The sequence below is a fragment of the Monodelphis domestica genome, chromosome 3 (genome assembly GCF_027887165.1).
Source record: "Monodelphis domestica isolate mMonDom1 chromosome 3, mMonDom1.pri, whole genome shotgun sequence".
Lineage (NCBI taxonomy): Eukaryota > Metazoa > Chordata > Mammalia > Didelphimorphia > Didelphidae > Monodelphis > Monodelphis domestica.
Window position 1 is genome coordinate 271067475 of NC_077229.1, and position 144179 is coordinate 271211653.

Genomic DNA, 144179 nt, shown 5'->3' on the forward strand with positions numbered 1-144179 from the left:
AACATCTCAATTCTTTCTTTATTTCCTCTATGACATCATTATTTTCTTCCTCCTTTTCATATAGAGCTGTTTTCTGCAGTTCTTCAAGGTCCATCTCCAGCCATCTTGGGCAATGTGTTCTAAAATAATCCCTAATCACTTTGCAAGAGTTATTCACAAAGTGCCTTCTAACTTGTCTTATGCAGTTTTCTTCAGATAAGTCAAAATCCAGGTATCTACCCCCAAACTCAATTATTCTGTCCATGAATCTGGAGGGTGTTTCTTCCTCATTTTGCTTAATTCTTTCAAATTCTGTCCACTTATCTGTACTGTCTGCACATTCTCTCATTGCTGTTAAGATGGCCTCTCTACAAAGGTATAGTTGTAAATAATTCTCAGAGTTGTTATAGTCCCATTCAGGATCCTGAGATGGCCAGTGTGCTGCATTGTGCCCCAGGTTTTGTTGACATGAGAAATTATTTTATTTTTCTCATGTTCAGTTAAAAAAGCCTGTAGCAAGTTTTCAACATCCTTGTAAGACAGATTATACTGAAAAAATATGTCTGTCATCTTTTTTGTTACCAGGAAGGAATCTTGTTCATATGTGGGAATATTTTGTGTAAATTCATTTATTTCTTGGGGAGTAAATGGTATATTGTGCCTTAAAGTCACCACATCCCCATCCCATGCTATTTCAGGTACTTCTTTTAGAGGAAACAGGCCTCTAATTGAATTCGGTACTTGTGGGTCAGTTTGACTAAGATGAGTTTCTTTAGAAGGATGATATTTTCTTTGGGCTGAAATTGAGTTTTGTATAGGAGAAGGAACATGAGAAACTGGGATTTCAGGAGAAAGGTCTTAGGGATTAAGTTCAGCCAAGATTTGCAGACCATGAGAGAACCAGTCTGTTAGCTGAGCTATTGCGAAGGTGTTTTCCATCTCTATTTTGGGAAGAAAATCTCCTAATTCAGAGATTCAGAAACAGGTCTATCAGTTTCAGGCCTGTTTTTGGTGGGGTGGATGTTTGCCAATTGATCCTGTAACAAACATTTTAAATTGTCCAATTGGGCTTGCATGTTCTCCTGCATTTTAGCCTCAAATGTTTTTTATATTTTCCTGTGTTTTATATTGCATGTTTTTTATGTTTTCCTGTGTTTTATCTTCAGATTTTTGTACAATTTTCTTCATTTTAGCTTCAGATTCTTGCATAATTTCTTGTATTTTCACTTTGGAATTTTGTGTGTTTTTCTGAATTTCAGCTTCAAATAATTTTTTATGTTAGCATCTCTAAACACAGTACTGAGGAGTACAAAAATTATATTTCCTAATAATATAAAAAATTGGAGGTATGCTGAATTCCTCAATGTCCCTAATTCTTCAACCGCCATATAAATGTCGAAGAATGTAGTATTCAATTTTATATATATGCTTTGTAATTATTTTCCTAGCTTGCTTCACAAAACATGTAGGGAGCAGGACAAGGCCAAAACTCTCTAGGTCTCCCTCACTCCTAATTAAGAGTAATCTAGGCAGTTGTTCCCTGAGGGAAAGGGGATTTGTAGCTAAACAGCTTTCCCGTCCTACCATTTTTAATTAAAAAAAGAAAAAGAAAAAGAGCTGTATTCTATCTAATTTAAGGAGAGAGGGAAAAAAATCCAAATTTACTTACCTCTACAGCTGATCAAAATAAGCTATTAAAAGCTGAATTTAGGGATAGTCACAGTAGAGAAAAGGTTTAGGAAAGTTTAGAAGATTGAGGGTATTTCATCACAACTGACGTGGTCAGTCAAAACTGTAAAGGATAATTTTAGCATTGTGATTTAAAATCTAAATTAATTTGGTCACCAAGGAAATCCCATAAGAAAATACCAAGTCAGCTGGAAGTTTATGGTGATTTTAATTAATATAGAGGAAAGAAATTAAGAAAGAGAGAGAAAAAGAGTTAATTTAAACTGCTCTGTCTCAGGCTGAGCCAGGCAGGAGTTCAAGGCCTTGGCCAAGGGGGTCTCCCCTGAGAGCCAAGGGGAAGGAGTCAGTCTTATTACTCACCATGTGACCATCCCAAGGAAGCTGTCTGAGGGAGCTTCTCCAGGCTTGAGTTCCAGGATCAAACTGAACTCAGCCTGCTCACAGGAAGTCACCACCCAGTGCCACCTCTCCCAGGAAAGAGAGAGATTAGAGGAAATGAAGTGAAATATATATATGATTTTACATCACTTTCCTGCATCTTATCTGTACCAATGGTAGCTTAAGCTTGACTTAGGACAGCCCAGGGGTCTGTCAGCTGTTTCTCTATCAAAGGCCATCCTCCTAACTATTTAATCCTTAAGTATGATTATAGACATTCCTGATTTTGTTAGACAAAGTAGGGTGGAGTTAATGTAAAGTTCCCAAGACATCCCTGATTTTGGTAGACTTAAGTATCTTCATTGTTACAATCAGGAGATACCTAATCCAATCTTCACACTAGCCCTTACTGCTCTTCTGCCTTGGAGCCAATAGAGAGTATTGACTCCAAGATGGAAGGTAAGGGTTTTTAAAAAAAGCAAAAAAATTGACCTTGGGCGCAAAAATTTCACAAGCAAATGCAGAAAAGCACAAATATTAAACACACTTTACTGACCACAATGCAATAAAATTATATTCAATAAAAGGCCATTGAAGAAATTATTAAAAATTCATTAGAAGACTAAATAATAATCCTAAAGAATTGGTGTATTCAAAAAATATAGAAATGATCATGGAATTTTCAAACCTTAAAGTTCTATGTAAATGTTAATTATTATTATTAAAATTAAAGATAATGACATTTCTGTAATATTGGTCTTTGGAAAAATCAGTCTTTAAGATAGGAGTTCTTAACCCAGAATACAGGGGCCCACAAATACATTCCAAAGGATTTGTGAAGTTGGATGTGGAAAAATACATCTCTTATTTCAATATAATTGGGTTTTCTATGTAGCCTTATTTGTTTTGTTTTACATATTTAAAACATTATTAGAAGGGGCCCATGACACCCAAATGTTACAAGTCCTGTCCAAGGGGAAAATTTCTATCTAAATACTATTTATCAGTAAAAGAACAGAACAACTAATTGGGCATGTAACTAAAAACACAAAAACTAGAAAACCAGTAAATTATAAAAAGGAGGAGATTCGCAAAATTCAAAACAAAAAAATTTATTTAAAACTAAGAGGTAGGCTTTTTATTTTTCATAAAATTACAAATTTTTTTAAAAAATATAAAATAAAATATAAAAATATATTTTTATAAAATAGATAAGGTATTCTATCAAACATTCAAACAATTATGAAAACTGCAAAAAAATAGTAAAAAACAAAATTCTACTAAGTTCTTTCTATGACGCAAATATGATCTTGCCATCAAAACCAATGATAGACAAAACAAGAAAAACAAAACAAAAATGAAATCAAATATCCTTATAGATCAATGTGCTGAAATGAGCATTGATCCAGAAGTTTGAAGTCAAATATTAGTAAAGATACTATATAATTAAAAAGATAACATCAAGTTCAATTTATATCAGGAATGCAGGGTTGCTTCAAAAAGATGCAGAAAAAACTTTTGACAAATTATAACCCCAATTTCTGTTAAAATGAAAGAAAGTACTAAATGACCTTTTATATAGTGAAAAGTATCTGTAAAATTAAGGGCTATTATTATATGTAATGCAGATAAATTAAAGTCCAAATAGCTATAAGCATTCAATTTGAGTAATCAAGGTAAATAGTGGATAGAATGCTGGACCTAGAATTGGTAAGACCTATGTTCATATCCAGCCTCAGACACTAGCTTTGTGAACTTATCTTAGCAAGTCACATAACTTCTTTGCCTAGGGAGTAGCTAGGTGGCTCAGGGGATAGAGCACTATACCTGAAGTCAGGAAGACCTGAGTTCAAATTTTATCTCAGATAGTTACTAGCTAGGTGACCCTAGGCAAGTCATTTAACCTTGCCAAGAAAACCTCATGGACGATATTGGCACACTGATCCATGACGTCAAAGAGAGTTGGACACAACCAAACAACTGAACAACAAATTCAATTCTCTTCCTCTGTTTCAGGTGAGAGTAAAGTTCATCTGATGCCATCTCATACCATCCCTCTTCTTTGATGTTCCTATGCTCCTCTCATGCCCCCTACTTATGAAAAATATCAAGTTTCTGCCCCCTTCTTCCTTTCAGCACTTTTATTGCTTTTACACTCATTTTTCCTCTTAAAACCCTAAAAATAGAATCAGTCCATCCCCAGGTCCTCTGTTGTTTTTTTAACTATCCCTGTTTTGAAATATTAGCATTATATTATTATAAAGTCCTTTGTTCACATAAACTTAGCTTTCTAGGTTTCTCAGAACTGTTGTGCTTGCATTTCAAATTCCTAGTCAACTTCGGTACTTTTATCTAAAATGCTTGAAATCATTCCATTAAAGATCCAAATTTTTCCTCAGTGCAAGTTACTTTTGGTTGTAAGCATACATTTTTTTGTCTTTTAGAATATGGTATTACAAAATCTCCTCTCTTTTATGGGATGTTTCCAAATCTTATCTGATCCTGATCATTTGGTTTTTTTTGTTTGTTTTATTTTTTTGTACTTAAACTGTTTTGCTGCATAAGCTTGAAGTGTTTTTGTCTTTGACATTGGAGTTTGGGATTTTGGCTATGACATTCCTGAGACTTTTCCTTTTGGAGTTTATCAGTGGTTCCCTTCTTTATTTTGTCCTCTGGTTCTAACAGATATGGATAATTTGCATTTGCATTTGCTGTGGTTTTTAGGAAATCCAATAATTCCTAAATTATTTATCCTTGATATGTTTTCCAGATCAGTTGTTTTTTATACTAGATATCTTATTTTCTTCTATTTTTCAATCCTTTGATTTTGTTCTAGTATTTCTTGTCTCATAGAGTCTTGGATTTCTGTTTGGTATATTTCAGTTTTTAGGAAGTCCATCAGTGACTTTACCATTTTTTATTTCTGAACTGGGGCTTTATGCCAGTCACATCCCTCCCTGTGCTTTGTTTTGGGGAGGTATGGTTAGCTCTATTAGATCTGGTTCTGGATTTCCTGAATTCCTGGGCTGATCCATTTCCCAAGGATTGGCTTCCCACAATCTTTGAAATTCAGAGTGCTGGATCTTCAATTAACTTCTAATTCTATTGGCTTTTCACCCTAGTCCATAATGTTCCTAGACTCTAGGAAGTAATAGTAGTCTCTCGGTAACCGAGGATGACAATTCTCTTTGTGCATTTTCATCTATGGATAGATGAGTGTGCACAAAGACACTTGTGTGTGAAGGAGATTTAGGTGGGAAAGTCGATGCACAGAGACAGTCCCTCTCTCTCGGCGTTGGAAGCCTGGGTCCATTGGCATGAAAGTCGTTACACCTGGAGACTTCCTCAGCTGCATTGGATGGCCGTGTTGTCTTTTGTGCTCCAACACTCCCTAAGCACTCCACAGTGCTTTGCTGCGTCGCCCTCTCAGCTGTTGAACCTTCTTATTGGTTTCTTCCGTCTGTTCGGCTGAAGCAGTCTTCACATGCTGGGTGAGCAAAGCCCTGGTTCACCAGGGGTCGACTACCTGATGGTTACCCTCCCAAGGTTTAGCCGACCTATCGAAGCCATTGCCCGGGGTGTGGCCGCTGCCTCATGCTAGCAGCTACTGGGAGCCACAAGTGAGAGCTGGGTGTCAGGCTGGAGAGCTGCCCTAGAAAGGCACAACAAGCCCTCCATACCAGAGATATGGGGTGTATGGGGTGTTCAGGGAGGGGTAGTATCTCTGGTACTCTAGGAAGTATCTTAATACTATTGAACATCCCCTTCTCCTGGATGCTCTCTTCCCTGAGTTTTTGTTACACAGCTGTTTCTAATTCTCTTTACACCTGTTTCTTCTATCCCAAGATTCTCATCTCAACTCTCCTATATATTTTTAAACCCTTCCCTTCCATCCTAGGATCAATACAATGTATTGATTCCAAGGCAGAAGTGTGGTAAGGGCTAGGCAATGGGGGTTAAGTGACTTGTCCAGGGTCACACAACTGGGAAGTGTCTGAGGTCAGATTTGAACTTAGGATTCCTGTCTCTAGTACTGGCTCTCAATCCACTGAGCCACCTGGTTGCCTCTGTCTCCTGTATTTTTATACCTTCTCACTAATTTTAACTCCCAGGAATTTATACTTTATGGTGAGGACTTCCAAACCAATACCGGAACAGGGACAGGGACTGTATCTGTGATTTCATTGGTACAGGAAACTTCATGATGGAGAAACTCCCTCTTCCAATGCAGGTTGGCACTTTTGCAATTTGAGTTGCTTGCATCTATAAAACTAACCATAGTTTCTCTCCTGTTCTCTCTTCTACTTCAATAGCCCATAGGCCTCTTGAACACAACGAATCTAAAATGAAACTCCTATTTCCTCTCTAAACCCACCTTGAGAACCATTATCCTTTTAGTTACCTAAATTTGGGGGCTGAAGTCACTCATGACTTCATACATCCATATCCAACTTAAAGTAGTTAAAATACCAAAAAACTACATGGTATCCCATAAGACTTAGAAGCTTCTACTATAAATATGAGCTTTTAGAACATCACATTCCAAAAGGCAAAAGATATAGGCTTACAACCAAAAGTAACAACCTCAAGAGGGTGGTGGTGAATCTTTAATGTAATAGAGAGCTTTCAAGTTTCAACATCTATCCCCTTTTCTCCACTCACATGGCTACCATCCTAACTCAGGCTCTTTTTAACCCTCATTTGTTCTATTACAATAGCTTCCTATTTGACCTCTTGTCTCCAAACTCTTCTTTCTATTCTGTCCTTCATATAAGCTGCCAAAATCTTTTCCAAAGCAGGAGTCTTACTATGTCACTAACCTGCTCATGAATCTTCAGTGGCTTGTTGTTGCCTTTCGGATAAAATAAAATTCCTCAAAGCCCTCTATAGTCTGGCTTCAGTTAATTTTTCCATGTGTAGACATTTCTCTCCTTCATATATTCTTGTGCCATCTGAACTGGCCTAATTGCTGTTCTATACACCCCACATTTGAACGTGTTATCTGTACTTTATCACAAACTGCCCTCCACGCCTGGAGTCTACCCCTTCCATATTTCTACCTCTCCAAATCCTCAGCTACCTTGAAGGTTGAACTCAGATACTGTCTTTTATAGAAGCCGTTCCTGAGAGTCTAAACATTAGAAACACACACACACACACACACACACACACACACACACACACACACACACACACACACAAAATGCTGAAAGGGGAGAGGTGGGAGAGGAGGCAGTGGAAAGGTACCCAAAGCTGGGGCATGGCAGAGAAGCCCCAAAGTCATGCAGAAATGAACTGAACATTCTCTTTAAATGGAGGTTTGGAGTTTATGGCCCGACTCTAGTCAGAGAGCCAGAGGGTAATGTTGAGGTGAAGCCAATAAATACTAAGGCAGGTGAGACCTCACCAGCTCACAAGAATATTCTCTCAATAATAAGCTTTCTGGAACGTGAAGTCAGAGAAACTTCAAAGTAGTGAAGCCAGATGAGAAATGAGGATCCTAAGTCCAGCAGTGGGCTCTCCATCCTCAAATAATATTGTGTAAAGTTCTCTTAATGGATTGTACTTTCTCAGTACAATTTAAACTCCTTAAGAGCAAAGACTGGTTTTTGTTTTTGTCTTTGAATTCTCGATGCCTAGCTAAGTGCCTTACACTTACTTAAATAAGTGTTAGCAAGTGAACGAAAATAATTTGAAAAGCTACTGCAAAACGAGCTAGGAATGACTGAAATAAATCAATGTATTAATTCTTCAGGGGTATGATATGCATTTTAATAGAAGACAAAACTCAATGAGCCAAGGGAACACCGATCTTTGAAACTTCACGCATCGCTAGGGACCAGGAATGGAGAGGAGAACTGAAGCTTTCTCACTACTAGGAAGTAGGAGGTAAACATTCCCAGCCCTGTGGGTAATAGAACTACATTTCCCAGGGGTTTGTGAGCGGACAGCTCCCATCATGCTTCTGGATATTTCATAATAACCTCTTCAAAACTATACACATTACTAAAGGAGAGGGGGGAAGAGGGCGGGGCCAGCAGCGTAGGCGGTGCGACGTTGGACAAGGCTCCAGCCAATCAACGCGGGTAAGCCCTTCTTCCCTGGGCTCTTAAGCTCAAGTGCTGAAGTTTCCTCTCCACTCCCTCTTGGGGAGTTGAAAAACTTCTCTAGCGCTCAAGAGGAAGAAGAGAAGAAAGATGGTTGGGGGCCGTATCACCAGGCTGTCGGTCCACGATGTGCGTTTTCCAACCTCTTTTGAAGGCCACGGGTCCGATGCCATGGTAAGAGCTGAGGCTGCCGACTGAGCTCCAAAGCCGTGCGCCCATGTCTCCTGGCCCTGGCCCCGTGCCCTCTTTAGTACGACGCGGAAACTTTGACCCGCGTTGTTGCAACCTGGATAGAGCCACTGAAGCGGAATGTATGGTTAGGACACCGCGCGAGAAAGTCTAGGGCGCAGCGCTGCCCGGATAGTCAAACCTCGGCTGCATTCCCTGAGCATTTTCCCACCTTTATGATGCTTACGATGTAGTGTCTTTGCTGCAGTTGCCTAACTTTCGGGAACTTTGGGACTTTGCTTTTTCAGAAAATCTAATTTGAATCCCTGCCTGAGTCCCAAATCTCTGCTACACCTTCCCCACCAGGTGGCCGGCGTTTTCGCAAACCTCTCCTTACATATCCGCTGACTCAATATGCGAGTTGTTTTCACTGGAGACAACTGTCAGGAAATTCTTCCTATCGAGCCAAAATATGTGTCCCAGCAACTTCCCTTAATTGGTCTTTCTTTGAAAAATGAATTATTATGGCATTTTACGTATCTCTAATTTTAGTGATATGGGGAACTCCCAATGAGGAAACTTCCTCTACCAATGCAAATCAGCTGCAATTTAGTTTATTCTAAGGGGTTACCTAAGTCTTACACAGCTGTTACAAAGTGTCAGAGGAGGGACTCGAACTCAGGGCTTCCTTACTCCCAGGCCAACTCTTTGTCAGCGTGACCAGTGTCTCAGTTTAAAATGTGAGTAAAATATAAAAAGAAGGGGTAAGAATCCTTACTCGAAAATTTTTTACGTAGAAAAAAATGTGAAGGACTGACTGCCTCTAAGAACATTTTAAAGTTGGAAGGGATTTGAAAGTTCATTTAGTTCTCATTTTAGAGATGAGGAAACTGAATCCCCGTTCACAAGGCCCACAGCTTGATCAAGATCTCACACGTAGTCTTTGATATTCAAATATATATATGGGTTTGGGGTTTTTGCTTGTGTTTTTTGGTTGTTTTTTACTTGTTTTGGGGCAATTAAGAATTTCGACCTTTCCCTCCCTTATTGGTTCTGATAGTTCTTGAGGATTAAAGATAATATAGAATCAGACTATCTAACTAGTAGGATCCCTTCCAACTCTGACATTTTTTCAGGATAAGGTCTAATCCAAATCTCTCTATCTGAAGAAAAAAAAGAGCCAGGGAAATTTATGGGACTTGCCCTAGGTCACAGGAAATTATAAAATAAAGAGGCAAAGATGGTTTTTGTTTGTTTTTACTTTGTTGTTGTTGTTGTTCCTTTTTAAGGATGATGTAGACCCAAGGATATTTATAGGTTGTGGAGAATGAGTGTGTAGATTGGGAGAGACTGAGAAGAGATATGACTTTTGGGGTATAGTCCTAGATGAGCAAGATCCCCTCGAAGATGGGAGAGAATGACTTCAAGTGTACCAGACATATTAAGTAAGCATTGGAAAGGAAATGAACACCCATTCTCAAAGCAAAGGAGGTTAAGATGAGTTACTGTTTTTAGTAAATTGAAGAGGATCTAGAAGCAGGACTTGGGTTTTCTTACTTCCTTGCCGTTTTTTAAAAATTTGGCTTTAAAACTCTTAGGTTTTCACATTTTATTTCTGTAGAATGCCAAAATATAATTTATCTCCTGTAATTTTTACAAATTAAGTTCTTAACCAAAGTGCTTACATTTTAAATTTAAAGAGTAATTAATGGACTTCAAATGATACAATGTAAACAGCATTAGACCCAAGGTCAGAAGGTCTGGATTCTAATACCAGATTTTCAACAAACTTATTCTGTAACGTTGGGCAGGACCTCAGTTTCTTTATTGGTGAAATGAGGGAGTTGATCAAGAAGGCCTTTTGAACCAACATTCATTAATCCCATGCTTGACGGAAGTTTGGTTAGCCACTTTGCCCACATACCTCTAACTCACCAAATATTATGTTCATATAACATATTCAGATATTTTCCAATCATAGGTGCTCTTTTAATTCTAGTTTTTGTTAAAACAGAATTTTGTACATATGAATAGCTTTTCCCCTTTAAAAAATCTCTAGTGTATATGCCTCGTCTTAGACATTGCTGGATAAAAAAATATATACAGTTTAATGGCTTTTAGTGTATAGTCTTAGTTTGCCTTCCAATGTGGCTAGACCCTATTCCCCTCACTACTGTGTGAAGTGGAAATTGAGGGGACCTTGAAAGTTTCCAAGTATACCCTCTTTAACCACTATTAAAAAAATATGAATGGGGAAACCCATCTCTTCAAATATAGTGCTTGAGAGAGAGAGAGATGGGTGTCAACGTGGAAATCTATAAGTCCCCAGTTTATTTAGTTGGGAGGTAGAAACCCCAGGTTTTGACCTTGTCACAGGAGAGTTTTCCCCTGAGGGAAGGTCCCTCTTCTCCAGACAATGGACATCCACTTCAACTTTGGCATCAGTCTTGCAAGCTAAAGGTCACGAGTTCGATCCTCAGAAGGAGGGTGTGATATACTGGGAAAGGCTTCTGGAGACAAAAGAGCTACTTGACTTCAGATTGGGTCTACCACCCCACCTGATATGTGGCTAGACCTCCTGGAAGAAGCTTCAGATACAAAAGGAGAGAATCTAAGAAAAAGCAGTACTCAAGATTGGCACTTAAGATTTGATCCTGGGTACCTCAGGGTCTAAGAACAGTCCAGCCTGGAACTCCTGCCTCAGGCAAAGTCCCAAACAAACTCAAAAGACTCAACCCAAATTTGTCCTGCTTGATGGAGGGGACAGGGTAACCTTGTAAAAGAAATGGATGGGATGGGGTGGGGTGGGGGCACCAGCTTTTAGGTATTAATAACTCTTAATAACTTGAGAACAACACTAATTTCTCACTCCACACACAACCGTCAAGTTCCTTAGCGTCTTCTCACAGAACCTCTAATAATTGTGACTTTACTTTTTTGTCATCTTTGCCAATCTGATGGGTGTGAGGTACAACCTCAGAGTTGTTTTCATTTGCATTTATTTCTCTTATTATTGGATTTTTGAAACTTTTTTTTCATATAGTTGTTGATAGCTTGCCTCTCTACTTTCTGAACAATCTATTAAAATCCTATGGTCTTGTTGAATGGCTCAATACATATTGGATAAGATGCCATTATCCATTTATATTTGAGTCATACATCAATTTGGAGTTTATTGTGGAATATTAATTATTATATTATTATTTCACTATGTATATATCATTCACAATATATCATTATATATATAATATATAAATATTATAGTGTGAAATATTAATTAAACCTAATTTCTGCCTTATGGCTTTCCAGTTTTTTCTTCAATTTTTGCTAAAGTCTTTACCCTAGCAGTTGGCATCTTTGGGCTTATTAAAACATTATGACATTATTTCTGATTGTTTCTCAATTGATTTTGTGAACTACTTGAGAAAACTCTAGTGCCTAACATAGTTCTTGCCCATTGTAGATGCTTATTTAAGACTTCTTGATTAAACAATTGATAGATCCTCCTCACTTCTCATACATAATTCTCGCTATTATTTCATCATTATTATTATTGGAAGGAACTTCAGAGGTTATCTAATCCAACCTCTTAATTTTATTGGTGAGAAAACAGACTTAAGAATAAATTATTTACTTGCCCAAGATCTAAAAAAGTAGTGATCAACAAACATCTTAAATGGCTATTTTAGCCAAGGACTATCAGAAGAGACAGTGTATATACATAAATAATGTATATATACAAAATATACACAAATGTATAGATTAGATACAAAATGAAGGGCTAGAGGAGGCTCCTCAGAGCCTTGGGGACAGCTAGGTAATGGGGACAGAGGTTAAGAATCAGGAAAGGCAGGGGCAGTTAGGTGACTCTGGATAAAGAGCCAGGCCTGGAGATGAGAGATCTTAGGTTCAAATGTGGCCTCAGACTCTTCTTAGCTGTGTGATCCTGGGCAAGTCACTTAACCCCAGTTACCTAGCCCTTGCTGCTCTTCTGCCTTAAAAATGATAGTTAGTATTGATTCTAAGGCAGAAGTTAAGTTGTTGGGGGGGGGGGGGGTTAAATAGGGAAAGCGTTATAATAAAAACAAACAAAATCAGGCCTGAATCTTTTTTTTTTTTAACCCTCACCTTCCATCTTAGAATCAATGCTCTGTATTGGTTCCAAGGCATAAGAGTAGTAAGGGCAAGGCAATGGGAGTTAAGTCTCTGGGCCTGGCTCTCAATCCACTGTGCTACCCAGCTGCCCTCAGACCTGAATCTTAAAAGAGATTCTAAGACAGTGATGGCAAACCTTTTAGGGACAGAGTACCAGCCTCCTTCCCCCCAGACCTGGTGCCACACCATATCTTCCTCAGAGACCCAGTGCTGAGTTCACTCCCTATCCCCTCCTTACCCCAGATAGGAAAGAGAGGAAGCCCTCCCATTAGTTGCTGGATAGAGGGGTGGGGGAAGTGAGGAATGTCCTCAGGCACATGGAGAGGGAAAGGGGAACAGCTCCACCCCAGTGCCTCTGGCTTTCTAGTAACACTTCTGGCAGGCCACAGCAGGTGTGCCCACAGAGAGGGCTCTGCGTGTCCTTTTTGGCACAAGTGCCATAGGTTCTCTATCACCATTCTAAGAGGTGAAAGGGAGGAAGGAGTTCAAGCATGACATGACAACAATCAATGCATAGGCACAAAAATAGGAGCCAGACTGCTATGTGTGAGTAATAGTAAGAAGGCCAGTTGGACCAGATTGTAGAGTCTACAAAGGACAATAATGTGTAAGAATGGAGCCAACTTGTGAAGGCATCATAAAATCTTAGGTCTTTAACTGGAAGAGACCCTAAAGACTATTTGTCCAGCCAAAGCTTCAATTAGATGGCTTAGCCACTGTTACCCAGCCAGTATAGAAAGTGGAATATGACCCCTGATCTTTCTGACTCTAGGTTTAGCACTAATATATCCTGATACCTTAGGGCTTTATATGCCATACAGAAGAGTGCATATTTGATCCTCAGGAGCCACTGGAGTTTATTGAGCAGGAGAATAGCATAGATTTGCATCGAGCAGGATTTGAATTCAGGTACTCTTGATAGCTCCATCCACTAAAAAAACAAAAACAAAAACAAAAAAATAGTCCCTATCAGCATATTTATTTTTCTAAGGCAATCTGAGTACCTGATGAGTTGAAATCAAAAGCATTCAATGAAATAGCATAGTGAACTAAGTAGCACTCAGCCAAGATCATACAAGTGTTAGTGCTGGGATTCTAAGCTGAATCTCCCAACTCCATGTCTAGCTTTTTTCCCTATCCTGCCTTGATGGTTTCTTATGACCCATGAGAGTTTGGAATAATATAATTTGAATAGTATTAGTTTTCGTGTGTAAGTTGTTCAGGCTTTGAGGGACTGGACAGGTGGTACAATGAATAGAGTTTTGAATTTGGAGTCAGGAAGCATGCTCTCCCACAAATATACACACCATGACCGTGCCTAGGGAACATATAAAGAATGTATATGGCCAGAGCACATTCATGGAAGGGCAACTCCTGACTCCATGGCTGTGCAGCCACTGCTGTCATCTGGTGACTTTTTTTTTAACCCTTACCATCTGTTTTAGAGTTAATACTAGGCATCATTTACAAGGCAGAAAAGTGGTAAGAGTTAAGCAATTGGGGTTGTCATTAGTCTAAAGTTTGATGTTTTCACTCAGTTCATAATTGGCCTGCTTCCCACCACACAGTTTTTTGTCAGGCACATGGTCACTGATAAATATTTCAATGCCAGGCAGAGCAGTATCAGATTGGGGAAAACCTTTAGCTCTCTTTCCATAAGGAATGTCCCAAGGTCTTAGCAGTGTATAGCTTTTTTTCTAGGAGACTATTCCTTCCAGAGACCCTGAGCTGTTTAGAAGATGTAATAGCCAGCTAGCTAAGCAGAACCTACAAGCATATGGTTTGTCCTTTGAACATACTTCCTCTTGCTCATCAAGAGAAATATTTCTATCCCAAGCCTCATTTAGGATTTAAAATGAGAAATTCCTCTTTAATTTTCATCATTTCCTCATTGCCAACCTTCACTCTGTTGAAATCATCTTAGAGTTTTTTGTTTTTTTTCATCAAAACACCATTGTTTGGGTCTTAGTCTTCATGTTTTTCTTAATCTCCCAAGATCTTTGGTCTCCTTTGGGAAAGAAAGGGAGAGAAAAACAGCCAGTAAGGTTTCTCCCTCTGCCTCTCAGACTTTGAGTTATTTTTCATGTACTTATTATCAGTTCACATTCCTCTCCACTTTACCAATACTCAACATGTACCACCTCCCTTTCCCAATATGCTCTTGGGCTCTAGGTTGCCTTTTTATTATTTTTTTCCTCTCATCAGTGCTGTCTAAATGTTCATTTAATCTGATTTCAAAGCCCTATTCCAGTGCCTCATCTTAGTGCAGAGGGAACCACAGGTTCTCCAAAACCATTCAAGTCATGAACAAGTCCTACCAGGTTCTGCCATATTGCAAATGCTTTAGGAGCTCTGATGATGGGCTACATTCCAAAGACCAGACAATTTAAATAGACTAAGGTCATTTTTTTTTAATCAGGTATACTCAGAAAAAGGGAGTTGCCATTGTATTAGTGGAGGAAGTAACCACACTGGTAAAATCATGGATCTGTTTATTTTGTTTGTTTGTTTGTTTTTAATTAAATCATAGTGCAGAGAAGAGTTGTATGGATTTCCTGTTCTTTCAACTTTGAGATTCATTGTGTCCCTTAATAGCAATGTACTTTAGAGTTCTGGAATAAGATCCTGGGAGATTTAGACTTATTGCTGAGAGATACCAAGTTCACATCTTTATAGTGCTTTACAGTTCAATAATTTTGGGGGTGTAGACCTAGTTGGGTGTTTTTTTTCCCCATGCATCATCTCCAAAATACAGGTAATACAAGTTTTTATTCTCTTTTTACAAGTAAAGAACCAGAGATTCAGAGGTTGAGTGACTTAGCAAGGGTCATAAAGGTGTTAGACCTGGGATTCTAAGCCAAATCTCCTAATTCCATGCCTAGCTTTTTCTCCACTCTGCCTTGAAAGTTTTTATGAACCATTAGAGTTTGGAATGATATAATTTGAAGCATAGTATTTGTCTCTGTGTGTAAATTGTTCAGGATTTGAGGACTGGGCTGGTGGTACAGTGTATAGCATATTGAATTTGGAATCAGGAAGACACAAGTTTTTCAGATTCAGAGAGAATTGGAAAGAGAAGATCCTGAATACATTAATGCCATTACCCTCACCAAGATTTCCCAGGAGACCACATAGAGGAAGTTGAAACAGGCAGGCCACCTGTATTTTTTCATTGTGTGGCTCTATATTCCTCACTTCAGAAAGCCCAATTTAATAAATGCCTTGCTCATACTTATGGCCATTGGAATATCAAAGATGGCAGTGGACTTTCTTAGAACTCTAGGCAATGGGACACCCTATTCATTTCTTGCAGTATACTGCAAAGCCAATGGAAGGAAAAAAGGATGAGAGTCTATGCAGGGCAACGCCAAGTTCCTTTCTAAGTACACAGTATGGAATGTATTTTCTCCCAAAATACAATATTCTTAATGGTGATTAGGTTCCTAGGCTAACTTATTGAATTCATAAGATAGTCAAATTCTTGCCCTTTGTTTTTTCTCCAGCTCTTCCTTCCCCATCTTTTCTGTAGATGTTCCAAAAGACTTAGTTCTTTTGCTTAGTTCTTGGCCCTTTGCTTATATCTTGCTTATATCTCCTCTGGAGAGCCTTTAATTTATTATATTATTTTATTGACCTATCTCTCTGTGCTTACGATCCTTATACCTATATTTCCAGTACAAGTGCCTCTGGTGCATTTCTTACATTTATATCAAGCACACTATTTCCAAAACAAAACTCTTAGAATTAATACCCTTCCGTCCCCCCTCCCCCAAATGCTCCTTTCTAGCTTTCTTATATCAGTTGCATCATGATTCTAGTCATAGTTAAAAGTTTGGCTTTATCTTTGGCTTAGACTATCCTTCACATTTTATATCTAATCAAACACTAAGATTTAGCTATACTATCATAAAAATTACCTTTTTCAATTATTTCCTTTTGAAATAATCATGTTGATTCTGTGTTTCTTTTAACTGATCCTACTTTTATAGTTAATTGATTTTGTCCTGTAGCTGCCTAAGTCCTGATTCTTTATCTCTGACTTAGAAAATATCTTATAAATACAGTTGGCCTGTCATGAGGTAAGTTTAGAAATCCTGTTTTCCTGCTTATTGCTATCCTATTTTTGCCTCAAGAAAATTTGTTGACCTTGAGGGTTGCAGATGGACACCAGGGAGTCTGGTCTAGTATCTTTATAACATCAAGCTTTCCTTCAAGGATGTCTGCTTGTAGATGGATTCAAACAATGAACATTTCTTAGTCACAGGAGGAAAGAAGTGGGTTGTTGTTAGCCCCTTGTTCCCAGTTTCCAAACAGTCATATTGTCCTCCATGCCTCAGCTCTATAACCAATTATATTGATTTAACCATTCATGATATTGAGCTCTTTTAACCAATTATAACTTGTTCCCACTTACAAAGTCTCACTCTTTGTTTTGTATTCCCTAAAACTATAAAAGAGTACTATCCCCCTTATTTGGGGTCTTAGCTTTGCTGAGGAAGCTAAAATCTTATTTATTTGCAAATTCAGGCATTACTAATAAATTTATTATTGTCAGAACTTTGTGCCTCTACCTTAGTTTTAACTGTTATAATTTCCATTCCTATTATCACGTTAGTCTAAATCAGAGGTGCCAGTCATTCGGCCTTTAGGACTCCTGAGTTCTACCAAAATGATTAAAATGTAATTGAGAAATATTTTTTATTTGAAATGGTCTATTTAATTAATTTAGAATATTTTTCCATGGTTACATGATTCATGTTCTTTCCCACCCCCCTCCTGTAGCGAACAAGCAACTCCACTGGGTTTTACATGTAATTGAGAAATATTTAACACATAAAAGTACAATAGAACATAGATGATATTAATGTATGGTTCTCTATGTCAATATGACGATCCCACAGATTCATATGTATAGTGGTTAGTGGGCCTCATATCTATTTGAGTTTGTCTTCTCTGGTCTAGATTACATCTTACCTTTATTACTACAATTAAATTTTTATTTCTTCCAGTTTTTCATATTGACACCACTTTTGTGTCTCTTCTCTGCTTAAAAAGTTTTAGTGGCTCCTTATTTCCTATCATATCAAATCTAATTTCTTATCCCTGGCTTTCCCATCTTATCTATCCAAACATTTCCATTCCATATGCAATTTTTTATCAGTTAGTTGCCTTTTTGTCCTAAAAGCAGTGTTCCTCCTCTTGTGCTCTTCTTGCCTCTAGGTTGGACTGTCTCCTCTCTTCCTTCTGCCTGTTTACATCCTACTAACCCTTTAAAGGTGCATCTCAAATCCACCTTCTCTAGAACTTCTTTCTGTCTCTCTCTTTCTCTCTGGCTCTTTTCTCACTGTTTCTCTGTGTTTCTGTGTCTCTGTACCCCTGTCTCTGTTTCTGTCTCTATCTCATTCTCCCTCTCTTTTTATCTCTCCCACTCCCCATAGATCTTCCATTAAAAAAAAAAATCTGCCTGAAGTACTTACCGATAGCCCTCCCTCTGCCTTCTTCTTATTCTTTTTATGTCTTAGTTGGACTTGAGTGGGCTAACCAAAAGGTTTTTTTATAATAGAATTTCATTGATCGCTTTTGTTTGTATTTCACCTACATTTCCCAATATATCTCTCCCACTCCTTCCCAGAAAGATGTCCTTATAACAAAGAAGAAAAAAAGAGGGAAAAGTTTCAGCAAAATTCACCAACACTTTGGAAAAACTCAGACATTGTATTTTAGACCTACAGCACCTCCACCCCTTCCTAGGAGAAAGGGAGATGTTCTCTTATAACTTCTTTGGGGCTGGTCTAGAATATTACAATTTCAGAGCTTTCCATTTCCATCATGCTATTATTGTTGCTTTTCCCTATTTACATTGTTATCATCATTTTGTATATTGTTTTTCTGATTCTGCTTACTCCATTTTGTATCAGTTCATATAAGTCTTCCTATGCTTTTTTGTATTCATTGTTTCTTATAGCATAGTAGTATTCCATTACATGAATGCACTACCATTTAGGTAGCCATTCCCCAATGATAAGCATCAATTTTATTTCCAGTTTTTGCTGCTTCAAAGAGAATTGAGATATATATAAAACATATAAATGCTGATATATATTTATACATACATATGTGTATATAAATGTACATGTGTGTCACATTAAAGCTTCATCTTTTTACATATTTCTCTTCCTAATTTCCTTTAGAGTTTGGTACTTTGTAATAATTAAAGGGGTTGTTAGAGAATTGGAGAGGGACAGGGGATAAGGAAGGTTTTGTAACAGGGAATGGAGGGGTTGAAAGGAGAGAGGGAGGGAATATGGCTGCTGGTAAGATAAAAGGAGAGAGATGCCCCTGCTGAGAGGCTATCTTTGAAAATTGGGGTTCCTGAGAAAAGACTACCTATGATATCCTGAGGGGATATCTTCTCTATTGATTGATGTTGAAGATATCCCAGAGCAGGTAAGTATGGACCCTCCTGAGGGACAAGCCTGCCCCCAGACCAAGGTCGCCTAGCAGGGGTCTGTTAAGGACTGTCTATGATTGAATGGTTGTCCTTAGGTTCAGCTCCCTCTATGTCCCCCTGAAATGATACTCCTCTTATCTAACTGTGGTTATTTAACTCAAATTTAATAACAAGTTTGGATGGGAAGGTATCAGAGAAGAGGGAATGGGATTTCCCTAAATTGGGTTTGAGTCTCCCTCAGCTTTTGAGCTGAAGCCAGGCCTTGTAGGCTGGTGGAGGGTTTCTTTTATTCCTGTCTATGCTAATCTGTGCTAGCTTTCTTAAGTTCAAAGTCTATAGCAGTAGACAGAAAGAGGAAGAAAAGGTTCTGACCTTTAGAACTGGTTGGGCCTGTCTCTTCGGGTTGACGCCCCTAAAGACCCGCCTTATAGTCCAAACTGCTTCCCTTAAGTCCCTTTGTCCGATGACACAATCACAGGAATCCAGGTAGAGCACCCAGTTGGGAAAGATCCAGGAATAGAGATATTTCTATCCAAATACAGGGAGAGAGGCTCCTTCTAATCTGAGGGCCAAAAAAGAGTCTCCAGACCTACCATCACTCTCCAAGTTTCCCCTCCCCCCACCAACTGTCATTCTTATCAATATCTTCTCTCTAGCATTCCAACTGCTATTTGTTCCACCTGAGTAGCAGAAAGTCCAAAACTTGCTTCGGTTTTCCTTTCCACAACTTCTACCTTTGGTTCCACGTGAAAACAGTCACTGTTTTCCTTCAGAGCTTTTTAGAGACTTGATTTGTACAATGTAAAGTTGTTTGTGGGCTATAAGGAAACAGATATCCATCAGTTTGAGAAAACATTAATGGATATAAAATCCACTGTAATGCCATTGTTTGTAATTTGTGATCTGACAGCTGTGAATTGACCGTTATAAAGTAAAATTTCTCCCTTGATTTTGTCAATATGTCTGCTGTCTCCTTGGAATAAGGTCATCACCCCTCCATGCCTTATTAAAATGTTTTCATGAATTGCTGTGGCCAAAAAAATTCTATCATCTAGTAGGTAGATGATGAGAAATTTCTCTTAATTAAATTGATCTGGTCCTCAGATACTTGTTGAATGTTTAATCAAATCCTTTGTCACTAGACCCAACAGTTGAGACATCATTCCATTGACATAACCTATGTGATTCCAAGTTAATCTGGAATTGAGAGATATCATGGAAGACCCATTCTCAATCTCCCTATTTATTGTTAGTTTTGTTATGAATAGTTAATTCAAATCTATCTATTATTGTGCTAGTGATTACTTATGTTGCTTATGACTTCCATTTACTTTTGAATACCTACATTTTTACTTTTTGCTGGGGGGATTTTGGGATGTTTCATGTAGCACACTGATCCAGACTATTCTGCTGCCTATGTCATAATAGAGACAGATGCAAAGGATGGACTCAAGGGGTATGGAATCACCTTTACTTTGGGCAAAGGTACTGAAGTTGGTAAGTTGAGATTTCTTCTTCAGATATAAGAACTATTAGTGTTTAGTCATCTTTCAATTTTGCTCTTATTTAACCATATTTTGACATTCTCAGAGGTTGAAATGAAAGAAAACAAAGAGATGTCATTTAGGCCTTGTTTGTCTGCTTTTTAATTTGTGGGATGATTTTTAATGAAAATTGGCCCTTTCTTTACTCAGCCCCGCACAGGTTGCTTCAAAACTGGCCTCCTTGGGTCCATTTTCCCATTGTTTCCTATGAGGATAACTTTAATAATGTTAACCTGTTACTTGGCTGGAAATTTAGCATAAGCAATAAAGGTTACCATTTTAATATAAATGGCCAAATGGATAGAATGCTGGACTCAGAGTCAGGAAGACCTTTTCAGATTCTGCCTCAGGTTTCTATTAGCTATTTGACCCTGAGCAAGTCACTTAACGTCTGTGTACCTCAGTTTCCTTAACTATAAAGTAGAGATAATAATAGCACCTACTTATATCATTGTTGTGAAGATTAAATGAGATAGTATTTGTAAAGTGCTTTGGAAACCTTAAAGCATCATATAAATGTTGTTGTTTGAAGGGCATTGACTTTCTTTTAAAACTATTTCACAGTAGAATATAAATTCAAGTCCACAGTTATTGGAACATATTCCCAATCTTAGACCTAGAAGGAACATCAAATTTCCTCATTTTTAAATTGAAAGAATTGAATTAGATGACTCCAAAAATCTCTTTCCCATCCAATTCCAATACTCTTGAACTCTAAGAGATGACTGTGTTGGCGAACCTTTGTCTCTCATGCTGGAGGGGGCTGCTCCCCTTCCCCTCTCCTCATGTGTCTGAGGACATTTCTCACATGACCTGTCCCTGTGCCCACCAGCCCAATGGGAGCGTTTCCTTCCTCTCACCTGGAATAAGGCAGAGATAGTTTGGGCACTCGGGCTCTAAAAGGTGGCTATAACTGTTCTAGGTCCTTCTAGAAAATAAAATAGACTGTGTCCCACATCATTTCTCTCTCCTTAAGTCTCTTTCTTATATCCATGATACATTGTAGTCCATCAAGGAGTGAGTGTCTAGTGAGGAGCAAGAGCCCTTTTTAGAATGGTGTTGTAGAATTATAGAATACTCAAGACTGGAAGGAATCCTTGGATCATGCCAACCCCCTGATTTTACAAATGAGGAAACTAAGTCACAGATGGGTTGTTGAATGATGGAGTTGGACAGAAATCAGGTCTCCTCAGTTATATCCCAGGGCTCTTTCCAGACCAAATTGTTAGGAAGGAACGAGCAGTTTACCACATTATCTGGTATGTCCATTAAAGGCCTGAAACTGTAAATGCAGATTCCAAAGTGGTCCGATTTGAAACCACAAAGCAATAAATGGGGTTAACCTCAGACAGAACTCTAAAATGGCTGAATGCTCTGTGCACTTTTTTCTCCTTAATATTTAATTCCCTAATCCTTACTTTCCCCTTCTTAAAAGTGGCTTTCAGGAAAGTATATGACATCAGAGGGTCCTTAGACTAAAAAGACAGCCAAATAACCACATGAGACTAGACCTCATTGTTCAATTAATCAGCAGCATTATGGAGTGTCTACTATGTGCCAGGCACTCCTGATAGATCTAAAGATACAAAGAAAGAATGAAACAATCTGTCTGAAGGGAGCTTACTGTCTAATGGGAAAGATAACAAGTGTATATGGCAACATCCAGAGGCAAAATATAAAGTGAAAAAAATATAAGTATATGCAAAGTAGTTAAATACAATTCCTTACAGTAGTTTGGGAAGAGGAGGGACCCCTGTAGTCATTGTGGGGTTCAGGAAAGGTTTTAGGCAAGAGGCTTTGCCTGAGTTGCATCTAGAAAAAAAAGGAACTCAATGGTATGAGTCAGATGTAAGGAAGGACTGACCTTTGAGCATATGAAAAGGCCAGTTCAGCACATTTGCAAATGTTAAATTGTATTTATTCTGTCCAGTCAAACATATTGTACAAGGTTAGGATAAACCGAAGCCCAAGGAGACTAAATAATTTGCCCAAAGTCACAAAGCCAGTCAATGTCATAAGTCAGAATTTAAACTCATATCATCTTGATTCCAAATCCAGCACTATCCTCTATGCCAGTGACAGCAAACCTTTTAGAGATGGAGGGCCATGCCCCTCCCCCCAGACTGGGGGCCATGCCCCTCCCCCCAGAGACTGAGTGCCATGCCCCCCAACAAGTGCCCTTCCCTGCTTACCCCACACAGGGGAGGGAGGAAGTGCTTCCATTGAGCTTCTGGGTGGAGGGGCAGGTGAAGTGAGGAATGTCCTCAGCTAGTGTAGAGAGGTGGAGGGGAGCAACTCTGCCTGAGACCCTCTGCCTTTCTTTTAGGGATCTCTGGCGAGGAATGTGGATACAGGGTAGCCATGTGCCCAAAAAGAGCTCTCTGTGTGCCATAGATTTGCCATCACTTCTCTATGCCATTTTGCTCAGATAATTTGATATTCTATTCATTTTAATTAAAGTACTTATTTCATGTTAGGGCAGCGAGGTGATGCCCGGAGTCAGGGAGACCTGAATTCAAATCCAGCCTCAGATACTTACTATAGCTATGTGACTCTGGGAAAGTCACTTAACCCCATTGGCCTCGGTTTCCTCATCTGTAAAATGAGCTGGGAAAGGAAATGACAAACCACTACATTATCTTTACCAAGAAAACCCAGATGGGGTCACAAAGAGTTGGACATAATTGAAATGAATGAAGAGCGAATTTCATGTTGATTCTATTCTCTGTGTCTCCTTAGGATTGTTTGTTTTAAATGGGGTTTGGTTTTACTTTGCTACTGCTAGAAGATGGTGTTCATAAACAAATATGTTTTAAAGTTTTGCCTTTTAGTAAAAGTGAAAGAATATCTGGTGTTTATAACTCCATCTTGCAGCATTAATGATTTCCTCCTGGACATCATTTAATACTAGTACAGCTAGTATTCACTTCTAGGACTTTTTGAAATGCTGTAGGCACTGGGCTTTTGTATATTTTTTGTAATTAGTGGAATAGTTTAATTTAAAAAGACTTTTTTAAATTGGCATATTGAAAATACTAATTAAGTATTTGATTTCTTTTTGGAGCTAAGTGTTTTGAGTCCTTAGTTAAATTCTTTGGACTTAAGATATAAACATTTTTTAACTAAGTTTCTCAAGCCACTTGCCCTAGCTTATGCATCTAATTTTAGTAATTTACAGATATTTGACCCTAAAATTTTGGCAGCCATTTCGATTGATGTTTGAATGTTCTGTCAGGACCAATCTGCATACCTATTTTGAATGCAATAGAAATAAACAAATTTTGTGTGATGTAGTTGAAAAACATAGTAATGTTATAGACAGCCTGAGCTTGAATCCCAATTCTTCTGTTTACTAACAATTCTACTTGAGGCAAGTCACTTTACCCCAGTGGACCATAGTTTCCTCTTCTGCAGAATGAGGGGGTTAGACTAGACTAATTCTAGAGTAGCTAGGTGGCACAATGGATAGAGTGCTGGGCCTGGAGTCAGCAAGACTCATCTTTCTGAGTTCAAATTTGGCCTCAGAGACTTACTAGCTGTGTCGCCCTGGGCAAGTCACTTGACCCTATTTGCCTCAGTTTCCTCATCTATAAAATGAACTGGAAAAGAAAATGGAAAAACACTCTAGTTTTGTTTTTTTTTATCAAGAAAATCCCAAATGGCATCATGAAAGGTCAGACTTGATTGAAATGACTGAACAACTAGAATAACTCTATAGTTTCATATCTAAATTCTATTATCATCATACAGTCATTTAACAAGAAAGAGTGCATAGGTTCTATGTACTGTATATATCTTTCTGATCCATTATTCAGTTGGCTACCTGCTAACTGTATGACCTTGGTCAAGTGAATTGTTCCTTCTAGATCTCAATCCCCTGATTATAAAATAAAAGAACTAGGGCCATCTAGGTGATTCAGTTGGTTCAGTAGATAGAGCATGAGACCTGGAGACCAGGTGTCCTGGGTTCAAATCTGGCCTCACATACTTTCTAACTGTGTCACACTGGACAAGTAATTTAGCCTCAGTTATCTGGCTTTTACCACCCTTCTGCCTTGGAACTGATTCTTAGAATCTATTTTAAGGGAGAAGGTAAGAATTTAAAAAAATAAATAAAATCAAGAGGTTGGAGAGGAGGGCCTCTAAAGCCTGAGCCTCTGTAACCCTGAGATCAAGGGAATGTTATACAGAGATTGTCTAGATTTTAGCAAAGCATCTGACAATAACTACTAATATTGTTGTACTTTTACACATCTCTTTTAAGCCTCAAAAGCCTTTTCTCTTAACAGATGAAGAAACTGAATATCAGGGAGGTTAAGTGATTTGGCTACAGCTAGTTAGTGCTGATTCAAGCCCATGTCTACCTGATTTCAAATCCAGTTCTCCATCCACAATGCCATATTCATTTTGTATGTGTGTGTGTGTGTATAAGATGGAGAAATGTGGGCTAGACAATAGTGTAGATAGGAGATCAGAAACTAGGTAAATGGTTAGACCCAAAAAGTAGTCATTAAGGGTTCAATGCCAACTTGAAAGGAGCGGTGCCAGACTCTTTTTTTTTTTAGCCTCTTATCATCTGTCTTAGCAGCAATTCTAAGACAGAAGAGCAGCAAAGTCTAGGCAATTGGGATTAACTGACTTGCCCAAGGTGACACACCTAGGAATTATCTGAAGACAAATTTGAATCCAGGTCCTTCTGACTCCGGGATGACTCTACCTACTGTGCTACTACTTAGCTGCCCTTGCAAGGATCTATTCTTAAAATTGTTCTATTTAATATTTTTTTAGCAATGGTTTGGCTGAAGCATAGATGGTATGCTTATTAAATTTGCAAATGACACAAAGATGTGGGGGAAAGTTAACACATAGAATTATAGGATTAAAAAAAATCTCTTTAGGCTATAGTTGGCTGAATTTACTAAAATGAAATTATATGGAATGAATAGTCTTACTTGTGTTCAAAAAAATCAATTTCACAAAGATAAGAAGAAAGCTATGGCTAGTTAGTAGTTCATATGAAGTAAATCTTGGGGTTTTAGGACATTGAAGCTTAACATGAATGACATGGATGACAGCCAAAAAAGCTAAGAAAGCGATGGTGTCCAGTGCTAAGGAGGTAATAGTGCTGCAGCTTTTATATCTGTCCCAAGTAGACCACATTTAGAATATCATGCTCATTTCTGGGAGTTTTGTATTAGGAAAGATCAATAAGCTAGAGTACCTCCAGAGGATAGTAAAAGGCCTTGAGCGAGGCTGGTGAACCTTTTAGAGATCACGTGCCCAAACTGCACCTCTAAGCTGCCTCTGAGCCCCCCACATTGGAGAGTGGAGAGAGGAAGTGCTCGCTTTGGGAGACTGGACAGAGGGACAGGGCATGCCAAAAATGTCCTCGGGCACTGTGGAGCGGGGAACAGAGCAACTCCCTCCATGCCGCCCTGGCACCAGTCCCATGGCTTCGCCAGCATGGGCCTAGAGGGTCTCCTGTATGAGGATTGGCTGAAGGAACTGAGGACAGGTTAGGCAGAGAGGAAAGGAGAAGAGATATGGGAAATGTCTTCAAGTATTTGCATGGCTGGTAGATGGCAGTTCGATGGCTCATGGTAGCCTAGTGGCTCAGTGGATGAGTCAGGAAGACCTGAGTTCAGATGTGGCCTCAGATACTCACTAGCTTTGTGATCCTGGGCAAGCCACCTAACTCTTTTTGCCTTAATCCACTGGAGAAGGAAATGGCAAGGCACTCCAGTGTCTTTGTCAAGAAAACCCGATAGGGGACCACAAAAAGCCAGATACAACTAAACAATAATGACCTATAGAAAAGGAATTAAATATGATCTGTTTCACTCCAGAATGTAAGAGTAATAACAGGCCTAATAGCAAAGAGGCCAGTTTCAGTCAGGCTGTCCTAATAATTCGTTTTCCAAAATGGAATGAGGGCGGAGTCAAGATGGCTGCTTAGCAAGCCGCAAAAGTCCAAAATGGAATGAGTTGCCTCAGCTGGTAAACAGATTCCTTCTTACCAGAGATCATTTAGGCAAAGGGTAGGTGATCATTTATTTGTTAGATGTGCTGTAAAGGGTTTTCCTTTTCAAGTACATGATGGACTCTAACATCTGAGATGTTTTGTTATGTTATGGTTTAGTAGAAGGAACCTTGAATTTGAAATCAAAGAACTAGGCTCAAACCCTAGTTTTTGATGCTTGCTTTTATTATTTTTTTTAAGCCCTTAGTTTCTGTTTTAGTCACAACTCTGAGATAGAAGTGCAAGGGCCAGGCAAATGGGGTTAAGTGACTTGCCCAGAGTCATACAGCTAGGAAATATCTGTGGTCACATTTGAACCCAGGACCTCCTGTCTCCTGGCTCTTTGTCCATTAAGCCAGCTAGCTGTTGTTTGTTACCAGTATGATCCCAAGCAAATAATGTTCTCTCTCCAAGCATCAGTGCTCTCATCAGTAAAACGAGGCACATGAATAACACGATCTCAAAGGCACCTGTTGGGCTAAGCCCTTTGACCTATGGCACAGGCCTTGAAGTTATACTGCCCATATAACCATTTACTTATTCATCAGACACTAGTAGCAAGAAATAAAATTGCTGATCACACTGCTGATTATTTCATATTTCTATGGCTTTTGTCTGATTACAAAGACTTTCATCAAAGGGACCCTGATAAGATATGCCTTAAAATGAACTAGCTTCAACGTGTTCCCAGACCTGTCCCCTGATGTCAGTCAGGCCTCTTCAATGACTGCAAAAGCCTTTTTATCAGAGCCAATGTTGAAAAAAATACATGGACAAGTCCAAAAAAAGATTGAGCAAGACTGAGCTCACCGGAGATAGCGACAGTTTTGTAGCTTCTGGCCTGGCCTTTGGAACCATTACCCACAAGCTGGATAACCAAGGCTTTGGACTGCTCAGTTCAGGTACCCTGCTCATTTCTCTTCATTCCTTTGGTGAGAGGTGGCTGAGAACTCGTCATGTTGGGAATTTCACTGAGAGCTCCCTCTGAACATGGCCAGACAAGTTTGCCTTCCCCTAATGTTGCTTGTTATCTAAGGGTTTTAAGCTAGATTTCCAACCTTGAATCACGTGCCTCTACTTCCTGACTTTGGGACCTTGAAGAACAACCCTAACCTCCCCCCAACTTTCCTGCCCACCTCCTGGCCAAGAGGGGCAAAAATTGATTTTTGTTCCTCTCAGTACTTTTTAAATAAATGCATTATTTTGTGGTCATTTTTTGCTTCCTCCTTCCTGAGACCGCAACATGGCAGAACCCATTCCAATGTGACCACACAGGTCAAGTGACTCATAGTGATCTCATTAAATGTGTTATACTGACGAGACCTCATCCACAGAAGAGATGGAAACCTGCCCACTGGCTTTAAGTTAAGGCTTCTTCACTCAGCTTACTTAGCATTTCTATAACTCCATGATTCAGAAAAGAAGAAAAAATGTAAAAATTTCCCCCAGGCCAATTAGAACTTTTAAAAACATGCATGGGGGGAAGATTGAGGATTTTTCATTAGCCAAAATAGAGAGAGAACTGAGACTGAGAAGAATAGGGCATAGAAAAGCCACATGCCCAATGGAGATACTACAGGAGTGTTCGGTGCCCAGCCATTCATGGGTTAGCATACACGTATATATGCATAATATGCATTCAGAAGTATATTTTACTGCTTCAAGGGTCTGTACTTTCATTGCTGCGGGTACTTCCTCTACAATGGCCCTAGAGAGTTAGTTAAGGAGACTGAAAAATCTGTCACATTGAGACCAACTCCATACTGAGCCTTCCCAAATTTAGCCAGCCTGGTCCTTGAAGAATGTTTTTACCAGCTATCACAGGGCCCGTATGCCAAACCTCTCTATGTTGGTTGGAGTTGCCAGGGCCAGCAGTCTGCTTGAGTGATCTTCAAGAGCTCAGGGTTCTCTGTATCATGATGAGGCATTTAGAGTAGGACTTGAGTCAAATAAAGCTAGGTCCTGATAAGTAAGACTAATAAATCCACATAGTCAGCTTTGAACTATTCCAAGTCATATAATTATGTAAGAAATGGTCATTGATTCTAGCCCAATGCAAACATGCACTGTGAATTTAAATAATGGGACCACTTCTCATAATTCATTATTCTAACCAATTGGGACCTAGCTGTATATTGTTAGGAAATTTTCTTGACTTCTTAGGAAATGCATACCCAATAATGGGACTCCCAGTGACCCAGTGAGTGTGGGTCAAAAATAGGAGGCCAAAATGAAAGCAAAAGGATTTACTAACTTCAACTTCATACAGTACAGATTTAGTTTTAATAACTTTTCAGCCCAGGTTAGGGTACATAGCCAATTATGATAGCTGAGTAGCACCTTTTACAGGAAGGGATGAGTAGAGAAAGAAGGGCCCATTTAAAGGGGAAAGGGGGAGCCCTCGAGGCAATATTTGTCATGGCATCTGGTAGGGTCCATGAGAACTAGAAGACATTCCCTGTTCAAGGATAAGAGGCAAAGGGAGGTGACCAAATATTTTTACAATTGTGAAAGAGGTCCTTTTAGACAAAATTTCAGTGCTGAGGTAACCATTTAAACAAGACTATGGGTGCCTTTTATCCAAGGACAACAAATAATTGTTAGAACAGGACGTGACTATTCTCCTTGCACTCTCAGGCTACAAAATAACGAGTATTTCCACCTTTTTAGTCCATCAGTATGTTGTGAAATAATCATGATCTCATTACTCCTTGTCCCCTGCTACTACCACCATATACATTATAGTATATTGTTGCTATAGTCGCAAAATATCAAATTGGGGGGGATCCTATTGTCACAATTTCAGTAATTAAAAGCCACGTTCCTTATTATTCTAATTACAGACTATAATAGAAAAATATGCTCATGTAGTTAATGTATACCACAGTAGTCCAGATGTTATAAGGATAGTTTTGTATTTTCTCATTAACATGTGTAAAAATTAAAATTAATAATCAATAATTAAAATATTATAGTAAAAAGATTTATTAATGATCATTAGAAATAAAGGAATAAGAAAGTAACAAAATTTTTAAAAACCATGTGCCCATGGCTAATCAGCCTGTTCAAAATCCCACTTACCACCACTATGGTCACAACAGGAAGCAAAGAGACTGGGACCAGCAACCCCACTGCATAATATCCCCTGTCTACAGGAAGTACATAATGACAGGAAGAAGGTGGGTTCCCAGGAAATGTAGTTTTTAGGGTAACAGATTTCTAATTATACAATTCCCCCTGATGATCATTTGGGAGACTAGTCTCCCCAATTAATCATTTAACATAATCAACTTTTAAATTACAATAATTTGAGGAGAAAAGGAAAAAAGAACAAACCAATGATTGCTAGATGCATTGACAAAAAGCCAATTGGGGGCAGTCTCCTTTAGCATAAGAGTATACATATAAAAAAAATGCAACCAACCCCACACAGTTCAAATCACCACATCCCAAAGTTCACTCTGCATCTTCTGGTGCAGTGTGTGATCTGTGCAGGCATCTTTATGGCACCTTCTCCAAACAGTTCACTTTCTGGATTTGGAGAGGTAGCATGTTTCTTATCCTTAAATTCTCAAAAGATTTTAAACTTTGCATTTTAGAATAATAATATAATCCCCCTTAAGGAGGGTATTGAAAAACACAGGGATCACTTAGGGATGCATGGCTGAGTTATGAGGTATATGAATCAATTGGCAAAGAAAATAAAGTAAAATATCCAAATAAAAGAGAAAAAACGTGGATAAAATATAAAATATCAGAGTCTTATGTGTAAAAATTCTAAGTAAAGGAAAAATAAGCCTATAACAAGTCCTTGAATCAGGGCCCAGTTAAAGTAATTTATGTAATTATACACTTACCCAATCAGTAGCCAGGACTACAGAAAGTGCCACACTATGAAATACAGAAAAGGGATTAGATTTTAACAGCAAATAGGAGCCAGGATGGAGCCAGAATAATTGATGTTATATACTTGATATAGAGTGTATGGTACAAGAAGTTCTGTATTTAACACGTTAAACAGTTGCAACCTCGAGTCTCACACATGATCAAGTCTTTGTGTTCTTTGTACAGAGTGTCATCCATCCACATAGGATTAGTTTGGTCTCTTTGACCTTTGTGCTCTTTAGGCATTATGCAGGTAGCTTTGTGCTTCTTTAGCACTGTACAGTAGCTCTTTTTGTATTCCCTTCTCCTGGAATCAGACAGAATCATTAAGCAAAGTCCCATAATTTTAAACAATCAATGGCATCATTTTTAATAAAGTTTTAAAAATAAAAAATATATAGCTTTCAATCATTGACACACTGTATCAGCTAAGAAAAGGTAGAATACAAAGGTTTCTCACCCAAAAAATGAGATCCATTTCTTTTTTTAACTTGGCTATGAACCACTGTGTGAGTGCAAATGATTTTTTTACAAAGTAACAGTTTTTTATAAAGAACATTAGTACAACAAGTAATACACATTCAAAAAGTATCAAAATCCCCAAAATTATAATAGCCCATTTAATGACAATAGCAAACAAACCCACTATCGTTAGAATTCACATGAGTCTGCTGTATGACATTAAAAAAAAACACCTTAGAAGCTAATGGATACTTGTCACAAGTTTTTCAGGTATAGCTATCTTTCAACCTTGGCTGAGGTATGTTTTTTTTTTTTAATCTATTACCATCATCATTACAAAATGTGGCAGAGGAGTCTAGAAAAGACACAAGCTTCTGTACTTTCTATGTTGGGTCTAAAAATGTCACCAAGAATCAGATCATTCTGGTGGAAGGGTAGAGTAAGCTGAAGAGTTATAAATGGGATATGCTCCCTCTTGGGAGCCATCCGGGGGTACCATGCCCTAGGAATAACTTTGCAGCTCCTGGTATGGGACTGTGATATGTCCCATCCATTTACATTTTTACAAATGTGGAGGTGGAGATTTTAATTGCACTTCACTTCAGCTACTAAATGGACCCTTTACCTCTGGTTACAAATAACTCAGAGGCAGGCAAGATGATCAGTCAGAGCTATTGAAAAAAAATCTAAAAATTATTTATGAAGACCCCTAAAATCAATTTGAGATATTTATCTCATTAAATTATCCAAAGCTTTTTAGCCAAGTTGATGGAGTCCATCCATCATCTATGTGACAATTAATAAAGGCAAAATGGAAGAAAAGACTATTTATGGGCTTATACGATTTTTGTTCAGTAGTCATAGGGGAAAGGTAACAGACTATATCTAATAGCCAAAACACAGTAGATTAAAATGATTCAGCATAACAGAATAGTATTGATCAGATTAATATATGAACTTAAAACAACAAAATTAAATCTTAAAGCAAATCATCAGTAAAATACAATAAGATACAGAGATATTTGTAAAACAATGGAGTCTGAAAGGGCTTAAAATTTTCACCTCCAGACTCTATAAAGTTCCTTCCCTATCCATTTAGATTTCTTTTGTCACAGTGAGGGAGAATTCCTTGATGAACATGGTGTGGAGGTATCCCAAATTGGATGTATCTTAGAGACTGGGCAGTCCCAAATAGCAAGGGTTTGTAGGGAGATGAATTTCCCCCCTGAATCTCAGGCAAGATAATTGAAAGGACCAGTGCACCCAGGACTGGTAGGAAGAAAAAAAACATCCTAAAACTGGGAGCTATTTGAGATAGGTAATGCACTGCTCTTTCTTAGAGTGCACCATGCTTGCAATTTTAGTTCCTGTTTGGAAGAGTAACCTTCCTTCCCCTTCCCCTCTTAGGGTAAAACACTAGGGAGCAGCTTGCTTCCCCTGCCACATGGACAGGGAGTTAGGAAGCTAATTATTGCCTAAGGAAAACACACCCCAGTTTTTATCAGCTGCCTGGAGATCAGCTACAAGGACTCCTAGTTTGTGAGTTCCAAAGACATGGCGGCAGCAACCAGCAGCACCAAAAGGAACAGCAACATCAGCCAGGGCTGGGGCCAGGGCCAGGGCCTGGAGCAGGAGCAAGAGCAGATGTAAGAACAGGAGCAGGAGCAGGAGCCGAAGCAGAAGCAAGCGAGATCTGTAGCAGCAAGGAATGCTGGCTCTAGTAGATGGGCAAGAGAAGCAGCTTATCAATTCACCAAAAGTTGCTTAAAAATTTTATCTAGGTTATCTTAAAAAATTTAGAATTTCTTCTCCAACTTCAGTGGTTGCCATCATTGTAAAATTTAAAATTAATGTGCAATAATAAAATTTTATATTTTAAGAGATTTATTAATGATCATTAGAAATAAAGAATAAAAGTGATACAAAATAAAACCATATGCCCATGGCTAATCTCTCTATTAAAAAACCCCACTTACCACCACCATGGTTACAAAAGAAAGCAAAGAGGCCAGGACCAGCAACCCCACTGCATAATATCCCTTGTCTACAGGAAGTATGTACTGACAGGAAGTCAGTGGACTCCCGGGAAATGTAGTTTTTAGGGTAAAAGATTTTTAATTATACACATGTGACCTGCTGATCAAAGGATGGTCAGTAATTCATAGTAGCAATCCAAATCAAGATTCAAAGTTTAATGTCAATTAGAATGTACCTTATTATAAGTTATAGCTCTTTTCTGCAAATTCCTTTTTTATACAGAGATACAAACTCTTTTGAAAAGAATAATTAGTGATTTACCATTGAGGAACAAATACCGTGTTTAATTCTCCCTCTTCTCAAGAAAAGCCAGCACTCCTTCCACTGTATCACACTCATGTAAAATGATACACAAGAGGGCAGCTGGGTTGCTCAGTGGATAGAGAACCAGGCCTAGAGATGGAAGGTCCTGAGTTCAAATCAGAACCCAGATACTTCCTAGCTCTGTGACTCTGAACAAGTCACTTAACCCCATTGCCTAGCCCTTATTGCTCTTCTGTCTTTGAATCAATACACTATGTTGATTCTAAGACAGAACATTTTTAAAATGATACACAAGTGATTTAACCTCTGTTTTCTCATTGATCATAGTTAATAGGACTAATGATATTAATGGCCAACATTTATATAGTGCTTTGATTTGCAAAACACTTTGCATGTATTATTTAATTTGATCCAAACAGTACCTTGTGAGGTAGGTGCTATTATTATCCCCATTTTACAGATGAGGAAACTGAGAATGAGAAAGATTAAGTGATTCTTAGAAAGGTTATATGACTGCAGGCACATATAATTATGAGATAGGAGGGGAAAGGATTTGAATACAGGTCTTTTTAAAAATAATATTTTATTTTCCCCCCATTGCATGTAAAAGCAATTTTTTAACATTCATTTTTGAAGTTTTTTTTCTTAAACTCTCACCTTCCACCTTAGAATCAATACTATATGTTGTTTCTAAGGCAGAAGAGTGGTAAGGACTAGGCAATGGGAGTTAAGTGACTTGCTCAGGGTTACACAGCTAGGAAGTCTGAGGCCAGATTTGAACCTAGGACTTCCTGTCTCTAGGCCTGGCCCTCAATCTACTAAGTTACCCAGCTGCCCCCTTTTTTAAAGTTTTGGGTTCCAAATTTTCTCTCTTCTTCTGACCTTCCCTCCCTGCCTGCCCCTCTTCCTGAGATGGCAAGCAATCTGATATCAATTTTACTTGGAATATAGGTCTTCTTGACTCCAGATCCAGGAAATTGTCCACTACACCATCAAGCTACCTGGGCTATCTACCGCACTAGGTATATATGAGGAGCATGCTTTGCAAACATTACAACTGTCATTACCTAATATAGCAATAAATTTAATCAATGAAAGTAGATCTGGGCAAACACAGAAACATTTTGATAGTAAGTAATTTTATGTGCTGAAAAGTCATCTTGAATTTAAAAATGATTTTCTGTCATCCAAACTGTACTTTACCCTAGTTACCTAGTTATATGTGAAGTTTAACTTTAGATTTGATCATTGGTCAAATATAAAAGAGCAAGTAGGTGGTACCTGGCCTGGAGTCAGTTCAAATACAGACTAAGACACTTCCTAGCCATGTCATCCTGAGCAAACCATTTTACCCTGTTTGCCTCAATTTTCTCATCTGTAAAATGATTTAGATAAACTCCATTATCTTTTTCATAAAGAGTTAGACATGACTGAAATGACTGAACAACAGCAATAACAAATATTAAAAGGAAAATTTTTAAGAACAACACAATTTAAACTTTCAGGGCCCTATTTTCTACATTAAATTCAATCAGGACATTAATTTTTCTCTTCTAGAAATTATAACATCATGCATATTAAAGAGCACAATATTTGTGAGCTATTTGATTATTACAGTTGGAAAGGGCATATTTGGGAATCCTTTTTCAAGTTTAAAACATTTTTTAAAATACACAGATTGGTTTTACGTTATCAAGTTTATGGTGTATTTTTCTCAAGATATTCACTTACTACGAAGCAAAAGAAAAACCAAAAATTAAAAAATGTCTGATGGTATTTTACAGTTGTCTGTGCCATACATGCACTTTCCCATCATGTGCTTAATAAGAACCTTGGAGAAATTGTCAGAAACTTCAGAGGATTCTACAGGCAGCTCACTAGCGATGGACAGCTCAGATGGGTAAGATGCTTACTTTCTAGAATGTTGATATGACTCATGGGTGAGCAAAAAAAAAACCAAGGTATGCAATGAATATAAGCAACTATCATAAAAATGTCAAATTTGCTTCACAGTGGGAAAAAGTCCTGCATAGGAAAATATCTATGATAGAGACAAATTAGGATTTTAGGAGCTGAAACAGTATTTTTTAAGATAACTGAGAAGTTTCTATTCCCTGAATAAGCAATATTGATTTCCCTGACCCAGTGAGAGCCCAGAATGATCTTAGAAGAGGCCATTCTACCACCCCCTGCTGGCCTATTTCACTGTTGTAGGGAAATTAGTCCAAGTCACAAAATGGAACCATGCATGTGGATATAAGATTGACACTTTCAGTGGACCCACCAGTGAACTTCATGTAGCATCCAGCCTACAATCAATCAGTAAGCATTTATTGTTTACCATGTACCATCCATTTTACCAGTTCAAATTGCAGTCTAACCATACCATCTCATCTTGTGCAATTCTTAATCCATCTCTTTCTTTAGAGATTTTATCTAAGAGGCCTCCCACGGTGTCTTTTCATAATTTCTAGGAATGCTAATACAGCATTCTAATGATCATTTTTTTTCTTACCCCTCAATCTCTGGGTGATCAGTCACCCTGTTTTTCTGTTTATACATGCCTCTGAGTGGGTCTTTATGTAACTTCTTAACTACGTAACTAATGGTAATGTGTTAAAGCCTGCTTATATCTGAGTTGTTGGGTTTTTTCCCATTGCTTTTTGGGTCCCTTATTATCTTGGTCCTCTGAGTCTGTGGAGTTCCATGTTTCATAGCCATCACCAAGGGAATCCACAAATACTCTGAGGATCTGTGATTTCATTAATAGAATTCTCTCTTCCTTATAGCTCAAAACTCATTTATGACTTAGTAGATAAGTTCTAGAGAGCTGTCTGAAGTATGAAGAGGCCAAATGACTTGCTCAGCATCATTTAGATATTAAATATTAGAGGCAAAATTTGAATCCAGGTATTCTTGACTTCTAAATCCATTATTCTGTGCACTATGCTATCATTCCTCCTCCAGGAGACATCATATCATTAAAAACATGGGCTTTTGTAGCAGGGACCAACTTGTGATTACTGAAATCACTATACTATTTCCCAAACTGAAATCAAGCCTTCTACTATACAGTTCACTTTTGTATCCACATAATCCTCTCTCTGTATTGCCTTTCCGAGATGTATATCCTCATAGACTAACTTTTCTTACCATATGCTATAATCTAGACAATTCTTCACCCATTTGTTTTTCCTTTGTGAGGCATCTGTATTATCCTGCTGGATGCATGTAACATGAGACAAAGGCACAATTCTTTCCTTTCAAAACTTACATGGCCATCAATGGAAGCTCTATATTTCTGTGAATCTCTATGCCAATAATAACCATTTAAATTATCTGAAGCCCAAAAGTTCATAGAAAGAAATAATGTCTAGGAAAGAATTAAAAATAAATTGTGATGATGAGTAACAACAGGGCTAACCTTCTTTAAGCTTTGTTGAATTGTTGAGTATATCAATAGATATACATTTACCATTGCTTTGAGGTTAATAAATGTAGAAAGTTCTAGGTAATGATTTTAGGTTGGTTAGAAAATTATATGGGCTAATCAAGAAGGCATGGGCTTACCTGCTGATCAGTAGCTGAGAAGCAGCACAGGTAATTGAAAAGAGGTCTTGGAGTCAAAAGATCTGAATTCTGGGCCCACTGACAATTATTTGTGTTATGACATTGGACAAGTCATTTAGCCTTTTTTTTTTTTAGCCTCAGCCAGGAATTGGGAAATTGAGTTCCCTTGTTTGAGGACAAGAAAGGAGAGTAGTGTCACTGGATCATAGGTTGGAGTGTAAGGTGTAAGAAGTCTGGAGAGGTGTGGGAGTGGGAGGAAGTGATGAAGAGCTTTGAATGTCAAATATAATTTTATATACTTTTTATGCAATATTTTATACAGTGTTTACATTTTATAAATAAATAGATTTTATATAATATTTGATCTTGGAAGTGATAGGTGCCACTGGAATTTATTGAGTTAAGAGAGGATGTGTATGTGTGACATGATCAGACCTATTCTTTAGGAAGACCACTTTGACAGCTGAGTAGAGGATGGATTTCAATGGGGAAGAAGCTTGTGTTGGGAAGACCCACAAACAAGAAACACTGTTTAGAGGAAAGAGCCCTAGGCTAGGACTGTGAAGACCTTAGGGTGGCATAGTTCCATTATAAACCAGCCATTAGACCTTGAAGCTCTCAGCATGAGGTATAGTAGGAAGAAGTCTAGACTTGAAATTAGCAGAGACTTAAGTTTTTAATTCCACTTTGGACACTAAGTAGCCGCATGATGTTAGAAAATGACTCTCAGTTTACTCATCTATGTGGAATTTCCATTTTTAACTGCAAGCTAAGAAAGGCCAGACTTGTCATCGAATCCCTCATAGTTATTTATTTAGTTTTTAACTTTGTGATTCTGTGGAAATTCAGTGTTCCAAAAGTTTTAGTTCAACTTTAAACTTTAATAATTCAGCACTGCACTAAAACTTTTGGGACACCCTGTATTCACAATTTCCAAATACTTATTCTTTATTTTGTCTTTCAATAGATTGGTCCAGAGAAAGGCGTAGTACATTTGGCTACAGCAGCCATTTTGAATGCTTTGTGGGATTTGTGGGCCAAGCAGGAAGGAAAGGTAAAGTAGTACATATGTTCTTAAAATTAAGTTTAATTGGATTATCTTTTTCACTAATATGATTAGCATTTACTGGGCACTGGTATTTTGCTTGCGTATATGCTTAATATATGACAAAAGGCCAATAGATGGAATTTTCCTAAATTTATCTGTTTTCTTTGTCAAGGTGGGGGAGGTAGGAATGGGCTTTGTGTGATTTGAGACACTGAGAATTGGTTTGTTTTCCTCAAAGGTGTGAGGAGGGGTGGGAGATTTATTTTTTTTTTTTGGAAAATTTTATTTAATTAGTCAATTTAGAACATTATTCCTTGGTTACAAGAATCATATTCTTTCAAGGGGTGGGAGATTTAAAGAAATGCAGAAAGAAAAGGACCAAGTTGGGGAGGAAATAGCAAAGGTGTAGGAGAAAACAGAAGGCCAAAGGGAGGAAATGTTGGGAAAGAGAATGACATAGATATTTGTCACATGGAATCAGTTTGGGGCTGACACATTTTCTATCAGGAAAAAAAAAAAGCAGTGTGGGTGTTTGTTGGGTTACTTTTGCACATAGTTATATAAATGTCTTCTCTTTTTTTTAAAGCCCCTTTGGAAATTACTTGTCGACATGGTAAGAAAATACTTTTAAATTATATTTATTAAACCATATAGCACAATTGCTTCCTTCAGTCCTTGAGGGAGCTGTAATTGCATCAGGACAGGTATACTCCTTCTCCCAAGCAGACCATAACTTCAAAGACAGTCCTGGAGATCTACAACTAAACAACCCACCGTGGCGATGGGCCTCTCTCAGCTTAGGGAGACAGTTCTAATGTCTCTCCACTAATGTCTCCAGTCCTTCCGTTTCTGGAAGCCTTGCTAGCTGGGTGGGACCCACCAGAATCTTTGCTTCACTAGTATAGCAGAGACTGTCGCCACACACCATGGTGCATCAGAGCGGCCATCAGCAGAGCCAGCATAGTTACTGTGTCTTAATAGCTGCCTTTTTTATAATGAGTAGAGCAACTGGCTCAATGTCCCTACAATCACGAAGCAAAAAGTCTATTTAAAACCTAAGCTTCTTCTGGCATGCTGGTATTATAAGTATGAACATCTGTGCTCAACTGTTCACATTGATTCCAAGGATACATGGCCTAGAACAGGATTAGGAGATCCCTGTGATGCCTGACTAGGAAGCCTATATCTTGGCCCTCTTCCTTCTCATCACTTAGAAGCTCTGTACTGATACCAATGTGGGCCACTTGACTGCTGAGGAGGAAGGATGTGCACAAAATAAAAGACGAGGACAAGGTTGGTCTGTCCTAAAGCATTCTTGGACTTTTGCTCAGTGGCCTGTGCACTTGATTATAATTTGTGGGATGTAGGCAAAAGAGTGGAACACTAGCTACAAGTTCCCCCTCTGCCCAACCCTTGCTAATGGCTCCTAGAGTGTTACCAGTTCTGCGAATTTCTCCCTCAGTAGCATCATCTACTGTCTTGACAATATGGGAATTGATTTGAGTTGAACAGAGTATAATAAGTCAAGTTTTGAGGAGATATAGACACTTAAAATTTTTTTCTTATGGTCTGAAAGAGAAAAGCAGCATTTTTATAGCAAGATGTTATTTTTTTTAGTAGCAAGTACAGATGGAGACTTAATAAAAGTATGAAAATGGACGTCCTCTCTTAAAATGTAAACACCCTCCAGAGGGATAACTCGCTAAAACATCAGTCATTTATACCTCAGTGTGAATGGATTTATTATAGCTAGCTGGAAGCAAATTTCAGTGGTGGGGAGAAGAGGAGGAGGAAGGAGGGGTGAAGGAGAACCAGAGTGTAGCTGAGGAAATGAAGTCTGGCTCTACTAAGGTGAACTTCACAGTTTTCTCTCAGATTAACCTTTGGGAGCAGAGATGGGTAGTGAGGAGGGATACGAGATGTGGGCAGTAGATGATGAAAGAATTTTAGCAGCTTAAAAGTATCCTGCCTTTTGTGGAGCAGATCCAGCCATATTTGGGGGTCCACCCAGCCCTAGAAACATCATTGGTGTTTGTGTTTAATCAGGTTGCTTTTCCCCTCTTTATCATTATACTACCAGGACCCCAAGCAGCTATTGTCCTGCATAGATTTCAGGTACATCACCGATGCCTTAACTGAAGAGGAAGCCTATGGTAAGTCCCATGGAGAAGATGCATTTGGCAACATTTTTGTTGTGTAAACCGAATAGACCCCCTCCTTGCTGTCTGAAAGAATGGGTAATCAGTCTGTTATATTTTCAGAAATACTACAGAAGGGAAGCATTGGCAAAAAGGAAAGAGGTACGTTGAGAGAAATTTTCCTTTTTTTTCTTTCTAACATAGTCAGGGTAAGCTTTCTGCAGCAGCCTGAACGTTGCCTGCCTCGGGGAATGTTTTGTCATACTAAACACCGCACTCATTTTTCAGTGAGACCCTTTGGCAGAAGCCAACGTGGAAGGAGCGCTGATGTATTGCAGATAGAAGGATTGGGATTGGGCCCATGATTTCACTGGCATAGGAAATTCCCACAAGAAGAAACTTCCTCAGCTAATGCAGATAGAACCTTCCCTGTGACTGATAGTCTTAAAGTGTTTCCTAGAGCACTCCAAAGCCAGCTTTGTGCCCCCTGTGCTAGAAAGCCTCTCCATGTTTGCCGCATGATGTGTCTGAATGTGTATATGAGGGCCCCGCATCCTCAGGAGATACACTCAGGGATATAAATGAACACCTGCTGACTCCCATATGTACGAGCTCTCTCCCTACTCCTTCCTCTTGCCTGGTTAGACCACAGCCTCCACCTTCCCAGAGAAAAGGCAGAAGAGACCACCACCGGGGGCAAACCACTGCTTTAGGCAGGCTTTTGGCACTCTGAAAGGCAGACTCCCAGCTCTTCAGGTTGCCTGCAGATAATTGAAATCACAAAAAGCAAAACTGTGGTGAAGGGGGCCCTCCTGTCTTTATGTCTACCTAAATGCACTTCAGTGATCATTAAACTACTACCAACTCTGGTGAAAAGAGGAAAGCAATAAGACTGCTCTCCCTGAAGCCGTGAACATCTCCAAGAAAACTTCTGGGGCAGGAATTCTTCACCTGTTTTTGTGTCCTGGGCTCCTTCGGCAGTCTGGTGAAGGCTGTGAATTCCCTGTCAGAACAGTGTTTTTAAATGCCCAAAATAAATTATACCATTGAGGGAAAGGCTACATTTCAGTTCAAAGTTAGTAAAAATAAAGAGATCTCTTTTTCCCAAGCAAGTTCACAGATCCCCTGAAATAAATCTTTCGTTAAGGATGCCTGCTCTAGAAGATTCTAGGGAGCAGAAACATTGAAAAAGAAAATAAAAAAGAATCGTTGATCATTCTGATACCACCCTATTTACTCTTTAGAAAGTAAGCTCCTTGGGGGTAGGGACCGTATCTTCTTTTTTTTTTTTATACCTAGTTCAATTATCTACTATATAATAGGTGCTCAATAAATGCTCATTAAATTGAACTGCAAAGATTGTAAATTCTAGTTGTGAAACAGTGGTCATATCAGCCAAAATGAGTCTGATTCCCAGTGGAGAGTAGCTATGTGATGTTTAGGGAAAGATTTTATTAGGAAATTCACATGTCCTTTAGCAAATGACTGGGATTTCCCCGAACAGCAGAAGGTAGATTATAGGTATTGCTAGATTGTCCCAGCAAAATGGTCCCCTGGGCAATATCAGATGCCCATTTGAAGAATTATGTCTTTACAGAAAAGCAGATGCTGGAGCATGGCTACCCTGCATATACTACATCCTGTGCCTGGCTGGGTTATTCCGACCAGCAGTTAAAGCAGGTTTGTATGTGGAATATTTTACTAGGAAAAATCCCTTCCTAAAACTAGCTGCCTGGCAGGTCATATAATCAGAGGATCATAGATCTAGAGCCAGAAAGGTCCTCAGGGGTCGTCTTGTCCAACTCTCTGTTTTTATAAATGAAGAAAGTATAGCCCAGGGAAGCTAAGCCTTTTGCCTAAGATGTCACATGTAGCAAGCATCAGAATTGGGATTTGAACCCAAGTCCTCTGAAGCCAGAGCGTCTTCTGCTGCCTAGATGTGGGCCACTGCATTGTCCATTTTTCACAAGCATTTTGGAACTTGGTAATCATTTCAAAAAGTACTTCTACACTTGGAAAAACAATACACAGGGAGGTCTCTCAATTTGTATTGGGTACATGGATTCTTTTTGGAAGCTGGATAGTAGCATACACCCCACTATGAAAGAGGACTGGCCTTTAGATCATCCCCATCCTTCCAGATCTCTATCTCTATTCTATCTGTCAAGTAAATGGCTAATGCAGGTAGATCCAAAGAGACTAAAAATTTGGGATTTCATTTTCATATAGCCTATACCTAATAGAGGTATGTGTGTTACAGAATCCCCCTTCTATAAAAGAGAGATATTTATGATTGTTTTTTTTTTCCTTCTAAGAATGTTTTGAGGATTCATGGAATGATACTTTTGTAGAGATTAGGCTGGAAAGGAACTCCATAAATTAAAAAAATTACTTTATGTTAGCTAAGCAAGCAGTGTCAACAATATGTAGTATAATTTCTTTGCTGTAAGCCACAGGCGCCAAGTATGTTACATCTAGGAAAGAAATTACTTGGGTATTTGTTAGAGCAAGGACAGCCAAGTGAATAAATATTTCCTAGCTGTAGGGAATTTTATTGGTCAATATATAACACCACAAATATGCCTCTTTTCTCCCCAGTTATGCAGTGAAGCGCTAAAGGAGGGCTGGACAAGGTATGTTGTTTCAGTGTAATATTGTACTTTACTCTTTAGTTAAGGAACAAAAAACTGTGTCAGAAGCCTGAGGACTAATAGTTAAAATCAAGCAAACCCCACTACTGTTTTAGAATTGGATAAATGTGAGAGAACCCTCAGAAGGATTATCTCCAATGAGAATCTGAGCAACACCAAGCAAGAGCTCCCTATTCTCAAAAAAAAAAAAGAAGAGGTTATTGACATTTTCTTTTCATATTGCAAACATTTCCAGATTGCCCCCCAAGCTGCTCTCTAGTAACAGAAGAAAACAATTCAGCAAAACTAACAATGATCTGAAAGTGCATGTAATCATGTAATATTCCATACCTGTAGGGTGTGTGTGTTTGTGTGTGTGTGTGTGTGTGTGTGTGTGTCTAGGGGCAGCCCTGGAATAAGCCATGAAGTCGGACAAAAGTTAAATGATTAAACAACGATATATATGTATATGTGTGTGCATATTTATGAATTTTATTCATTTGTGTCTGGCTTTTTGTGACCTCTTTTGAGATTTTAATTTGTCTTTTATTTCATTTTTAAAGAGAAATTCCTTTTTATATCACGCAAAACATATTTCCATATTGTTCATTTTTGTGAGTAATCTTATAAAATCTAAACACCCAAACACAAATCCTCATTTGGAATTTTCTTGACAAAATTATTAGAGTAGTTTGTCATTTCCTTCTCCAGCTCATTTTATAGATGAGGAAACTGAAGTCAACAGTGAAGTAACGTGTGCAGGATCACAGACTAGTGAGGGTCTGAAGCTGGATTTGAACTCAGGAAGAAGAGTTTGACTTTGGGCCTGCTACTGTATCCACTGTACCACCTAGCTGCCGTGTGTGTGTGTGTGTGTGTGTGTGTGTGTGTGTGTGCGCGCGCGTGTGTGCGTGCACGCGTGCTTGTGTGCGTGCATGTGTATATGCTTGTCAGGAATGGGATTTCTGATGAATATCAAGGGAACCATTGTGCGATGATCCTGGGGGCAGTGAACACTTATAACATCCATACGCTGATCCTTAGATAAACTCTCAAAAAAGTCACTGTTGAGAAGTGAGTCTGTTTTATCTATGAGCTGACAAACATCCTTCAGACAGAGAGTGGTCATTCATGTGTAACACTGATAATCCTGGTCCCTTCTGCTAGAGGGTGAAATGGGTTACATTTAGCCTCTCCTTCAGGGTTCTTGGGGAATGGAAGTTGTCCAGCATCTGCCCTATTACCCCAAGCCCCCACTGATTGTGTTTTCTCAGTTTAGGGGTTCCCTATGCCCCAATTCAATTTAACCATTTAACAATCAGATTAAAATTTTCAAAGGAATATTTATTTACTTCAAAAGTTTAATAAGAGGGAGCAGCTGGGTAACTCAGTGGATTGAGAGTCAGGCCTAGAGACGGGAGGTCATAGGTTCAAATCTAGCCTCAGACACTTCCCAGCTGTGTGACCCTGGGCAAATCACTTAATCCTCATTGTCCAGCCCTTACCATTCTTCTGCTTTGGAACCAATACATAATATTGGTTCCAAGGCAGAAGGTAAGAGTTTTAAAATAAAAAAAAAGACATTAATTAATTAATTGATTGATTGATTGATTAATTGATTGGTTGATTGATTGCATTTTTAGAGAGTTTAATAAGAACAAATATACAAATACCATGGGGAGCATCCTCCCCCCCCCATACCATCTCATGGAGAGGAAAGGATAGCCCACTTCATTTTATATATATAGCATGGTCCCACCAAGTTCCAAGTCAAAAGCCCACTTTGGGATTGAGTCTTAGACACTGGTTTCTCAGAGCTTCCCAGCCTGGAATTCTGCCTCCAAGTTTCCCTGGCTTGAGTTCCCAGATCCAGATGAAACAGACAATAAAAGACTGGACTTCGAGCCCTTGACCCATTTCTTAGGACCATCCCATAACTTTCTTCTCTTTAAAGAGGAGAAAGAGAATGTCTTTCCCTTCATTCATCTCAGTTCATGGCAGTCGTGCTAAGGATAAATGGAACTTTCACCCCCTTGCACACTGTGAGAGAGAAAGAGCTTCATTATTGTAGTTTTTCAAAAATATCACCTGAGGCACCTACATGGCTCAGTGAATAGAGAACCAGGCCTACAGATGGGAGATCCGTGGTTCAATGTGGCATCAGACAGTTCCTAGTTATGTGACCCTGGGCAGGTCACTTGTCACTGAACTCCCATTGCCTAGCCCTTACCACCCTTCTCCCTTAGAACCAATATGTAAGAGGTTTTTTGTATTTTTTTTTTAATATTGCCTGTCCCATTTATGCAGTCAATGGACAGAAGCTGAGGGCTGTTACCACCCAGGTGGAAGGCAAACATCTGTTGTCTTCTCCCAGAAGCAGATCCCTGGCATCTTCTAAGTGCATGCCTCCCTTTTGGGTGATCTGGGCATTTGCAGAGCAAAATCCCTATTATACGATTTGAGAATGGTTTTCTCAAGGTATGTGAAGTCTGCTTTTATGAGGAAAAGACTTTAACATTCTTCTTTAGAAGGTGGGGGTTGAAATTGAAGAATGATCTGAATATTCTTTGTTCTAAATTCAATTCTTCAGTTTAAATGCTGAAAAAAAAAAGAGATTGTAAAAGCTCTGCCAGTCTCTTTTAACTTGTCAACTATCCTTAATTTTATACAACTTAGGGAATTTTTTTTTTTTTAAATCAGAGGGCAAAGAGAGGGAGAGTGAACTTCAAAACAGCTTTGTGGAGCTGTTCAAGTAGTAACTGAATGACATAAGACTTCTATCCCAAACCCATAATGCTTCCCTGCTTGCTAATACCTTCTGAGCCACTGATCTCCCACTTATTTCCAAGGGGTTCATGCAGTGCCCTGGACTTTGGAGCAAATTGAGAACAAGTGAATTAACAAAGACCATATGATAGTGACCAAAATGGGGGGTTGGGTGGTTCCTCTATGTACCCTACTCATATCTTCACCAAGAGTTTTTTAATAAGAAAGGTCATACTCTTGGGCAGGCATTTATTCCAGTCATGTATGTGACTCAACTAGGGGTTTTCTGGCAAAGATACTGGAGTGGTTTTCCATTTCGTTCTTCAGCTCATTTAACATATGAGGTACTGAGGCAAAAAGGGTTAAGTGACTTGCCAGGGTCACACTGCTAGTACGTAGCTGAGGCCAAATTCAAGACTCAGAAAGATGAATCTTCCTGACTTCAAAGCTGGCACTCTATCCACTGTGCCACCCAGCTGCCATTGACCTTGTGATCATGTAAAATTCTCAAATGCCTTTTTTTTTCATGAGTGTGTGAGTTGCTATCAATATAGTTCTCTCCTTAATTAAAGGATTAGTAAGTAAGAACTTAATGGGAAAGCTTAGGGGATTTGTGACTAGTTAGTCTAAAGACAAGCAGTTTGAGGGGAGAGTAATTATCTTCAAGTATCTAGAAGATTACCTCCCAGCACAAATAGCTGCTCTGTCTGTTTCCTGACAGAAGACCCATGAACCACTGGGGAAACTGCAGGCACACCAAGATAAGACTGTAGATAGTTAGCTCTGAAAGGTGACTCCCTTTGATCCAGGGCAGGTGAAGAGATAATATCAAGCTTTGTAAGTAGTCACAGCTGCTGCTACCTGCCAAAAATCAATCTTTGCTCAGCTTATACATCATGGAAAAGATTGGCCAGCGATAGAAAATACAGTTTTGAGTGTCATATACAAACATGGAGCTCAAACACTAAGGAAGAAAATACAATTTTCTTTTGAAAACTGAAACAAATAAATGCTGAAGCTTGAGAAATGGAGGGAGACGCCTCAACTGGTGACTCTACATATTCTCCTTTCACTTTTTCCTTTTTCTTTTTGTGATAATAATATTTAATGTTGTCCATGGGAACAGTCAGCTTTCACTTTCTTCTGAATGCCTTGCAATTGACTTGCTACTTCATTTGTCAACTAAAGCTACTCTTTCCAGACTTGGCAATGATTTCTTAAAAGCCAAATCTATTATCCTGTCCTCTACCCTTATCTTTTTTGATCTGTTTAAAGCAAAGATACTAATGACCATCCATTTTTGCTTGATGATCTCTCCATGTAGGTTTTTGTGACTGCATGTGTGTGTGTGTGTGTGTGTGTGTGTGTGTGTGACCTCCTCATCAGCTTCCATGGGTTAAACTTCTGCCAGTGACTCCTAGATCTATGTATCTAGCTCTTCACCCTCCTGAGCTCCAAGGTCCCATCACCAACTATCTGCTGGACATTTTATTTTATTTATTTATTTATTTAACCCTTACCTTCCATCTTGGAATCAATACTGTGTATTGGTTCCAAGGCAGAAGAGTGGTAAGGGCTAGGCAATGGGGGTCAAGTGACTTGCCCAGGATCACACAGCTGGGAAGTGTCTGAGGCCAGATTTGAACCCAGGACCTCCCATCTCTAGTCCTGGTTCTCAATCCACTGAGCTACCCAGCTGCCCCCTCTGCTTGGACATTTTAAAGTAGATGCCCACACACGTCAAAAACTCAACATGCCCAGAACAGAAATCATTCTCTTTCCCTCTAAAACCCACTCTTCCTCTGGATATCGCTCTTCCTGTTAAGGGAGCACCATACTTGCCATTACCCAGGCTTACAATCTCATCGCCACCCTCAGTCTTTCACTCTCACTCATCCCACATATCGAATCAGTTAAATTTCCTCTCTCTACAACATCACTTTTTCCGCTCTCACAGCTACCAGCCTCATTTAGGCCCTCATCACTTTCCAGCTATCCTCTTGTGATCTTCTCCAATCTGGCTAGTCTATGAGTTACTGATAGTTTTTCTTCCTTTGTCAATGTAGTAAATTATTGATGATAGTACTAAAGATCCTATTTATCCAGGGTCTCCTCAGGCCAGCCAGTAATTTGTAGCTATTGCTGTGGTTTGAAGTTGAGACACACTTTACAATAGTTTTGTCAACACTAAGGGACTCGCTCATTTGAGTGCTCTTGGGAAAAAACCTGGAGGTTATTGAGAAACTAATATCTGTGAATTATTGGCAGATGTGATACATTTTGTAGAAATTCTACTGTTTTTTACTATATTTTGTGGACAGATATAAACTTCAAAATCAAATGTATTTTTTAGGTTTAAAGTAAAAGTTGGTGCCGATCTTGAAGATGACATTCGTAGATGCAGAATTATTAGAGACATGATCGGGCCTGAAAAAACTTTGGTAAATATGTTCTTAAATATACATGTAGGATAAAAGCCAGCTTTGCAGAAAGATATAAATCCACTATTTGAGATACAACCAACATTTAAAACTGTAGGCTTAAGGTAGATAAGTTGTTTGTTTTTTTAATGGAAGTGTGGGGCTGATAACAGATAAAGATCTATATAGAATATATAAATCTATATATAGAATCTATAGATTCCATGTATATAATACAGAGGCTTATAGTCTATAAGGTTTCAAGTAAAATATAATTCTAAAGCCTCTAATTCTTTTGTCTCACTCCATTTTAAGAATCATTAGAATTTACATATCTTTAAACAAAAACTTATCCTTTTAGCATATCAGTTTATTTACCCAAATAGGAATGGTTATTCCACATCCCTAACATTTGACCTACCTACTTCCTTGGTTCCTGTGTAACAGTGAGTCAGTGTCAAACAAAGAATATCAAAGAATACTGACCAAGAAGATCAGGGTTTTTTCTCCCTCTATGTTTTGATTATATAAAATCGTGTTAGAATGGTTGTTTTTTTTTTAGAAAGCAGACCAAGTCACTAACATTTTTTCCTACTGTTTTTGCTACATAGTTCAGATTGGCTATTTGGCACTTGTATTTTTATATATTTTGGGGTCAATACATGTGGGGTTTTTTTTTTGTTGTTGTTATGGAGAATTCTCAGAATGGAAATTTCCTACACCAGTCTAGGTCAGTATTCATCTATAAACTATAGTTTTAGGGAGCTACCAGAGACACTGAGAAAATTAAATGAAAAAAAAAAAAAACAATATTTTGGCCCATTCAAGGCCAACCTTGTAACTACTATGCCACCTTATTGATGAGAGTATGAGATAAGAAAATGCTATCACCCTACATAATCACCCTATTGTTGTTTAATGATTCAGTCATGTCTTGACTCTTCATGACCCCATTTGGGGTTTTCTTGTCAAAGATACTGGACTGGTTTACCATTTTCTTCTCCAGCATATTTTACAGTTGAGAAAACTGAGGCAATGAGGGTTAAATGATTTACCTCGGATCACCCGGTATCTGGGGCCAGATTTGAACTCAGGTTTTCCTAGCCCAGCCTGGCACTCTATACATTCTACCACCTAGCTGCCCTATCATCTTACCACTTTAAATTGATAATATATTATGAATATATAATACAATGTACAATATACAATCATTTATAATATTCCATTTATAGTAAATTTAATGACTAATAAAGCTTAAAACTGCACTAAGACTTTTAGAATGCCCTATATGATGTGCCTTTTGGGACTCAGTGTCATGAAGGATCCCAAATAATTTATTATACATGTTTCTGAACATTATAAACCCTAAATTCAATAAACCACTAAATATCAGTTCTGTTGAATAGTTCAATACAGCAGGAAGTGACATCTATAGTATGTTAAGCTGCAAGTAAAGAGGGACTTTTTAAGACAATGTTCAGTTTAGAAATTGACCAGAATACTGGGTTTGGCTAAAGCATCCTGAGCTCTTCCAGAGATCATACATCACTCAGAGAGCCAGTTTATGTTTTTTCCAAAAGACAGTTTCTATTGCTAAAATTGGCTGTGAAAACTCTTAAGTCCCTTAGCTACTTGTTGGCTCCCTAAATTATGCCTTCATCTTGTGCTCCACAGGGAAGCAGTGCTGCCCATCATTCATTCTGAGATTCTTCTTAGTCAGTGGATTCAACCATGTTCAATTCAGCAAGTCCTGAACCATCAACAAAAATTTTTTTGCCTTAGCTTTGGGATACAGTTTGCACGCTGCTGTGTGTGTCCTAAAGTTTAGAATCTAAACATCTGGGCAAATGTAGAATGATGAATGAGATTTCTCATTCTTTTTAGATGGTGGATGCCAACCAGCGATGGGATGTGCCAGAAGCAGTAGAGTGGATGTTAAAGTTGGCTGAATTTAAGCCATTGTGGATTGAAGAGCCAACCTCCCCTGATGATATTCTTGGACATGCTACCATCTCTAAGGTAGGAGAATTGTTTCTCTTTCTTGTTCAAGAGGTGGTCATTACAGATACTCTAAATTCTTTTGCTTGTTATTTTTTAACTTTTCCTGATGAAGAATTAAGGAAGTAACTCATACAATGACTAGGTCTGAAGATTTCACATCCTGTTATTCTTTTAATATGTAATTCTCTTGTATGTCTCATAGCTTCCTTTGAGTTCACATCCTCACCTCAGACACTTATTAGTTTTCTAACCCTGGGCAAGTCACAACCTCTCTAGCCTCAGTTTCCTTATCTGTGAAAAGAAGGATTTGGATTTAATGGCCTTTAAAGCCTCTGCTCTAAACTTATGCTATGATTTATTTTTTTAAGAAATGACTAAAAGTTTTCCAGTGATTAACTACAACAAAAATTATGCTATATAAACTTTAGAAATATTGACTGTGATTATTCACGCAGGTATGGAAAAAATGTTGTGGAGTATCATAATAAAGCTGAGAAGTATTTGAGATGCCCCAGTCTAGAAATAGCTTTGCATTTCTATTTTCTATCCATTTCTAATATTTCTATCAAATAATCAAGTATTATTGAGTATCCAGTACTGAGCTATGTTTACAAAAGGAAGTCTCAGACATGGTAACAGCTCTCAAAAAAGCATATGATCTAGTTGGGGAAGCAAAATATGTATGCATGAAATTATTAGAGACAAATAAGAAAAGCATGCAAGAATTTATTAAGCACCTGTTATGAGCCAGCTATAGGCATTTTCTTTGTTCAAATTCTCTCACCCCAGAGTTATAAGGAAATTAAAGGACTATATCTTGATACTTTTTAATTAGTTAATAAAACTATAACATCTTTCTCAGTTAATCAATTAGCTCTGAGCCCCCAACGTAGTTTATTAAACATTATTTGTTAAATAAACTAGAGAACCTCTTTTCCTTCAAGCTTTTGTTCCTCTCAACATATTAAATCCACTAATCAACTTTTAAATAAAAGTCAAGGTTTTTAGTTATAAAATTTTCTAACATGGTAACAAATAACAAAAGATGTAATTATTCCTAATGTGTCAGCTATGAAAAAGATCATGGCCAAAGTTGCCTTTAGTCATTACTAATAAATGCTGACTTTTCACTTCTGAAAACACAAGCCCATTATTCTTTGTTCTTGGAATGTCAGTTAAAGTATTTTCTTCATGAATTTTCAGCATAATTTTTTTGTAACATAAATTAATTAGCTCTCTCAGAAAAGTTCATTTATTTGTTTTTCCTCTTTCTCCTTTCAAGTCTAGAAATGGGAGGTCCTAGGTTCAAATCTGGCCTCAGACACTTCCCAGCTGTGTGACCCTGGGCAAGTCACTTAACCCCAATTGCCTAGCCCTTACCACTCTTCTACCTTGGAACCAATACATAGTATTGATTCTAGACAGAAGGTAAGGGTTTAAAAAAAAATAGAAAAAAGTATCCACCATTCTAGGTGGGAGAGGCTATTTAAGTTCGATGCAGAATATAGATGTTATATACAGAATAAATGATAAATAAATACAAAATAGGGAATATAGGCATGAATAGTTGAATGGATCAGGAAATGCTTTATATTTAGAATTGAGTCTTGAAGAAAGAAATTCTATGGAAGAGGGATTCTGGGAAGCAGAAGCAGAGAACAAGAATATTCCAAACATTGGGAGTGGCCAGTACAAACGCAGCCTTAGTAAGATGAGATTCTGAGTGTGAGACAGAGAAAAGCAGCTAGTTTAGTTAGACTGTCGGTGTAGGAAGAAAAGTAATGTATAATGAGGCTAACAAGGTAGGTTGGAGCCAGTAGTTTACTAATCAGAGCAGCATTTTTGGAAGCTATGAAAGCTTCCAAAATCCCATTGGAGAGGAAAATGACTTGAGTGAGCCAAAACAAAACAAAATAAAAAGCAATTAAAATGCTGCAACAATAGTGCAGGCAAGAAGCAATGAAAACCTGAAATAAAGTGGTGACTCTGTCAGTAGAGAGAAGGGATTAGATACAAGAGATGTATAGAAGTAGAAATGGCAAAAAAAAAAGGCATTTATTAAAGTGAGATGTAACAGCAAAGTTACAAATTAGGAAGACTAAAAGAATAGTGGTACCTTCTACAGAAATAAGAAAGTTTAATAGAAGGGAGTGAGTTTCAGTAAAAGGGAAGGATACCTATTTGTGTTAGAAGTGTCTGTGGGAAATTTCCAAAATGGCAGTTGGGTGCTGGGTTTATACCCCAAAGAGATAATAAGGAAAAAGAGATGGGAGGTCCTGGGTTCAAATCTGGCCTCAGACACTTCCCAGCTGTGTGATCCTGGGCAAGTCACTTGACCCCCATTGCCTAACCCTTACTGTTCTTCTGCCTTGGAACCAACACACAGTATTGATTCTAAGATGGAGGGTGAGGGTTTTTAAAAAGAGAGAGAATAAGAAAAGAGCAGGATTGACAGGTAGCAACAACAACAGGCTGGAGCCAGGTCTTCGGTAATGAAGTTAAGCCACACTGACCATCTTCCTCCTATGACCCAGGAGTGGGAAGAGTGAAGGAATGAGGGAGTGAACTAGTGTGAGGCACTGGCCAGCAGGCAGGCTGCGCTCTGGGGGCCCGGGCAGTCCCAGGAAGCACTGGTCCAGATCAGAGTCCAGCATCGCCCTAGGCAGCCTAGAGAGGAGCTATGCCTGCCCTGTGTCTGGGTAAGCAGAGCTTGCTTTGCATATCTCTGTTTGTATGTTATTTCCACCCCAGCCCCCCATTACATTATAAATTTTTGAGCACCAAAATTATCTTTTGCCTCTTTTTGTATCACCAGTACTTAGCACAGTGCCTGGCACACAGTCGACACTTAATAAATGTTTATTGGTAGATTGTTATTTCCCTTAACATTCGCTAATTGCATTTAGTTTACAGTATGTGAACAAAAATGTTCACCTCAGCCAAAAATATTTTTAAACATCCAAAATTACAGTTTAGAAACTTATGAAAATTACACCTCTTTTTCTGTGTCTTTTTTTAGGCCTTGGCCCCATTAGGAATTGGTGTTGCAACAGGAGAACAGGTAAAGTGCTCATCAATGCATCCCTGCCAACAGTTCTTGACCATCTGCTGATGGCGTCCTACTGTAAGATCCTCTCAAGGGGTTGTCATGTTTTAGAAATTTCTATAACATTTAGAAATGGAATCGTGTTGGAACCCTTCTGGAGGCTGATTTAGCACCTGGCACAGAGCTAGTGATGAATAAATGTTTATTGACTGAAGTAAAATGTCAGAAATGTGAGCATCACCACAATTCGGATGACTAAGTGTATCTTTTTCCTCTCTTACACATCTAATCACAACCCCCCAAAAATCCAACCCAGTGATTTTTAGTTGTCGCAGCAAGCTGATAAATTTGCATTTCGTCATTTGAAGGGAACCAGCTTCTGAACTGAATCAATATTGTAAATGTGTGTTCTTTTTTTGTGCTTATAAATTAAACACATCTGCCTGCCAAAATCTGCTTTAGTCACCCTGAAGCTCAGAGCAGGGAAAGGGCTGGGAAGATAGATCTAGACTGAGGAAGCAGATGTACAGCTCTCCCCCTCAAAAGAAGCAGCAGAGCTTTGACCAGTTCATTGGTAGATCCTGTGCTATCATTCCCATGCTTCACTTTATCTCTGACCTGCCAATGGACATATTTACTTTTTCATTTTTATTTTTTTTAAGCCTTTATGTTCTATTTTTGATGCCAAGTCAGAAGAGCAATAAGGACTAGATAAGGGGGGTTGTGTCTTGCCCAGGTCATACAGTTAGGAAGTAGCTGAGTCCCGATTTGAACCCAGGACCTCCTGTACCTAGGCCTGATTCTCAATCCACTGAGCCATTTAACTGCCCCCCACCCAACCCCCAGGAGATATTTCTTAATGGAAGAGGGATTCGCTGGATGAGATTTGGGCAAGGGGGAGCACAACGCCCCCACTGACACCATTAGCATACACCTTCAGCCAAGTGAACATAAAAGAAAAATAGAATCCAAGTCTCACCAAGGACCCAGGGTCTCTGAATTAATGATCTTATTTTTAGAAACCCTTATATTCTGTCTTAGAATCAACCCTGGGTATAGGTTCCAAGGCAGAAGAGCAGTATAGGCTGGGCAATTAAGATTAAGTGACTTGCCCAGGGTCACACAGATAGGAAATGTCTGAGGCCAAATTTTAATCCAGGATCTCCCTTCTCTAAGTCTGGCTCTCAATGCACTGAGCCACCCAGCTGCCCCAGATTAATGATCTTTTGGCTTCAAATTTCCTTGTTGCCATTACAAAGATTTTGAAGGTTAAGGCAAAGGCTGATCTGTTGGCTTTTATTTTTAATTCTATCTCCAGTGCCACAATAGAGTGATATTTAAACAGCTTCTACAGGCTGGTGCCCTACAGTTTCTCCAGATTGACAGCTGCAGACTGGGAAGTGTCAATGAAAATCTCTCTGTGTTACTGATGGCCAAAAAATTTCAAAGTAAGGGTTTGGAACAAGTTGAAAATCAACCAATCATTTTCCCCTAAGTAGACAAAGTTAATAGATTACCCTGTGATTCCTTCTGCTATCCTTATTTTTAATTCATATGTGACTATTGGCTCTGAGATGCGTTTTATGTCTGTTCAAAGACCAGTTTGGCCACGAGCACTGAATTTGTTGGCCATCACAGCTCTGGAAATCCATCTGTTAAGTCATAGGGAGGTTGCCATCTACAGGAGGGAAAGGATCACTCCATAAAATTGCACATCCTTGAAAGATAGAAGTGAATGATTTTTCTCCTTTGATTTTTGGTGCCACCTAACCCTTAATCTGAAGTATTTAGTCCTAAAATATCATTTTCCTAAATACTAATGAACATTAATGAATGGATACTAATGAGCTATCCCTAGTCAATCAAAAAATTATATATTTGCCTTCTAACTTACTCTGAGCAATTTACCTTTTTTTCTTTATCTTATCTGATTTAATAAATTAAATTGGAGTTTATCTATTTGCTTTCAGTTCCTGTTTGCCCCCATGCTGGAGGAGTTGGTCTTTGTGAATTGGTACAGCACTTAATCATATTTGACTATATTTCAATATCTGGAAGCCTTGAAAACAGGTCAGTAATGCACTCTTGAAAAATCATAGAATTTTTGTCCTGCAAGGGACCTTAAGCAATCTCGGTTAAGACTGGGCTCTGCTTTTCCAAGCAGGTTACCTGTTTTCCTCCAGACTTTTAGGGTTCCAGAAAAGCAAAGTACTTATGAGTGAATGAATGAATGAATGAATGAAAAAGGAATTTGTGAAGTGCTTATTGTGTACAAAGCACTGAGAATACAAAGAGGAAAGAAAGGCAGTAGCTGCTCTAAGAGGGAGAGCTCATACACATAGGAGATTTCTGGATTCCTGTGGAAGAGCTCAGTGGTCTGCTGGGTGCAGTAGCAAGGCAGATGGTAATCCCTTAAAGCCCTTTCCTTCGATAAAATTATATCCCTTTCTGATCTTGAACTACATATGATATGAACTACATAACCATGGAAAGACTTTGGTTTGGAGAATTTTCTTCTTCGGGGTCTTCAGCAGCAATGGCAACATTGGAAGTGAGAGCTGCAGCACCTACAGAGACAGGTGCCAGGTTGAGTCATGGAAGGGTTGCTCGCTTGGATCACGTCTTCAGGGATTGGGCTGAAATCAGAACTTGTGGTCTGGGACTGAATGCTAGTCCTGAGGTTCTTGGACTGAACCTGCCTTTCCATGGTTGTTGGTCCCAAGTTAAAGCCTACGTTGACTCTGATTCTCCAAAAGTCAGTAGCAGCAGCATTCTTTTTTTTCTTTAACGCTAACCTTTGGTTTTATAATCAATAATGTGTATTGGTTCATCAGTGAATGGAGCTGTCTCCTGAATCACGCTGTAGGTTTGCACCTTCACAAATCATGTGGCTAGAATTTCTAGGAACCTCAAGGGCCACTTGGGCCAAACCCTTTATTTTACAGGTGAGGGAATAAAGTTCCAGAGAACTTAAATGATTTACCCAAGGCTGCATAGGTAGTAAGGGGTAGAGCAAGGTAGTGAGCTGGTGTAATAGATTGAGTGATGGACTTGAGATAGGAAGACAAGTTCAAATCCTGTTTCAGACACTTACTAGCTATATGGTCCTGGGAAACTCAGTGAGCCTTTAAACCTCAGTTTCCTTATCAGTTTAATAAGAGTGCCTATTGGTTAGATTATTATGAAGATATAATAAGATATAATATATGTAAAACACTTTGTAAACCTTAAAGTGCTCTATAAATACTTATTATTGTTGCTTATAGAATCATAGAACTTAAAGCTATAAGAAACCTTTGAAAATTCCTCCTTTCTCAAATGGACAAATTAAGACCCAGAGAGATTAAGGGGATACCTAAAATCTCACAGGGTCAGAGCCAGGATTTCCTTTCCTAAATTACTTCTCTTCCACTAGGCCCCAGTCCCTCTCACTATAGCTCCTTCTTCTAGGAATTGAAGGTGAGGAAGGGATAAGTTACCATATATATTGATGCCCTTCTGCTCAATGGCATAAAGTTTAATGACAAATAAGATGAAATATACAAATATCTGCCCGGCAAAGTGGAGGGAGAGAGCATAATCCTCTACTATACCACCTCAAGAAAGACTTCCCCACCCAACAGCTATTTTTCTTAAGCCTCAGATAAGACTGACCCAATGGACCAGAAAGAAACCTCTGGTGTCTCTGCAAATTTTGATGCAGATTCTTTTCCTCCTGGTAAGCACACACAGTGCCTGCTGGATGATACTTTGAAAAAAATCTAAAAGCATTTTCAAAGAACATCTGACTTATTGTCCTAAGTGGAGAGGCATGCTGTTCTATCCTCTTAGAAAATTAGTAGAATTTGATTTTATCTAATTTATTCACTAATATCCCAATTTACCATTTTCTCCTAGGATGTGTGAATATGTAGATCATCTGCATGAACACTTTAAATATCCCGTGGTAATCAAAAAAGCCTCCTACATGCCTCCTAAGGTAGGCTGAGAACAGTTTCCTCAAAGTTTTTCTAAGATAGAACAAGTGGTCTGAATGGGTTCTCTTATGTCTGTAATAGTGCTTAACCATTGGTCTCCATTGCCTGGAGATTAGCTGTATTCTATCCTACCCCTTCCCCAGAGTTCTATCACTGGTCTAAGTCCCTACAAATAATGTTTAGGAAGTCCCCTGTACCCCTCTTCCATTTAATCACTTAAGAGACAGATTAGCTTTAACAGATTATTTACTTCAAAGGTACAATAAGAAGAAATATACAAATATCCCCGCCCCCTCCATAACACCTGGGCAAGGTGGAGGGGAGAAGGGCATCATCCTCTAGAGGATGGGACTTAACCTACTCCCTAAATGGCAGAGTCCCAAGTCCAAAACCTACCCGGAGTCCCAGACACCCTGGCTTCCCCACTAGACTGACAGCAACATCTGGCCTGCAATCTGCCTTCAAGGCACTGTCTCAAGTTCCCTGGACAGAGGAGATTCCACCATCTGTGCTCAAAAAAGGACAAATGAAGCAGCAGAACCCCAAGTTTGGTGCCTTGGGCCACAAGGCCTAAAAGGAAGAGGGGGGGAAGGTAGCCCTTCCTTCTCCCCAACTTGTGCTGGGGTGTGAACCAGACCTTCCACCCCGTGGATGCTGCTGGAAAGAGACTGTCCAGAGTCTGGAAGTTTGAAAGCTGCCACAAGTTGTTCTCCCCTATTTGGCAAGAGAGCACAGAGTGCCTCTCCCAGAAGCAGGCCCCTGACATCTCCCACCCCACAAAGTTGACCTGGGCACACATCAGAACCCCATTTCATGGATGGCAGTTTGAGGCTTGGGGGGGTGAAGGGGAGAAGGAAACCTATAATTTCATTGGCTTAGGGAATTTCTTTACTAATGCAGAGCTCTTGACTGTTCTGTAAGCCGTCTTCTTACAGAAACTGAGAGGGTATGTGACCGGCCCTGGGTCACAGCCAGAATGTATCTGGGACAACACTTGAATTCGGATTTTCCTGAATCCAGGACCGACTCTGTCCACTATGTTGTGCTATCTCTCATGGGTGGAATGGCATGAACTGAATTTAGAAAGCCAATTAGGAGAGTAGAGACTCTGATGATGCTCCTTCATCCCAAGATAGAGAGATGGATGGACAGATAGATGGAGACAAATGGATGAACAGTTAGATAAGGGTTTTTCATTTCATCTCTCAAGTAAAACAGTTCAAATTTTAGATAGTCAGAATTGACATTTCCAGGTATGAACTTAGCTTAATATTTTGTTGGTTTGCTCAATTCATTTTAAAAAGCAGTCAGACTGCAGAGGCTAGGTTGTTCAGTGGATAGAGGTCCAGGAGTTGGTAGGACCAGAGTTCAAATCTAGCCTCAGACACTTCCTAGCAGTGTGACCCTGGGCAAGTCACTTAACCCCAATTGCCTAGCCTTTGCTCTGCCGTCTTAGAGTTATTACTAAAACAGAAAGTAAGGGTTAAAAAAAAATAGTAAGACATCATGCCTCCACCTATAGGGGTATCTTTAATGTCTGTAATCAAGAAACTGAATTGTTCTTCATTCATACATGTATCAATAGCATCATTTCTGAGGGTCAGAATATGGGAGTCATATGTTCCTTTATAAGGTTTTGCCTGTGCTTATATTTTTACAAGAGGCCTCTAGATGTTACAGTGCAAAGAGAGCCAAGGTTGGAGTCAATAAGACATGAGTTCAAATCCTCCCTTAATCACTACAGCATGAACCTGGGCAAGTCACTTAACCTCTGCCTACTTGTTTCCTCACCTATAAAGTGGGGATAATAGCACCACCTCCAAGGATGGTTGTGAGGATTCAATGAGATATTTGTAAGGCTTTTTGCAAGTCTTATATGACTAGTTATTGTTATTATTAAAATCTTCAGGATAGCTGCATGCTCTACAAGATAGAAATAAAGTAGTTGATAGTATGTGTAATATAAGACTTGATTTCCCTGGATTCCAGACTCCCCTGACACAGGCTTCTCACAAAAGCCCTTTAGACATCATTTCCATTTTATTAGTTTGCTGAGAATACTACAGTGATTCATTAGGGAGCTTTTAAAGAGTTAAAAAATGGTTTCCTGCCGCTTCCTGAGAATTTTGACCTTGGAGGGGGAAATGCTGAAAAGTGTAGACCTCTGTTCTCTTGCCTATTGACATTCTCTGAGGAAGGTACCCAGGTGGCACAGTGGACAGAGCCCTGATCTTGAGTCAGGACAATGACATCTAAGACAAATAATTACGGCTAGCATTTACATATAGATTTAAGGTTTGCAAAGTGCCATACATATTTTCTCTTCCCAACCTATCAACCTCAGTTTACTCATCCCTACGATGGAGACAATAATAGCGCCTACTTTACAGGGTTTCTGTGAGGACCAAATGAGCTACTACTGGTAACTAAACGTTAGCTATTGTTATCACATTCGATTCAATTCGCAATTCACATTATCACAATATCACAATTCGATTCAAAACTGTAGGTCAGTTTTTTGTTTTTGTTTTTTTTAAAACCCTTACCTTCGTCTTGGAGTCAATACTGTGTATTGGCCTCCCGTCTCTAGGACTGGTTCTCAATCCACTGTGCTACCCAGCTGCCCCCTGTCGGTCAGTTTTAAAGGCCCTAATTGCTCATTTCCACCCTTGTAGGCATAATATCGAGGGCCAAGAAAACTAGGCAGTTTTTCCAAGTTTATTCTTTAATTTTCTAAGATCGGTTTGTGAAAACCAGCCTTATTTAAAGTCCTGGAAGTTGACAAACTCAATGGAAAGCATCTGGGGTGTGTCTGATCATTGAAACAGCTCAATTGCTTTACAGTTGAGTTTCCATTAAAAAAAGGTCAGGGGGACTATTTTTGAGAGTAGCAGCATCACACTGAGAGGAAAGAAGGCTGACATTTCTGTTCCCTTGAGATGTCACTTTTTAATTAAAACTATGTATTTTTTTTAAATTAAGGATGCTGGTTATTCCACAGAAATGAAGGAAGAGTCTGTAAAGGAGCACCAGTTTCCAGAAGGCAAAATTTGGCAGAAACTCATGGCTGCTCAGAAAAACTAATTTCTCAGCCTTACTGTGGCTTTTTACTCTCGGATGAATTCTTAATGGGGGAGAGGGGAAGGGAGCTTGTCTGACTTGACAAGTCTTATCCAAATCACTGTCAAGATTTAACCGTTTAGAGAAATGTCCTTAGAAGTCTCAGGCATCGCTCTCAAATGACCTGAACCATACACACTATGGTTAATTTCTTAAAAGTAGACGATCATGAATGCTAAGGTAACCATGTAGTATGGGCACACTTTAAGAAATATATTATCTGCCAGAATGTCTGCTGTCATTCTTTGCTGTTTCTTACAAATGTTACAATAAAAAACCAAAAAGAGCCTTGAAGTCCCCTAGATGGTGTTTAACATGGAACAAGGGCCAGGATAGAACAGTGAGATTTCAAAAGCATTTTCAGGCAGCTCTTGCTCTTTTGGGTCTCTACTGTTTATTAGAAAATTTGTTCTAAAAAAATTAAAATTTAAAAAATCTGTTGGGGGCAGCTGGGTAACTCAGTGGATTGAGAGCCAGGCGGTCTTAGGTTCAAATCTGGCCTCAGACACTTCCCAGCTGGGTGACCCTGGGCAAGTCACTTAACCCCCATTGCCTAGCCCTTACCACTCTTCTGCCTTGGAGCCAATACACAGAATTGATTCTAAGACAGAAGATAAGGGCTTTATAAAAATATTAGATCAAGTGAGGGAAAGCTGGTCCCATTTCATTCTTTTAACAGGAATTGTGGAACTTTAAAGAAAGTCATGTCAAGTGGGGATGGCTTGGTCCTGAGGAAAGAATAGTGCTGCCAGGCCTAGTGGTGAATCCCTCACGTTGGATGCTTAGACTACAAAGACAAAGTTAGTCGACCTTCAAACTGCTTATTTATTTAGATAATATATTACTTAAGTGATCATAATACAGAAGAACCAATACTATTGATTTCATGGCAGAATGATAAAGGCTTGGCAATTGGGATTAGTCAATTTACCCAGGGTCACAAAGGTAGGAAATATCTGAGGCTGAATTTGAATGCAGGACATCCAGCCTCTAGGCCTGACTCTTAATCCACAGCTAGCTGCCCCTTAAAACATTTACATTCAAGGAGGCAGAAACAAACTGGAGTGAAGTGATCAGAATAGGCCTCTTGGAATGGCATTGGGGTTCTCCTGCATAAACAACCCAAGACCACTGAGAATCCTTGGGTACACACCTCAAAGGAACTGGCACAATGTCTAGAGCACTAGACTCTTCATCTTCAGGAGTTCAAATCCAGCCTCAGACACCAGCTCTGGGACCCCTGGGCAAGTCCCTTGGCCAGTTTCCTCATCTGTACGTGACAAACCAGTTCAGGAAAACCCCAACAGAGCCAAGTACCACTGAAACAACCCAACAACTTCCCATAACCATCCACAAAAAAAGCTGCCAAATCCCAAAAGAATCACAGTAGAAATTATTTTCCTAAAGCCAACAGAACTAGACGACCCCCCTGGTTCCTTCAAGCAAAGCTGGCCAAGAGTGGAACTCTTTAAAAAGGGATGGAGAAGCCAATTTCAAACAGGTTTGCCTCGTCTCCATTCATTAGATACCCAAGTTTCTCATCTTCCTGGGTGGCAAAAAGTATATACACTAAGGACATTTTTAGGGAGGATGGGGGAATAACCAGGCACAGCATTTTGGCCTTCGTAAATGCTCCCTTGAGTGTCTGCTGATGGGAGCAGCTTATGATAGCAGTGAGACCTCAGTGATGGCAAAAACCTTTTAGAGACCCCAAACTGCAACCCTCATGTGTCCCCCCTCCCCCCCATTCTAGACAGGGAAGGGAGGAAGCACTCCCTTAAGCTGCTGGGTAGAGGGGCGGGTCACATGACAAATGTCCTCAGGCATGGGGGGAGGGGGCCGGGAGCAGCCCCCTCCAGCATGTGTCCTAGGTTCTCTCACACAGGACTAGAGGATTCCTGTGGAAAAGGAAGCAGCAGAAAACAGCTTTATTTTAATATATACAAAAGTGTGTGTGTGTGTGTGCAGGGAACATGAGCCGCGAGGGCCTGCTTGTGTCACGGGGCGTTCCTCCACTCCCAACCCTTTCTCATGTCTTCTTTATCATCTGAACTACATCCCGCCTGCTGGAACAAGTGTGCTGTGCAGTGCTAAGGTTAGACAGCATTCTGGGAAAGATGAGGGGGTTTTCAGGCAGGCCGGGAGCTTCACACTGCCATATCCATCTTAATGGTCGGGTGAGGGTTGTAGCCTTCGATCAGGAAGTCCTCGGCCTTGAAGTCGTCGATGCTTTCCACTTTCCGAAGAATCTTGAGCTTGGGGAAAGGCCTTGGTTCCCGCTGAAGCTAAAAGTAAAGTTAAAAGGTAGTCAGATGCCTGCCACACACCCAGAGAACAACTCTCAGCTGAGCTGTCAGCAGCTCAGCTTTGTTTTAAGTCCATTACTTGTGTCAGACGCTTCCTGACCCCATTTGACAGTTCCTGGAGAGGCTTGTCATTTCCTTCTCCAGTTCATTTGACAGATAAGGAGATAAACAAGGCTAAGAGGCTAGCCCCAAAGCACATAGCTAGGAAATGTCTGATTTGAACTCAGGTCCTCCTGACTCCAGGGCTGATGCTCTTTTATCTATTGCACCATTCAGTGGCCCTAAAATCACTGTGTTCTTTTATGTAGCAGCAATAAAGCATATATGATGAAAACTTAATTCTCTACAGAGCAGCAGTGGATACAGTGCTGGGTCTACAGACAGAAAGGCCTGACATTAAATGGATACCTTCTGGCCATGTCACCCAGGACAAGTCATTTCACCTGTCTGCCTCAGTTTTCCCAACTCTATAATGGGGATAGTCATTGCACTACTCTTCTTTTTCTTCTTACATGGGCAAAGACTTATGGCTACCTATCTACTGGTTTTCCTACATAGACAGGCTCAGAGTATTTTTTACAAAGTTTATTCCCTATTTCCAAAAGACAAACTGATTCTAAGACCTATATTTCAGAAATAAATCACAGAATTATGTCAGTTGTTAAACACATCTTCACTGTAGTATTCCCCTAGTGATGAATGGCACATACTTGTTAGAATGAACATAAGTAACCCAGAGAATGAAAGACTCATGGTGGGCACTAAGTAGCCAAGGTATGCAAGACTGGTGTAAAAGACAGTATTACTGACAGAGATGGATGGATGGAGCAACAGCTAGACATAGGTACAGCTATATAACTACATGTATGTGCATATGTACATGCATGTACACGTACATTTATCCTATATTTATAATGCAACTAAACTATATTATACACTTATATTAGTATAGAAAGATAAAAGTATACATTATATAAATATGAAATATATACTATATAAAATATACACTTACTATATTATGTAGTTATAACTATAATTTACTATATTACTCGTCAAAATATAGTATGATAATGCATGTTACAAATTTTAAAATATTTATTATTTTCAGATTTATTAGCATGTAAATTTTTGCTACCAAGAAAGAGGAGAAATACACAAGTTGCTATATAATGAATATAGACAACATAAAAGTCATTCATAACACATACATATCGTATATACAAGTGACGATGAACCTTTTAAAGACAGTGTGCCATTCTACCCCTTCCTCCCCCCCATGCCCTACATAGGGAAGGGAGAAAGAATTCTCATTAAGCCGCTGGGCAAAGGGGCAGGGAAACAGCTTTGCCCCAGTCCCCCTGCCTTTCTCGTAATGAACTCTGGGGGTGGTAGTGGTGGTGCATATGCCCAGGGAGCACCATGTGCCATCTATGGCACCAATGCCATAGGTTCGCCATCACTGGTATATCTCACATATATGAGATATACATTTGACCATTATAAATACATTTTTTCTATATTCAGAAAAATTGTCTCACCTGAATTTTTAGTGGCTCAATATGATTCATGTATACATGAGCATCTCCCAGAGAGTGTACAAAATCACCTGGCTAAAATACAATGAGAAGAAACAAGCAGTAATACCGTTAATCTCAACTCAGATCAAAGAAAATACATTAGAGTACAAAATCCACTCTTCCCAAAACAAAGGATCCTAACCATTCATTTTTTAAAAAATAAGAAAACTACAAGTCATACCAAATACTTCAATAAATCTTGAACTTACTATACTTGTTAAGAGTTGTTTTTCCTATAAAATGTCACAGGATCACTGAACTGGAACCACAAGGTCCCTCAGAGGTCAAGTCTTAACTCCCCCATTTGAAAGGGGGAAACAGGCAGACAAAAATTAAATAACTTGCCCGGGGTCAGAGTGTCTGAGAGAAGTTTGGAACCCCAAACTCCAATCCAGGACCCTGCTACCTTTCATCGTTTTATTTACTTGTGATACACAGCAACAAAGAAATTAAAGATTTAGTCCCCAATTTGATTACAAATTTCTTTTTTAAAAAGGGAAAGATTGTTTCTTTTTAAAAGAAACTTTAAAATTTCTTCATTTAATAAAAAAAAAGAACATTATGCAATTATTCCAACAGATGAACAGGGGTTCATCTGGTGATGCCAGCTTCAGAAAAGAAGAGGTTCTTTACCTTCAGGCCTGTGATGTGAGCAATCATGTAGGTGAGCAGGGAGTAACTGGCAATGTTGAACGGCACCCCGAGGCCCATATCTCCAGATCGCTGGTATAGCTGACAGGAAAGCTCACCATTTGCTACATAGAACTGACAGAGAGCGTGGCACGGAGGCAAGGCCATGAGAGGAAGATCTGAGGCCAGGGATGTGAAAGAAGGGAGATGTCAGAGCATCTATTAGCTTAAACTCTACCCACCCTTGGACCCGGCCATACTACTCCTGACTCCAGGCCTGGCACTCTCTCCACCGCACTACCTGGCACATTAACAGTAGGTATTAAATAAATGCATTCTTCCTAGCTTGGAAGAGGGAAGGTTCCAAGCTTCCACATTCACTTTCTTTCTCTCGGGATAGCAGGGATTCCAGGCAGATACCACCATCCCGGGCTTCATGCCTCCTGGGCAGCTGTGGGACCATGCCATACCTGAGCTGCTATATGGAGCTAACACAGCAGCATCTTATTCTTAACAGCTGGTTTAGATCATTGGTGTAACAGACTAAAAGGGGGCAGCTGAGTGGCTCAGTGGACTGAGAGTCAGGCCTAGAGACGGGAGATCCTAGGTTCAAATCTGGCATCAGATACTTCCTAGCTGTATGACCCTGGGCAAGTCACTTAACCCCCCACTGCTCAGACCTTATTGCTCTTCTGCCTTGGAATCCACACAGTATGGATTCTAAGACAGAACATAAGAGTTTAAAAAACAGACTAGAGCTTTGCCAAGTGAATTCTAAAACTATTCCACCCTAATCAGACCGTACTTTAGAAGATATGATTTAGCTATTTCCTGATCAATAACAATAGATACTTGGACTAACAGAATCGGGTCTTGGGAACTCTACATTTTTCCACCCTCCTTAGTTTAACAATATTAGGAAGGTCTGCACCAATCTTAAGGATTAATTATCTGAGAAAAATGGCCTTCAACAGACATGTGCAAAAAAAGCAGACAGACCCCTGGGCTGTCCTAAGTCAAGCTAAGCTATCATTGGTACAGATGAGATGCAGGAAAGTGATGTAAAACCGTCTATATAAAGCACATCACTGGCTCTCTTTAGGCTCTTTCTCTGGAGAGGTGACTCTGGCTGGCAGAGCACTAGGCATTCTGACATTTTGGTTTGGTGGCAGTTATTCGTCTGGGTTTGGCAGTGAGTTTGCCCTTGAGCCGATTCAGGTGCAGGCATCTTGGCTGAGCCCTTTTGGAGGTCAGGCTAATTCCTTCCTCCTTCACACTCAAAACCTTCTAGATCTTCTAATCTTCCTGCCCTATACTAGCCAGGCGGAAGAAAACCTTACTCCTTTTCCTTCTTCTTAATCTCCTCCACTATGTCAATTAAATCACCATAAAATTTCCAGCTGACTTGGGTATTTTATTATTTGGGATTTTCTCTGGAGACCAAATTAAATTTAGATTTTAAGACACAATGCTAAAATTATCTTTACAGCCAACATTCTCTGTTAATGTGCCTTCCCAGAACCGAACTAAGAGATCTTTTACCCAGGCATCTTGTCAGCCAAAGGTTCAAAGAAAGTCTGTATCCTCTATACCAACATTTGATTTTTAGGCACTTTCTAAATCCAAAGGAATTCTGATGTTTTCTAAAAACCAGCAAGTGCTGGTAGCTGTTATTCTGATTCTGATGACTTCTAGGAGATAGTCTACCTTTTGGATTCCAAGCACACATAATGAGCCTTCTGTCATCAGGGTTGGTTTTGATTTTGTCAATGACTTTTTGTAGCTGATCCACTCCTTGCCCAGAATAATCTGAAAGAAAAAAAAATTACAGAAATATTTATAAACAATAGGAAGAGAAAGAGAACACAAAAGACTTGAAGAATCCTAAAGGAAGGAACAGACCTTAAACTCCCACTTTAAAATGTTCAAATTAAGAAATAGCTTCTAGCACTGGAGCTTTCCTTGGAAGGTTCTTTCTTATTACCCTGAACCCAGGACTCAAACTGAGATCTTCTTTACTCTTAAGTGTAGCATTCTATGATGCCTGCCCTACTGTCCTGCTCCCTAGCAGTTTTTACTTGATTCTGTATTAGAAAAAAAATTTTTTTAAAAGAATTATAAGCTTATTTCAAAGACAGCAGAGTTAAACTAAGGAAACTATGTCCTCAAAGAGATTCCAAGTAGAATAGGCAGAGACAATGGATAGAATCAGTCAAGTCCCTGGAGTTAAGAGCCTGTTGTGAATGTTTTATTTTCAGCTCCAAATTCTCTCCCAATCCCTTGAGAAAGCAAGAAAAATAAAACCCATTACAAATAGGCATAATCATGCAAAATAAATTCTATTTATTTCTAGATGTGTAAAACAGGTAGATTATTAAAAATCTGCAAAGAAAAACATGGACAAGTGAGGAGAGGTATAGATAACTACCAAAGAAGATTGATCAAAGTAAGGTCAGTCATTTTAGTTCTGCAAAGCATTTGCTGGGACAAACATCATAAATAAAAGGGAGTTGTGAAGCTTTAAAAGGTGTATAAACATTGGGAGTCTGTGGAATGGGCCTGTTTGCCTGATGTCTTGGGTTCAAATGCCACCTCTTCTAAGAACTGGAAATTGAGAGTATGCCCATCAGCTGGGAAATGGCTGAACAAATAAATTGTGGTATACAACGGCGATGGAATACTATTGCTCTATAAGAAATGAAGAGCAGGATGAATTCGGAAAGACCTGGAAAGACCTACATGAACTGATGAAGAGTGAAGTAAACATTGTAACAGCAATATTATACAACTAGGAGACTAAGCTATTATCAGCAATAAAATCTCATCTAGTTCAATTCTGAAGGTTACGATGACAAGACTGCTGCCCACCTCCAGAAAAGAACCATTCGAGAATGAATATGGATCAAAGCATACTATTTTTCACTTTACTTTGTGGTTTTGTTTTGGTTTCATGAATATTCTCACAACAATAACCAATATGGAAATTTATTTTGCATGATCATATATGTATAACCCAAATGAAATTGTCTTCCATCTCAGGGAGGGGGGAGGCAAGGTAGAGGAGGAAACAATTTGGATCTTCTAATTTTAGAAAACGCATGTTGGAAATTGTTATATGTAATTAGAAAAATAAATTAAAATAAATCAGCAATACAACATAAATACATGCACATTAAAACATCTTCAAGACATAAAAAAAACCCACTTTGTGTGACTTTAGGCATTTTACCTCCTCAGGCCTCAGTTTCCTTAATCTGTAAAATGAGTTTGGAATAGATGTCCTCAGAGGCTCCTTCTAACTCTGTATATGATCCCCCTATAAAAAAACCCTCTGGGAAGTTCTTTGGGGTTAGCTTGGGAAGCTATTTCTTGCTTCTTAGGCATTTCTTCACCCAGCCTAGAACAGAGACATTTTTTCAGGAGACCTTGTGTGGGTATAGACCAAGAATGTTTGGGTTTTTTTGCTCCCCGAGTATACATTTCTTATTTCCCCACACTCTTGTCTGAAATAATAGAATACACCTACACTCCTGGCAACACCAGTAGAAACCTGACTCATCGATTAAGTCTCCTCACCTGTGTTCATCTCTTTGTATTCTGCCCCAAAATGTCTCCACTGGAAGCCATACACTGGTCCCAAATCTCCTTCTTCTCTCTGAGTGAGGCCCAGGTTGTCCAAAAATTCACGTGACCCATTGGCATCCCAGATCTTCACCCCCTTGGCGGAGAGCTCCTTACCATTTGTGCAACCCTAGAGAAGCGGGGAGAGAAGCCCAGTCATTGCACTAACCTGTCAGAAAACTCAAGAGCGTGGCAAGGTGGCACTGCCCATCCCTGGGAGTCCCTACCTCTATGAAAGCAGCAAGGGGCACTTCTACTGCCTACAGAGGCAGGATGGTGTAGGGGGAGCTGCTGCATCACGCGCAACAAGTCCCTTCATTTCTCTGACCCAAAGCCTCCTTACCTTTAAAATGGCAACAATGTGGATGGCACCTGCATCATACCCTCCCCAGGTTAGGATGAGGATTGAATGAAATAATGGCTCTCATATTTACTTCACAGTGCATGAGAGGACCTTGTCAGGTAGGTCAAGAAAATATTATTCCGTTTCTCCAGATGAGATAATGCTCAGAGTAAAAAGTGCCACATGAGTTGTAAACTGAGAAGGGAAGTGAGGTGGCACAGCAGGTAAGAGGGCTGTGTGACCCTGGGCAAAAGGCACTTAACTCTGCCTCAGTTTCCTCACCTATAAAAATAATCTAGAGAAAGAAATGGCCAATCACTCTGGTATCTTTGCCAAGAAAACCCCAAGTCAGGCAGGACTAAGCAACAAAAGAAAAAATAAACTAAATGTCATTGTCTCCCCCCCAACAGCAGATTCCTATTTCTCACCCTTCCCTCATACCTTCAGTTTAAAAAGATGACCTCTCTCTTAAATTCAATTATTCCTTTAACTTTTTGCCTTTTTAAACTGAATTCAAACCAGTTTTTCAAAGTACTATTTCCCTTTGATACATTTTTTCCCACCTCCAAAATAGGCTATTACCCACTTTTCTCATAAAAGTCAAAAATGAGGGTGCTTTGCTTGGAACGTTCCCATTTCTCTGATCTTTTCAATCTAAACAAGATTTATTAAGCACCTAAATCAATCAATATGGCTAGGTCCTAGAAATAGTGATGAAAGACAAAGGTCTCTCCCAGCAAAGAAGTTACACAATTAGAAGACAATTAAATGCATCTGAGGGATCAGCTGAAGAGATTAAATTAGGGAGGGATAAGGTATAAGGGTGGCCAGAGTTAGTTACCCCTCCCTCTTCTAACCAAGGAGGACCTGGAAGAGAACTTCACTAGCTGCTGGCTTCTAGGCCTGAGGAACATAATGTGCAAATTACACATTAGAACTAGATGAAATCAGGGAATGAATGATAAACCTGAAAACTAGGCTGAGCCACATTCTGGAGGGCCTTATGGGCCAAGCAAAGATGTTGAGGTAAAGAGGATTAAGTGACTTGCCCAGGGTCACTGGGCTTGGAGTGTCTGACGCCAGATTTGAACTTGGGCACATGAGTCTTCCTGACCCCAGACGTGACACTGTGCCACCTAGCTGCCCAGACGTGAAGGACAGAAAGACTAGTATTAGAGAACAGTCAAGAGGCTGTTTTAATAGTGCCAACAAAGCAAGTGTCTTAATTTACAGAGCAACAAGATAGGATAAGGGAGAGGGAGAACAGTGAGGAAAAATAGAATGGAGGGAAATATACAACTCGTAATTGTAACTTGAAATGTGATGGGGATGAATTCACCTACAAAACAGAAAGAAATAGCATAAGGTTAAAAAACCAAAACCCAACTATGTTGTATAAGAAACACATTTTAAGAATGTGAGACACATAGAATAAAATAAAGGGCTGGAACAGAATATGGTATCAGCAGAGATAGGTAGCACTCATGACCTCAGCCAAAAGTTAAAGCCAAAATGGATTTAATTATTTATATCTGCACTTTTTATGGTGGCAAAAAAAAAATTGGAAAATGGTTGAATAAATTGTGGTATATGATGGTGATGGAATCCTATTGTGCTAGAAAGGAATGATGAATTGATGGATTTCTAGAACTGGAAAGACCTCCATGAACTGATGTGGAATGATATGAGCAGAACCAGATCACTGTACACATTAACTGAAACATTGTGGGACAATCAAATGTGATTGACTTTGTTACTAAAAACAATGCAATGATCCAAGACAATTTGGGGGGGGTCTTAAGCGAAAATGCTATCCACAGCTAGAGAAAGAATTGTGGGAGTAGAAATCCAGAAGAAAACATGACTTATCACTTGTTTATATGGATGTGATTTAGGGTTTTGGTTTTAAAGGATTGCTCTTTTAAGAAAATGAATACTATGGAAATGGGCTCAAGTGATAATATATATGTATAACCCAAAGGAATTGCTTGTCAACTCTGAGAGGGGGGAGGGATGAGGGGAAGAGTAAGAATATAAATCATGTAACCATGGAAAAAATTTTAAAAAATTTTTAATAGATTTAATTGAATGGGAAATGAAAGGAGTATACTTCGTTCTCAAAGGCACATGGTACATTTACAAAAATTGACCATGTTAGGGAACAAAAACCTTATAAATTCAGAAAAGTAGAAATATTAAATTCATCATTTCCAGACCATAGTGAAATACAAATTATATGTAAAAAGGGTCCATGGAAACAAAGTAAAAATTAATTAGAGATTAAATAACTTAAAGAATAAGTGAGTTAAAGAACAAGGGATGGAAACAAAAAATAATTTTATTAAATGGTGAGAACATACTAAATACAGGAAATACAACAAAAGCAGTAATTAAAGAAAAACATTTATCTCTAAATGCTTTTATCAATAAAATAAAGAAAGGGCTAAATGTGAGATACTGGCAATGTGGAATAGATAGGGCTTGGGAATGGATTAGATGTGGGGAGAGGGAAGAGTTAGGTTTCAAGTAAGTAAATATTAAGCACCTACCATGGGTCCTACACCATGCCAAGTCCTAGGAATACAAAGAAAGGCTAAAAAAACAGGAGAGATAACACTCAAACAACTCCATGAAAATAAGACACATAAAGGACAAATTAAAGAATCTGCAAAACAAAGAAGCATTGAAAGTAAGGGGGAACCAGGAAAAGCTAGTTCTTTTTTTTTTTTGCAAATAGCAAATTTTTAAAAATCAATGTTTTGTTCCCAATTGCACATAAAAACAAATTTAACATTCATTTTCTAAAAATTTGAGTTCTAAATTGTCTCCCTTCCTTCCCTTGCTCCCTTGAGAGCAGAAAGCACTGGAGGACATCCACAGTTAGCATGTACTTGAGAAGACATAAGAGAAGACAAAAGTGAAATCATGCAAAACCCATCAGAAAAGGTATCTTAAGGAAGATCTTGGCTGAAACTTGAAGGAAACAAGGGAAGGCAGGAGTGGAAACTGGGGCATTACCACTGATCATAGGTCATCCATCCAGCCTTCCTTTATGGGGAAGGGGGAAGCATAGGACAGTGCAAAATGTACTGGATTCTAAGTCAAATACAGGTTTCATACTTATTACTCCCTATATTTACCAAGCAGGGTTTCTTGACTTTTTTTGTGTTGTGGACCCCTCTGGCAGATTGGTGAAGCCTAGAGACGTTTTCTAAGGAAGAAAAACCATCATTTTTATGTGTTAAATAAAATACAAAAAATTACAAAGCTAGATGAATCAATGGAGTTTGAGGCCTGGGGTTTGGAAGACCCAAGTTCAAAACCAGCTTCAGACACCTTACTAGCCATATGACTCTCAACAAATCACTGCCTCAGTTTCCTAACCTATAAGCTGATAATAATAGCCCCTACCTCTCAGGACTGTGGTGAGAATAAAGTGAGAGATATCTGTTAAGTGCTTTGCAAATCTTAAACTAGCAGCATCATTATCACATAGCTATTATTATTATATTGAAATAATAATCACATTTTTTTCTAAAAAGTTCACAGACCCAAGATTAAGAGCCCTTTAGCTCTTTAAGGCCATGTCCCACTCTAAATCTCTAATTCTATGAAGGCCCAGAGAGGGTTAACTAACACAGGTCCTAAGTAGGTGACAGAGAAAGAACCCAGGAGTTCTGTTCCTCTAACTAGCCTTCTTTCTAAGGAGCCAGGGGAAGAGAGCCTGGGAGGATAAAGGGCAGTTCGGTGTGTTCTGTGCTCTCATCTGTGAAAGTAACTGCCTTACTTCTATTGCTTTTCTGTCCTTTTCAGTCTTATTCAACTTTTCATGCCCCCCTTTGGGGTTTTCTGGGCAAAGATATATGACTGGCTTGCCATTTCATTATCCAGGTCATTTGACAGATGGGCAAACTGAGACCAACGAAGTTAAAGTGACTTGCCCAGGGTCACAGAGCTAGGAAGTTCTGAGGCTGGATTTGAACCCTAGCTGTCCTAAACTTTTACCTTGGTGCTCCTGAGTCAGGTTCTAGGCTCCTGAGTTCTAGAGTCAAGAGAAACAAACAATCTTTTTGATCAAGGGCTTGAAGATCAAATGATTCAACACCTGGGAAAATACATTAGACCTTCTAGGAAGCATTCTCTAGGAGCAAGCATCTCCCTAGGAGATCATTAGGCATCCTTACCCTAATAAACCATAGCAGTTCCTCCAGGACACCCTTCCAGAACACACGCTTGGTTGTCAGCAAAGGAAATTCACCTAAAAAACAATTCCACAAAAAGCATGAGGAGGAAGAAAAATGGTGTGGACAATCACAGAAAATGGCATCAGACTTATTTTGTGCTGCTACAAAGAGTCACTAGCTTCCAGTTGCACAAAGCCTTGATAAAACTTACATTAGTGGGCAGGTGGGTAGCTTAGGACTTCCTAGCTGTGTGACTCTGGGCAAGTCACTTAACACTGACTGACTCAGGGGGATATTAATAGCACCTAACTCTCAGGGTCGGTTGTGAGGATTAAATGAGAAAATATTATTAGTTCTGCAAATCTTAAAAAGCTACATAAATGCTGGGTAATATTAAAACAACATGCTTAAGATCACACAGGTAATAAACTGCAGGGTAAGTCCATCTAGGTGCTAGACTTGGAGACAGAGGTGGGACATCAGGGGTGCATGCTCTTTCACTATGTGGATTAGGTTTTTTCCTTCTTTATTCTAAGATATGGCTAGATGGAGGAAGGAGAGATGGTTGGAGAATGGTAAATTACTGAAAAACACAAGATTTTAATTAAAATGCATTTTTTTTTAAAAACCCTTACCGTCTGTCTTAAGAGTCAGTACTGTGTATTGGCTCCAAGGCAGAAGAAGAGTGGTAAGGGCTGGGCAATGGGAGTGAAGTGACTTGCCCAGGGTCACGCAGCTAGGAAGTGTCTGAGGTCATATTTGAACCTAGGACCTCCCATCTCTAGGCTTGGCTCTCAATCCACCCGGCTGCCCCCTAAAAATGCATTTTTAAAAAACCAAGTGACTCTCACGGTTCATTTCAGTTATGGTTGTCGTTCAGTCATTTCGTTGTGTCCCAATTCAATCTGGGGTGTTCTTGGCACATCCTGGAGTGGTTTGTCATTTCCTTCTCCAGCTCCATTTTACACAATAGGAAACTGAGGCGAACAGGATTAAGTGTAGTCCTGGGTGACTCGCCTCATTAAGTGTCTGAGGCCGGATTTGAACTCTGGAAGCTCAGGCCCAGGGCTCCAGTCACTGCACCGCCTAGCTGCCCTTAACTTTTATTAGGTGGCATCTTAGGGCTGACACCGCGTTTTAGTCATTCCCCAGTTACAGGGGTCACGCCCTGGGGCAGAGCTCAATCTAAAGGGAAGAGTGAGGCTTCAACAGGGTAACAGTTCTCCCCTCCCCCCTAAATAAGAGTCAAGAGTCGGGAAGAGGTGGGGCGTCAGGACCCCTAGCTAGGACCCGGCTGGCTTTTTGAGACGGCCCTCTCCCTCACCTCGCAGGTTGTAGCGGGCTTGCATGCCGAACACAGACATGGTGCCGGTGCCCGTGCGGTCGTTCTTCTTGGAGCCATACTGGAGGATGTGCTCGATTTGCTGCAGATACTGCTTCTCCCCGTGCATCTGGAGCGGGGGACTGGGGTTAGGGCTGGGGTCGCTCTCCGGGCTGGAGACCGAGGCTGAGGCGTCTGAGGCTGTATCATTCTGGGGCTCGGCTCTCGGTTCTGGGACTGGCTGGTTCTGCGGCGCGGAACCTAAGGCGGGCATGGCTGCTGCGCGAGATAAAAGACCTAGTGAAGGGAGGATCGCGGTCCACTTGTTGGCGCCTTTTCTCTTAATTTTAGGGAACGCCTCTTCCTGCTGCAAACCCTCCTCCCCCCCCCTCCGGAATTTCCGCTCCTAGGAGTCCCTAGGTGAGGCGCTGTGGCTGCAGCATACGTACAGGGGGCGCCCTGGAGGGTTCAACTTATGTGACCCTACTCACACAGCTACCCCCCCTTCACCCCCCCCCCCCCCCCCCGTTCTCCCAGAACTCTACATTACTCAGCCCTGGCACCTAGCTGGTGGAGGCAGTTCAGCCCAAGGATTGACATTCGGGGCTCAGAAGAGTTTTTTGCAGAGCGCCCCTTTTAACCCCCATCATCACCGAGGCCCCTTCTAGTCTTTAAACCTTACTTCCGACCCCATACTCGGATCCAGGGACTCTAAGTCTCCTGCCTGCTCCACGAACTAAGCATACTCCATCTCTAGCTCAGGACATTTTCTCTGGTGATCCCCGAGTGTGGAATGTTCTCCCTCTTCTCTTAATTACCGATCTCCCTGGTTTCCTGCAAGTCCCAACTAAAACCTCTCCTTCCACGTACGGGAAGCCTTCCCCAACACTTAGCTCCAGCGCCTAGCCAAGTTTGAGACCAACTTCGTGCAGTATTCTCACGGGAACAAGGGCAAGCTTTGGGGTCTCCATCTTTCAAGCTGACTAAACTTGGGGTTAATCGGATCTTACTGGGCTACAAGTTTGGGGTGTCTAGATTCCTCGTGGACATATTTGTTTGGGCCCATTAGATTGTAACCTCCTAGAGGTTAGGTACTGCCTTTTGCCTCCTCCAGGAATTAGTACAGTGTCTAGCATATAATAGACACCTAATAAATGTTCATTAATGGGTTGATTGTAAATCATAATAAAAAACTATCCTCACCCTAGCAGAATGTAAGCTCCTTGAAGGCAAGGTCTTTTGCCTTATTTTTGTATCCCCAGAGTTTAATCCAGTTACTAATACATAATAGACAATAAATGTTCCTTGATTGGTTGACTAATAAACCATTAGAAACTATCTTCAGCTGGTAGAACGTAAGCTCCTTGAAGGCAGAAGGATCTTTGACTTGTGAAAGCACAAGAAAAAAAATGTGTCTACACATTTTTCCTAAAGAGAGATTCCCCAAATGTTCTCATCCTGAAAGGTCTCCATTTCACAAACTGGTTACCTTAGGGTAGTGATTTGTGAATGTGAAACCCCCTACTCCACTTTTTGATTAGCTTTATGATTGTTTTAGTAATAGCATATATTCATGCTTTAATCAAATTGTAATTCTAGCATAGTTAAGCAATATTAGCATAAACTTAAGTGAATGGACTTTTCTGGACATCATTATTGCAGAAGAGTCCTAAGAATAGGTATCAGTTGCCACCCATAGGGACCTTCTGTAAAATTACATGCTTAAGTTTCTAGCTGATGGCATCATTGTTTGTTACTATTTAAGTCCAGTTCTGTGATTTCTTTATATCATATTTTTACAGCTGCTGACATGTTAGATTTTATTTTTCACATTAACTGCCATTACTAGGTTATATTTTTTTCATTTTGTACTTTTTTATGCTTTATTTCTTTTAGTCATCAACATGTCAATTGTAGCATCAGTTTCTGGATAAAAAGACTGTTCACAATAGCAGTCTCTGGTCTTGACTAGAGTCCAGTACTCTCTCAATAAACTTATTTCTTTTTGTTTTGGAGACCTTGTTCCCTTTATTGGCGTTTCTGATCAATAATTTCTGCCACAGATTCGATAGAGCTTGGGTTATAAACTTGGAGAGGAAACTTAGTAATGCAAACTGGAAATAGCTGAACAAGAGGAATATAATTATAATGGAATACTCTTGTGCCATAAGAAATGACAAAGAAGATGAACACTAAAAAACTTGGGAAGACAAAGTAATAAAGTGAAGTGAGCAGAACCAGGAGAATGTTGTATATATATAACATCAATAATGTAAGATGATCAACTGTGAATAATCTATTATCAGCAATGCTAGGATCCAGGACAACTCCAAGGGGCACATGATGAAAAAGGGTCTCCACCGCTACAGAATGAACTGAAGGAGTTTGATTGCAGATTGAAATATACCATCCTCCCCTTTTATTTCCTCCATTAATTTTTCTCTTGTGTAAGCAATATGTATCATTTTTCACAAGGTTATAAACATGGAAGTATGTATTATATGATAGCATGTGTACCACCTGTTAACTTGGAAATAACACAGAACTACCAAAGTAGTCAGAAAAAAAACAAGTCTTTAATTTTTTTTATTTTTATTTTTTTAATTTAAAAATCTTCCCTCTTGGAATCAATAATGTGTATTGGCTCCAAGGCAGAAGAGTAGTAAGGGCTAGGAAATGAGGGTCAAGTGACTTACCCAGGGTCACACAGTTGGGAAGTGTCTGAGGTCAGATTTGAACCTAGGACCTCCCATCTCTAGACCTGACTCTCAATCCACTGAGCCACCCAGCTGCCCCCCAAAAAACAAATCTTTAATCAGGAAATGGATAAATCCAATATTTGGCCCTTTACTCAGTCCAGTGCCAAAATTTTTTCAGGTCTACACCCTGCGACTCTGGGGACATTATTCCTGGGAGTAACACCACACTAGATAATGACTCCAAGGGACAAAAGAATTTGGGGAACTTATAAACCTTTTGGGAAACGGAGGAATAGGGAAACTGATTGATGATTACCATGGTTACAAGGAAATGGGAGTGTTCAAATTATATGGACCGAGCTTGGGAAAGGAATCACAGCTAGAAGCTAGGGTTTAAGGGAAGGGGCTAAAAGGATGCTAAAAGGGTGGTTCCTACCCAGGTGTGGGTCTTCTTGGGAAAGGGTCTCTGATACAATGGGGAAGACTACCTAAGACAAAAAGAATACTTAGCATTTGCTTAGACCCACCTAACTGGGCTTGTCATTTACCATATAGTCTGAGATTCCCTTCAGCATGGATTCTCACCAGTACAGGGACTGAGTACTGGCTTTGGGGTCTCCAACTTACAAGCTAGTCCTAAAACGTGGGTTCATCAGATCTTACTAGGCTACAAGTTTGGGGGTTTCTAGATTCCAGGTTGACAAACCTATATCATAATACCAGCCATCTTAGGAAAGGGGAGGGAGAAAGAACATGTATTACTAAATATCAGAAGATTCCTTAAAACTGTATGATATGGGAAAATAAAATTTGTAAGTAGTTCTATAGAACTCAGAAAACCAGGAAGCTTTGATCACAAATCCCTAACAAATACTGGTTGTGTGACTTTGGGCAAGTCACTTAATTTGTTAGTAGTTGAGGCCAATTCTCTATAAGGCTTGTGTGTTGCAGAGAAGATGCTGACCTACATTGGTAGGAGTTTTCTCAACTAAGCATATACTAGTGAAATCTTAGATCTGGTCCCTGTTCCTCTATACATATATCCAGAATTCATTTGGAGTCTTTCCTCCTACTCCCAACAGATACTGCCTCCTAATGTGGTCATAATGGGAGACAAGAATCATGCTTATAATATTTCTGAAGTCTAACTTTTTTGGTTATTAATTGAAATGTCTCTCATATTAAATTATCAGATTACATTAGGAAGTGAATTGAATGCTCTAAATTTCTTTTATTCTCCCTGCTAAATGTCGTAGAAGGATGGAGATCAGGGAGATGAAAGGAAACTTTCAAAGTCAGTCTCAACCTCCTACCATTCCTGAATCCCCCCTGCAACCACCCTAAATCTCCTTTAAGGAGCAGGGAAGTGACCTTAAAACAGGAAGGCAGGGTAAATTGAGTTACCATTTAGGTTAATAATAGTGCCTCTTAAGTATTTTTGAGATTTTTGCAGTTCAGTAAGCATCTCAATTCTGACAATTACTTTGGAGAGGTAGGAGAGGCAGTGTGTAGAGTAGTAATCTGGAGTCAGGGAGACTCACCTTCCTGAGTTAAAATATGATTCTCAGACATTATCTGTGTGATCTTGAACAAGTCACTTAACCCTGTTTGCCTCAGTCTCCTTATCTGACAAATGACCTAGAGAAGGAAATGGCAAACCACTTCAGTATTTTGTCAAGAAAACCCAAATGGGATCATAAAGTATCAAACTGAAATAGGACTGAATAACAACAAAACATCTATGGCCAAAGGGACTCATAGTTAACATGAACTTCTCAATTTAGAAATAATATTTCAAATAACAGTATCTCGAAGAAGTTTTAGTATGCCCTGCCATTTAGCATGTCTCTCTGTTGAGGAATCTCAAATTTCTCCCATCTACAAAATTCAAAACTCCTACTTAGATTTCCCAGATCCTTCATTTTATGATACTGGAAGTTTTCCTGACTTCTAGGGTAGCATCCTCTGGGAAGAAAGAAACATTTCACCCTCTGTCCGTCCCTGTGCTAAGTTGATTAGGAAAAACAAAACAAAAAAATAGAAAAATATTCTTATATCTAACAGAAAGTCTTTTTCAAATAAACTACCTTCTAAAAGACACTTCACTGAATAGAATCTAAAAGAACAAAATTTTTAAAATAGGCTAAAGAAAAAGTTCTGTGAGCATTTTTTAGCTGAAGTCACCCAGATTCTTTTTCAAATTATTTATTTGATATTAAGTAAAAATTAAATACATAGAAAATCTTTATAGATAATGGAAATAAAATTCAACATTTAGAAATCCACTTTGTTGCTTTTTTGGAATAAGAGTTAATATAGGACCAGAAAATAGCTTCAAGTCAGTTCAGTGTACCATAATCCTTTTGGACAGACCATCCGAGGAAAGAGAGTTAGCCCAAGTTTTGAATTTTTTCAATCTCTCATAACCAATTTCTTCCTATTCAATATGAAAATAAAATGTGGACAATGTGCCACATAGGATTTTCCTAAGGGAAGTGGACTATAAACCTTAAAATACTAAATAAGTGATTTTTAACATTACGTTCAGGTGATTTCCTGGATTTTCTGTTATTTCTGATTCTGATGCCTTTTCAAAGTAGGGCTATTAAGACTTGACTTAATAAGATTAACTTTGGTTTTTTCATGCCCTTGTTAACTGGGAAAAACACAGAACTAGTAAATAGTCAGAAAAAGCCACTCGGTAGTTTAGTGCTAAAATTTAGGCCTCCTTGCAGAGCTATGTGCTATCAACCCATGCAGAATTCCCAGACTGGCAGCTCTGGTCACCAAACCCCTGGGAGTGCCACCTCAGTATATGACAACTCCAAAGAACCATTAATGTGGGAACCTTTCTAGGGGAACTTGGGGACTGAGGATGAGAGGGATAGTTGATTGGTGTACCAGGGAAAATGAGGAGCCCCAGACAAGAATAACAGTGAGGGGCTGATGCTTTACAATGAACACAAAAGGGAAAGACCCAGCCAAGGGCTGGGCTACCTTGGTAAAGGACTTTGGCCAGTAGGGGAGAAACCATTGGGACAAAAAGAGATAAAACTTTACACCTGATGGGACTGCCCTCCCCACCCAAAATACCCAAGGTCAAACTTGGGGCTTTTCAGCTTTAAGCTAAATAAACTGGGGGTCCTCCAATCTTACTAGGCTAGAAGTTTGGGGGCTTCTATATTCTAGCCAAACTGCCCCACTCATTGCTCCCCAAACTCTGTGTTCTCCAACCCATGCCCAAACTATGGCGTATACCAATTTCCCCTCCATCTCACTCTCTCCCTTCTGACTTTAACTCTTAGAACTCCTGGCTTCCTTCAAGGCCCAAATGGAGTGCTTCCCCTAATGGGAAGCCTTTCCTGGTAGCCTCTTCTAGCCCCAGAGAATTCCCCCACCATCCCTTGGTGCTCTCTTCTTCCCCACGTTATCTTGTATTTACTCTTGGGAAGTTTTCCTGATCTCAATCCCCCACCCCACCCCACAGTGCTCACCACAACCCCTTATCTTATATTTACTTTTCTGGGTAAATTCATTCCCCAGTTAAATTTGAATATAGAACATTTTTTTTCTTTTTGCCTTTGTTTCCGGAGAATTTGATCCTACTGTATGCTAAAATAAATACATTTTGGATTAGATATGGTGACATTTTTCTAGGCCCAGAAATTTCAGTGCTGCCTGATCATTATTTATTGCAAAACAGAGCACTTACTTGCGTAAAGCTTCCTAGTCACAGAATTTTCAGGCTCTTTTGTGTACAGTATAACAGATGCACCATTTTTACCCATTTTGTGTGGACTCTGTCTAGGGATGGACACACTTGTCAGCATGAAGAGAACCTTGTGACCTATCCTGAACTGAAGTCACCAGCAATGAAAATGGACCCCTGATTCTTCTTGGCCTCAGTTTCCTCATCTGTCAAATAAGGTGGAGAAGGAAATGGCAAAACCACTCTAGTATCTTTGCCAAGAAAACCTCACATAGGCATGGGCATGGTACCCCAGAAACTCAGGCAAACTATTATCAGGGAAATTCCTCTGCTCCCTTAGGCCCTCCAGACCCCCAACCCCAAACACCTGACCCTGGAGATCACCCTCCTTTGACTGCCCCATTGAATTGAGATGGACAGAGAGACGCACCTCATTCATTCATTCCCAAAATCAAGAGAACCACCCCCATGCCCTTGGACCAACCTCCCCCCCAACTCCTGGCTGCAGAGTCAAGTCCCCACAGCTGTAGACGAATATAAAAACCCCAGAATGGAGGCATTCTGGGAGCAACCTCTCAGGTTATTCCATTCATGCTATCTTACTGGCCAAAAAATTTAACATTACTAATCTCTAAGTTTTAGAGTCTTGCAAAAGGTATCCTCTCCGAACCCCAGGGGTGCACCTCTACACTCCACAACAACATGAGGTCACAAAGTCAAACATATAGTCAACAATAATAATTTTGTAAGTCAACCCACTTAGGGGGTCGCTGAAGAGGAGCTCAGCAAGAGGAAAGTATTCGTTTTTCTTTGGTATTCTTTAATATTTCAGAGATGCCCGTTGTGTGCAGAACTGTAGTATAAACATCCTTTTCCCTTTTTCCTTTTAAATCAACTTTCTCTTCTCACTTTTTCTTTTTCTTACGATCTCAGTCAAGAAGACCACACCACATGTCCTCAACTGGATGATTTGCATTCAAATCCAGTCTGAGATATTTCCTGGCTATGTGATCCTAATCACTATTTCTTCTTTCAGAAATCTTGTTTTCATCTATAAAATGCAGGAGATGGACTTGGTGACCTTCTAGCTCTAAATGGATTTTTGATATATAGATTTATTATTATGCATAATTACACATAAATGATTATTCCTTTTCTCTCCCCCTTTATACCTAGGAATTCACTATAATACAAATCAGGCTTGATTTATTTTATTTTCTAAACCTAAGGAGGTTTGGAGAAAATGTTAATAATGCAGATTAAATTTAACAGTATGTCACATACCCAATCCCATCCCTCCAGAGAGCCACTTGTTAAACATTTACCAGCACACCCTTGATTTAGGGAAATTATTGTTGTTCCATCATATCTAACTTTGTGATCGCATTTGAGATTTTCTTGGCAAACATACTAGCCTGGTTTGCCATTTCCTTCTCCATTTCATTTGACAGATAAGGAAATGAAGGCAAAGAAGGTGAAGTGACTTGCCCAGGGTCACATAGCTAGTAAGAATCTAAAGTCTCTTTTGAACTCAGGAAAAGAAGTCTTTCTGATTTCAGTGCTCTATCCACTGTGACACTTGGCTTCCTGGTTCAGAGAAAAGAATCTTAAATCAGTGGGTAAACAGCCAGGAAATAAATATAAATAGGTGGTCACTTACACAGGCCAGTACTCTGAAAAAGGCAAATGCATCCCTGAGAAAAGAAAACAGAAATCTCTACACAAGTAAGTTTTTTAGGACTTTTTGTCCCAATTTGTTTCCAGCTTTATTTCAAAACATTTTTCTTCCAATTCCAATCAGAGGAGTTTTCCAGACCTCTGGATTGGCTGTAAGTGATCAGCTTTCCATTTTACCACCTTCATTTATTCCCACCTTGTCCTAAAAGACATTGACAGAGAATGTGGCAAAGATCATAGAATTAGAGCTAGAAGCAGTCTCAGAGATCGTTTACTGGAATCCATCATTTCATAAAAGAGGAAATTGAAGTTTGATGGAGGGGAAGCTAAAGACTTCAGTTTTCATGCTATTAAAGCTATTAGGTGAGGTTTTGAACTAGCATTTCTGTATCTAGAAAAAATGGACTGAGTCTTATTTAACCTCTGTATCTTCTCCAGAACATATACAATTTTTTTTTTGCTAAATTGAATTCACACTAGATGTGTTACACAAATGCTTTCCTAATTTTAAATTCTTTGACATTACCCATTTTGGCACAGCTAAGTGGCAGGGTCAGGACTATATTCAAACATTCAATTTCCAGTAATCTTTCCATTTCACATCAAATATTAGCTCCATCATGAAAGTACTCAAGTACCTCCCTTGGAATATTTTAATGCTGGAAAAATCTGGCTGAATGGGCCGTATACATTTGAGATACAATATGGAAGAATGCAAAAAGTATGCTTAAGAAAAACAAAAAGAATCTGATCTTGCCATTTGCTTCCATTAATATTTTTTAGAGACAATCTTTTATTATCTTCAACTTACAGTGACTCCAAACAATTTAACTTTCTCTGCTCTGTCTCTCTGGTCTAAGGGAGTAAACTAATACAATCTTCAAAGAGTAATTTAGAAGTGCCAGGCTGGGAGTCAGAAGCACCTACATTCAAATTTGAACTCAAACACTTCTTTAGCTGTGTGACCCTGGGCAAAGTCACTTAATTCTGACTGCCTAGCCCTGGCAGCTCTTCTGTCTTAGAATTAATACTAAAATGAAAAATAAGAGATTTTTTTAAAAGTGTAATTTAGAGAAAGAATTCCTTATGTGAATTATTTTGTAAACCAAAAGAATGCTTTTATTAAGCTAATAGTAGCCTTTATTTCTTTTTTTTTTTAAACCCATCTTTGCATCAATCCTGTGTATTGGTTCCAAGGCAGAAGAGTGGTAAGGGTTAGGCAATGGGGGGTTAAGTGACATGTCCAGGATCACACAGCTGGGAAGTGTCTGAGGTCAGATTTAAACCCAGGACTTCCCATCTCTGGGATTGGTTCTCAATCCACTGAGCCACCCAGCTGCCCCCCAAGTAGCCTCTATTTCATTGAAATACTGCTTTGACATTTGGCTACTTACTTTAGCTCTTTTGTGTCAATTTAATGGCCTATAAGAGCATAGCCTAGATATGCTCTGAAGCCTTTCCTGTCCATCTCTAAAATTCTATGATTATTTTTGCTGGTTTCACCAACAAGGGACAGTTCAATTAATAGGTTATGTTTATATTCAGGAGACCATATAAGCATAGTTCAAGAAGAATGACTGTCAATGAAAAACATGTATTTTTCATTAAAATATTTATTGCCATGTTAAAAGAAAATACTACAGTGTCAGTTACAAAGCAGTATTTTAAAAGTCAACAAATACTATAAGTATAAAATCTGAATAGAAGGAAAACCCTCTTTATTGATGAGAAAACAACATAGTAGCAAAACAGCCATTTCAAGGACTAGATCTTCACTTATTTGATACACAGAGGACTTAAATGAAGGGCATCTATACAATTCCTTTATTTTTTTAAGATTAAAGCTCATTTTGTATAAAACTATAATGGAAAATTATTGAATTCTCAGTGTTATATAGCATTTAAAGCTACTGTTTACCTTCATAAACTACATTTTTAGCTCATTCATGTCATCGACCTTGTCTATTTCACAATTCAGGGACCTCAGACGAAGGTCCTATCCAGATCCTCGATGTAAGATGCATCAGCAGATCATCTCACCTTTAAAAACATAAAAAAGACAATAATAATATTCATTGTTGAAGAGCACACCAGAAATAAAACCAGCATATGTTTATTATCCGCATTACTCTAGTCAGCAATGGATAGAAAGCATGAAAGTCCTTGTCAAGTTACAAATAATCCTCTAGACTTGGGAGAAAGAACGTTATCCGCATCCAGAGAAAGAGCTGTGGGAGCAGAAAAGCAGAAGGTAACATTTTGTAGCAGGCAGATAGATAACAAAGTGGATAGAGAGTCCTGAGGCTGCCATCAGAAAGACCTGAGTTCAAATGTGGCCCCAGACACTTACTAGCTGTGTGACCCTGGGCAAGTCACTTAACAAATTTACCTCAGTTTCCTCATTTGTAAAGTGAGCTGGAGAAGGATATGGGCAACCAGTTCAGTGTCTCTACCAAGAAAACCCAAATAGGGTCATAAAGAGTCAGACATGACTGAAAAGATTGAACAACAACAACAACAATAATATGGTATGGTGGAAAGTACAATGAATCTGGAGTCTGAAGAACCTGGTTTCAAGTATCTGTGTCACAATCTCTCCGTTTCTCAGTTTTCTTCTCTTGTCAATAAAAGAGAGAGAGAGAGAGAGAGAGAGAGAGAGAGAGAGAGAGAGAGAGAGAGAGAATTGGACTCACTTATGGCACCTAGAGAACATAATAACATATTCCTTATTCATGTATGAGTGGGGGTGACTGAGTTAATTACTCAAATCACCTCCCCCCATCCCACTTAGTAATGGACAAGAGTTTACTAGGTTGCTGAGAATTGGATAATTAATAGCTGAAAGTTCCCTGAGATAATCCATCCTAATTTGAAGTTTAGGAATAGCCAGGAAAGAATATTAAACCATAAGCAAACAGTGCCAGGACCCATATAGACCCATTGCTAGATTCCATGTTGCTGGCTGACCCTCTGACTTGGCTTACCTGGGAAATTTTAGGTAGGAAACAACTCTCAGATTTACACAATTTCCCTCTATTGTGGTACAGTCATTTCCTCTTTAAAACTGAAAGGCAGGAAGGCATTGTGTGAAGTCTCCCTCTAGGGATCCTGTCCCTGGTGGCCTCACCTCCCTCCTTTAACCAAGACTTTAAGGAAAGGGAAAGGAGCCTTAATTAAGCACCTACTAGGTATCAGGCACTGTGCTGAAGGATTAACAATCATTATCATTGTCATTTGACTGACACTTGATGTCCTTTGGCTTACTTCATCTATGCAATCAAGATCCCTCTGAGAGAAACAATATTACATCCCCACTAAAGAGATGAGAAAACTGATGCTCAGAGAGATGATGACTTATTCAAGGACTACTGTAGAAGAGACAGAGGTAACATTTGAACTTGGGTGGTTGGACTTTAAATGCAAGTGCTCTTTCTAATAGACTCAACTCATCATTTGATGGTCTTAACATATCACTTATTGGAACTTATTCATATAATTCCTTAAAACATTCCCTGCTTGTTTTATTATTTAAAGCCAGCTCTTCCCCCAGATTATAAAATCCACAGAGACAAAAATGGTGCTATATTTTTGGTACAACCCATAATGTCCTTTGTATTGAACTGTTCCTTATACATAGTAGGGGTTGGCAAATATTTGTTAATTAATTGATTTTATATTCTATATCATTATATCTCATTTTGTACAAGGGGAGTAGGAAGTAGTCATGAAAGGTTATGAGCAAATTAATTTATTTTTTGGTCAGGAGTTCTATTTTCCTATTCAAATTATAATTCAAGTGAAGCTTTAGCAGATATAATCAAATCTTAAGAACCCCTTTTGTCTTCTTAGTTTCTCCTACTGGATCTCAGGCTCCTCCCAGCCACCCTAGTCTCTGGCTCCATCCTCTTTCCAAAAGCCTTTATGTAACTAATCTGTTATTCTTACTTTATGACTCCAAGTTCATTAGTAAAGTGGAAATGCCCATTGTTGCTGTCTTTCCCAAGAGAGGGAGACAGTGCTGTGGCCACTTTGAGTATTGTCTCCCTCACTGGATTTTCTATTTTAACCACTCTGGCGGTTATGAATTATTTTTTAGGTTGATAACTACAAAGACCCCAGATGGATCAGGAAGAGTTACACTCGACTTAAAATACTGAACCACAATAAAAATGAGAGGAGTCAGATTCGATGGTCTCTGAAGTACCTTCCACTTGTGGGGGTTTCCTCTGTGGGAATTTAACAGTAGCCTGTACCCTTTTTCTTTGCTAGGTACCCTAAGATCAGCCTTGGATTTTAAAGGCAAAGTTTCATATTGAATCATTTATACTTAAATTGTAAATTGCATATTAGTGTGATTTATCTCCCTTTACTTCTCTATAGAGAAAGTATTTTCAAGAAGGCAGAATTGCTTACCAGGCTTAAACATGTTGCTTGTAATACTGTAAAGCCATCCCAACCACATACTCAAAAAGAAATAATAAGAAAGCCCAGAAACAACATATAACAATGAAGAGCATTGGCTTAGAGAGGAGGATGTCTGGGCCTAAAAGATAAGAGTCTTCTTCAAGAAGTCCTCTCCTAGCCAGGTCTGACCTTGTAGGTTGCAAAGGGTGTGATTTGTGTACCTTAAGTTGGCCTTAGCAAGGAGAACTCAACCTTGTTAGTCTTGTTTCCACTGAATGAGAGGGACAGGTATTGACTAATTAGAAAGTGACTAGTTCTGTCATCTTCTAGGGGACTTTTCCTGACTCATTCTATATAGGACAGTTTAACAAATAGCTCTCATTTGTATTAAGTGGCAAACAAGACTCAACAAAAATTCCTAAACATTGCTAAAATGGCAAAATTCACTGAAAAGCATAGAAAAGACTACCCCAAAATAGCAGATGTAGCTTAATTGTGCATGGAAAGTCGCCCTCTGAATATGGCCCCTTGCAAACAGTAAGAAGTGAGAGTCTTTGGGATGGAACTTCCTGAAGATCACTTCTGACCATCACAGAAAACAATTTCTAGATTTTGGTGTAGTTATAAAATTGGGCTTGGAGATCTCGAGACCTCCTTGACAATGTCCTCTTAAGGGAGTCTATAGCTAGTCATGAAAAATGCTGGCAATAACGCTTTTTAAGGTTAATCCAGCTGTGTACCCCAAAATAATTTCTTTCTGAGAGTTAGTTTGTTTTTCTCTCTGTCCCTATGTGCCCCCAAATCTCCTGTGTGCCTTAAACCCTAACATGCAAAATGGCCGGCTTCAGGTGGCCACCAAAATCAGGGTATAAGTATCTCCCTCTTAAATGGCACCTTGGAGCATGTCCTTCCAGATGAATGGATCTGTGCCTCTGCGCTCCCCAACACAGCACTGCCCTTCTGTGAGTTACACTCTATATTGCTGTGTATGACTGAGTTGTATATTGGGTCCCCTTCAATCTTTCTCCTAGTCTCTCCTCTCCATTACTTTCCATTAAAGCTTTGCATTGAACTGACTTTCCTTCCTTCCTTCCTTCTTTCCTTCCTTCCTTCCTTCCTTCCTTCCTTCCTTCCTTCCTTCCTTCCTTCCTTCCTTCCTTCCTTCCTTCCTTCCTTCCTTCCTTCCTTCCTTCCTTCCTTCCTCCTTCCTCCTTTCTTCCTTCCTTCCTTCCTTCCTTCCTTCCTTCCTTCCTTCCTTCCTTCCTTCCTTCCTTCCTTCCTTCCTTCCTTCCTTCCTTCTTTCTTTCTTTCTTTCTTTCTTTCTTTCTTTCTTTCTTTCTTTCTTTCTTTCTTTCTTTCTTTCTTTCTTTCTTTCTTTCTTTCTTTCTTTCTTTCTTTCTTTCTTTCTTTCTTTCTTTCTTTCTTTCTTTCTTTCTTTCTTTCTTTCTTTCTTTCTTTCTCCTTTACTTTCGATCTTAGTCTTAATATTGTATCTTGGTTCTAAGGCAAAAGAGTGGTAAATACTGGGCAATGGGGGTTAAGTGACTTACCCAGGGTTACACAGCTAGGAAGTGCCTGGGTCACATTTGAACCCAGGACCTCCTGTCTCTGGGCCTGGCTCTCCATCCCCTGAGCCACTCATCTGCCCCTGATTTTCATTGTTTTACATGTTCTTCTCGGCAGTGGAAAAAAGGGCTCTTTTCCTGCTATCCCTAGCTGGTCCACAGGCTTCCTGCTCAACATAACTCAGGTACCAGAGAAGGACTTAATCCATTAGTAGCCACAGTTATGCTGAGGGAGTTTGGAACTATCAGGACAGTTGTAGAAAGCAAGAATCAATAAGGGAACCTCCTATCTTCCCAGAAGAGACTCTCTTATGGAGTGTCATAACCCAGTCATATGTTCAACTTAAATTGTGGAAGAAAACTTAAAAATGGGATATACTTACTTTTGCTTGAAGGCTCATTGAGAACGATCACATCTAATTTTAATTGGGCCACACATTTAAAGGAGGATTTTGTATCTAATTGCTCATTTGTGTATATTTCCTGAAAGGCGTCCAATCACTTTTGTTGGAAGAATTATCATTAGATGATATAGATGGCATTTTATTTTAGTTCCTGGGAACTGAGGTGATGTGAATCCTTTAGCTATGGAACCATTTATACTTAAACTGTAAATTGCATATTGGTGTGATTTATCTCCCTTTATAGAAATGCCGCCTTTCAAGGAGGCAGAATTGCTTACCAGGCTTAAACATGTTGCTTGTAATACTGTAAAGCCTTCCCAACCACATACTCAATGAAGTTGGAGTTGTCCATGCTTACATCCTGAGGGACTTTGATGATGAAAGCAGGTGAAGTTAGGATGGTCACTTCTACCAGAGTGTTATTTGGATTAGAAGTCTTTCCTTCACCAATTCTTGGAGCTACCTGGGGAAAACAAATTTACAATAGAAGATTATTAGATCATGGCACCTGTTTGAGGCTTAGTTGGATTACCAATTTTACTTCTCAATTTTAAAAACTATTTTTGCCTCAGAAGATAAATATTTTGATTAATCATGCTTTGAGTATTGACCAGAAACATCAATTAATGCAAAAATAGTATTGAAATAAAAATCTTCATTCTATTATCTCTGGGGTTTTTTGCTTTATAGTTAAAAAAATATGACAATAAATTCTAGTCCTTCTAGTGTTAAGGGGCTACTTATATGCCACACACAGCTCAGTGCCCGGAATATAAAGACAAGAGTGAAAATGTTCCTGACCTCAAGGAGCATACATTTTAAAATATTAGTTCATAGGACTTTGTTGGGTTTGTTTGCAGTGTTTTTATTCAGGAAACACAACTATGAATTCACAAAAAATTCATGCATATTATGTGCTAAAACATATATGTTATATGTGTTTATATATATACATATATATATATACTTTGATTTGAATAAAATATAAACAAACTGTACCAATGCATAATTTGACTTGAACTTCAGAAAAATTTTAAAAATATTTTTCACTAAATTCCCAAACAGGTTAAAATTAACATTTGCCAAGCAAAGCAATAGTCCCAATAAAAATCCTAGGCTTCTGCTAATTCCTATTTACAAAAGAGTAGTTAGCATGGCCTATTTTATCTAATGGTATTTGTATAATTTTTCCACATATTGAGTTGGTACCTGCAAATGGAGGTATACATGCATGTAATAAAATTATAGGTTTTTTTTTTAGTAAAAAAAAAAATCAAGGAAGAATACAAAATAAACAAAAACAAAACCTCCACAACTTTTTAAATGAGACCTAAAAATATATACTTTCAGATTTTTCAAGGCAAAGATATACGGTCTCATTGGACTTTCAAAATAACCCTATTGGTAGATACTATTATTATTGTCATTTTAAGATTGGTGACACTGAAGCTGAGGGAGGTTAAGTCACTAGTCCACTTGAAAATAAGTCTTCTAAAGTCCAGAACTTGATTCACTATACCATTTGGAATCTGTTGTGTAAAGATAAGTATGTGAATTTGCCTCATTTAAAATTTTTTTTGTATGGCTCCAAGGCAGAAGAGTGGTAAGGGCTAGGCAATGGGGGTCAAGTGACTTGCCCAGGGTTACATAGCTGGGATGTATCTGAGGTCAGATTTGAACCCAGGACCTCCCATCTCTAGGCCTGGCTCTCAATCCACTGAGCTACCCAGCTGCCCCCTGCCTCATTTTTTTTAAACCCTTACCTTCCATCTTAGAATCAATACTGTGTATTGGTTCCAAGAAAGAAGAGTGGTAAGGGCTAGGCAATGGGGGTTAAGTGACTTGCCCAGGGTCATAGCACTAGGAAGTGTCTGAGTTCAAATTTGAACCCAGGACCTCCCATCTCTAGCGTGACTCTCAATCTAGTGATCCGCCCAGCTGCCCCCTCCTAATTCTTAAAAGAAGGAAGAGGAAGGGTATTTTTTCCTATTTATGTGTGCTATAATAGGTGTTGCAAGGCTGAGTTTATTATTTATCCATAATCCTAAAAGGATATAAACAAGAATTATTTGATCCTATCCTTTACAAGGCACTTGTTTTTTAAACTGACTTAATATTTCTTATATGCATGCATTTAAGTTTGGAATGCATTTTTTGCAAACATTATCTAATTTTTCAAGTAACATGTTTTTTAAAGACCTCAAATTACACCAAAGCAAATATCTCATACTGGGTACCAGCAGAGTAGCAATAGATGCACACACACACACACACACACACACACACACACACACACACACACACACACACGCATTCTCTCTCCACATACATACAATATGCATGCACACATACACATGTATGGACACAAATACATGTGTGTATATGTATGTACATACATATATAGGTATAAAATCTATTTATCATTTCCTGGGAGGAATTTTCTTAGATTGAGGAATCACCTTTATAATACTGAAGATATTTTCTGATCCTAGAGTTCTGTGAGCAAGCTCAGTCACCCATCCAAACTTCTCCCTCATCTTCCACATCATGGAGGTCATGTCTTCCATGTGATGCTGGGTTATCTGGAAAATCTGATTATATTGCTGCTCAGAGATGTTAAACAACTGAAAGGCTTCATCAAACTTCAAGTGCAACTCGGGGACATCAGGGCAGTCTTAGAAAGAAGAAAATAGCTTGCCTGAAAGTATTCCTGTATAATCAAATTTTTCTTTTTCTTTATTTATAGTTCGGGAATCCTATAGACTTCTATAGCTGACCCAGTTGCAGAACAACCTGGAGTCTGAGGACTTCCCCATTCCATATCATTAGGCAAAGACTGCAACTAGTGTAAGAATCTGCTTATTTTAATGATGCACATTATTATAGCCAAGGAGAAATCTTTCAAATGAAATACCAATTCCTATCTGTTGGTAGGTCACCTAAGAAGACTTCTTTTCATTCATTGACTAAAATTAGGTGGACCTATTATAGCTGTGGGTTGACCACCTAAAAGGGAAGCTGGGGACCCAGGGAATGTGGGTGGAAGGGTTTAAAACTTAAGGTAGGGAAGACATAGAGAGGGAAAAGAGACATAGAAACAAGATTCTTCGGCATAGTGAAGCCTATGCTGTTTAGCTCTGATGGTGATAGAACTTTTTTTTTGATTAAAAAATTTTATTTCATTAATTAATTTAGAATATTTTTCATGGTTACATGATTCATGATTTCTCCCCTTTCGTCCCCCACCCCCATAGCTAATGCACAATTCCACTGGGTTTTACATGTGTCATTGATCAAACCTATTTCCATATGAATGATATTTGCACTAGGGTGATCATTTAGAGTCTACATTCCCAATCATATCCCCATCAACCCATGTGATTAAGCAGTTGTTTTTCTTCTGTGTTTTTGCTCCCATGGATCGTGTGTATCATTCTTTCTCATAAGTCCCTCAGAAACTGGATCATTGCATTGCTGCTAGTGTTATGGGGTTCAGATGTGTACCCCTGGGGTTTGGGAAGGATACCTTTTGCAAGAATGCAAGACTCCAAAACTTTGCTTAAAAGCAAAAAGAGAAATTTATTAATTTAGAAAGTAATGTTGAGAATGGCCAGGAGGATAGCAAGGTGGAACAGCAAGATGGGGAGCAGTTCCTGGGAGGACAGCATGAATGGAAAGTCTGTTCCCCAGATGACTTCAGTTCTGGGGATTTTATACTCTTTACAACAGATGCTATGTCATGGTGTGTGACTTAGAGTGGTAAGCCCTCAGGCATTTGGTGGGGTGGGGTGGACATCTGACTGGGGTCTGCCTGGAGGCATAAAGATTCATCTCCTGGTCCATCTTAAATCTAGAGGACTATCAAAGAGGATAAACATCTCAGGACCCTAGGGGGGTCATTGGGTGTTTCTAGGTTCAGAGTCAAGGCAAGGCACCGGAGTTTCCCTGATATTAGTTTGCCTGGGTTTCTGGGGGTACAATGCCCATGTCACTAGTAGAGAAGTCCATTACATTCAATTGTACCACCGTGTATCAGTCTCTGTGTACAATGTTCTCCTGGTTCTGCTCCTTTCACTCTGCATCAATTCCTGGAGGCCGTTCCAGTTCACATGGAATTCCTCCACTTTATTATTCCTTTGAGCACAATAGTATTCCATCACCAACATATACCACAATTTGTTCAGCCATTCACCAGTTGGAGGGCATCCCCTCATTTTCCAATTTTTTGCCAGGTGGTAGGACTTTTTGACAGACAGACTAGATTTTATTGAGGTTTTCAGCAATGGGGAAGGTGGAATAGTTAATCAAATAGATGAGGTGGCAGAAAAATTAGCATCATATCAATAATCAATGGCAAGATAAAAGAGCCCCACCCTAAGACAATGGAGTAGCCAGCCCAGCCCAGAAGTTCATTTCACCTTTGAAACACTGGCCCTGTCTCATACAAATGCTGATTTAGGTCCTTTGACATTACAAAGAAGATATAGAAATCCAAGGCCAGCCTTCCAGACTGTAAATGTGGGGAGGGGTTTAAATATCACAAGATTTGAGCTCCAATTCAGTTCAAGGAACTGGATCAATCTTGTGAAATATTAGAAATATATCCATAAGTCTAGTCCATGAGCACTTTGCTGATATGAGTCAGCTTTTGAATACATCTTTAATACTTTCATGATTCATTCATACCTAGAACTTCCTCAATCATACTTTAGTCTTCAATCTTTAGTTGTTTTTGGCATAGTCTAGACAGAATAATTCAGCTCAAAAAGCATCAGTTAAATACTTTTGATCTTCAAGAGTGCCAAAATGGATGAAAAGTGCTTCACGCAGTTAAAAAAAATGAACTTTGGATAGTACTTCAGTATTGACCTAATTCAAACTATACATGAAAGGAATTCCCACTGTCACATACCCAGCATGTATCAAAGAGGTTCCATTTCTATCTTCCCTTTGGCCCAGAGATCTAACACCACACAGGCAAATACCCCAAAGAGGTCAAAGAGAGAAGAAAAGTCTTATAGTCACCACAACATTTGTAGTAGCACTTGTGTGGTAGCAAAGAAGATAAGACAAAGGGATGCATCAATTGGAAAATGGCTGCATGAATTGGGATATATAAATGGAATGTTATTGCACTGTAAGATGTAAAAAAAATATGAAGCATTCAGAGAAATATGGGAAGATTTATATGAATTTATTGAATCTTATACAAAGTAGACTTCCTCTTGGCCAAGGCACCCTCCTACTGGTGCCTTAAACCCCATTTCAAGCTTTCCCACCCAGAAGATTGCCCTAAGAAATGGGGGTTAAGTGACTTGCCTAGGGTCACAGAGCTGGGAAGTGTCTGAGGCCAAATTTGAACCTAGGATGTGTCTCTAGGCCTGGCTCTCAATCCACTGAACCACCCAGTTGCCTCCTGTCTGTGATTATTTTATTTTATTTATTGAAAAAAAAAGAAATTTACTATTTATTTATTTTTAACATTAAATTTTGGGGGAGTTCTGACTCCTTTCCCTCCCTCTCAGCCCTCCCCCACTCATTGAGAAGGCAAGAAATGTGATGTCAATTATACATGAAAAATCATGAGGAACATTTTTGTATTAGACTACACAAAAAAAGCATAAGAAAAATAAAGTGAAAAATATATGCTTGTGTGTGGTTATTTTAAATGAAGCATCTCTTTCTATCTCTTCTTATATGTCTTCATTAGTGATATATAAAAATGCTAATAATTATATGGGTTTATTTTATATCCTGATATTTTTCTAAAATTGTTGATAGTTTCAATTTTATTTTTAGTTGAATTTCAAATCAAAGTGTATCTATAAACACACATAGCATATGTTACAGCGTATAATATATATGAATATTTTGTGAATTCATAGCTGTGCTTCCTGAATAAAAACATCTCCTAATAATTGCTTTGATTTCATCTATGTTGGTGGTATATTCACCCTCTATATTTTTAGTGCTAGTGATTTGGTTTTCTTCTCTTTTTAAAAATCATATTAGCCAGTGGTTTGTCTACTTTGTTGATTTTTTTCATAAAAAGTACTCCTAGTTTTATTTATTAATTTAATGGTTTTCTCACCCTCATTTTTTCTATTGTTTTGTTTTTAATTAAGTTAATTTGATGCACACCATCTGATTACCCATGTTCAATCTGTAACCACTAATTATTCCTTTTTATTGAATTCTTGGTTTTCATAGCTAAAACCTTTATTTCAGTTTACTATTAAAAGTCTATAAGCTCCAAAGGAAACTATTCCAACGAATTCTAAGAATACAAACAAGTATCAGAAAGAGTGATACTTACAAAAAATGTCAAAGGAAAATCTGAAAAGAGGAAATAGAAGGATAGTTGTCTCTACAAAGAAATTTAGGAGAAACTATGGTCTTTTAGTAGGTGTAATTGGCTTTCCTGGAAACACACCTATTTTTCTTAATAAACATTCTTCTCCTAATAAAGTTATGAAACCATCTTGCTACTTCCTTTTCATCCTGGGGGATGTCTTCCAGAAGAATCTCCTCACTCACATATTTGCTTCATACTTTTTTCCATAAAGGACCCTGAGATAGATCCTTGTTTCCTCTGAAATTGAGTATTACATCATAGACTACTGCAACTGTTTCTCTGAGACACTGGATCACATTCAGTTTTATTAATTTCATTTTTGATTTTTAGGAATCTAGTGTTTAGTTGGAAATTTTCAATTTGTCTTTTTTCTAGTTTTAAAAATTGCATTCCCAAGGGGGCAGCTGGGTAGCTCAGTGGATTGAGAGCTAGCCCTAGAGACGGGAGGTCCTAGGTTCAAATCTGGCCTCAGATACTTCCCAGCTGTGTGACCCTGGGCAAGTCACTTGACCCCCATTGCCTACCCTTACCACTCTTCTGCCTTGTAGCCAATACACAGTATTGACTCCAAGATGGAAGGTAAGGGTTTAAAAAAAAAATTGCATTCCTAATTCACTGATCTCTTTTTTTCTCTATTTTAATTAACATGAGCATTATTTGTTTGTTTTTTACTTTTACTATATTCCATAGGTTTTGGTATATTGTCTTATTGTCATTTTCTTTAATAAAATTATTTATTGTTTCTATGACTTGTTCTTTAACTCATCCATTCTTTTTTTTTTTAATTACCTTCTGTCTTAGAATCAATACCAAGTGTTGGTTCCAAGGTAGAAGAGTGATAAGGGGTAGGCAATTGGGGTTATATGACTTGCCCAGGGTCACATGGTTAGAAGTATCTGAGGCCAAATTTGAATTGAGGACTTCCTTTCTCTAGGCTTGGCTCTCTATCACTGAGCCAGCTATTCTTTAAGATTAAATTATTTAATCTCCAAATAATTTTCACTTTGTGTTTCCATGGCCCCTTATTACACATAATTTTTATTGCATTATGGTTCAAAAAGGATGAATTTAATATTTTTGTTTTTCTACATTTAACTATAAGGTTTTTGTTTCTCTAATATATGGTCAATTTTTGAGGTACCATATCTCACTAAGAAGAAGTTATATTCTTTTCTATTCCCATTAAATTCTCTCCAGATATCTGTTTTGTGGGTGAATTCATCCCCTTCATATTCCAAGTTACAATTAGTTGTGTATTTCCCTCCATTCTATTTTTCCTCACTGTCCTTCTCCTTCTCCTTTTGCCTTGTCACTCCTTAGAAGTCCAATTTCTTCCAACCACTACCTCTAAGAATCCTTCCTTTATCCCCTCGCCCCTTGCCTCCTAGTTCTTATACTATCCACTCTTCCAGGAATTCCTTCCTTATCCTCCCACACCTCCTTCTAGTTCTTGATATGAACTTCCTTCTAGGAATCCCTCTCTTTTCTTATCCCCTTTTTTTGGCCTCTATTCTCTTTAATCTAATCACCCTTCTCTTAGTCCCTTAGTTCCTTAAAGGGACTTTTAGTATCGCTCTTATCCTATCCCTTCACCCTCCTGTTTTTCTATAAATTAAGAAGATGTTTACTCTTCTACTTGTGTATGTTATTCCCTTTTTGTGTATGTGGCTCCCTAGCAGCCCTCCACCCCTTCTTCCCCTTCTCTATGACACTTCTTCCACCCATGCTTCTTTTGTGTGAGTTAATTGTTCCATTTTACCTCTTCGTAACCTATTTTATTATTATTTTTGACTCATTCCATTATATTCAACTTGACCTCACGTCTTCAATTTGTATATTCTTTTTCAAACTACCTAAGTAGTGATATAATTCTTGAGAGTTACAGATAAAATCTTCCCCAAAAAGCAATTAAACAATTTGACTACTGAATCCCATTATGATTGACCTTTCATATTTGCCTTCTAATGATTCTTATAGATCAAAATTTCTACTCAGTTTTGGTCTTTTCCCCAAGAATAACTGAATGTCCTTTCTCTATGTACTCTTTAATACAGTGACACTGGCCATCTTTTTTTTTCCCTAACACATAACACATCATCTCTGCACTCCCAACCCATTCACTAGTTCTTGTCTCTTCCTATAATGCTATTCCTTCTGGCTTCCATCAAGATGTGGCTCAAATACTACCTTCTGCAAGAAGTTTTTCCTAGTCATTAGTGTCCTCTTGCCCCCTCTACTAGTGTTTTCTTCTGAGATTACCTCCCATTTATACCACTTGTACCTTGTATATTCATGGTTGTTTGCAGGTGGTCTCCCTCATTGCATTCTAAATTCCTTGAAGCAAGGTCAATTTTCTAGTGTTAATTTGTATCACCAGAGCTTAGCATAGTATCTGTCACATAATAAAAGCTTAATAAATGGCTTACTGACAGACTGAAGTAAGAAGAATTAGGGGGGGAAATAGGCAAGACTACAATAATATAAATGAATAAAAAAATGAAATTCAGTGTTTGTCCCTAGAGATGAGTTGAGAAAATTAACCTCTTCCCTTTCTTGGGAGATGCAGAGGATTATGTGTCTGGGAGTGTTAGGATGTGTCTTAGAATCAATGCTAAGTATTGGTTCCATGGCAGAAGAATGGGACAGGCTAGGCAATGGGGGTTAAACAACTTATTTGGGGTCACACAGCTAGGAAGTGTCTGAGGCCAGATTTGAACCCAGAATCTCCATCTCTAGGGCTGGTGATCTATCCACTAAACTATCTAGTTACACTTGGCCTCCCACCTCCATACTATTCTTAATAAATACTCATTGATTAATTATTGATTAGGGACTTCTATCTGAATTCTATGGTTCAGTTCCCATCCAACTTAAATCTCTGAAAACCCAGTATGGGTTACATCTCCTTCTGAGTCCTGCTGTCTTGAAACTATCCCTTGCAAGCCCTTAAGCTAACAAAACATTTAATAAAAGACACATTTCTTACAGACAAAGACTAACCAAAGGAAAAACCCCAACAACAACAACAGAAATAGCTTTCTGATGACAGAGCTCTCTTCCTCACAAGTTTCTAGACTTCCCTGCAAGTACTCAGTCTAGCATTAGTCACAGGTGAGCTCAGAAACTCAGCTGAGGAGCAGCATCTTTTGGATACAGGCCTTTTTTCCCTGTTGCCTCCACTGCCCTGGGTACTCCAAGTCATTCTCCATTGGTGATCTCTGCAGTGACATCATTTTCAGTAGGCAGGTTCCCATACTTTCAGGCTGTCTAGCCACATAGTCACCATCCCTCTTAGTCCCTTTAGACCTTTGGCAGACTGGCAGCATGGTCACTGCCCTAGCCTGACTCTATATACACATTCGGCATTCGCCTCTCCCCCACCCCACCCCCACCCCCACCCCTTCCAAATCAAATGGAACAAATTGCTTCAATTAACTACTTGGAGAGGAAAAAACTCAACCCTACTGAGCACACATGTGCACTGTGCCTCTTTCCATCCCACCCAAGAAGGATTGGTTGGATAAACCACTCAGCCCTCTTCAAAACCACCTGAACCAACAGTGCAATTACTTTAAAATTAAATGTCTAAATAAACATTATCATTACATTAAATTACTTAAAATTTGCAAATACAGTCTCACATAATCCTCCAAGCCTTATTTTCCCCAGTGCATAAATGAGTATATCTGAAAGTCAAAAGAATTTTTGAAGGCCACAGTAACTTAATATTTCAAAGGACTAAAAGAATTATAGCATCATCTCTGAAATTCATTTATTCTACTTGGGCACTTTATTGCTTTCTTTACCTTACAATTATGTTATATTTTTATTTATTATTAAATAATGTTTTTAATGCATTTTTTCTTTTATTCTTAGCAAGCAGTAATAACTTACTCTAGTAAGTGGATATAATTACTGTTCTTTTCTATTGAGGATATTGGTCTATATTTAGTCTCTTACTGTGAACTATGAGAAATTGAAGGCAAGGGATAGGCAAACTGAAATAATTGGCAGTATCAAGCTTTAAAATATAGCTAAAGTATACCCCAAATGGCAACATGTTGAAATATATGAAAAGGAAAATAACTTGGGAATTAAAAAGGGCTTATAAAGCAGAAGTCTTTGTACCACCAAAAAGGTGTGTCAAGGGGATTTTATCTCCTCCCCTTCTTGGATTTCTGATGAGTTCCTCAACATTCTTCACGTGCCAGAGTTGTGTCCATGAGTCCATGAACATCCTGAGCGTCCATAAAAGAGAGTGGATGCAACCCACCTGGGCTTTGGCACAGAAGCTGGGCTGGAGAGAGAGGTGAGGGAGGGAGGGATTCTTGGAGAATAGGCCTCACATGGTCAGAACTTAGAGTAAGGAAGAGACTTTAAGTCTATGCTTATCTACCTTTTCTATCTCAAGTGATTATTAATAAACTTTATGGAAAATAATAACAGGTAGATATATTAATTTTAAATATAACAAAGAGCACATCTCTTACTATATTATATTTTGCATCATCATCATCATCATCTATGTATGCATGTTATCTCCCCCAAGAGATTAGAAGCCCCTTAAGGGGAAAGACTATCTCTTATTTATCTATATTCCTATCCCACTCAGGCTAGATACTTTAAAAACAAAACAAACCACAAACCCCTTTACTAAATCCATGCACAAAAAAGAAAGCATTGAGTTACCTTGCAAGAGGTTTTCTTTACATTTTTGGCACCTTTCATGGAATTCTAAACATCCAGACAAATTCTGGCCAAGCTCTTTACATGGTGCTCTGTCGTGTCCAGGGAAAATCTTCGAAAACATGCCTCCTTTGTTCAACTCTGGGAGAAACAGAGACTATTGAGACAATGATTTTTCTTCAGTTTTTTTAACATTATTTTATTTGGTCATTTTCAAACATTATTCATTAGAAACAAAGATCATTTTCTTTTTCTCACTTACCCCCACCCCTCCCAATGGCAATGCGTGATTCCTCTGGGTATCACATGTGTCCTCAGTCCAAACTCTTTTCCATGTTGTTATTTTCATTAAGGTGTTCATTTAGAGTCTCTCCTCAATCATATCCCCTCCACCCCTATAGTCAAGCTATTGCCTTTCCTCAGTGTTTTTACTCCCCTTGTTTGTCCTCTGCTTGAGGGTAATGTTTTTATTTTCTCCTAGATCCCTCCAGGATGTTCAGGATCACTGCATTGCCACTAATGGAGAAGTCCATTACGTTTGATTGTACATAGTGTATCAGTCTCTGGGTACAATGTTCTCCTGGTTCTGCTCCTCTTGCTCTGCATCACTTTCTGGAGGTTGTTCCAGTCTCCATGGAATTCCTCCACTTTATTATTCCTTTGAGCACAATAGTATTCCATCACCAACATATACCACAATTTGTTCAGCCATTCCCCAATTGAAGGTGTTAGGGTCCGGGTTTTCGCCCACCATCACGGAAGACCAATAGATAATGCAATTAGCAAGAGGGTCGTTTATTGAACTGGTGTGCACCAGGAGCACACCAGGGGAGCTCCACCAACAGAGTTCCACTTGTCTTTGTGGATGCTGGGATTAATATACCCTCCAGCATGCATGGCCCCCCAGTCCCTATCTGGTACATACCATTGTTGGAATGTTTGCCAGCATTTATGGCCCCTAAGTGTAGGATTCCAGGAAGAGTCTCGGAGCTGAGCCACAAAGAGCTCAGCTCTGGACCGGTCATACAGCATTCCAATGTATAATTTATGAGCAGGCCATGCGGTCTTTGTTCTGGGAGTTTGAAAAGAGCGGGCTGTACTTACCACGCCTCTAGCTTGTACGCCAAGGATTTGTCAAGCCAATGTAAATCCTCTATATGTATTACCTTCCTCTGACGTCATTACAGCAATAAAAAGTCAGGAAGGACGCGACCCTCCCTCTCTTGCTCTATTCCTCTGTCTGTCTCTCATTCCTACCTGTCTGCTGGCCACATGGCTCTCCTGTTATGGAGAGCCAGTATACCTCTAAAGATTTTCTCTCCTTATTCTCTTTCCTCCTTCTCACCTCACTCCTGATTCCTTATTCATGCATTCTGGTTAATTTCTATCTTCCTGCATTGTGTGCCCAGCAAAGGAAGATGGAAGGGAAGCTGCGTCCTTCCATGAAAAGATATGATCTGGTGTCTATCTCTATTCATTAACCTCTCCCCTCGACTTGTCTCCTCTCCTCAAAATCATAATTCCTTTAGTTATTCCCTTTCATGTAGCAATTGCAGGTAAATTGCTGCACGAAGTTCTTATCTGGGACCTACTGCTGCTGAGACCTTAACATATTAACTTCCAAGGCTGGGCAGTTTCCTGCTCAGGCCTCCCTCAAAGGGCATCCCCTCATTTTCCATTTTTTTGCTACCACAAAGAGCACAGCTATGAATATTCTTGCACAAGTCTTTTTCCTTATTATCTCTTTGGGGTACAAACCCAGCAGTGCTATGGCTGGATCAAAGGGTAGATATTCTTTTATCGCCCTTTGGGCTTAGTTCCCAATTGCCCTCCAGGATGATTGGATCAATTCACAGCTCCACCAGCAATGAATTAATGTCCCTACTTTGCCACATCCCCTCCAGCATTCATTACTTTCCTTTGCTGTCATGTTAGCCAATCTGCTAGGTGTGAGGTGATACCTCAGAGTTGTTTTGATTTGCATCTCTCTGATTATAAGAGATTTAGAACACTTTTTCATGTGCTTATTGTAGCATCCCAAGCATATTCACATCTATGAAATATAAATGACTGTATGATTACTGTGTCTCCAAGCATAAGGTTATACCAATGAGGCTTGTGAATGTAACCTTGAACTGGCCATGCAGCCCTTGGCTAAGACAAACTCATTAACATGCTCGGACTCAATTCCCCAGGAAAGCGCGGTTTGCAATCTACACGCCCAAAGGTGTTCCCTCTACCTTGCCACCCAATCTTAATTGTCTATACTTTGTGATGTGGTTACTACGTGCTTGGGAGTACCGCCCAAGCAGGACAGGAATAAATTCGGAGGCAATCTTGGCCTTTCTCCCTTCAATGGAGCTCCACTGGGCTCCTCAATGACTATCTCTCTCTCTCTCTCTCCTCTTAACCTTCTCCTTCCCTGAGGCTGTAACCATCTCGGCCTGCATTTCCTATCTTAATCTCCTCCTCCACCTCCTGTTCCTTTGTACTCATACTTTCCTATCAAAGGGAGTATCATAGGGATTGCCTGCCCTATTCAACCACTGACTTGTCCGTGTCTTTCATTTCCACCCTGGTTCTGGGTTCCTACCTCTCCTCGAGTCCCATCACAAAGGTGAGCCCCTTCCCTTGTGGGACCCTGCTGGTCAGGGAAGTCCATTAAGGAAAACCCCACACTTATTAATGGTTTTGATTTCTTTGGCTGAAAACTGCCTGTTCATGTCCCTTGCCCATTTATCAATTAGAGAATGGCTTGGATTTTTTGTACAATTGATTTAGCTCTTTATAAATTTGAGTAATTAGACCTTTGTCAGAGGTTTTTGTTTTTTTCTTCAGTTTTAAGATTTCCAAGGAATACAAATATGATTTTTTTAAAGTATAATTTTTCTACAATGAGGAAAAAAATATTCAAAGGATGTGAAGGGAAGTCAAAGATTAAAGGAAGATAAAAGCATATATATGTACACACACACCGTGATACACACAAATAATTGACGTAATGCTATTATATACACACACTTAATATACATGTGTACTTATAGACTACCCATGCACACAATGCAATATGCATATGGATATTTGTACATTGCATAGTATATATATGTCAATATATGTGTATATATCATACATACTATAAAAAGGTAATTGCAAAGGCCCTGAAAAATTAATGTAGCTGATGGCCAAGGTTTGATGTGACTTGACCTGACAGGATGCCTTTCCCTCAAGACAGAGATCAAATGGATGTCTCTCCCTGCTCCTCCTAAGTGAGCAGTTAAAGGGCAACCCAAGAATCCCTGCCAGAATGTCTGGTGACCAAGAATATGTTTTTTGACTTGATTTGGCAGGGTAAAAAGTTAATGGAGAGATGCCCTGTGGGTTAGATGGAACTGGTGGCCTGGGTTTGGCTTTACCAGACCTACAGGGTATTCCCCCTATGGGACAGAGATTAAAGATGGACACTTCTCTGCTTCAGGCCAGTAATTTGGGCTGACCTGATATAGCAGCTATGTTAGGAAGGATGAAACATCTCAGGGAGAAGAGATTGATGTTTTGCCAGGAATTTGGCTTTACCTGGCATCCTGAGGTGAATATCCCCTGACACAGACTTGCTTAGGGAGAAAGGGAATGGCAGGTGATTGAGACTTGACTTGGCTCAATCGATGTAGACCCTCTCTCTCTCTCTCCAAACCCCTCCAACTGTTCTCCTTCTTGTACCACAACAATTATATCTGACTGCTATGTCTTCTTTATAAATGGTTTATTAAAGTGAAAGGAGAATGGTCTGGATCAGGAAAGAGCGTAATAGGAATCCCTATCTATTCCCCAGTGGCTGAGAGCTGGGCTGAGGGCACTGCACAAAATTCCTCTCTGAACTAGATAGTATCTATTTATTAGTTAACCCTAGGCTGATACATTAATAAGTCTAGGATGTCTGAAGTTCAAGGTTGAGAGATTCACTTCTGGCTTAGAGCAGCTACCCTCAAGGCGAACCCTCAGGCAGACTGCTATTTCATTGAGTCCCACAGTTATGGATGTTTGGGAACCCAGGAACAGACACAGGAATATCAAAGATCTTTTGCACAGGATAATGCTGGAAAGGTCCAGGAGGAAAGGTCCAGGGCCTCTCCACCAGGAGTTTAAAACCTGAACCCTGCTCCTCTCCAAGGGTCCCTCCCAGAGTTCTGTTGGCTTTTAGAATCCTCCTCTCATTGAACATTCCATGCTTTTTCTCTTGCTTTGCCTTGTTCCTATACATTTCTTGCATCTTTAGCGAATCCATCTTTTCAATACACACAGATAGATAGATAGATAGATAGACAGACAGACAGACAGGGAGGTAGGTAGGTAGATGAGAGAGAGAGAGAGAGAGAGAAAGAGAGAGAGAGAGAGGGAGAGAGAGAGAGAGAGAGAGAGAGAGAGAGAGAGAGAGAGAGCGAGAGAGCAAAGAACAAGAAAGCTATATTTCTGGGAAAAAAACTTAAAGTCACATCAGTTGTCTTTCATTCCAAAGGGAGATTAAACAAAAAATTGAACAATAAAATCTATAAAGTCTTACAACATATTTTAGAGTATGTCACTGTATTAGAAATTTGAACATGCAATGGAATGCTCACTTCTAGGTCAGGGACATAATTTTCCTAAAATCTTTCATTTATTATCAGCACAAAGTCATGGATTCCATATACTTATTAACTATTTAACTGTTTTACTTGCTGCTGCTTAGGCATAATTCCTAATTGGTGGAAAGAATAGTTTCTTGATGTCAACCTGTCTGAGAGGTGGAGTTGGTAGGAGAAGAAAGAGATATTCTCTATTCCAGCTTTAAGAAAGAGAGAAATCTACAATTCCAGACACTCTATGGAGAGAAACAAGTGAAGAGAAACAAAATACTGAGAAGCAACAGACAAGAGAGGAGTCAGAACTTCAACATTTCCCTAAATTTCAGCTGACCTCTCTAGAGACTTTTGGGAAATTCCCCTCAGGTGAGATGGGGGTAGGAGCTTTTCTCTCTTGTGTAAGTGAGATCTCAACTGGGTCCCCAAAATAACTAACTCTTTTTCTGCATATTTTCTGGTATATTCTATAACACCTCTGATTTCTGATGGATCTGCTTGAATAAATAATTATACTCACAATTCAGTATTTGTGATGGTCTTTTGTAGAACCAGCCTTTATAAACCTATGGGTATAACAAAGCTAGGGTTACCCCTTCCTCTTTAAAAGAAGGTTCCTGGAAAAGTGACTTGAACCTAAATAATAAATATTCCTCTAGACAATCAATAAGTAGGGGGATGGATAGATATAATTCTAGTCCAATACCCCTTCCAACCTCATAACCCTTTCTCCTGTTCCCTTCCAGGAAAAAACAAAATGTCCTTGGAGAAGGTGGGCAATTTCAGAGGGATATTTATTCATACTTCACTATGATCTGTGTTTAGACTACCCAGATGGGCATACATCTAAGCAATATGGGCAACATATGTCCTACACTATTATTAGGGTTAGGGATTAGACTTATGACTGCATTTTCATTGGGAACTCTGAATTGAGGGAATTCCCTCTATAGAATACTAGTTGGTACTTTCTTTGCAAATAATAACAGTAAGTTTATATAGTGCCTACTATGTGCCAGGTACTATGTTAAATATTTTGTACAAATTGTCTCATTTAATACCCATAACAACCCTGAGAGGTTGATATTTTTTCCCGTTTTACAAAACCGAGGTGAAATGACTGGTCTAAGGTCAAAGAGTCAGTATATGTCAGGTGGCCTCTCTAAAAACTATTATTCAATAGTAATAATAACAATGTCAAGCTTGGAATACATTCTCCTCACCTTGGCCTCGGTCTCTGTCTTCTTTCAAGATGCTTTACTGTGAAGCATTTCTTGGTCTCCTAACTACTCTCCCAAACTCCTTTGCATTGAACTACTTAGTATTTATTTGTATTTGTTCTTTTCCTACATATCATGTACATACTTATGAAAGTACTTGTCATCTCCTCCATTATTAGGTAAGTTCTTTATTTTTAGGGTTTGTTTGATGCATTGTATTTTTATCCCCAAGACCTAACCCAGTGCCTATCTCAGGTAAATACCTAATAAATACCTATTGACTGATTGAAAGCAAAGACATATCTCTAGCATTCTTTTCTAATATCTCTTCTCTCCTCCCCCATCAGTTACTACTGTTAGACTACCATGACAAATAAAGGCAGGCAAAGTCTCATAATACTGGGCTATTTAGGCAGATTTCCCAAGGGCAGCAGATCAATATGGCTTGCTTATTTATAAAGTGCCAGGAAAACCAACACCTGTATGTAAATGCCTATTTGCTCTCTGAGGTGGCTTAGTGCTCTTGGCATCTGGTTTGCAGTAACCTTCCAAATAGTTCTACGCTTAGTTCCTTTGGGAGAGTAAGGGCTATGGTGGAAGGCTATAAGGAGGTCATTTAGTGATCTACATACTTCCTGGCTAGGGTCACCTGTATGTCAAAAGGTTGAGAGTAGCTACCTCCCCCCTTAAATTTATAAGAGAACATCAAAGTCTTTGGCCCATGGAGCAAAGAAAAAGTTGGGGGGCAGGGTCTTTAATGGAGGTGGTGAATTGGGAAAGAGCCGTGGAAAACTGAGAAGGCAGATATTACAATTTTTTCCTTATTTTGGGAACTGGAATATACAAACTTGTTGTCTTGCACTAAGGGATGTCATAATGATGTCATAAACTAGTCAAGAATACTAGCTTGTATCCAGAAACCTGCCTCTGTGATACCAAGCACATCACTTAATTTATCTTCACCTCAGCTTTCTTTTCTGTAAAGACTGAATGAGAAGATCTCCATGGTTCCCTTCTATTCTTAAATGTACGGTCCTATGACCTGAATTTAATTCCCACTCTTAACATTTACTAGCTCTATGTGTGACTTTGGTCAAGCCACTATTCATCTGGGAGCCTCAATTTCCTTATATATATATATAGGGATAGTAATAATCATACCACCTACCTCACAGGGCTGTTGATTTATTACATCTATCTATCTATCTATCTATCTATCTATCTATCTATCTATCTATCTATCTATCTAATCTATCTATCTGTCTGGTCTCTGTTCATTTATTTATTGTTCATTCATTAGTCTGTCCCCTAGATGTCATCAATTCTGGGGATTTTATATTCTTTACAACAATGGAGACGTGATGCTGTGTCATGCTGTGTCACAGTGAGGATGTGATTCTAGAGTGATAAACATTCAGTCATTCAGTGGGGGGTTTGGTTATCTGATTGGAGTCTGTCTGCCTGAAGACCCTCATAGTTTAGGGGACAGATGGATGTCTGAGATACAGTCCGATGGTAACCAGGTGTAGCCTGGAGGTACATCTCTCTGTCCATCTTAGATTATTATTATCCTTGGGCCATCCTTTAGCTTTAGGGATCTTATAGAAGTTATCAGATGTTATTGGGTTAGGAGTCACAAGAACAGAAGGGAGCAAAAAAATTAACCTGCTTATAGTTTGCCTGGGTTTTGGAGGTACAATGCCCATACTACTTCCTTCTTTCCTCCCTCCTTTCCTTTCGTCCTTCCTTCCTTCTGACTTTTAGGATGGCCTTCTATTTATCAACCATCATGCCTCTTGTTATTTTATATGCATTATATACATGTAATACATATGTATCCCAAAATTGATAAATATATAATAATATATCTCAAATATATATATATATACATATATATATATAAAGCATTTCTATCAGTAAAGCATTTTATAAGTGTTATACATTATTATGTAATTACAAGGGTAATGTAAGATGAGAACATTTAAATTCATCTACAGGTCAAAGAAATTTGATGTTGAGTATGGCTTTTGAAGTAAGTTTTTTTCACTCCATAACAGCATTAGTAGCAAAAGAGTCTGTCTAGGATCCTTGTCTCTCCTGTTAAAGATTTGGAGAATGTTTAGAAATGATTGCCGGATTGAATCTGTAATCCTACTGGAAAAAACCATTGGACATTGACTCTAACCAGTATCCAGGGATGGAGTTCATTTAGCTGACTGATTTTTGCCTATATAACAACGGTACAGAAAGGATTATCTAGCAAACAATTTCTAACTCTTACATGAAATAAGTTACTCTCAGGAAAATGCCATTTATATGAAGTCCTAGTGGGTTCATGAATTTGGTTTACATTTTGGCACCTGCAACTCTTTCAATTAATTGGCAGCCAGCAAAAAAGTTACCCATCTCACCTTTCTTCTAGGAAAGAGCCCAGCAGGAAACAAGTTCAAGAATGGGCAGGTGCTTGCTCCAGGCATAGCTCATATAGCACATCTGTTTCTGAAAATTTTTGTATTCTAAACACTACAGAGAAATTCTGAGGAAGTCTTTTTTTTTCTATCTTTTTTTAAAAGCTGAATTGTGGAAGATAAAACAGGAATAAACTCTTATCTCCTGATTTAAAGAAACAAAAGTGCTAATTTTTTTCTTTAAAATATGGGGAAAGAACTTACTGGAAACAATATTTTCCTCCTTTTCAGGCTTGTTCAATTTGGGCCATTTCTACAAGAATCTTATCTCACAACTCTCTGCATAAGCTTTCCAGGCTTAGACTTTAGCATCACCCACAGCCAAAGAAATAACTGTTGGAGTCTGAGTACAGACCAAAGCATGCCATCTTCCACTATATTTCTTTCATGAGATTTCTATTGTATGTGTGATATGTCTCCTATCATGGCATGAACAATACGGAAATATGTATTACATGAAAGTATGAGCATAACCTATATCTATTCGCTGCCTCTGGGAGGGGGTAGGGATAATAGGGAGGGAGAAAATCTGAATTCTTAAATGTCAAAAACAATCATCAGAGTAGAAATGTAAAAGCAAAATATATGACATTACTTATCACATGTATATATGGGAATGTGATTTGGGGTTTAGGTTTTAAAGAATTGCTCTATAGCAAAATATGAACAATATGGAAATAGATATCAAGTGATAACATTTATACAGGAATTATATAGAGGAGTTGCTTGTGGCTCTGGGAGGGGGAGGGAAAGAAAATGAATCGTCAATATGGAAAAATATTTTAAAATAAAGAGAAAAAAACAGTAATAAAATTATTTCCATGTTTAACTGAAACAATATTGAAAAAAAGACATAGCATCATGACATTTTAGAATAAGGGAACTTAGAGATCTAAGAACCTTTTCTACAATTTATCTGTTAAGTAGTCATCCAGCTTTTGCGCAAAGATTTCCAGTGAGAGAACCCCATGATCTCTTGGGAGAAGCCCATCTACTTTGAGATAATCTACTTTGAGATAACTCATTCTTGGGAAGTTTTCCCTTGCATTGAGCTTAACTATGTCTTTCTGCAACTTCCACCTGTTGGTTCTAGTTTTTTTTTTTTGTTGTTGTTTTGTTTTGTTTGGAGCTAAGCAGGACAAGTCTAATGTCTCTTCCACATGACAGTCCTTCAATATTTCCAAAACTTGAAGAAAGTTATCATACTTCCCCTAAACCTCTCCTCCAGCCTAAAAAAAAAACTCATTCCTCATAAAGCACAGAGTAAATGCTTAATGAATGCTTGTTGACTGAGTTTCCTCCTCCACATACTAGATGCTTCTAGCATTCTTTTTTTCACTTACTTTTAAACCCTCCGTAATCTGGTTTTTAATCTCAGCAGTCAATTGAAAATCTAGTTTCTAATTTATCAGTGATCTGATGGTTTTTTCTCAGTATTCATCTTTGACCTCTCTGCAGTCTTTACTCTCCCCTCTAGGGTTTTCATGAAACTCTTCTCTGGCTTTTCTTTCTCCTTATCTGATTGCTCCTTCTCAGTCTCCTTTTTTGGATCTATTTCATGCTTATTAACGGGAGAGACCTGAGCTGTATCCCCAAGGCTCTGTCCTGGACCCCAATCTATTTTCCCTCTATATATCCTCTTTCTTGATAATTTTGTCCTTTCCTATGGGTTTTATCAGCATCTCTTTGCAGATGATTCCCAGATGAATATATCCAGCCCTAGTGTTTCTCTCTCTTGAGCATTTTTTAAAACAACTTGCATTAAACTTAATAAGTTTTTTCTATTTTAAGCTAATTACTGGAGCCTTGTCATTCCTGAAGAAGGTGTCCCTTCCCGCCCAGTTTTTCCTGACCAGTTCTCGCACTACACCTTCATTGGACTGAGGGAATTATGGATAGGAGGGAACTAGGTGTAATGGTTATTTTTGATGAATTTGTTTTCAATCTTTGTTCAAGGAAAAGTTCATCAGGGGAAAGATGGGGAGGAGAGGGACGTATTCTGAAATTAATAAGATGTGTAGAAGGTAGGTATGAGTTCCTTCTTTCATGAACATGTTCTTTCTCAACTGAGTATATTTGTATTGACTTATTCCCCAAATGGTATGAAGTATAAGTCAAGTCTGTAAGCAGGGGCATGGGTCTTCAGTTCACAACCTATCAGGCTGAACTGTCTTATCCTAAAGGAATAACTACGTATGATTTATTCACTTTACTCAGGACTTGGACCCAAATAAATAAACTGGGTGAGGGGAAAGGGAGTTATTTAATGTAAAAATCTTGGGAAAAATCACTAGCCATCAAATGACATTTCAGAAATACTAAATAAGGAGGCAATCGGGCAGTAGAAAGAGTGGTAGTTTGGAATCAAAGGGTCTGGGTTTGAATTCTGACAATGCCACTTATGTTTGTGTAGCCTTGAGTCAATCACTTAAATTTCCCTGGGCCTGTTTTCTCAGCTGTTAAATTAGGGTGTTGAACTAGATGACCTCTAAGGCTCATTTCAGCTTTAAATCTGTGATCCTATTATTTCATGAAAAGTAGTAACATTTTCTACTCTCCCCAAGACAAGATATTGGTAAAGATGATAGCATTAAATTAATTTTTTAATACTTACCTTTTACTTGTTCTGGTAAATCCCTCATTCCTTTTAGCATTTCAGTAATCATTTCACTAATACCTATGAAAACTGATTTGCTGAAATCAAAAAATAGCTGCAAGAAATTAGGTATCTCCCAGCTTTTTAGAAGACTTGTATTTTGGGGGGTTGTCTCTGAAAAAGATGGTAGGAAATAGGGCTTTGTTAAGTCTGGGTCTGAGATGAAATATGTTTGAAAAGCCTGGTCAAATTCTTGACATATCTGTTTGAAGACATCAGTGCTCCTGTTGAATAGTGTGTTCACATCCATGGACAGTTGGCTGAATGCACCCTCCATCTGGGAGAGTTGAGCATCTTCCTTATCTGGCTTTCCAATGACAGGAAGTGCTTTTGCTTCATCCTCATGAAAAGGAAAAATTAACTGAGGTATTTTCTTGAAAAAGCTTTCAATCTGTAGGGGAATAAAAATGGAGTAAAGTTATTACCTTACATTCTAGGCCCTATCTATCAGGAAATTTTAAAATTCCTACATTAGGGGAAGCTAAGTGGTTTCAATGGATAGAGAGCCAATTCTGGAGATGGGAGATTTTGGGTTGAAATTTGATCTCAGACACTTCCTAGCTGTGTGACCCTGGGCAAGTCACTTAACCCCCATTGCCTAGGCCTTATTCCTCATCTGCCTTAGAACCGATAGTATTGGTCCTAAGGCAGAAGGTAAGATTAAAGAAAAAGTTCTAGGTAGAATTAAATTCAAATGAAGTTCTGGCCTTAGAGTCCTGATGATGCAAAATTGGCCCAACTTTAATGGCACTACTAAAGAACCACAAGAATGGAATTTTTGAATACCAAGAAAACTAGCAGATATATAAGGCAGTATCCAGAGAAGATTTTCAGAAAAAAATTATATTAATAAGTCTAAGATTGTCTTCAGCCCTTTGCTTCTGCTTCTAAGGCATATGCTCCCAGTCCTCAATCCTTTGTAAATACTTTCTTTACTTCCTTAACTGAGTGATAGCAAATGTTTTAGAGACCTGGTGTCCAAACTGCAACCCTCACACCACATGTGAGCCCCTCACCTTACCCCAGACAAGGGAGGGAAGAAACATTCCCATTGTGCTGCTGGGCAGAGGGGTGGGTGATGGGGGAAATGTCCTTTGGCAGGGTGGAGAGAGGGAGAGAGCAGCCCCCTCCAGCATGCTCGGGCATGTAGGCCATAGGTTCACCAACATGACTTTAACCTTTAAAAATAAACTTTTAGGAAAGGATCGGGTAAGGTATTCATTCTGAGGCGTAAATAATTTATAAATCTTGATATGTTACTCCTACTAAGAGTATTTACATTTTGAAAAAAGGGATCAAAGTCAATGTTTAATTTAAGTCAAATTAAAGAAACTAATTGTTGGATTTCTTATATCAACAAGTTAGCAAGGGAGGTATTCTGGGAGGCAAAGGGGTCTTCCTGAGCACCTCTGAAAGCAGATCACCCATGTACCCTCCCATTTTACTTACATATGTAGATATTCTATACCCAAGCTAGAACATTAGCTGACCTGTGACTATACAAAAGGGCCATGATATTTGCTGACAGGGATGCCTTGGCTACTGAAAGCTACATAGCCAAATGACTGTAGAAAGGAAAGATCAGTGCTACAGCATTACAGAATGGCCTCCAAAGAACTCTCAAGTCTTTCAGGAAATTAGGGCCTTTTAGTTTGAGCCACAAGATCATAGACTTAGAATTGGAAGACATGTTCAAGATCATGTATTTTGTTCTCCTTGTTTCACAGAGCAAGAAATGGAGGTTCAGAGAAAGTCACTTGCCCAGGGTTATACAGGTAGAAATTAGCCAAATTGTATTTGAACCTAGTTTTTCATAATAAATTCTGAGTGCCTCTGAAATCAGGCCACATGCATACCCTCCTATTTTACCTACATCTGTACATGTCCATACTGTGTCATCATGGAATCTAGAAACCCCAAATTTGTAGCCTAGTAAGATCTGACTTCAGCTTATCAGCTAGTCCTAAAACTTGGGGTTCATCAGATCTTACTAGGCTACAAGTCTGGGGTTTCTAGATTCCATGTTGACAACAGCTAAGCTAAAACATCAGCTTAATGGGGACAATGCAATAGGGTCACAACTAGTTTGATGACTATGGATGCCCTGACCACCCACTACTCTTCCCATTGCACTGCACCATCTCTTTATTATGCTTGCCAATCCTCCATCTCCCTCATCACATTCCAGCTCCCATCTTATCTATAGAGGGATGCTATTACTTCACTTGAAAACAAGGCGAAGCCAAGGAGCAAGTAAAAATAAACTTGAGCTAGACCTCCACATTTTTAGAATTTTCAGCATCAGAAATATTTATTGCACAGTTAAAATGATTCGAGTTGGCCAGTGACATAAAATATCAGACCATGGTAATATTAGAGGACTCTCCACTACCCAGTTCAGTTCTTGGACCCTGGCTAGAGGCTAAGTAGATCAGAAGCAGCAGGGAGGACCAGAGAGGGAAGGAAAATGAGAGAAAAAGGAGATAGAACTGAGCATGAAAAAAGCAGGAAGTTAAGAAACAATGTTACAAAAATTACCTGTATAATTCACATTGAAAGCCAGCTTTGGCCTGAAGGATACATTTTACCCCAATCGTTTGTTTTCCAAGCAGTAATTGTGTAAGAATAGAAAACCATGGTTACCTTCATTCTTGATTAGGTATTGCCAACAGCAAAGCAAAATAGGGAATTTAAGTAAATATTCAAATTATTCTTTTCACTTTAGCCAACATTAAAAAAAATTCTATTACAAGGTACTATGCTAAGTATTAGTGATAAAATGACAAAGATAAAATAAATTTCTAGTCCTCAAGGAGTTTGCTTTCTCCTGGGGAAATTCACATATAAGGTAGATATGAGATAATTTTAGGGGCAGGTATTAGTAGCTTGGGAGGTAGTCAAAAAAGACCTCATAATATGAAATGGTCCTTGAGTAGGTCTTTGAGGAAAAATAGAGAAGCTAAGAGGAAGAATCGTGGAGGAAGTGAATTCTAGAAAAGGGGTTTATGTTAAAATGAGTCCTAACTGACTAACTTCTTTTCAGCAGAGAGGTGGATTGTGCCCATATTGCTATGCCATTGGACTAGTTATAGATATGCTTATTTAACAGATGGTTGTTCTTTTCATTAAAGGTTCTTGGAATAACAAGGAAAGATTCTTGGAGTGACAAAATAACAAATAAAAATTAGTTTTAGGAAGAAAGAAGGAGTAAACACAATTACCCACTGATCATTTGTCAGGCTTAACTTTGCATGTAAAAACAGTTTTGCCAGAATGCTGAGAGCTGGTATTAAAACAAACAAACAAACAAAAAAACAACAACCCTGTACTTTGATCAATTTAGTCTGCATCTACACTTAGCTGGGCTATAAGTAATTATGGTGATAAGCTTTGGAAATATTTTACAGAATTAAAGAATGCCAGAGCTGGAATTGACTGAAGGATTCATCTCATTCAAACCACACATTTTGCAAAAAGGAAACTGAAATTAAGGGGTTAAATGATTTGCACTGTATCACACTGATGGTTAGTTAACCCTAAGGACTATTCTTTACAATGTACTATGGATGGACTAGACAGAGGAGGCAATCACAAAAGCCTTGAAGATCCAGTTAAGATGAGAACCTAGTGAACCTGGCTCCTTATTTATCCCAGGGATTACCTTTGATGTAATTGGGTGTGACATTGGCCAGGAAGAAGTGGTTCTGATTTCCCTTGGCATCCAATGTAGGGTACAAAATCTCAGTCATCAAGTTCATGTCAAGTCTTGCACGAAAGGGAAGAAATTCAGGACAAATAAGACAGGCATCTCTCAAACTGAGACTAGCGTAGTCTTGAGTGCTCTTCGGATGCTTCATAATAATTTTGAAGTCACCCAGGGCACTTCAAGGCTGTGCCAGCAAAATATGATCTGTGGCAAGTTTTCCCAAGCTGGAAAGGTTTTGTGTGCTTCCAGTGATAGACCACAGTCTTCCAGCTGAGAACCAGCTAAGTTCAGAGAGGCTCATTACTCGTTTGGCTGCCAAGGGATGAGTTTTCCAGCATTGGCAACTTGGGAATGCTGTTTACTAAGGAATAAAAGGAGGAAGTGCCCAAAAATGATCAACTTACACTTCCCTGAAATATTAAAGAAAGCATGCAGGTTATCCACTTATGAATTCTGATTGAGGGCCCCAGTATTCTCTCAAATAGAATCAGTTTTACGTATGTGAGAGTGGGTGAGGGAATAGTGAAAAGGAGAGTCTTGGCTCTAAGAGGAAAAAAACCTGAAGAATGATTGAAATCTTATTGCTATTTTCTAGCAATAGTATTATAGTGCTATGTAAATAGCCTATGTAGATTATAAAGAAATAAGCGATCGAAGCATAAATATATAAAATCATTAGCACAAAAAAACGAATAATATTCTTGTTCAGTAATAGATTCCTGGGTATTGACATCAAATCAGATATCTCTGTTGCCTGTTCTAACATATTTCAATGGGTTTGGCTTGGATTTGGATCATGGGCATGGGCGGTATAGCCATTGGTATAAATGATAAGAAACTCAGAACTCATGCACCCTTACCCTGGGTGATTCTTGTCTATCAGGCCATTCTAGCAATCCTCCAGTGGGGATAGAGCCAACATACTGGGGGTCTTTAGCTGATTCTTTTTTTTAACCTTCAGCTTCCATCTTAGAATCAATACTATGTACTGATTCATAGGCAGAAGAGCCGTAAGGCATAGGCATTTGGGGTTAAGTGATTTGTCCAGGGTCACTCAGCTCTTTTTAATGTTCTATTGTTATCCCAGCAACTTTGGTTTACTAGTTCTTCTTTATCCTCAAATGATGGTGGAAAGTATCCATGGAAAGTATCCCCTGTTCTTCCTCTATATCCCCTTCTGCTAACTTTCTTCCTCCTGCTTCTCCCCCCCTCACTTTGGAGCTGGTAGGGAACTTAGTTCAGTTCTATGAATCATGAAATCCCAAGACTTATTTTTTTCTTACCTTATTTATCACAGTGGACCAACTTGGTTGGCAGGTTGTATAAAATCTCATGCAGCTACTTTTCAGACAAGACTTGCATTCATCCCATAAATCTGTCAAAGACACTTGGCATTGCCTTTCCTCCTCTTCCAGTCTTTCTTTGACTTCATTCATAAGTTGGAAGGCCTCCTAATTAAGGGGGAGAAAATAACATGCCATTTCAGTGTCAAGTGCCTTAGTACCTGCTGATTTTTATTTTATTTTATTTTTTTTGAACCCTTATCTTCCATCTTGGAATCAATACTGTGTATTGGTTCCTAGGTAGAAGAATGGTAAGGGGGCCTAACTCTATCTACTGAGCTATCCAGCTGCCCCCAATCTGCTGATTTTTATTTTTTTTATTTGGTCATTTTCAAACATTATTCATTAGAAACAAAGAACATTTTCTCCCCCTCCCCCCCATCCCTCCCATTGGCGATGTGCTCTGGGTATCACATGTGTCCTCGATCTGAATTTGTTTCTGTGTTATTGGTTTTTGCATTAGGGTTTTCATTCAGTCTTTCCTCAATCATATCCCCTCCATCTCTGTAGTCAAGTTGTTGCCTTTCCTCAGTGTTTTTACTCCCACCATTTGTCCTCTGCTTAAAGGTAGTGTTTTTTTTTTCCCTTGGTCCCTGAAGGTTGTTCATGGACATCACATTGACACTACTGGAGAAGTCCATTACTCTGCTGATTTTTAAAGTGAACGTTTCTAAGCTATTTTTACAAACCATTCTCCTTTGTCCTCTCAACACTTCACAGAGCAGCTCCTACCATCTATTTAGATAGAACAGAGGTGGCCATTGGTCAAGCAGATCTCTCTACAAACAATATGAAGACAACTAGGTGGCATTCAGCAAGACCAGTGGTTAGTTCCTGCTTCAGATATCAGTTGTGTGACTTGGGATAAGTCATTTAATCCCTCTCAACTTCATTTTCCTCATCTGTAAATTGGGGTCTAATAATAGCATCTATTTCCCATGATTGTCGTAAGCCATAAGCATCATTAGATAATATCTGTGAAGTGCATTGTAACCCTAGAGGCTTTCTAGCTATTGTTATAGGAAAAACAAAAACCTAAGGGTTTAAAAAAAACTAAGATAATAATAACAATTTACATTTATATAGCTTTAAGGTTTACAAAATATTCTATACACATTATCTCATTTAACCCTACAAAAAACCCCAGTGAAATGAGTTTCATTATCCCTATTTTACAGATGAGGAAATTGAGGCACATAATGGTTAAATAACTTGTCCATAGTTCACACCCAGTAAGTGTCTCAGGTGGGATTTGAATTCAAGTTTTTCTGACTCCCAGTTTCCTCAATTCAATGTACTACTTAGAAGTTTGCCTTAAAGCAAACATAAATTATAACTCGTATAGACTATAAAGCCATGACATTCAGTTGCATTGAATGTTTGAATATATTATTAATTATTGCATGTTAAACTATGTATTGGGGGTCAGATGATTCCTCCACAATAGGGGTGTCTGGACACCCAAATTACTGTGGGTGCTGTCTATTGCTGACTAGGAAAGGAGCTGGGGAATAGGACCCATGGCCTGAGGCATGACAAAGAAAGGGAAAGAACACCCTCTAGTGGGTGCCTTTAGGTGGTGACTCCCCTACTATCTTCCTATCCTTTCTAGAGCATGGAAAGCAAGAAAGATTCTGGGACAATCTTCACATTTCACAATCTTCTATTTCAATCTTCTATTTCACAACTCTTTCAACTCTGAAATAATTCAAGGGATCCTGGAATACAGGATCCAGTGGTGAAAAAAATGTAGCAAACAAGCCTTGGTGAAGCAAATCCCATTTCTTGCTTAAATTAGTACATTAATCACATAAAATGTGTTCTGCTAAGTCAAATTTTTTGCAAATCAAATTTTCCCATTGTCTTAGATATGATTTCAGAGATACCTAATTTTGGTTTTCTATCACCTTTTGCAGAGTATGTAGGTGGAACATTGGCTAGAATGCTGGACTTGTAGTCAGGATGGACCTGAGCTCAAATCCTGACTCCATTGTTTATTAGACAACTCCAACTTTGACTCTGGTCAAGTCACTGAATGTTTCATAGCCTGTTTAATCATTTGTAAGATGAAGATAATAATAGTTCTTCCTCACTGGGCTGCTATGACAATCAAATGAGATAATACACATATGTATAGTTCTACTTTTCTACTCTTTATAGTTATAGTTAACATTTATAGTTAGTATAAAAGGAAATGAATAATACTCTGACATGCCTTGTTCTCGATGAACCCATATTAATTTCTAGTGATCACCACTTTCCTTTCAATAAGTGAACAAAAAAATATCCATTAGAAATGTGTTCTAGAATATTGCTAGGAATAGAAGCCAGCCTACAGTTTGATAAACTCTCTTCTTTTTTGTCAAAGTAAAAATTTCATAGAACTTTGTGTCATAGAAGTTCTCTGGCATTCAGCCTTTTGTGTATCTGGGGTTAAATGTAATCATTTATGAGCTACATTATTACCAAATTACAGTCTAAGAAGGTCGCCAGAGAATAACTGAATATTTATGTAGCACTTTAAAGTTTGTAAACTGTTTTATATAAATAAATTAATTAAAGCCTCATGCTGATTCCATGAGGTATATAATAGCAGGAATTATTGTCCCCCATGTACAGATAAGGAAACTGAGGTTTGGAGAGTGACAGCATATGTAGTAAATGTTGGAGATGAAGTTTAAAATTAGGTCAGCCTGAATTCATTCCTGGTACCTGATTCACTACTCCACTATAGAGTGAGGAGATGGATCTCCTCTAGGAATCCTTGGGAGCATTTTCAATCACCTGTTTTTCTTTACTGCTTTTCTTCAGGGTTTTCATGAGCTCTTTATGTTTTACTTCACTTCTCTCCATCATGATTTTCATCTGCTTAATGCCCATCAAAGCTTTCTTCACTTCTTCATCTACATATTTCTCTCCAACCACAGACAAGCCTAAGAGAATCACAGGATCCGTTTTTTTTTTTTGCTTTGATTACACAAGTACATTGCAAAACCAGCTCACCAATTTTTCATTCCCTTAAATAGAGGCCTAATTGCTCTTTTATAGCATCTGACTTTGGAAGCCTTTCATAATGAATCAGCAGTAAGCTGCCACCCTGACAATACCTTCTGTTCATGTGTTGTGCGCTCCTCAGTGTGCTGTAGTTAATTCGACCTCATTCTTGTCATTTGCATCAGTGACCTATTTTTATTTATTCAATGTGTTTTTTGGTTTGAGAGTCAAGTTTTGCCAAATTTTTATTAAAAAGCAGTAAGTTGAATGTATACAACCAGGACACTGAAGATAGTCTGTAACCTCTCCAATTCCTTGCTTTTGTTCACAGACCTTCAAGGAAGCATCCAACAAAAAGCTCTGTCTAGACATTTCTGCGCCTGGGCCACATTGGGTGGCTGGGAATGAGAGAATTAAACTCACCTGGGCTGTGGTACTCTTGTACACCACCATGGGGTACAGTGCATTGGTGCTTTCCCAAATACTCTTTCAATTTAGTAAAGCCCCAGTCACCCTACCTTATCTATGGTCTGAACAAAAATAACTCACTCATTGGCATGATCTTTCCCCAACAAATGAGATTCTTTAATCTACTTCTTTGGATTCATGGTTTCCTCCTTAATGAGGAATTGATTTAATAGGTCTAGAATTCTTCTTTTGGTATCTCTTCTTCTTGACATAAGTAAATCTGATTTTATTTTTTAATTAAAAAAATTTAAAATAATTTTTGTAAATCTGATTTTTCAAGAGTAATTATTGATAGGGCACAGCTTAATGGCTCAGTGAATTGAGAGCCAGGACTAGTGACAGGAGGTCCTGGGTTCAAATATGACCTCAGACACTGCCTAGCTGCATAACCCCAGGCAAGTAAGTCACTTAATTTCCATTGCCTAGCTTTTACTACTTTTCTGCTTTGGAACTGATACTTAATATTGATTCTAAGATCAAATGTAAGGATTAAAAAAAAGTAATTGTAAATCCTCAAAGCATTTTATAATTTATATTTCAGCAAATTTAATTGTCAAAATTTAAGTACCCATTATCAAGGAAAGACCATATTTAATTCTTAAAATGAGAAATCAGTTAAATGATTATAGAACAGCTTGATGTAATATTTTTATTATTTACTTTTCCACAGTGTAAGAATAACTGAAAAGGTGATCTTCATTACTTTTTTTTTTTAAACTGGAATATGATTTCACTCTTCATTAGTCTATATCTATGTGACACTAAACATCTGGATGATACTGGAAATCCTTTCCAAAAATGGTTGGTTTTATCTCTATAATACCAACCAGCTGGCTATGTAGAAGTATTCAGATAATTGGCTGAATTTTTCCATTTCTGTCCAGATGTTTGGCATCATGTCCCTGCAGCCTCTATGTTTAATATCAATCAGGCCTAGAGAAAGTTTTACAACACCATGAAACTAGAGGGCTGTAATGAAAACTGTTATCTCTTAACTGTGAGCCCTAGTAAATGCCAACGGTGCAGAGAAACAGGACAAGGGAGATAAAGAACGCAAACCTACTCTTTAGGTTTTCACCAATATCAGCTGTGTCTTTCGAAGTAGGTGCACCCTGACAGCCTTTCAGCCATAACAGATGCACAGTAAACATCAGTATTAGAGGCTTCATGTTTCCCGTTACTGAAAAAGAAAAATAAACCTACATTAAGTGCTAGCTGTTAGGTTGTTATTTTCAATTCAGTATCAAATGGAAACATCTGTTACTCCAAAACATGTTTCTATGGAAAGTAGACCGCTTTCACTTTATGAGCTGAGACTACATATACTTATTTATTTTAATGCTTCCATTTGGGGGCATTAAAAAAGACTAAAATTGATGTCAAAAGTCAAAGGTTGTTGCATCAGCATTCAGGCAGATGGCTTAAGGAGGACACTTTGATCCTGAGAATAACAAAGTAGAAATGTGGCCATAAAAATGTCTTTTCAAAATGTTAATTTTTCAAATTGGTTTCATATAGAAATTTCTCTAATTTACTTATTGTAATATAAGCAGAAAGAGCTATTTATAATTTTCCCTCTTTAAAAATAACAACAACAAAATATCTCATGTGTTAATAAGACCATATGCAACAGGACCAAAAAAACTTTAACTACCTTGATGCGTTTCCATAATGTTTGGTTTCTAGTTTCTATGATCTTTTCTTATTATGTGTAGAAGGATATGGTTCTTAGAAGTTTGCAGGTAAATGCTTGGGCTTTCCTTTCTCACTCTGAGGAATGTAGATGATTTGATATTCCTCGATCAATAATACATCCATGCATACATACACTCATTCAAACATTAATTATTATTAATAAGTAGGGCCATTGAAGTTTAATCCTCCTCCCCACTGAGAAAACATTCTATCAGTAGAAACCCAAGGAAGAAAGTGGAATATCATAAGAACCTCCTAATAATGTCTTTGAAGCTCCATTCAAGAGAATAAATTCAGGTTATAAAATTTTGAATGCTTTTTTTTTTTTAATAGTGTATCTAAATGATATGAAATCAGATTACACATTGGTGTAAATTATTACATATAATATGCAAATATAAGTAAAATATATAGCTCATTTTTCAATCAAGAATACATATTCAACTAATTTTATAGTAAATTAGGAGCAGCTACTAGAATAAACTTAAAATACACATATTAGACATATTTACCAGTAACTTTGAAATTTTTCTCTTGTAAAGTTGCTTCTCAGTGGTAGGAAAGAATCTCACTTTGCTTTGATCTACTTTTCTTCTGTGCCTAGGATTTAGTACTGTTCCCTTTATCTGATGACAAGGTTCCTAATCTCATTAATGAAATGTTTTGTGTTTTGTGCTGGTCTATGTACTAAAACCTTTCAGAGCTCAAAAGTAAACACTAGGGGGAGTATTGCACAAACCGATGGGACCAAAGACATTTGTCATTTCACACTTGAGACGTATTTTGCCGTTTCTATAAACCGTTTTGAACCAATTCTATACTGTCTAAGAAAATACATGTTGATTAATTTGAGGTCTCAAATATTTATGTATTAAAAAAAATTCTGGCATGTGGCCTACAGTTAAAATAAATTGTATGAAGAATATAAAAAAATTAGCTTCTTATATATGCCTACTTCATAATTTCCAGAAGAAGACAGAGACAAGGGAGGAAGACAGAAATTGTTTTTGGAAAACATAGCTCAGAAGGTATTAAAAGGTAAATGGCCTGTAGAATTTGCTGATGTCTTGTGTCTGTTTACAATTTTTTTTTTCATGAAGAGAATCAAGGTAATGGGTTGGGTAGGCACCGAACGATACACAAAACAATAAATTGACTCCAGTTCTCCAATGGATTTTTGATGTCCTTGGTGGACGTGCTCTGTCCAACAATACAGAGTATAAACACCAATTTCTGCTTGTCTTATGTGACTCTTGGCCATGTTGTCCTTTAAATTCACCCAATGGAGTTCATCAGTGTGTTGGGAGGGGGTAGGGGTTCTTAATGTTTTGTTTTTTTGTAACAACATAGATACTAATGAAATAGTGTCTACTTGACTTTCACCATTGCTAATACAAATAGAAAATAATGGACTATTAATTTTTTATATAGTTATACATATCTGAATGAGTAGCAAATAACTGGTCATTTCTAATTATATACAGTGAGATCATTGATTGGAGAGAACAAAACCAGTACTAATGGGTCAGCTGGGTAGCATAGTGGATTGAGTGCCAGGTCTGGAGTTGGAAGGACCTGGATTCAAATATGGCCTCAGATACTTCCTAGCTGTCTGTGACTCTGGAGAAGTCAATGAACCCCAATTGTTTAGCCCTTGCTCTCATGTCCTAGAGCTGTTACTCAGAAAGTCAAGGTAAAAAAAAAACAAACCTAATTTAGATGCAAAGTGAAGTGAGCAGAACCAGAAAGTTGTATAAAATAACAATAATATCTAATGATGAACTGTGAATGACTTAACTGTTATCAACAAGATGAAAATCCAGGACAACTCCAAGGGACTTATGATGAAAAAGGCTCTCTACCATTGTAGAAGGAACTGATGGAGTCTGAATGCAGTTGAAATATTCCATTTTTCACTTTATTTCCTCCATGAATTTTTTCTCTGTAAGAATTTAAATTTAGGTTTTATGCTAAAGATGAGAATTCTAAAGTAATATTGTGATTGCCAATTTAAAAATATCAGCTTAAATCAAAATGACTTTTAGCAACTTTATTTACAAAGAGGTGGAAAGAATGAAAGTGGGAAAATGTAGATAAAGAGACAGAAAGTTTTGCCTTGCTACAAATACCCTAAGTTTAATCCTAATGTCTCCAGACCACAAATGTGAATCCAAAAGCAAATCTCACCAGAATCCAAAGTCCTAATTATGACTTTAGTCTTAATGGGAGCTGGATTCAAATTCAGACAATGACATTAGCTGTGTGGTCTTTTAACAAAGTACTTAAGCTTTCTTGATCTTTGTTTCCTTATCTGTAAAATATTCCAGGTGACCTTTAAGTTCTCTTCTAGCTCTCAATCTATTATTCTATGATCCCAGTACCTAGTACAGGACTCTCTGCCCATAGAAGGTACTTAATAAATACTTACTTTGCAAGTGAACATGTCATTCCCTTATTCAATTAGCTCCAGTGACTTCCTAACATGTCTAAGATCAAGGATTAAATCCTTTTCTCTACCTGGGTCTTTCCTACTTTACTTTTTAAATCCACCTCAATGTACTTTGAGGTTCAGGGACAATTGTCTTCTTTCTATTTTTTGCACAAGGCACACTCCATTTCCTATTCTGGTTATTTTCACTGATTGTTCCTCTGCTTGAAATTTTTCCCTTCTCATCTCTACCTCTTGGCTTTTAAAAAATAACCCTTACTTTCCATCTTAGAATCAATCCTGTGTATTGATTCCAAGGCAGAAGAGCATTAAGGGCTAAGTAATGGGGATTAAGTGACTTGGTCAGAGATACAGTTAGGAAATATCTAAGGTCAAATTTGAACCCAGGACCTCCTTTCTCTAGCCCTGTCTCTCAACTCACTGAGCCACCTAGCTGTTCCTGTTTCTGGTTTCCTTTAAGTCTCAGTGAAATTCTACCTTCTACAAGAAGCTTTTTTCTAGTCCTCCTTAATCTTTTCTCTTTGAGATTTGCTGAATGTACTCAATATTTTATTTGTATATAGTTGTTTATATATTATTGAAATATGCTTTCCATTAGACTGGGAGCTTCTTGAAAGTAGGACTATTTTTTGCCTTTATTTGTATTTGTATGCTTCGTACAGGATCTGTTTCTTAAAAAATTCTTCTTGACTTTGTTATTTTATTGTATTAATTATTAATGAATTAACTAGTTCGGCTGGAAATCTCTTAACCCCATGACTGAGCAAGTTGAGTCAAGACAAATATTGGCTAAGAGACTTTTGGACCTAGCTAATTTGAGAAGTACTCACGTTGCCTATATACAGATTTGGATTACTCCAGAGAGTAAATGGTATTTGCCCAGCAGTGGAAAAATTAATGCTGCACTGTACTCTTTTCTTCCATACTCCAAGATTAACTTTGAATTTTTTAAAAGGGAGAGTTTTGATATTAAGTTTGAAATTACAACCTACCTATCTACCCTCTGATTAAATTAAGTTTCAACTTAACCCATCCTCTGACTGAATGAAGAGCTTGTTGTTTACCTGTAAACAAACTTCTTAAGAGAGTGGAATAAAGAAAAGATAGTGGTTGACTTGTGCAGTCTGTTGCCATCCTAAAGGTGTCTTGACCTGGAAGATCCTCCTCTTGCCCACAGTGCAGTCAGGTCAGAGTTCCCCAATCAGAGGGGCTTTGGAAAGGGACATGACTAAGACTATAAATTTGAGTTTGGTTGCTTTTTTTTTGCAAGGAATCCAGAGGGAGAAGGTTTGCATAGACCTGGCTTCTGGCTTTCAGCCCGGCTCTTGGAGGAGGCTTACTAAGGGAATGGCCAGCCACTTTTCTTTCTTTGGCCTCCTTTAGATAGAGCCTCCAGAGAATTTTATTCTTAATAGTTGCCAGTGGAATCTCCAGTTCTTTGGGGACTTTTCTTAGCAAGATGATGGGCAGCGTTAGCTTGCTATTCCTGGAAGGGTGATTTGGCAACTGGGAATTATGGGCATTTGCCTGCCCTGGGATCTGTATGCCTATATGCATCAATTTGTTCATCTTCTACATGGTGTCTGTTTTTGTGCCTACACCCTCCTATACAAGGCAATAATTCCAAATTCATATTTGGTTGCAAAAGAGAAACAGCTTTCAGGAGTTCAGCTGATTCCCTATCCTACGGCACTTTTTTTTAAGTCCTTGTTCTCTCTTTAAGTATAATTTCTTTATTTTTAAACCCTTTACCATCTATCTTAAAATTGCTATCAGTTCCAAGGCAGTAAGGATTAGTCAATTGGGTTCAACTGACTTGCCCGCCATCACACAGCTAGGAAGTGTCAAGCCAGATTTGAAGCCGGGACCTCCTCGCTCTAGGTTTGGCTGTCTATTCGCTGAGCTAACTAGCTGCCCCTTTAAGCATAATTTCTGAGAACAGAACTTGACTGCAAATTAGCAGTAATGATGGTAAATTATTTTGAAGCTTCCCAAAATTTTCCTTCTTTAATTACCTCATCTGTTTTTATAGCTGTCTTTTTGTCCTATGATTGGGCAATCCTTCACTTGGGCTTTGGTACTTTTAATATTATGGCGCACATCATGTCTAAAATTTGAGTGTTTTGTTGAGGTTTTAAATGAAATGGATAGATGTTCAGCTATTCCAGAGACCCAGAGGGAAGGATATCTTTAGTAACAGGGACAATGGGGGAAAAGATTGAACAAAAAGAAGCATAGACACATAAATTTAGGAGAGGGCAAAGGCTTAAAAAAAAGAAAGCAGGGGAAATGATTCATTTAGTTACAATTAGTATGTTGGTGTCTTGAGCCCACACATTCTTTTATACCCATGACATTTTCTTTATGCTTTTACTTGAAAACTTGGTTCCCTGGCACCCTCTCCTGGGTCCTTGATGATTCCAATTTTCTATTTTCTAATCTTGGATCATTGCCGGAAGACAGCAAGGGTCTTTCCTCCACTCCCCAACAACAGAATTCAAAACTTAAAAAAAAAATAATTACACAACAGAGAAACTTACATGGGTCTAGTGGCAAAAGGAAAAAAAAATAAATGTTTTTATTATATTTTATCTTAACAATTACATGTAATAAATTTCTATATCAGTTTCCGGAAGTTATATGATCCAAATTGTCTCCCTCTCTCCCTTTCCTACTCCTTCCCAGAGCTGGCAAACAATTCCATATGGATTATACACATATTATCATGCAAAACACATTTCCATAGTGGTCATAAAGATAAAAATCATAAAACCAAAACCCCAAACAAAACCCCAAATAAACTAAAATGAAAATTTTTGTGCTTTGATCTACATGACAAAAGGAACATTTATAGGAGTTGCTAAGGCCCTATCCCCACTTGTTAATATGTAAGGAACTTGGTAGCCAATGTATTCAGTCTGGAAAAGCTACAGGCACCTGGGATTGCAGAGTACCCTTCCTTAAACTTGATCCATTGGTGTAAAATCTCTTTGCTTTTTCCAAGCTAATAAGTGAACCTTTTGATAGCCTGAGTCAGGTCTCCTTGCTCCTTTTTCTCCTCGTTGGGTTCTCCAAGAATTATGTCCTAAAACTTTCAGCCGGATGTTTTAACTTGGCCTCCTCATCTTACTCCCTTTCTTGGAGACTTGAGACTTTTGGGTGCTGCTACTGCTAAAGAGCAGAGCTGAGCAGAGTGGAGAAAAGGGTGGGAAGAGATGGGCTGATCTCTAGTTGTTAGAGGAACTACAGGCTGTTGTTGTTTAACATTGAAGTAGTGTTGAAAGAAAAAAAAGTTTTTGTTAGCGTTTCAACCCTAAAATTAGGCAGGTTTAGGAATAAATTATAGCAGAAGGACTTTATTATTATTAAGCAAAGCATTTAGGGCTGTATGGGCCTCGCCTCAAACGTAGGCCACCTCCAACCTTTTAAAGACAAACTTCCAAAGAAAAAGGAACCAATTTAGTTGTGATACAAATACAAATTAAGAAGGAAATGGGTTAATGCTGTTATTATAATCCAGGTAGTTTATTGATTTTCTTTCTTTTTTAATTAAACCCTTAACTTCTGTCTTAGAATCAATACTATATATTGGTTCCAAGGCAGAAGAGTGGTAAGGGTTAGGCAATGGGGGTCAAATGACTTGCCCAGGGTCACACAGCTGGGAAGTGTCTGAGGCCAGATTTGAACCCAAGACCTCCTGTCTCTAGACCTGGTTCTTAATCCACTGAGCTACCCAGCTGCCCCCAGGTTATTAATTTTCTAAGGAGGATCACAGTATGCAGAGAAGCTTCCCTAAGAGAAGTTGGTCTCATTTGTCCTTTCTTCTTTGTCATGTACTTAATGAAAAAACTTGTCACATTTTTCTGTGCAGCCCATGCCACTCATATCTCCAATGGGAGTGAAAATTAGGTACATTTAGGTGAATTTTTCAACTGCAGGGTTTGGGTTATGACATTTTAATAGTTTTATTATGAAATGGTATTACTTCACATAGGTGATCTCTGGAAGAAGAATTAATGATTTAGTGTTATTTATTTGTTTGTTTATTCACTATATATCAATTTTGTGCTTGGTATATATAATACCACAGAAGGTATTGGAACAAATAAAATGTTGTAAGAATTCAATAAACATTTATTAAAACCCTTACTTTCCATCTTTGAATCAATATAATTTCCAAGGCAGAAGAGAGGTAAAGGCTAGGCAATGGGGATTAAGTGACTTGTCCAGGGTCACACAGGTAGGAAGTATCCGAGGCTAGATTTGAACCCAGGGCTTCCCAACTCCAAGCCTGGCTCTCAATCCACTGAACCACTTAGGTGCTCCTCAATAAACATTTAGTAAGCACCTACTATTGTGCCACTGATGTCCATGATAAAAAGAGAAAAGAAAGAACTTCCTAAGTGGGAGGCTCATTACCAATGGGGTTGTGGGGAGAGGGCATAGGGGGCCAAGGAAAGCTTCCTTGTAGAGATTGCTTTTGAATTAGACTTAAATTTTTTTTAATTCCAAAATTAAAAAAAAACCAAGCAAAACAAGTATTTTCATATACAAAGAAAAAGGAGATTGTACATAAATGAAATCACAAATATCATATATTTAGCTTATTTTTCTTTATATCTATATCATAAATCCCATCCACAAGTGTCTCAGATTCTCTCCATGCTCCCTGCATCACAGAAAGCATCATTGGGGAGACCAACACATTTGGAGGTAACATTCACAATTGTATAATTAGAAAGTTACCCTAAAAACTACAATTCCCAGCACCCCACTCTCCTACATGATGTGCTGACTTAGGGAGGATATAAATTTGTAATAGCCCCACCTATCTCTCTCTTCCTATCAGGGCTTTGGTAGAGTGGGCTTTTTAAACAGGCAAGGGGAACTTAGTCATGTGGTCTTAATTTTGTTAAATAAAGTTTTTTTTTTTACTTCTATTTCCTTTTTATTACTTCTACTTCAAGTGATTATTAACAAACTTCATAAAAATATAATTCTTAGAGTGCCGGAAATTAATTTAAATCCTACACAATTTATTCTTCTAGTATTAATTCTGTAGTTGTGTATAATGTTCTCTTAGTTTTATTCATTCCACTATTAATTATCCCATGCAGTAATTTCCAAGTTTTTTTTAATTAGCCTGCTCATAGTTTTTTTATGGTGCAGTAGTATTTTGTCACAATCATATGCCACAATTTGTTCAGCCATTCCCTGATGGATGGCATTCCCTCAATTTCCAGGTCTTTGCTACCACAAAGAGAGCTGCTAGAAATATTTTGGAACATAAGGGTTCTTTTCCTTTTTCCCTTGATAAGACTCTAAAATATAGACAGGAATCCACTAAATCTATAGCCAAACTCATCAATCACTATCTCAATTTGTCACCTCCACTTTCTTATCTCTCACTTCTTAGCTCTTTGCAGTTTGACTTCTAATTTTACCATTCAAAAAAAAAAAAAGCTGCTTGGTCTAGGCAATAAATAGGTCCAATTTTTGTTAAAGCAAAGGTCTCTTCTTTGTTCTTGTCCTTTCTGATCTCCCTATGGAATTCGACATTGTTTATTTTCAGTCTTCTCTGTGTTTGTGGGTAACCTAACAAGCTATCCTTCTGGTTTCATGTAATAATAAAAAAATAATAATTAACATTTATATAGAAATTTAAGGTTTGCAAAATACTACAGGTACAGAATGCTCTCTGGATTCTAACAATCACTGTATGGAGTAAATTGTCATTTTATATATGAGGAAACTGAGAAAGGAAGGAAGGAATACTTGTTTATTAAGCACCTGCTGTTATCTCATTTGATCCTTGCAAAAATCCTATGAGGTAGGTGCTACTGTTGCTAGCATTTTACAGTGAAAAACCGTAGACAGAGGTTAAGTGACTTGATTAGGGTTACACAGCTAATAGTATCTGAATCAAGATTCAAATTTAGGTCTTCCTGCTCCCAACTCCAATGTTCTACCTACCTTTCTCAAGTCATAATCTGATCAAAATGCATTTTTCACAATTTGTTTTTTCTTTGATTTAGATCAAATTTTTACACATTTTTGAAGATTTCATTGAAGCTCAGAGGATAGAGATCCAGACCTGGAGATGGGAGGTTCTGAGTTCAAATCTAGCCTTAGATATTTCCTAGCTGTGTGGGCAAGTCACTTAATCTTGTTTGCCTGGCCCTTACTTCCCTTCTGCCTTAGAACTGATGAGTCTAAGATAGAAGGTAAGGTAAAAAAAAAAAAGGATTCCACTGAGGAGACTTTGGGGTGTTACAGAATTGGATGCAATTAATACACATTTTTTTTATCATCACTAGGGAATCTTCTTTTGTTTGGAGTCTGTAGAGTTTTTATATGACACTGGGGAACATTGTAGGTGAGCAGGCATCTCTAGGGTGCTTTTTATTTAACAAACCACAAAATTAGTTATCTATGACTTAATTGATAATTTTGCTAACCAGCTAATATATTTCAAAAAACATATACAATCTTACTTACTGATTGAACCAAACAAAACGATGTGAATACCTATAGAAAACCAATTGGGAGTAATTTTACATTTGAAAATGAAAACCATTTTTTAAAGCCAAAAAAAAAATCCCTTGTAAAAGCACATGAGTAAAGCTTAAATTCATGCACATGTTGTTTTCAAATACTTTGGAAGGTAGAGATTCTTTTAATTTAAAGGTGAAGTCATGGAAAATCGAGAACATCTGTAGAAAATCGTATAGGAACTCCATGCCACAGTCACTTTTTTAGGTTGACACATAACCCCAGGGTGATCCCACCCTGGGCTTACCACTGTTCTACATCATCAAAGACAGAAGCTCCTCTTCCCACTGCTACAGACAAGATGCCTCCCTCTCATTTACCCATACAACCCAAAGGAGGACAAGGGTGGAGGGGAAGCCAGGTAGCCTTTGTGCAGAAGGCAGCACGGTCTAATATAGACTCCAGACAGTCTGTCCAAGGCAAGATCCATAGTACGGAAAGTGTGAGTTCTGTTCATTAGCTGGGAAGACATCTCAGCATGCTTTTGGAGGGACCTGGAAAAACACTCCGAATGCCATGTCCCTTAAGTTCCTCAAGGTCATTCAAAGTTTAAGTGATTTTTTATTATCTCACATTCCAAGTTGGCCTTTTTTCTATCATTTCATTTCCTGTGCTATTTCATCGCACAATATTTATTGCATTTTTATTAGGTAACAACATCTAATTGCCTCCCAGTAATTTGCACTACCTCATATTTCTGGAAGGTCATTTTAGCTTGTTACTGTCACTATCTAGAGGACATTATCAGTTCTGGGAAAGCAGCTAGAGAATTTTTTTTTTTCATTTGAATGAAATTTCTAATGTAGAGCTAAAAACTCAGACTAGGTTCTCCATTCACAGGGACCAAAGGGACAAGAACATTGGCTAGAATCATCATTTTTTTTTCATAAAATTTTTTATTAAAAATTTTAAAGATGAAAATCCACTCTCTCTACCCATCATCCACCCCCTCCCTCCTATATTAAGAAGGAAAAGCAAAACTCCTATTCCAAATTTGCTATCATCAAGCAAAACAAGTTCCTTCATTGGCCATGTCCAAAAAGAATATGTCTCAATTTGTGCCCTGAGTCCTTTACCTCTCAGACAGGAGGTGGGTACATGTTTCATCACGAGTCCTCTTCTTTTGCAAGATCTCCAACTTTCCAGGACGTAAAAAAAAAGTAGGTTAAGTCAGACTAATCAGTCTAATCCAGTCCTATAAATAGTCTATACAGCATCTTTATTCCATTAGTGCCAGTTAAATAACATTCTGCTCAGAAGCACAAACAGCAAATGAAATTAAAGAGGCCACCATTATATTTTTATGTTGGGTTTAGCAGTTTGTTTGAAATATTAGCCTTGTTGTTGTTTTTGTTGTTCAGTCATGCCCTACTCACTATTTGTGGTTTTCTTGGCAAAGATACTGGAGGGGTTTGTTATATCCTTCTCTCATTCATTTTGCAGATGAGGAAACAGAGGTAAACAGAGTTAAATAACTTGCCCAGGGTCCCAAAACTTGTTAATTAAGTAGGTCTCCCTGATTCCAGGCCTGGCACCCTATCCATTTCACCATCAAGTTCTCCCTACCTCCTTAGCTTCCCGAATTCAATATTTGTTACTTCTTCGAGCACTAGCCAACTCACCATTACATATTTGGAGACAGCATATATCAGTAAAAAGGAAAGAGTTCTAACTCATGTCAGAGGACTCTGGCTCAAATCTCACCTCTGGTACTTACTTGTGACCTTGGACAAGTCATTTTCCTGGGCTTCGACAGGCCGGCTAAACCTTGTGAGGGTAGCCATCGGGTCGTCGACCCCTGGCGAACCAGGGCTTTGCTCATCCAGCATGTGAAGACTGCTTCGGCAGAACAGGCGGAAGAAACCAATAAGAAGGTTCAACAGCTGAGAGGGCAACGCAGCAAAGCACTGTGGAGTGCTCAGGGCGTGTTGGAGCACAAAAGACAACACGGCCATCCAATGCAGCTGAGGAAGTCTCCAGATGTAACGACTTTTCATGCCACTGGACCCAGGCTTCCAACGCCGAGAGAGTGGGACTGTCTCTGTGCAACGACTCTTCCACTTAAATCTCCTTCATGCACAAGTGTCTTTGTGCACACTCATCTATACACCATAGATGAAAACGCACAAAGACAATCGTCATCCTCGGTTACTGAGAGACTACTACTACTACTAAAATGAAGTTTTAAATGAAATTTAAAATGAAGTTTAAAATGAAAATTAGACCCTATGACTTCTAAGGTACTTTCTAAGTGCTAGATCAATGACCCTATGATCTAGAATTGTTCCATATGATGATAACCCACAAATTATTATATAGCTCAAACCCACATACTCTTCTAGAATTTTAAGCCTTCTCTTGCAAATAGCCCATCACAACTCTATATCTCTTTTGGAGACTATCTTAAGTAAGTATAAGGAACTCTTTTCTTTTTTAAGTTTTATTTGATTGATTAATTTAGAGTATTTTTCCATGGTTACAAGATTCATGTTCTTTCCCTCCCTTTCCCCCAACCCCCTCCCATAGCCATTGCAAAATTCCACTGGGTTTTACTTGTGTCATTGGTCAAGACCTATTTCCATATTATTGATGTTTGCACTCGAGCGATCATTTAGAGTCTACATCCCCAGTCATATCCCCTTGACCCATGTGATCAAGCAGTTGTTTTTCTTCAGTGTTTCTGCTCCCACAGTGTTTCCCCTGAATGTGGATAGTGTTCTTTCTCATAGATCCCTCCGTATTGTTCAGGATCACTGCATTGCCACTAATGGAAAAGTCCATTACATTCAATTGTACCACAGTGTATTGGTATCTGTGTACAATGTTCTCCTGGTTCTGCTCCTCTCACTCTGCATCAATTCCTGGAGGTCGTTCCAGTTCACATGGAATTCTTCCACTTTATTATTCCTTCTAGAACAATAGTATTCCATCACCAACAGATACCATAGTTTGTTCAGCCATTCCCCAATTGAAGGGCATCTCCTCATTTTACAATTTTTTGCCACCACAAAGAGGGCAGCTATGAATATTCTTGTACAAGTCTTTTTCCTTATCTCTTTGGGATACAAACCCAGCAGTGCTATGACTGGATTAAAGGGCAGACAGACTTTTAGTGCCCTTTGGGCATAGTTCCATATTGTCCTCTAGAATGGTTGGATCAATTCACAACTCCACCAGCAATGCATTAATGTCCCAACTTTGCCACACCCCCTCCAGCATTTATTACTTTCCTTTGCTGTCATGTTAGCCAATCTGCTAGGTGTGAGGTGATATCTCAGAGTTGTTTTGATTCACATTTCTCTGATTATAAGAGATTTAGAACATTTTTTCATGTGTTTATTGAGAGTTTTGATTTCTTTATCTGAAAATTGCCTATTCATGTCCCATGACCATTTATCAATTGGGGAATGGCTTGATTTTTTTTGAATTTAGCTCTTTATAAATTTGAGTAATTAGATCTTTGTCAGAGTTTTTTTTTTTATGAAGATTTCCCCCCTAATTTGTTGCTTCCCTTCTAATTTTAGTTGCATTGATTTTGTTTGTACAAACCTTTTAAATTTAATGTAATCAAAATTATTTATTTTACATTTAGTAATTTTTTCGTACTCTTGCTTGGTCTCAAAATATTTCTTTTCCCAAAGATAAGTATAAGGAACTCTTAATACTTCACAAGTATGTCTTCATCTCCAATCCTTGTAGGGAACATAATGGATAGAGTGTTGGACTTCGAATCAAGAAGACCTGAGTTTCAATCCTTCCTCAGAAATTTACTGCATTATCATGCACAAGCCTTTATCAGCTTGAGTTTCCATGTGCATTGTTTTTGCTCATATATGTTATATGTGTCCACATAGGTCTGCTTAGATGTGGCAAGGGGTACATGAGAAGGTATCTCGAGAATCTCTTCTACCCATATTTCTCCCAGAGATCTTCTGATTCTGGCAGGAGGGAGGGAGGAGCAGGAAAAGGGGCCAAGGACTGGTCACTCTGCTCCACTCAGAAAAAAAAGTACCAGATTAAAATTGTATGTCTTCATGCTCTTAAATGTTGCTAGTCTAGGAGAAATAATTTTTAAATTCAAGTCGCATTCCTGATCAATGTCTCTTTTTGGGGAAGGAGTGCCCAAGCTAAGTATTCAAGACTTGTTTCTCCTCTGACTGATAGCAAATAAATCAATTCATCAGAGCTAATAACCAGGCATTAGGCTAGGCACTAGTGATTCAAATAAAGGCAAAACGAATTCCTGCCTTCAAGCAGTATTCAATCTAGTGGATTAATTTTTTTATGGAAAAATACTCTTTTGTTTTTCCAACATATTCATTTTTCAAACACAAGGAGCCATGCTTTGTAACAAAGAACAAAAAAGGGAAAAGGCAAAGACTTCACCAAAACACTTCAGCTACCATATCTATAGTCCCCACACTTTTGTAACTTTTCTTCAGAACCAAGAATGGTCATTATAATTGCATACCTACTACATTTATTTTCTTTTTAAACATACATTTTTGTTGAAATCTTTTGTTTTGAAATCATGTACATTTCCCAGTAAATGAAAATCCTCACCCTCAGTTATACTTAATGGCAAAAAATTTAAAAAAGCAATTCAGCAAAATTAAATGTAGTATGGACAAGTCATGTGCCCATGAGCTTTTGACTTCTACTCTTCTATCTAGAATCATGTTGACAGGTGGTATTTAATGATGAGTTTTCTTTTTTTTTAAGTATGCATGATATACTTTTTTTTTAAGCCTTGACCTTTTGTCTTAGTATTAATTCTAAGGCAGTAGAACAAAAGGGCTAGGCAATTGAGGTTAAGTGACTTTCCCAGGGTCACAAAACTAGGAAGTATCTGAGGCCAGATTTGAATGTAGGTCCTGCTGACTTCAGGCCTGGCCCTTGTAATAGTTAAAATGGAATATGGCTTAAACTGTAAGATTTAAAATGACTGATGTTGTAAATTGTAGTGAGTTAAAATGGTGGAAGATATAAATTGTGATAGATATAAGAGAGGGTGAGTAAATTTGACCGCAGAAAATATGTTTCACTACAGTGTCTTGGTTTTAAATCAAATATAAGGTGGTCACCAGGGAATATATTCCCAATTATGAATATACCCAAGTCAACTGGGTTTTATAGAGATTTTAATTAATAATACAATGAGCAATTAAAGGAAAGAGAGAAAAAGGAAATAAGTATGAAGGGCCTTAAGCCAACATGGCCTAGACCTGAGTCTTAAGAGAGAGAGATCAGTCAGTCTTTTATCACTCACCACAAGGTCTGTCTAAAGCAAGGATGTCTGGGGAACAGAGTCTCCCCAGAGGGAGTTCCAGCCAGAATCAGCCTCCCAAGGGACTTCTTCTCAAGAGATCTTCAAAGGGCCTCTTCCAAAAGGATCTATCTCCAAGGATCCTATCTCCAAGCCTCCAAGGATCTCCAAGCCTCCCTTGCTCCAGAGATTCCTTTTCTTATATAGGGTTTTTTTTTTTTTTGCTATGTCACCTCCCCCAAGTTCTTCCATCTACTAATCACCATAGATGTTTTCTAAAAGACAGCCCATCTGAATTCCAGCTAAGTCGACCCTCAGTAAGTCTGAACCAGAGAAAACACAGCTGAGTCGACTAATCTCATTAAGAAAAAACCTGCCCGACCTTTTTAGGTACCTAGCATCCCATTGTATCAATTCTAAAAAACAGGCATGGCTCAAAGAACTCTTGCCTTATTATAAGCATGGGTCCAAGTACTTTCATTGTTTAGCAAGGAGTTTTCTCCCCTAAAGCAGTCTTAAGTACGGATGGAGTAGAGGTCCTCCCATAGCAAGGAGTTTTCTCCCCTAAAGCAGTCTTAAGTACGGGTGGAGTAGAGGTCCTCCCATTTCTGATCCTGGCTAGTTCTCACATCAAAATGGGGAATGTTTCCAGTGGGGAATTTGTTCCAATGGAGGATTCCTCAATGTGGAAATTTTTTTAACATTCACAAGTCTGAGAAATTTCAAGATTTACACCCTTTATCTACTGTGCCACCTAGCTGTACCACATGAGATAATCTCTGAAGTGTAAATGCTAATGCTGCAAATTTAACAATTGGCTCTTGTGAGCTGATTCAGGGTGACTCCAACACAATCCTGCTGGTTCCTAGAGGGATGGTCTTGAGGCTAGAACCATATTCTGAAGCCTCTAAGGTGTGAAGATTGAATTTAACTCTCCCCTGATTATCACAATGAAAATACTTAACTCTTCCCTGATTGTGAAGATAAAATTGTAAGATCTGCCTATTTTTTAGACTTAATCCCCACAAGTATAAACACAGTACTTAGAAGTTGAGTAAGGAGATCTGCCCATTTTGGATTTAATCACAAAAAGTGCAAACTTCTGGGCAGTCCTAGGGTTGACATAAAAATTAGGGGAAGTGATGCAAGAGAAAAATGTCTTTAAAAAGAAAGTAACAACTGCCTAAAGGGAATTCAACTTGGAACTCTCACTTGGAGTGGAACCTCCTGTGAGAGAGTTCTGCTGGAGTTCTACTGGAGTGGAGAATAATTCTTCATTTAAAATAATTCTGACTTGACCTGTTTTGCCTGCTGACCCTGTTCCTTTGAAGTGACACATGGTGAGTGTAAACACTGACTCCCTTTCCCTTGACCTTTCTGAAGGCACCAGCCTCTGGAGAGTGCCATCATCTTGAAGCTCCTTTCCCTTAGCTGAGACCTCTGAACTCTTGCCTGGCTCAGAGGAGGCCGGAGCAACTCTCTCTCTCTCTCTCTCTCTCTTTTTCTTCTCTTTCTCTCTTCCTTAATATCTTCCCTCTTTATTGTAAAATAAACTACCATAAATTCCATTTTGACTTTAGTAATTCATTTGGGATTTAGTAATTAAATCCCTGGCAACCAATTAAAAATATTCAGTCCAACCATAAATTTAACAATTGGTAACTGGTGTGGGAAATCTGGGTAAAGTAGTAGATAGAGTCAGGTAAGGCATAGAAGTTTATTTTTTATGAAGAAAGAAAGATTCTTCTTTCTCCAATTAATTCCCAGTAGTATGCTGTTCCCACAATAAGCTCTTTAGTGGCAAAATGTTTTAACCTAATCAGCTTGGCAACTGGGGGAGATGCAAGCTCTTCTTTTCTGCCTTCTTTCACAAATTAAATTGATCATATCTGAAAGGGGGTGTAACTTACATAACCAACACATCCAAAAAACATCTGACATCTACAGCACTTCATACTCATAGTGCTAAATTTAATTTCAATGATAGGGTACATCTGTAAACAGGAGACAGCAATAGGGAGGGAGGGAGGCTGAGCTGTCAATCATCCATTAAGCTGGAAGACCTCTCTGAACATGCTCTAATAATGTATACTCTCTCCTTGATGTAGGCAGTTTCCCTGGCAGCTCATTTCAGGGTCATGACTTTTACTTTCTAAGCAAATTGATCCCCTTCCCCACCCTTTCATGGAGTGATGGATTTCCTTTCACAGCCCACTGTGCCCCATGGCAAGACACCAGGGAAAGGGAAAGTAACAAAAATGCCAGTATTTTTCTTCCTTTACAACCTGGGGTACTTCCCAGTTTGCCATTTTGTTTCTAGAGGCACCTGGATTCTGGATATACAGCCAGGCTTAAAGCATTCAGTTCATTATTGCTCCTCTTCACTTTATCCTAAGGCTTCTAAAAGATCTGACTGTGAGTTGGATGAAGTCTTTCCTCTCCAGAAAGGAAAATTTAAGCTCTTCCTTTCCCTCTCCCTTCTGTTTTATGTCTATAAAATATTAACCAAACATGTAACACTACAGCATTTAATTCTATTGAGCAATACTTTATCACATTTCTCTATTTCTACAATATAAATATCAGAATAAAAGTTTGTTGCTTTCCAAGCGCAGAGAGAAGCAAGGAGTTTAAAATGAGTAAATAAACTACAGTATATTGAATGGTCTCTAGAGGAAGGGAAAAGGGAGAAGGAAGGAATGCCATTGGTCTCTCTCTATCTTTGGCTCCAAACTGAATGTTCAGGTTCTGCCCAGGATATAGCCTGGCTATCATCATCATCCTTATCTCCCTGGATAGGAAGTGGATGGCAGAGGTCAAAAGGTTCAATACTTCCATGGCCTGCTCCTGAAGGCATTCACTTTTTCCTTCTTCCTTCTTGCTTCTCTAATTCTCATTTGCTCAGCTTTTTCCTTGTCTTCTCATGTGCTCCTCCCTCCAGGTCAGGATCAGTTATTCCCCGGATAGTTTGTCCTCATGCCAAATCCCAAATCATCTCAGAACTTTGCTCTGGGAAGAGGAATGTCCACCTGTAGAATGGTCACAGGTAGATGCGCTTATCTCCTAACCCTCTGTTCAAGCTTTTTGGAGGAGCTCCAAGAAGAGAATGATACCTCCTTTGTCTTTCAACTTATTTGCAACAGGATTCAACAAAGCAATGTGCCCTCCAGGACTTGGAAATGGGAGTCATTGTTTTATTTAAAGATATTAATTATTTTCTACATGGCCATGGGAGGAAATACTGTGACAAGGAAATCACTTTTAAAGGACTGACATATATTAATTTAAGGTCGCCAAGGAATTCAGCTATGTAATTCCTAAATGAAAACTCAAGTCAGCAGTCAACCTTTTTTGGAGTTTAATTACAATAGGAGGAAGTAATTAGAGAGAGAGAGAGAAAAGGGAGAGAAGGAAATAGGGCTTAAATACCCCTTCTGTTTAGGCTGGGCCAAAAGGCCCAAGCCCTTAGATAGCTGGGGCAAAGAAAAGAGATCAGTCCCTATTACTCACGTGACCAAAATGGAGAAACAGTCTCAGAGGCCCCCACTTTCAGCTTCCTTCAGAGCAAGCTTCTCAGAGCACACACCAACCACACCGACCAACTCCTCAACCCTGACCACCCCGAGTCTTCAGACCCCCCTATCCTTAAGGAAACCATCCAAGTTCCCTCCCCTCAGTCCTCACATCTACCAATCATGTGTCCATCAATTTCCCTGTGCCAATGGAGGCTCTAGCTTAACCCAGGACCGCCCAGAGGTCTTCTGGCTTTGCACATGTCTGTTGAAGGTCATATTTTCAAATAATTAAATCTTTGATCCTTTGCTACAGCCCTTTCTAAATCCTGTTAACCTGAGTAGGGTGGAGATTGGAATAATTAAATTTTGATCTAGGCTGCAGCCCTTACTCAATCCTGTTAGGACTGAATAGGGTGGAGATTGATTCCAAGTATCTCCATTGTATCAATTCTAAAATCAATCATGACTCAAAGAAATTCCTGTTCTATGCTTAAGCATAGGTCAAAGTCCTTTCCATTGTTCAGCAAAAGGTTTCTGTCCTAAAGTAATCTTAAGAAGGGAGGAGAAGGAACCTCCCATGCCAATGGGGTTCACATTCCAATAGTCAAGACCCACTATCAATAGGAAATTTTTCAAGTATGAAATTTCCCAATGGTGAAATTTCCAACATTTATAAGTCTAAGAAATTTTGAGGTTTACAATACCCCTAGTAAGAAAAGGGAAAGGGATTCCAGGTGTGAATATGCATTCTTAAACCAAGCAATAGCAACTGTTTCTTACATATAGCTTGGGGCCATAAAGGACTAGAACCCATGAATAAATATTATCCCCCAAAGTATGGTAGTCACCTTGGGAGATTGTTCACTCAATCCAGTGATAATGGTCATTGTTAAAATGTTTAGAATCTTTCTTTAAGAATTATCTTGGGAGCCTTGAGTCACGGAAGAATCCCAGATCTACCTTTTATGTAAAATTAAACATTCATTTCAATGCAATTCAATTAAACAATATACTGTGAACAAGACTTCATGCTAGGTGCTGAGGAGACCAGTACAAAAACCAAGGATCCTATTGTTGAAAATTCCAGCAGGTACAGAAGTTAAGTCCAGTAAAAAATAAAGGATATACAAAGCAATTCCAAAAATAAGAAAGTGTAACTGGGAGGGTGGTGGTGGTGATGGAGAAGGTCAGATGAGTTTTGAGGAAAGCTTGAGATTCAATAAGGAGAAGAAGAGGAAGGGGGACGGTCTAGGTATGATGAACACCCCTGAACAGACGCACAGAGATGGAAGATGGGATTCCACCTATCAGGAATTGCTAGAAGGCCTATTTGACCAGAACTGAGATTGTGAGAAGTACTATGAAGGAAGCCCGGAAGAGTAGCTGAGATCCAGATTGTTGCAAGTTTTTAAATGGAATAGTTCTTCTTGATCCTTTTGTCTTTCTTACCAGATTTGGCTTAGAAATCCTCCAAATAGACCTCAAAGAGCACATTTTTGTTCACAGTGTGGACATGTAATAATAATGTCCCATGAACTCTAAGGTCACTTCAAGAACCTTGGGAATAAACCACAAGGGGGGACTATTTAGAAGGAGTCAGCACCCAAGGGGACATGCCACATATCTGTTAAAATACCTGCCATATAACTAGTTGCAAATTTATCAGGCAAGAACTATAACAAGACACAAGGTGGAGACATTTTCTATCAGTAGTTATGCACTCCTTTGTGAGTGTTTTACTGGCGTTCTTTTTCTTTTGTCTTTAAGTAAGATGAACTTTGTTTTGTTATTGATAATAATGAAATCTAAACCACAAGTCCAAGGGCCTCTACATCTCATTCTGCATCTGAACAACATCTAGGAAAACTGAGAGGAGGCTAAGGGAGCTCAGCTTTCACAGTCTGCAATGCTTCCAGTTGTGATGGTCAAGTCAGAGTAATCAGAATTGGTTTTAATCACTTAGAAACAGATGTAAGGAGGAGAAGAAAAGGAAAAGGAAGAGAAAATAGGAAAAACCGTATAACAAGAGCTCAATATTACACAAAAGAAAGACAGATTGAATTGAATTAGATATCTGCAAAGTTTATTACAAAAATAGAGCAAGGATTTTTGCATATCCAATATGCAACATTTAACCGTCTCCCTGTCCAGTGTTTCTGTGGAATTTGTTCAATGTGGTTGTATTCAAAGAATGTTTTCAAGTCCATATGTTCAGTTCTTTTTTTTCCTCTGGCATCCCATAGAAACCATGCATCCCAATACCTTTTTAAGCTTTAAAATACATTATTTTCCATTTTCACCACAGAACCAAGCATATTGGAGCATATATACTTTGGTGACTGAGTTTAGATTGTAGACATTGAAGAAGTCTTACGGGGAGATCTAAGATTTATTTATTTTTTAAACCAAAATCTGTCTTCTGTCTCTCTACTCCACCCTCCATCCATCCCCACAATGAGAAAGTGAGAAAAACAAAATCTATATTCTATACATATGAAGTCAAGCAAATCAAATCTGCACACTCTTCCTTTTTTTCTGTCTTGGAACCAATGGTTGTATCCATTCAAAGACAGAAGGTAAGGGTTTTAAAATTTTCAAGTCAGCAAGTATTCATTTATCTCTCTCTCTCTCTCTATCTCTCCATCTATCTCTCCATCTATCTATCTATCTATCTATCTATCTATCTATCTATCTATCTATCTATCTATCTATCTATCTATTGTTTTAAACCCTTACCTTCCATCTTGGAATTAATACTGTGTATTGGTTCCAAGGCAGAAGAGCAGTAAGGGCTAGGCAATGGAGGTCAAGTGACTTGCCCAGGGTCACACAGCTGGGAAGTGTCTGAGGCCAGATTTGAACCCAGGACCTCCCATTTCTAGGCCTGGCTCTCAATCCACTGAGCTACCCAGCTGCCCAAGGATTTATTAATCTATGTTTTGTGTACAAAGTACTGTCTATGTTTAAAAATGAGAAAACTGAGGCATTGTGAATTCCTGAAGTGCCTTCTGCATCACCAAAAACACTCACTTGTTTTTGGGTGTGTTTTAATGATTAATGTTTATAATTGCATGTTAATACTTTAAAAACTGGTTATCTGAGTATGATAACATAGACTAACTTTCTTAACCAGAATAATATTACTTGACCATGCATATGACACTCTTTACTGAAACTTGATGTTATCCTAGGAGAAATAGACTACTGGCATTAAGACTTCTTCCCATTCAGATCCCTTTGGTTTAGTGGAACCCTTTTTGGTTTAGTGGAGACGTAATTGTGGCTGTTGATCTTCTTTAGGCCATGTTTCAGATGGGCAAAAATAGCAGTTTATGTGGGTTGAGTATTATTTTTCTTTTTTAAACCCTTATCTTCGGTTCTAAAAATCAATACTAAGTATTGGTTCTAAGGCAAAAGGGCTAGGCTCTGGGGTTAAGTGACTTGCCCAGGGTCACACAGCTAGGAAATGTCTGAGGTCAAATTTGAACCCAGGACTTCCTGTCTCCAGGTGTAGACTTTCTTTCCACTAAGCTACCTAGCTGCCTTTAAGGCTGAATTTTCTTGCCATCCCTTTCCTCTAACATACATACTTTGCTTCAAGTCTTGAGCCTTCTTTCATATCAAATATATTTCTATTTACTTTCTTTGAACTTATTGTCCTTCATAGTTCACTTTCCTCTGATAGTCACAAAACGCTGCTGGTGGAAATAGTTTCAATTATTACTTAATGTTTAAGGAGAGAGTGTGTGTGCCTGACTGTGTATGCGTGTGTTTTGTGTCAGGTTTTAATATAGTAGACCTATGGAGATAAGATTCGAGAAAAGCCCTCCCACTGGAGCAAGAGGTGTGTGCGTGTGAGAGATAGGGGAGAAGGCATCAGAATGAAGAGCTCTCAAAGTGGACCTTGGGGAGTCTAGGAAACTCGTAACTTGAGAGGGGAAAAGTATAAACATTCCTAAGACCAGAATTAGGAACTTGGTGGGAAGTCCGAAGGGAATTGGGGTTTTTTGGAAAAAGGAATATTAGGAGATCTGCTGGTGGTCTGTGGAGAAAATGGTCATGGGACAGAGGCTCTAGAGGATAGTGGTTTACCTACAGGGTCACATATTCTCTAGAGAAGAAATTCAGGCTAAAATATTAGTGAAGGGAGTTGAATTTTATTAGTAAGGTAGAAACAGCCTTAACAACCAGTCAATTCACTTAAAAGAAAACAGGTTAAAAATCTGAAAGAGATACTAGAAGTTATTGAGTCTAACTTTTTCCTTTTACAGATGAGGAAATTGAGGCAGAGGTGAGGAGAAATTTGGAATGAGGACCCAAGTGTGTCAGAGGTGGGATTTGGATATAGTTCCCCTTAGTTTCCACTGTCTCTCAACTTCCTTCCAGGCAGACTGACTAAAATAGAAACAGGCTAAGGGCACAATGTCTTCCAAAAGGGCTAGATGGATTGTTATCTCCCAGTTGGGTAAAGGAGGTGGCTATACTGCCAGAGAAAATGGAAAAAGTCAAATCAGAGGTGGCTCCCCAAGGTAGATGCCCCATACTTCCAGGTAAGACTAACCAGCAGGATATCAAAGGGCTGAGAGGACTAATAGCCTTAGCAACAACCATTCTTACTTAGACCAGGGAATTCCTACTTGGACATGCTCAGGCTTTGGAGTCAAAGGACTTGGGTTCAAATTCAACAGTTATATTTAATCTCTGTGTGATTTTGGGAGGTCCCTTGATCCCCTTGGGTCCATTATTAGACCCATTATAGGTTTCATTATTTGGAAAATGAGGATGTTGGACTAGATAGCCTTGTGGGTTCCTTCCAGTTCTAAATCTATGATCTTAGACAGTATTGTCTAAGTAGTAGTAGTAGTGGTAGTCTCTCGGTGACCGAGAATGACTATTGTCTTTGTGCGTTTTCATCTACGGTGTACCCTCATGTGGCTTTGGAGTCCAAAGGCTGAGGCGCACAGTTTGTGGCACACGGGGCCTGGGACGCCAGTTGTTACGGGAGGTGCGGTTGTGGCCTGGTGTCGGCGTTCACGCGCAGCGGCAAGACGTCGACGTCGCTCATCTCCAAAGGTGGCGGCGGCAGGTTAATGTGGGTTCACCAGCTGCTTCTGTCAGAGGCAGCGAGTTCTAGTTGCTTTGGTGTAATGCCAGCCCACTTCAAGTTGGACTTTAGCTGATCCTTGAATCTTTTCTTTGGTCAGCCTTGTTTCCTGAGTCCAGCTGACAGTTCACCATAGAATACCTGTCTTGGTATTCGCTGTGGGTCCATGTGGGTGACGTGTCCAGACCATCGTAGCTGGGCTTTGAGGACCAGGACTTCGATGCTGGTGGAGTTGGCTCTGCCGAGGACTTCCTGGTTGGTGATTCGGTCCTGCCATCGGATCCTCATGATTGACCGGAGGGAGAGTTGGTGGAATTGCTCCAGCTGTTTCATGTGCTTCCGGTACAGTGTCCATGTCTCACAACCGTACAGGAGCGAGCGGAGGACCACTGCGTTGTACACTTTGAGCTTCGTCACAGTGCTCACACCGCTGTGTTGGAGGACTTTGGAGTGCAGCCGCCCGAGTGCCTGGCTGGCCTTTTGGATTCTGGCATTGATCTCATGGTCTAGAGACCCGTCGTTGGCGATGGTGCTGCCCAGGTACTTGAAGGTGTTGACATTAGAAAGCTGCGTGCCATCGACTGTAATGCACGGCTGGTTCATTGGCCTCCTTGGTGCAGGTTGGAACAGCATCTCTGTTTTCCTGAGGCTGATAGTTAGGCCAAACAGTTTTGTTGCGGTGGAGAACCTGTCCACAATGGTTTGGAGTTGATTTTCTTGGTGGGCCATGAGAGCACAGTCATCTGCGAAGAGAGTTTCCAGGATCAGTCTCTCTGTTGTCTTTGTTTTTGC

General features: G+C 38.8%; 3 protein-coding genes across 4 annotated transcripts; 1 reads left to right on the plus strand and 2 right to left on the minus strand.

The window, feature by feature from the left end:
- The first annotated feature begins 8117 nt into the window (after positions 1-8117).
- On the plus strand, positions 8118-60140 carry ENOSF1 (enolase superfamily member 1). Of its 2 annotated transcripts, XM_001363344.5 has the most exons (16): positions 8123-8327; positions 20316-20424; positions 34923-35038; positions 37676-37762; positions 38343-38369; positions 39837-39909; positions 40018-40056; positions 41492-41574; positions 42493-42527; positions 47644-47731; positions 49595-49729; positions 52731-52772; positions 54076-54205; positions 54728-54827; positions 56655-56736; positions 59717-60140. In XM_001363344.5, exons 1-16 carry the CDS (start codon positions 8244-8246, stop codon positions 59816-59818), a joined length of 1332 nt encoding a protein of 443 aa, XP_001363381.1. In that variant the 5' UTR covers positions 8123-8243; the 3' UTR covers positions 59819-60140. The 2 variants fall into 2 exon arrangements, with proteins under 2 accessions (XP_007487702.1, XP_001363381.1); XM_007487640.3 differs by lacking the exon at positions 56655-56736 and having other exon boundaries at positions 8118-8327.
- Positions 60141-60659: 519 nt separating this feature from the next.
- On the minus strand, positions 60660-74234 carry TYMS (thymidylate synthetase). Its single transcript, XM_001368057.4, has 7 exons — positions 73840-74234; positions 72516-72589; positions 67944-68118; positions 66075-66176; positions 64371-64546; positions 63699-63770; positions 60660-62139 (listed from the first exon to the last, which is right to left on the minus strand). The coding sequence occupies exons 1-7, from the start codon at positions 74108-74110 to the stop codon at positions 62002-62004; spliced, it is 1008 nt and encodes a 335-aa protein (XP_001368094.1). The 5' UTR covers positions 74111-74234; the 3' UTR covers positions 60660-62001.
- Positions 74235-83543: 9309 nt separating this feature from the next.
- CLUL1 (clusterin like 1) lies at positions 83544-119975 on the minus strand. Its single transcript, XM_001368023.5, has 8 exons — positions 119870-119975; positions 118129-118277; positions 115285-115452; positions 110254-110686; positions 99339-99476; positions 90754-90968; positions 88573-88757; positions 83544-83961 (listed from the first exon to the last, which is right to left on the minus strand). The coding sequence occupies exons 1-7, from the start codon at positions 119973-119975 to the stop codon at positions 88578-88580; spliced, it is 1389 nt and encodes a 462-aa protein (XP_001368060.3). The 3' UTR covers positions 83544-83961; positions 88573-88577.
- Between the last annotated feature and the right edge of the window lie 24204 nt (positions 119976-144179).

What these genes read in the sequence shown, in the direction of transcription:
- CLUL1 (XM_001368023.5), bottom strand. Translation starts at nt 119,975, where the DNA reads ATGAAGCCTCTAATACTGATGTTTACTGTGCATCTGTTATGGCTGAAA. An exon ending in TATTGGTGAAAACCTAAAGA is followed by an intron (nt 118,278 to 119,869) that starts GTAGGTTTGCGT and finishes TGATTCTCTTAG; the next exon opens with GCTTGTCTGTGGTTGGAGAG. An exon ending in TTTACCAGAACAAGTAAAAG is followed by an intron (nt 99,477 to 110,253) that starts GTAAGTATTAAA and finishes TGTTTCTCCCAG; the next exon opens with AGTTGAACAAAGGAGGCATG.
- ENOSF1 (XM_001363344.5), top strand. Translation starts at nt 8,244, where the DNA reads ATGGTTGGGGGCCGTATCACCAGGCTGTCGGTCCACGATGTGCGTTTT. An exon ending in CCGACCAGCAGTTAAAGCAG is followed by an intron (nt 41,575 to 42,492) that starts GTTTGTATGTGG and finishes TTTTCTCCCCAG; the next exon opens with TTATGCAGTGAAGCGCTAAA. An exon ending in TCGGGCCTGAAAAAACTTTG is followed by an intron (nt 47,732 to 49,594) that starts GTAAATATGTTC and finishes CATTCTTTTTAG; the next exon opens with ATGGTGGATGCCAACCAGCG.
- TYMS (XM_001368057.4), bottom strand. Translation starts at nt 74,110, where the DNA reads ATGCCCGCCTTAGGTTCCGCGCCGCAGAACCAGCCAGTCCCAGAACCG. An exon ending in AGCCCGCTACAACCTGCGAG is followed by an intron (nt 72,590 to 73,839) that starts GTGAGGGAGAGG and finishes ATTGTTTTTTAG; the next exon opens with GTGAATTTCCTTTGCTGACA. An exon ending in CTCACATCACAGGCCTGAAG is followed by an intron (nt 63,771 to 64,370) that starts GTAAAGAACCTC and finishes ATTGTATTTTAG; the next exon opens with CCAGGTGATTTTGTACACTC.